General features: G+C 46.4%; 4 protein-coding genes across 4 annotated transcripts in view; 3 read left to right on the forward strand and 1 right to left on the reverse strand.

The window, feature by feature from the left end:
- Positions 1 to 2,718: 2,718 nt before the first annotated feature.
- Positions 2,719 to 47,305, forward strand: PDLIM4 (PDZ and LIM domain 4). The gene is made up of 7 exons (XM_066559961.1): positions 2,719 to 2,851; positions 15,901 to 16,052; positions 24,381 to 24,465; positions 35,487 to 35,665; positions 39,704 to 39,861; positions 43,499 to 43,619; positions 44,507 to 47,305. The coding sequence occupies exons 1-7, from the start codon at positions 2,759 to 2,761 to the stop codon at positions 44,709 to 44,711; spliced, it is 993 nt and encodes a 330-aa protein (XP_066416058.1). The 5' UTR covers positions 2,719 to 2,758; the 3' UTR covers positions 44,712 to 47,305.
- A 6,504-nt stretch (positions 47,306 to 53,809) lies between these two features.
- Positions 53,810 to 78,244, forward strand: SLC22A4 (solute carrier family 22 member 4). The gene is made up of 10 exons (XM_066560328.1): positions 53,810 to 54,216; positions 60,242 to 60,345; positions 61,967 to 62,121; positions 65,846 to 66,017; positions 67,899 to 68,025; positions 69,943 to 70,043; positions 71,009 to 71,223; positions 71,883 to 72,065; positions 74,480 to 74,615; positions 75,779 to 78,244. Exons 1-10 carry the CDS (start codon positions 53,824 to 53,826, stop codon positions 75,852 to 75,854), a joined length of 1,662 nt encoding a protein of 553 aa, XP_066416425.1. The 5' UTR covers positions 53,810 to 53,823; the 3' UTR covers positions 75,855 to 78,244.
- A 1,458-nt stretch (positions 78,245 to 79,702) lies between these two features.
- On the forward strand, positions 79,703 to 105,150 carry LOC136563011 (organic cation/carnitine transporter 2-like). The gene is made up of 10 exons (XM_066560148.1): positions 79,703 to 80,159; positions 88,602 to 88,705; positions 91,570 to 91,724; positions 93,094 to 93,265; positions 94,213 to 94,339; positions 97,955 to 98,055; positions 100,905 to 101,119; positions 102,373 to 102,555; positions 103,021 to 103,156; positions 103,707 to 105,150. Exons 1-10 carry the CDS (start codon positions 79,767 to 79,769, stop codon positions 103,792 to 103,794), a joined length of 1,674 nt encoding a protein of 557 aa, XP_066416245.1. The 5' UTR covers positions 79,703 to 79,766; the 3' UTR covers positions 103,795 to 105,150.
- Positions 105,151 to 134,843: 29,693 nt separating this feature from the next.
- Positions 134,844 to 140,998, reverse strand: part of IRF1 (interferon regulatory factor 1) — a 6,860-nt gene continuing 705 nt past the window's right edge. The window contains exons 2-10 of the mRNA XM_066560086.1: positions 140,375 to 140,466; positions 139,306 to 139,405; positions 138,940 to 139,116; positions 138,580 to 138,629; positions 138,318 to 138,453; positions 138,026 to 138,151; positions 137,381 to 137,424; positions 136,374 to 136,509; positions 134,844 to 135,921 (exon numbers count right to left, since the gene is read on the reverse strand). Of these exons, the coding sequence (XP_066416183.1) occupies positions 135,824 to 135,921; positions 136,374 to 136,509; positions 137,381 to 137,424; positions 138,026 to 138,151; positions 138,318 to 138,453; positions 138,580 to 138,629; positions 138,940 to 139,116; positions 139,306 to 139,405; positions 140,375 to 140,461 (954 nt within the window). The 5' untranslated portion in view covers positions 140,462 to 140,466 and the 3' untranslated portion in view covers positions 134,844 to 135,823. The remainder of the gene's footprint in view (positions 135,922 to 136,373; positions 136,510 to 137,380; positions 137,425 to 138,025; positions 138,152 to 138,317; positions 138,454 to 138,579; positions 138,630 to 138,939; positions 139,117 to 139,305; positions 139,406 to 140,374; positions 140,467 to 140,998) is intronic.

Genomic DNA, 140,998 nt, shown 5'->3' on the forward strand with positions numbered 1-140,998 from the left:
TCTATGATTCTATCAAAGACAAAACCAGAAATTCATGAGCCCACTTTAGGTGGTTGAAGTGAGAGCTGACTAGGTCCTTTGTAGACTGCAGACTCATGTTTGCTTTGCTCAAAGAAAGCACATATGAAAAGGGGTGAGAACAGCTGAGAGAACTCGGGGCACCTGTGAACCATGGACCTCTTTAGCTAATGCTCTCATTCCCTGCATCCTGTGGAAAAACATTTATGACAGAGGGGTGCAAAATTAGTTCCTGATACAGTTCTGAATCCTGAGAGCTGCTCTGTATGTGAACACTTTCAATCAGGAGCAATTCAAAGGCATATAATTTTCTTCATAGTAAAACTGCCTCTACTTCACACAGTGTAGTGTATTCTGAAATATAATCTCATTTGGAATAAACACACCCACGAATTTATACCAATTTGGCTAATTTGTTCTACTTAGGTTAAGTTTTAGATGAGGCATCAGTTCCATAGGAGTGATCTGGGCTGAGCATTCAAAAAGCCTTGAAGAGAAAGTGCCTCGGAGCCAGCAGTTTCCTGTCTGCTTTTGAAATGAATACTCTAATGGAGGGGATTTCTGTGTTTTGATCATCTTTTGCCTCTGCCAGCGAATTACTTGGAACCCCTGAAGCTTTGCTGCACAGCAGAGCTGCCCTTCACAGCAGGGTGCAGTTCAGAACCCACCCAGGGAATGGAGCTCCAGCGAGTGGCAGTGGGAAATGTTTGACTCCACAGAACTGCGGGTTTCGTTTTTTTCCTCTTTTTTTCCATAGCTCTGGTTTATTGTTGCTACTTTCCAGTAAACTTAGTGCCCTTCACAGCAAGAATTTTTTCTTTTCCCTTGCAAGAGGAAGGAGATGCCATTGCTGACACGCTGCATTTGTGCACATTTTTAACTCTGTCCTTCAGAGAATCCTCTTCATCAGGACGTTGAACAGCGAGAGCAGGAGAGGTGGGACACAACCAGTCCTCCAGCTCTCTGTGAGAGGAATTTTGCTGTTTGGCTGGGTGGATTTTCTAACACAAGCAAGAAACCTCAGCTCAGCCTACTCCCAGGCTTCTGCAAGCTGGGTGATATCATGCAGGAATAAGGAGGTATGATTCATCACCCAGACAAAGTCAGCCTGTGTAGCCTCTGTTGGTGAAGGCAGCTCTTGTGAGGAACAAAGAGCAGGGGAAAGCTCTGCTGGTATTGGCTGCAGCTGGACCTCCCCTCTGCAGGCACCTTTCTAGCAAAGCAAACCAAGTGTATTGTGTTTCAGGTTTTGACACAGCATGTAGACTGTACTCGTGCTGCTGTGTCCCAAAGCTGCAGGACAGCTCAGGAGCCTATTTGAAAGTCACAGCTGTGACTCCTGTCTCAGACCAAAGCCCAGAAAATGGGCACAGCGCTGAGGCAGTCACACAAACCTTCCTGTGTCACGAGCAAAGAGCATTCACAGCAAATGGCACATAAATCAAACTTGCAGCAAGAAGGTGCTCAATGAAACTGGACTTTCTAAACAATGAACTCTTTGTTAGGTCCTTCTTTTTCAAGTGGGAAATTCTGGTCCAGCCCTTTCCAGGAAAAACCAGAAATTTTACAGATATTTGGAGATCTTTTCTCAGCTTCTAGGGGACATGCTTTGCAGCTCTTCTGACCACCCACCCCACCTGCAACCCACCACTCTGTGCCTGCAAACCATCCCATTCAACACTCACTGGCAGCATGGACATCTCCATGGTGCTCCAATGATCCAGCTGTCACTGATCCAGCTGTGCCACCAGGAAACTGAGATCCTCTGCAGGGCCAGGTGCTGCTCCACAGACCACTGCAAGGCACAGTAATGTTGGGGTACAATGGCCATGAAGATACTCTGAGGGTGGAGCACCTCTGCTGTGGGGACAGACAGAGACACTTGGGAGTGTTCAGCCTGGAGAAGAAAAGGCTCTGGGGACAACTGAGAGCCTCTTCCAGTGCCTAAAGGGGCTCCAAGAGAGCTGGAGAGGGACTTGGAGCATGGAGGGACAAAACAAGGGACAAAGGCTTCAAACTGACAGAGGGCAGAGGTAGATTGGATATTAGGAAGAAATTCTTCCCTGTGAGGGTGACAAAGCCCTGGCACAGATTGCCCAGAGCAGCTGTGGCTGCCCCATCCCTGGAAGTGTCCAAGGCCAGGTTGGATGGGGCTTGCAGCAACCCAGGATAGTGGAAGGTGTCCTTGCCCACAGCAGGGGTTTGGATTGAGATGACATTTCAGGTCCATCCCAAACAAAACCACTCTGTGATTCTGTGATTATTTTCCTGGAAGTTTACCTTTTGTCCAAGTGACGGCCGTGAAAGATTCACAAACCGCTTTAAACCAAATCTGATTATTTCCTTGAACTTTTTTCTCATTCGGGAGACTTATTATAATGAATAAAACAGTCACAACCAAACGTTTACTGACCTATTGCATCATTTTCCTTGCACTGCAGGGGATGGAACTGCTGTGAGGGGGGCTTTGACCAAAACCACACCAAACTACCAGTAAAGTACTGCAACTTGACCACTGTGAGTAGTCGCTCTGAACCCCACTTATAAAAGCATCCAGGGGAAAATCCGTGCTGAAGCTCCCCCAAGGCCAGCCGGGCGGGGTCCATCCCTCCTCCCGGCCCGCCTTGAGGGCGGGGTGTGCCGGGAGGCGGACTCGCTCCGGGCCGGCGCTCGGACTCGCTCCGTGCCGGCGCTCGGAGTTGCCGCAGTCCGCGGGCAGGGAGCGCCCGCCGCCGCCGCTATGGCGCACTCGGTGGTCCTGCGTGGCCCTTCGCCGTGGGGCTTTCGTCTGGTGGGCGGTAAAGATTTCAGCGCCCCGCTGACCATCTCCAGGGTGAGCTCGGAGGGGGAGCGGGGCGGCCGCAGGTGATGGGGGCGGGCGGGTGGTACCCGGAGCCGGGCGGGCTCTGCTCGGGCCGGGCGGGTGGCAGCGCTTGGGCTCTTTTCAACTCGAAATTACTCTATATGCACTCAGATGAGTGCTCCCCTCTGAGCTTTGCACTGTTTCAGCTGCTTTCCCCAGTGTTACAGCGTTCTCCCTGCTTTAGTTTTTTTGGATGTTAATTCATAAGGATCTGCTTTCAAAGTTTTTAGTGTTCGCAGGGTTTGGATTCGTGCCCTGGACTGAGTTCACAGGCTGTTGGGGTTTTTAAAGAAGGCATGAGTTAAGTCAGCAAGAAGTTTCTCCATGCAGGCTGCAGTGTTCTGGGGTCTATGTGGGCTGGTAATAATTACTGTGTAAGTGTACTCACACTTGTGTTTGACCTCACAAATATGTATTCTGGAAAATTCTTTGCTAAGACGCCCCAGATAGATTGAAGTAGGCTTTGTGTGTAGATACGTGTGCAAACAAAGCATCCCCCGTGCAGGAAGGCTGGCGGCGCGGCGGTGTGATGGATGAGGTGCTGGGTGCGAGCTGGGCACGCTCCTTGGGGCACTGAGTGTCCCTGCCCTGCTCTGCCTGCCCGGCATGTCGGGCTCTGCAGCCCTGGGCAGCTGCTGCTGAATTTCTGGAACAAACACTGAGTGCATTTGTTAAAAATACTGTTGTAATGCGCACAAGCTGTTTGCTGTCTTTTCATTCATCTGCCAAAGCTGTGACAGAAAAGACAAAACACGGATCCTGAGTTTCAGAGAAATAATTATGGAAGAGAGTGTGTTTTAAAGAGGTTTAGTTTGTCTTTGAGTTCAAACATGTCTATTGCACGGCTTTGTTTCTGTTTTTACTTTGGCCTGTCCCTTTCCCAGTGCTCCAGTGAGGGCTGTTTTGGAGGAGAAGCAGGAGGAGCTGGATGGAGGAGAGGGAAGGTGGGTGTGCAGGTGGGGCTGGCTGTGCAGCACGGGGGAGCTGTATTCCAAACAGCTGCTGCAATGTGCTGTGAGAGGGGCACTCAGCTTTTGGGGTTCAGCCTGAGCCTCCTGGACATGGAGAATTCTATTTCTCCTCTGGTAACATGGGATGTATCAAAAATCACTTCCCAGCAATTGTAGAAATGTTCTTGTTGTGGAAGTGAACATCTGAACTCAGTGAAGGGAGCCAGTTTTCCTGTTACTTTAAAAAAAAAAACCAAACTGGTTTAATATTAAACAAGAAAAACCTAAGTCTGCTTCTGCCTAGATAGGTGGCTTGCCAAATTTCTTGTTTGATTCAGCAAACCTGGGAGGTGTGAGGAGGATGATTCTCCTCAGGCCAGTCTTGCTGTGGATCACCAGGAGTTGTAATGCAAGGAGCAGATGTAGGGTGTTATTCCATTTGGCAGCCTTTTAAATTGGATCCTTTTTTAATTCTGTTCCCCCTGAAGAGTGGGCTGATGCTCTGATGTGCTGTACTCTAACAGCTGCTCCCAGAGGGTGGGAAACAAATCACTAGGGTGTAAATCTAGATGTAGGGTGCTCTGCTTAGGCTCTAGTCTCTAAACACAAGAAAACACCTCACTTGCTTTGCAAACAGTACCTGAAAATGTTAAAGCTGGTGAATTATCTTCTGCTGCAGCTCCTGGCCATGAGGATGCAGGAAGGGGCTGCTGGAGGGCTCCCTGGGGAGCCTGGGCTTTGCTTGGTGGTGGCTCTGTGCAACCCTGCTACTGTGCAGAGCACTGATCATGGCTGTTGTGGTGCCATATTCCCTTTTATTCTGTAATTGTCCAGGAAATCTGTTCTTTCTGGCTTTAAATCTTGGCAAGGGGGGTGGGGGCTTCCCGTCTCCAGGAATGAGAAGCCTCCATCCCCTTTGCCCAGCCTGGCTCACGGCAGGAGACTCTTGCTAATTGTGGAGGCTTTTGGCTGACTTCTGCTTCCCTTCAAAGTGCCTTTCTTCTTTAATTTCAGTTTTATTTGTTTTATACTAAAATGCCATTAAATTACAAACATCTTTGGAAAGGCAGAAACCCTGCTGGGAGGCAGGACCACACTCTCAGATTCCCACATCCAGCTGTGGGCCCAGGATGCCAACATGTGCTGGGTGTGCTGGGCTGCCTGAGGGGTGTGGGACTGCTGTGTCCCACTGCTTGGCCCAAAGGGGGCTGAGGATCAACTTGTCACAAGGTGTTTGCATCCTACCTGGTTATGTTGGGAAATCAGGTTGCAGTTTGGGATTTCAGCATCCAAGGCCACCCACATTCACCTCTGGGTGCTGGAGGCTGGAAATAATGAAAGGAGCTGCCAGAGTGAGCTCAGGAGGAGGCACAGTGGTGCTGGGCAGGGGACAAAGCTGAAGGTGGTCTACAAAGCTATTGTCAAGAGATAAATGACAATATATAGATTTGCTAGCATGAAACATGACAATGACCCTGTCCTGCTTTGGGATGGAACTTGCCTCCTTCACAATGGTTTACTTCGACCTTTTAGCCCCTGTGAGGTGGCTGTGGCTGTGCAGGTGCTGATGGTATTTACTCTGTCCCTTGCAGCTGTCTCTAATAGGCTCAGGACATTAAGCAATGGTCTTTTTTTCTTGAAAACAGCTCACTTCTCTCTGTGATTTGATAAGTCTTAAGTGACAAGGGATAAGGATCTGATTGCTCTGCTGAGCAGCTGATGCTGAACTCTGCCCTGGAGAGGCCAGGGCTCCAGGTGGGCTGTTGTGTTCTTTGGTATTAAAGATAAATGCAAATCCAGAAGGGCATGCTTAGGGCATCTCTCTCATACAGTCACATGAAAAGTTAGGTGTGCTACAGATACCCTTTTATCCTCTTTCTTCCTGTATGTTCAGGAGGACCCATATTAGCAGGGCTGGGCTGGTTTGGGGGCATGCAGCCCTGGAGGGTGATAGTGGTGTGCTGTCAGCACAGGGCTCAGTTTGTTTCATAGCCACTGTTACAATGAGCTAACAGTAGGTGTAGGACATCACATCATTAATAGTTACTCTTCCTAATGATATTTATGGGAGCAAGAAATGATCCAAAAGATCTGCTTCGAGTTGACCTTAATGACTCGAAAGTGGTTTTTAGATTTAATTAAATTTCTGGTAGCTGCTTTTCCTTGGTTGAGCAGGCCAATACTGGGTGCTGTGCTTGCCCCCTGTGGGAAAGGGGGTTCCCTGTGGCTCTTATTCCAGTGACAACATTCCTTTTGACCTGCAGCCATGGCTCAGGAACAGGAATGGAATAACTCACTTGGCTGCTCTCAGTGTTGTGCTTGTAACCACATCAGTGAGTGCTGTGGTTCTGTGTGGGATCACAGTTGATCTACCCCCTTGCCTGGGATTAAAAGATAATCAGTCATGAGCGTAACTGGAGGAGCTGAATGCATTTAATCATTTGAACTTGCTTGTCCTGCTCCTAGAGCAGCTGATGTCATCATCTGCCCAGTTCTGCCAGTGTTAATCCATGCACTTGCTCTTTTTGAAATCATAGATTAATTACTTGGATAAACAGATAATTGACAAGTGGACCAATTCCAGTATTTTTAAAATGAGATTTTAATACAAGTTTTCCTTTATCTGCTGGCTTCAACATTAGTTTACCCGCTGGTCTCTAGAGGAGCAGCAAAAATGCAAGTTTCAATTTTGGCTTGGAACTGTAACACAAGAAGGATGAGAAATAATTGGTCTGCAATCCATTATCCAGGTATTGTTTGAGTTAAGGTTGACTTTTAAACTTAAGCAGCTTTCACATTTGAGCAGAGATGTGTCCTGTTAAAGGTTAGGATACTCGAGAAAGAATTCTGCTGAGGAAGGAATTCCAGTAAAAGTGGTTTTGTTGACTCTGTCAGGGCAGCCAGCAAATGCCCAAGTCTGTGCTGTGATCCTGTGTGAATGCAGAGGGAACTCAGTGGTATAATACCTGGGGAGGGCTGGGAGGTTTGTTCTTGTGTGGGTGGGATGGCTGAGCAGAAGGGGCTCCCCAGGGCTGGCAGTAACAGGTTTGGTTACTCCAGAAACTCTGCATGTGTTGGTGTAGAAGGCAAGGATCAGAGACAGCAGCAAAAGGAACAGGAATTTTGTCTCTGTTTGAGACTAGTTAGGAGGATTTCAATTTCCATAATGTGGGGTTTTTTGTTTTGTATAGTTCTTATGTATTTGCTAGTTTATCAGCTGGAAATGATGCACTCTGTTCAGAGCTCCCAAATGGACTGAAGAAGCCCCTCTAACTATGGTCCCCCCGATTTCTGCTGACTTTTGTTGGGTTTGCTGTCTGTGTTGAGCTGAGGGATGAAAGCCATCCCTCACTTGGTTGCACAGTAAAGTTGTTACAGTGTTTCAAGTGGGATGATTATTTCAAGTGGAAGGAAATACTTTTGCTAGTCGGTTTTTGTTTTTCTCATCATTCCTATAAACCCAGGGCCGAGAGGTTTGGGTGTTTAAGTGTGAAGCTGTGCTGGTACAGAACACTTAATCTGAGCTACAGATAAGAACTAACAGAAATATGTCAAAATATATTTACTGCTGAAGTGTTTCTATGGCTGAGGCTTTGTTTAATAACTGAAAAAGGAGAATAAATGCTTGTGCTGGTTCAGGAAACAGTAGTGGTGGAACATACTGGAATGAAAACCTAATACTAATTACTGTAATTAAGCACCCTGATAATCCTGAGTGGGAAAGCAGGTGGAAAGAATGATTCAAGTAGAACCATGTAGGCAAGGTCTGACCTTGGGGCAAGTTAACAAAATAAACCCAGCACACCCATGAAAACGCCAGGCCTCTGCCAGGCTGGACAAAGCAGCATAGGGTCAGTGTCCCTGGGTATTTGGGATTTGTGGGTTTGGGGTTTTCTTCCTTCCCCCTTCCATTTGTTTCAAATGGTGGTGATGTCAGCTTCCCTTAAAGATTCAAAGATTGCCTGTTGGGACAGGTATTCAAAATTATTTTGTAGAAGTGTGCACTTAAATCCCACTTGATAAAGTGGGTTAAAGGGAATAGTTAGATAACAGGCTTACTCCTGTTGGTGCAAGAAGTATACAGGGGGAATTATGTGCAATTATTCCTTTTTTTCCTAAACTTTTTTTGCTCTGTGATACAGCTGATGGTTATAATCCTGGTCCTCCTGAAATTGGGTAAGTCCTTTAATTTTTATACAAATATGTCATTATGAATTGTGTGGAATTAATGCAGACCAATGCAATTTATTTTCATTTTTGATAGCTTGAGGATGAAATACATGTCACAGGAAATCCTAGAAGGAGCAATATAGTATTTCTAACTGAATTTGTTTTCCAACTTCTTCCAACATTCGCAAAATGCCTTGACTTGTGGTTCTCAGATCCCCAAACACTTAGTAAAAACGTTTTTATTTTTTAAGTCATCTGTAACCACAGGTTCTCAAGTGTGAAAGAAAACAGTAGCTCTCTCAAGATCTAGCAGTGTTGATAGAAAAGGTTAAAACAAACAGGTTCACAGAAAAATACTCTGCTTGATTTGTTATCAGTGCCAGATGTGTGCCAGAGCAAACCCCGTATCTCACTGAGCTTGTTCGTGTAGTGGGTTTGTACACAGCCCCTAACACCCCACTTGCCCCAGGCCCTGGTAGATAAGGCTGTGTTTGGTTTCTACTTCAGAATTTACACAAAAACTTCAAGCAAACACAGGTTTCACTCTGTTACTTGAGCAACAGCAAAGATGTCAAGCCACAGTGTGGCTTTTGAGGAACTTTTCCAGCCAGGAGAAGCCCAAAACAAAACTTGCTTTCTCTCCACAGAGAACACAGCTGTATTTAAAAAAAAATAAAAAGTGCTGTTCAACAGGATTTCAGCCAATGAGTTTTCCAAACACCATCAAGATGCCTCACAGCCACACTCAATCCTTCTTGACAACCAGAGCAACTTGCATTCACACCCATTAAGCCTTAAGTAGTTTTACATATTGTGTGGATTGATAGCAAATTATGTGGCAATGACATTTTACAGCCCATGCTTCAGAAAACAAAATATACCAGAATAAAGAAGATTATTTAAAGTTGTTATTCTTAATTATTAGATATGGGCAGTGCTCAGCTAAAAGAGAAAGCTGTTTTGAGCAGTTGACTCCAGGACTGGTCGATAACAACAGAGGAGATTGTCAGAGGGGAGGTTTGCAGGATGCTGACCCTGCTCTGAATGCTGTTGTTTACCATAAGCAACAAAACACTTCAGAAACCCTTAGCATATACAAAGATTCTGGTCCAAAAGACCAAACCCTGCAAAATACTTGACATTCACCATTAAAGCAGCTGTTTAGCAAAGGCACAAATCCCTGCACTCTGTGATTAACACCTGAGTGTGCTGCAAGAATGAAACTTCAGGTATGCTCACCAACTGGATTAAACTTTTTATGTTGAAGAATTTTTTCCTCTTTGGAGATCACTCTGTACACTTTCCTTTGCATGGGAAGGAAAGTGTCAGCCTGCCTTTCTGGACAACAGGCAGATGATTTGGAAGGCAAACTCTAAGCAATTCCTCTGTCTTCTGCACAGTGCTTAATGCTTGCTCCTGAGAAGGGCTTGAGAAGCCCTGCTGCTTGTTGAGGGGTGTCTGAGGGGGAAAACCTCACTGGAGAGCTGGGTTCTAAATCCCTGAAGGAGATGAAGCTCTTCTGGCCATAAACACTTTCTGTGATGCTGCTCAGGCTGGTCTGTGCAGAGGTGTGGTACCTGAGGGACTGGGGTGATGCTCCAAGCACACTCACACCAGGGGCTCACTGGTGTCCCTAGGGCAGCTCTCCCTCCCTGGCCTTTGCTCCCTAACAAGGCAAAGTAAACACAGAGCAGATTTAAGTGTAGTAGCAGCTGTATTGCTGAGTGGGGCTGTTCTGTGCAGTAAAATCTTTAACTTGTCTTTGGAGGAGGGAGTAAGGGGCTCCTGGTGGCTGTGACCATGGGGCGTGCTCCCAGAGCTGTGTGCCCTTGGGCTGAGCAAGTGAGCTGTTGACAAGATACACCAGGTGATCCTGGTGGATCCCTTCCTTGTTTTTCTCAATCCATGTTTTAAGGTCTGCACATGGGTTAGTGGCTGGTTGCTCTAGAACACAGGTCCAGTTTCACTGATTCTCAGCCTCTTCTTTGTACAGAGCCCTCATTCTTTGGGCTGGGTTAGGATCTACTCTATGGAACTGTTTCTAAATTTGGATTTGGATCCATTAGTACTTGGATTCTAAAGGATTTTTGACTGTCTTGCCTTTTATAATATTTGTACTCTGATTCTTTCCCTTCTATTGTTTTAAGATTGTTTTCTTCAGTAGTTAAATGAATTCAGATTCCATGAACAGTGTTCTTCATGTACTGGGCTGTGAGCTTATCTAAATAATGTCTTGATACATCAGACTTTATATAAGCAACTAGAAAAATGCAAATGAATTGGCAAGGAATTCAAGGCAGGATGCTTTGAAAAGCTGAAGAGAATCCCTGGAAAGAATGTTTAAAGGGTTTAGGGAATTTATTTTCATTAGTTAATTATTTGACTCTTGGTTCATCTTGTTTTAAAAGATGTAGCTATGTAAGATCATTCCCTACCCCATAGCATGGAACAGACAGGCTTTGTTTAAAAGCTGAGAATTTTGTCACACTGTCTTGAAAGTCTCTCAAAGACTTTAATTGTGTCCTTTTGATCACAGTTGCAGAACAGAAAATTCCCCCAGCCTAGCCTACAACAAACTACCACTGATTTAAGAGAAGAGTGGTGTGGTCTGTGTAGGCTTGTTTGAGATTGCACCTTTTAACCCATTAAATCCTGGCTTTGTTCACTGATGGGATGCATTAGAGTACACTTTTAATAAAAAGTGAAGATGTGGCAGAGATAAAGCTGCCTTCATTATGTAGGTGGGAATGGCCTGAATAGGCACCTTTTGTAGATTTGGATAAAAAATTTCTGTGAGAATAAAGACTAACCTGATCTTTCCCATGGCTGTGCTGAGGCCTTGCAGGCAGTGAGGAGCTGCATCCCTCATCCTTCAGTCTTGACACAGGTGACCTTAGATGCAGGTTTCTGGGGAAAAGAGTAGAAGTAAAAAGGGATTAAGTTAATATTACAAATTAACCTTTTACTAAACTATTGATTGGTTCAGCTTGTGGTGTTTGCCCAGTTCTGAAGTTGGCTTGAGCAAAGCTGTTTCTGAGTAGAGTCATCCTTGTGGTGGGCAGGGCTCCCATCCCTGTGAGAACAGGGGTGCAGGCATGGGCATTTCACCCTCCCAGCTCTGGCTCCCTTCTGTGGCCAAGCTCCAGGGCAGATGGTAGAACACTGTGTTTCAAGAGCAAACTTCTCTTGGTGCAAGATTATTCTTGCTTACTAAGTTAGACTGCACAGCTCCAACACCAACCAATTTAGGTTAAGCACAAGGCAGTTGCCCCAGTGTACTTTATTTTAATGGCCTGTCATCGTCAGATGCCAGCACTCAGTAAATCCTAGTGATGTTCCAGTGGCCAGATAAGAGAGTTGCTGCTTGCTTTGGGACTATCCCAATCTGTTTCATAGCATCAGAGTATGCACTTGGCTGGGGAAGGGGCTGCTGGAGGGTAATTGCCTTAGAGGAGAGGAGAGGTGGATGATAATCCTGGAAAAAGCAGTAGGGAATATGGTTGAAAAAACTTAATAAACACAACCAATTTTTTAAAGTGAGATAGTTCCCTGGTGGATGATTTGGCAAAAGGCATGGTGTGGAGGTGATGCTTGCAGTGCTGTCACTGAACCTTCTGTGGTGACTGAAGAGGCAGAGGGCAGTGAAAGAAGAGCTGTCCACTGGGAGCTCTTTCTTTAAATTTGTCTTTTTCTTACTGGAACAATAGAGGGGGTTGAAACAGGCACCGATATTGGACCTCTGGTATTTTTTGAAACACAATGCTATGTGGAAAGATGTCACAAATGAGACATATCCCGAGGGGATTAGGAAGAATAATATTTTTATTAGAAAAGGGGGGGAAAGTACATTCTGGCTCCCTAGGGGAACAAATCCCTGCAGGACACACCCTCCACAGGCATGCTCTGCAAGGAGGGGCTGCTCTCTGGGACCTGGAGAGCCTGGAGCTGCTTACCTGGGGCAAGTGCTCTGCAAATACCCCCCTGTGCTCTGCTCTACCACAGCATTGCTGGGCAAATGGTTTGTTTCTTTTAGTCTTTTCTCTTTATAAGCTTTCTGAAGCATCTTCATTTTCCGAGAGAGAGAAGCGAGGAAGCAGCTGCTTGTTTTTGTGGAGGGGTTAAACTCAGAGGGTTGTTCTTGATTTAATTTTGGGAGAGCAGTGAAGCTGGCAGGCGTGCACTCTGCGTTCTCAGAGCAGCAGCCATGCTGTGTGTGCATGGCTGAGAACACACCAGAGCTTCTTTGGGCATAAAAGGAGCTGGGGAAGCCCCAGTGCCAGTGACCTCCCCAGCACATGAACTGCTTTTGCACCTATTTCATGCTTGGCTCCTTCCTGCTGAAAATGTAGCAGTGCTTTGGTGGTGGGTAGCACTGGGATCTGCTTAAGCATCTCATGAAGAGCTCACCCCAGCCCTGCCATGGTCTCTGGTGACAGGTCACTGCACTGGACCTGTTCCTCTGAGTTGCTTTGATTCACTCGCAGAAAACTTGGGGGAATTGGCCTTAAGCTGAAGTAAGAAAGCTTTAGATTAGATAGGAGGAAGAAATTATTTCTGTGAGCATGGTGAGGTATTGGCATAGGTTGCCCAGAGAAGCTGTGGCTGCTCCATCCCTGGAAGTGTTCAACACCAGGTGGGATGGGGCTTGGAGCAGCCTGGTCTGGTGGAAGGTGTCCCTGCCCATGGCAGGGGGTTGGCGTAAGATGATCTTTAGGGTCCCTTCCAACCCAAACCATTCTGTGATTCTATAAAACATTCAGCTCCTCTGGCTTGCATCCCAGGCTGTGCCTCAGAACCTGCTGAGCACCAGGGATGGCACACAGGCAGGGGTTGGATAGTACTTCTGGAGCAGGAAGATACAGAGGGATGGTCCTCTCCCCTTTCTGCAGGACTGGCATGTCTGTGTTGGGCAACTTCACCCCAAGTCTGCTTTAGGTGGCTTTGGATTTATGTTGTCCTTTCAAGGGCACAGGGCTGCAGTGACTTGATGCAGGTTTTCTTTGCAGTGTTTTTAACTTCATAACCTGTCTGATTACTCTCAGATTCGTGTGTGCTTCCTTGAAGTCACACACACTGTGGTTCTGGCTCAGGGCAGACCCGAGGGCTCTCTGGAGAGAGGCACAAGTGAGTGCCTCTGATCCAAGCTCTATCCCAACACCTCTGTGCACTGCCAGGCTCCAATGTCATACAATCACAGAGTCCTTCGTGGGACAAGATTTTTAGGACCATCAAGTCCAGCTGTTAACCCAGCACTAAGCCATGTCCAAAGCAGGCAGAACCCCTGCACTTGGGTTCAGGCACAGCACTGACCCATAACCAGACTTGTCAGACTTTCTGTGGAGTGTTTGCTGTCAGTGGCTTTGCACAGCTGTGGGTCAGGAGAACTTAGTCTACGGTATTTTAAATATTATTCACTAAAATACAAACTTTGGGCCTGACAGACATTACAGTAATGATTCCCAAGCTGTTTAGACACCGATGCTGTATCTCAAATGAATTCTTGGAGTCCAGCTCCATTTCAAGCCCTTGGTTATCTCCACAACTAGCATAAAATGCTAATATGAAAATACTGCCAAAATAATTTGAAATAAAGCAGAAGCTTAAATTAGGAAACAGCTAAAAGTCTCATTTGTGAACAGCTTATTCTTCAAGGAAGCTACAGCATGGTTAAGACCAGTACAGGGGAAAAAATCCATCAGACATCTAGACAGAACTGAATAGACAAGAACAAAATACAGCTGTCCTGGGTCAAGCTGAAGGTCTGTTAATCTAAAAGCCTGCTGGCAGCCAGGGCTGTGGGATGAACACTGAGGGAAGCAGATAACAGCAGGCAAGAGCATGGAGGTGCTTCCTTGGAGTTGCTGGTTGAGCTTTAGGTTGACTTTCTGAGGAGTCTGGCAGCTTCTGTGGCTGTAAAAGGACCCTAATGCCCCATGAATGGATACAGGGGTCAAAAAAAAACCCTAACAATGCCAGGGGAAAAATAATCCTGTCCTGGCTTGAAATGTGTCAGGGCTAATGTGTGTGGAGCTGAGAGCCATCTCCTGTTGTTTGCTCTGAGCTGAGTCACAGGGCAGCCCCTGAGCAGTTGGTCGGGGCAGGTTTGTTGGAGCCAAACAACCCAGCTGAAACTATTGAAGGGCAAATGGCAAATACTGATTTACTCTGACAATGCAACAAAAGCTGTAACTTGGGCTGCCAGTTCTGCTTAACTGTCAGAAGTGGTTTGGAGCTTGTCAAACACCTTCAGGTTTGTGTTTCAGCGTTGCCAGGAGCTGTGGTCCTGCAGGGAGCAGTGCAGCAGTGCAGTGTTACACTGGGGCTCTCTGCTTCTCACCAGGGATAGCTCTACTGCAATCCACAGGGGCTGTTGTGGTAAGACTAAATCCTCTTCTAATTCCCTACAAAAACAGCACAAATTGTCCCTGGAAGTGTTGAAGGCCAGGTTGGTTGTGGCTTGAAGCAACCTGGGTGGAATGTGCTACTGTGTTGGAACAAGATGGTCATTAAGGTGATCTTTAATCCTACAAGCCATTGCAGGATTGTATGAAATCAAGATGAAGGCTGGGATGTGCATGTGTGTGCCCCCTTTCTAAAAAAACCCCACCTGTTTAATGATGAGCTGTGGCTGGGGGGCTTCTGGGCACTGGGGAACTGCCCCACTTGGTCTTACTGTCTGAAAAACTACACCTGGTCTGCCTGGTTGCTGTCATGCACTGCTGTAAGCCAAGGGGAGATGGTGGGTACAGCAGTGCTCCTGTTGTCTGGATTTCTCAAGGAGGGTGGGGCAGAGACCCACCATCTAAGACAGGGAATTCCATCTGTGTAAATCAAGAGTAAACAGAACCAAAGCACCAGCTTGCTGTAGTGCAGTGACACATGAATAGCCAAAAGTCAGGCTTGCTGTAACTCCTCGGTTGATAAAATATGTTTGGTTAGCAGATGCTGTGAATAAACTGAAGAGGAAATTAGAGGGAAACACATAGCATAGAGTTTAACCAGACATGTTTACCTGTTCTGAATACGCCTTGCGTCATTCTATATTACTGTAAAATTAAAACCACATTTAGGATGATGTAAATGAAATGGTAATTTCTCAGGAACCTCTTTTATGGGCTATAGGATTGATCTTGTTGCTGACCACAAACTGTACCTGGACCTGTCATTAGCTCCTCAGGAAAGAAGTTAGAGGTTTTATAAGGTTCTGGCACTCTGACAAAACCAGAAGGAAAGAATCGTGGAGGCTTAAAGAGCTGTGTGATATTTATAGAATGAAACCGTGGAATTGTTTAGGATGGAAATCATCTTAAAGATCCTCAATTTCAGCTGTTACCGCACCACTGCCAAGGTTACCACCAAACCATGTTCCCAAGTGCCATATCTGCTAAATCCCTCTGGGGCTGGTGACCATGCAGGGCTAGAAAGAGACATCATTTGGATGTCAGTCCAGAAGAAGTGATGTCAAAAGTGACCTCTCTCCCAGTCAGGGGGATGGTGGTTAACCAGAGGAGGGTTTCATGTGCTGTTTAGGGACAGACTCCTGCAGCATCATGAAAGGTCTGCAAGCCAAAGGAGTGCGAAGCATCTCTCTGGAAAGAGTGTATTACATTTATTTCAAGCAAGAGACAAATGTGAAGAGGGGACCTGGTCACACAGTGGCTGGAGTTGACTGAAATTCCATATTTCAAAGAGTGCTGTTGTAGGGAATGGCCCTTGGAGACCTGGGGCTCACCTGAGAGCTCTGGCATCCATCCCCAGGTAGGTGCTGTTGGTGAAGAGAAAATACATTCTCCAGGAATAACTCTTCCCTTTACCTGCATCTTACTCCAAGAAACTGGACTTCTTTTTTTAAAAAAACTCCAGCATTCTTTTAAGTAACCCTTTTTTTTTCCTCCCCAGATTAACCCTGGCAGTAAAGCAGCCATGGCAGACCTGTGCCCAGGAGACATTATTCTGGCAATTAATGGAGAGAACACGGACAACATGACACATCTAGAAGCTCAAAACAAGATCAAAGCATGTGTGGACCAGCTGCTTCTCTCTGTGAACAGGTTGGTTCTCTCTGATGTGCTCTTGTGTCACTTTTGCTCAGAGGGCTTTTGGCTGGCCCTGGAGCAGATGTGCTCTCAGGCGGGGTTCTTGGAGCATCCCCATGGCCTGGGTAATTGTCCTGTGTTTTCAAAAACAGTAAATCAAAATTATTTTTAATGGTTCACTGGTAGAAAAAGTGGGTTCAGTTCATTTTTACATGTGGATTATTATTTGTATCTTGTAAAGCTTTTCCAGGCTGTGGCCTGAGTTGAGTCTTTGTGGTTGTGTCAACTCAAGCAAGAGTAGCGTGGGAATCAAAATGTCCTTTGGACAAACCCTTCCACTTCATTAACATCCACTCATCATTTTAAGCATCTGTTCAATAAAAAAACATTTAAAGGTCCTGCCATATTTGCTTTTTAGGGTATTTCAAAGCAAAATGAAGGCATGAGTTTGGTATTGGGTTTGTATTTTTTTTTTAGTTGGGATGTTTTGTGTGTGTGTGTTGTGGGTTTTTTTTTTTTTGGTTGGTTGGTTTCGTTTTCTTGGTCTGTTTTTGGATTTCTATTGGAATTAATTTTTAGCAAAATCACAAATTACCCAAGCAAAATGAGCACTCCTTATAAGGTTCACAAATGGCTAATAGTATGTGGCATAAGTTAAAATAAGTGAATATAGTTTTCCACTTCAGATTAAAGAGGCATTTCCTGATATAAAGAGCTATCATTTACTGTTTATACTTTTCTTGGAAAACCATGTAGTTCTGACTGGATGCCTGGGCAGTGGGGAAGGAGCACTACCATAAATGGAGCAAACCCTCAGTGATTCCTCATGGTTCCTCGAAAGGCATCTCTGAGCTGTCTGGCTAAAGCAAAGTCCCCTGAGCTCAGCCCATGGTGTACAGATGATGTGGCTTCAGTATTACAAGGAAAATAAGAAAAGCAAGCAAAACCACTTCACACAGGTGGAGTTTCCCATAGCCAAGGAGGGCAGTTATTCTGCTTTCCACCTGGAGCAGTTTTAGGGAGACCAGGTGATTTTCTACCCCCAAGAGAACCTGTGCCCAGGGCAAGACCAGGATTCCCTTCCTGACTGCCTGCAGGCTACTGGAGTTCTCCTTGGAAGAGGTGAAAATCCAGAACAGGAGGTTTTGGTGAGCCACCAGCTGCTGGGGTGGTCTGGCAGCAGAGCAACTTCACTGGGAGTTAGAACCACGTTTTGCTGAAAGCAGCTTTCACCTGCAGCATGGCAGTGTTCATTCTCATGGATGAGGGTTTCTGCTGTGTGAATTGATGGACTGAATTCCCACCTTTACATTTTAGCCCCTGATATCAGCTGATGCTTGTTTCTTGGCTCAGATTGGACCCTTGAATATCTCTGTGCAGGTGCATCTCCTCTCCTAGGTGGTGATTCCTGCACAGGGCAGAGGCTGTGGTCACAGAGGTCTCACAGCAGTGTTGGTGTGTGCCTTGCTGGGGTTAGGAATGATCTGCCTGCTTGGTTTCCTTTCCATGCTCATTCATGACCTCAGGGTGATCTGCAAGATGCTGTGTGGAGCGTCTGTGGCTTCAGGATGTTTTTCCCAACTGTACCTAGCAAGATGTGGATATTTTTAGCAGTGAGACCTTGTGGTGTGTCCAGAAGAGGTGAATTTTCTAACAGAGATGTTGCTGCTGGTGGCCCACAGCCTTTCAATGATGCAGGGTTTGTGGTTGACATGGTTGGTCTTTGCTAAGCAGTAGGATTGCAATGGTTTTGTCAGGCCTTAAAGTCTTCATAAACACAGATTTTAAAGACTTTTGTGTCTCACAGGCTCTGCAAAGTAGGAACAGATGGTGAAGTGAGAAGCTGTTCAGTTTGGGGTGGCTCCTCTTGGCGATCACACTGCTTGGTGGCTTCTCCAAGGGCAGAACTCACCTTGGCTTTGCCCAGAGATCACCATAAGAGTGGCATTTCTCTTGACAGGAAAAACTGAGTAGTTTGTTTTTTCTGCAGTAGGGACAGCAGCTCCAGTGATGAGCTATTAGGTCTGTTTTTAGTTTGGCCCAAAGTGGGTGCACAGTGACTTCATTCTTAGATTTCTCTCCAGTCTCCCAAGTGACCTGTTGGATCCTGTTGCCCAGCTGTTAGTCATTGCTGGAAGCACATCTGGCATTCCCTCCTAGGTGTGAGTGGATCCCTGCTCCAGGATCTGCCTCCTAGAATGTGGGGTGACCTGTTTCTGCCCAGGGAGCCATGTCCTGGGGTAATAATGAGGGGATTTGTTGGTTTGTCTGCATGTCCAGCCCCTGCTGTTTGTCACAGCTGTGGATCAACACCCTGGACCCTGCTCTGAGGCTGAGCTTCAAGAAAGCCCTGCCTGTGGTGGTGTGGGTTAATATCTTTTCCTTTGGGCAGAAGTTGCTCTTCAAGCAACATCTTTTCTGTACACTGCCTTCAACAAAATACAGTTTGCAAGCCAACACAAAAGATTTATTTTTAAATGTGTTTGTCTGAAATATATTTGAAATAAGAAGCCTGTTTGTTGCATGTCTTTAGTGAGGAACTGTTTTGTCAAAGCAGGCTTCCTCCAGCCAGGAATGAGTGAAGGGGAGGGCAGGGAGCTGTGCAGTGCTTCCATCCCCCTGGTGCCCTTTGGACTGCTTCATTCCATGCCCTTTCTCCACCAACCCTTGACATTATGTGTTACTGAGCTAGAGAACAAGATGGGTTTTGTTTTCAATCTCTGGTCAGTAAATGCCCTTAGACTGGGAACTTCAGTAGGAAAGTCAGACTGTGGGGAAAACAAGAAAGGGGAGTTACTGAGTGGCCTGACCAAGACCAAGTATCATGCATCACAAAGGCAGCCATAAAATGGGGTTGGAGCTGTGTTTTGCTGAAATCACTGCTTGAAAGTACCTTGGGTGTGGGATGGGAGACCTCATGGCATTGCTGTTCCTGCTGACACAGACTGCCAGGAAACCCTTGGCAGCACTGTCCAGACCTGCCCATCTGTGCCAGAGGGCCAGGGCGAGCTCCACAGCTTTTTGTGAACCTTTTGTCATCTGCCAGGGAGGATGAAGGCTTGGGCTGCAGCTTTCCTGAAGAAACTGGCCCTATGCCCACATTGGGAAAACTGCTGGCAAGGAGATGTCACAGGTTTTTAAGCATATTGGCCTCCATGGCTCTTCTGTGCCCCTGGAGCCCACAGTCAGTGTTGGTGTCTGTGAAGCTGCCTCTAGTCTCAGGCTGGACTAGCAGATATTTCCTTTTTTCAAATCTCTTTGACAAAAGGAAATATCTTTTATCAACGACAAATTTCTTGAGGGGGTTTTACTTCCTTCTTCATACCCTCAATTTTCTGCCTCCTTTCTTGGCCAGACCCCTGACCTCCCTGAAGTTAGTGGGTATTTTGTCCCTGGATCTTTTGGATCCTGCTTTTCCCCAACATGTACAAGTCTGTCTTTGGGCAGTGAAAGGCAAAGCAGCACAGTGGCCTTACTGTTCTGAAACAAAGTGGTTGAAAATCCTCATTGGTTTATGAAGGGAGTTGATTTATGTAACTGATGCCTATGTGGGCACTGATGTAAGATGTGAGGAATTACTTGGTGTGGGCACTCCTGGAACAAGGGCTGGATGTTCAGGCTGTGGTTAATGGCTCCAGAATGGGAGGCCAGGAGTTCACATGGGCTTAGTGAGGCTGTGGGGAAGGCAGTGATGGTGCTGATTAAGATTCAGCAGGATGGTTCAGGCTGCTCTGGTGATAAATTAGGCAGCTGTTCCATCATCATCTTCCCAGCTATTGAATCTCAAGCCAAGGTAGCACAAGCTGTACTTTGCCTGCCTTAGTGCAGGAAGGGCCAGGCCAGTTACGTGGCAGCTGGTTGGAGAAAGATCCGGGGTGTTGAGCAGCCCCATGAACTATTACTCACAAACACCTGGTATAAAACTTGTTCTTTTTACTCACTCTGAAGTTGCTTCCAAGTTACACAACAAATTCCTTAAGAGGCAAGAAGTGTGTTGTGCCAGGGGAGGTTTCAATTGGCTGTTAGGGAAAATTTCTTTGCTGAAAGAGTATTCAAGCCCAGGGACCTCATATCTCTGGAGGGATTTAAGACTTGTGGATGTGGCACTTGGGGACATGGTTTAGTGGTGGGCTTGGCAATGCTCAGGTAGGAATGGGGCTTGATGGTCTGAGAGGCTTTTTCAGCTTTCACACTTTAATGATTTCCAGTCCAATCCAATTCCAGCCCTTTGTTTTGGCGACAGCCCTGGGGCTGTTGTGCACAGGGCCAGGTGGGTGCTGGACAACTGGGAGCATCTGCTTGGCCCCAGGTGCAGCCAAGAACCCCAGGGTGGTTGAGTTGAATTTATTTCCTGGCTGTGGTGTCAAAGAATAAATCCTCAAAGGTTCAGCTTTGATTCTTTGTATCTAAACTAAGTCCTGGAAGCAGTTTCTTCCCCCTTGGTTTGGTGTGTATGCCACTGCTGAGTCTGCTTGGAGAATTGACTGAGAAAATTCTCTGTCTTTTCCTGCTCTATGTAAAGAGAGAGAGTTTCTCTGAAAGTTTCTGTGTAAGAAAACCCAGTAATGAATCTGCTGGACATGTAGCCCCAAAAGGACCTGGAACCTCACGTAGTTGATGTTCCTCCCATCTCCCCCAGTTCCTTGGGATTTTATTGGGGTCTGTTAGCTGTAAGCAGCACAGGCAAGCTGCTGGAAGATGGGAAGGATGACAATGTATGTTCTCAAGTTTCCAGTAAAAGTACAACTGAAAAAGTGAATCACAGCTTCCCCTCTGGAGCTCCTTGAAGACTATTAGAGAGGAAACCCGGCAGCTTTCCAGAGCAATACACAATGGTTTCAGCTGAGAGGAATGAAGGAGGAGAAATCCTGCAGCTTCTTCACAATGTCTGAAGGGGCTGTGTCCTTTGGGATGCTCAGCAGAGCTCAGCTCCTGTGCTGCTCAGCTGCTCTGCAGAGGATGGATCCAACACCCCACAGTTTTTGGGGTGAAATTCACAAGCCTGGGAAGTTTGAAGCATCAGCTGTAGCTGCTTCTAGACTGAGCTCAGCTTCTAGAAGGCTGGTGGCCATATCAGTGATAACAATCAGCTGTGAGCACAGTGGTGTGCCACAGTGGGAGGTGAAGAGCAATCAGGAGATGGGCAGGACCCTGGAGTCACCCCCCAAAGAAAGGGGGTGAAAATAGAATGTGATCATTCTGGTGGTTTGCAGCTGTGTGGTGACAGCAGTGACCTGGATCCAGGTTGGCACTTCCCCAAGTGATAAATGTTAGTTTTTAGGGGACGGAGAAATAAGAAATTTGGTAAGACACAGGAATTCTTGCAACTTAAAAGCAGCTTGACAAACTTGAGAGTGAGACTTGCAGATCACTACCAGGTGAAAAAACATTCTGGTAAAATATGTGAGCATATGCAAGTAATCTTTTGAGAATGACTGAGACTTTTAGAACGTAAATGGTGGAATAAAAGGTGTCTGCAACTTTGATTTTTTTTTAGTGATGTCCCGTTTATGGGTCCATTTCCTATGAAGCCCTGTGTGGAAGGCCTTGCACTAACCTAGGTCAAGTTATTTTTCTTGGGATTGTCCTGGATGCCATTAAAAGAGCAGAGTGGTGTAAGTGCAGGGTAATGATTTCCACATAACTGCCTTTAATCCCTTATAGCACATCTGAGAACACTTTTCCTGTCCTTGAGCTGTAACTTAAACAACTCGGAACATTTGAGTGATGCCTGATCTGTTGCCTGTGACGTATGAGAAATGTGTTGGGATTTTGCTGTTGCCTAAACACAAAGCTCTGACTGTTGGTAGGGTGAACCTGCTCCTGGGGGGGGTCTCTGCTGGCCCCCAAGTCCCCACTGCTCTGGGGCTTTTTCTGGGGGTACAGGGGACCCCCCCTGCTGCTGGTCCTGCTGGGGATGTGGGCATGGGATGCTCCTGGCAGCTGGGGTTGGGGTGTGAGCTCCAAGCATCAGCTCCTCCTGCAGGAGCTGCCTGTAGCATTGTTCTACCAGGCAGAGTAATCTCTTAATTGTTTTGGATTATTTCAGATTACATGGTATTTTGCTGTTCCCAGGGAAAAGAGGGGGGTCTCCCTGTGTAAGCATAAATGCTCATTAAACTTACAGTTTGACTTTCTTTTTGGTGAGGCTGGTGGTTCTCCCATTCACCTTAGCTTTGCCTTTCAGAGTGCCGAGTGGAGCCCAGACTGTGCTGTATCAGCTTGTTTCAGTGTAATTCAGGTGGAAGCTGGGGCTGATGTGAGCCTGCTTTGTTCACATTGTTGCTGGGAGCTGTCAGAATTGGTCTCAGTTATACCAAGAACTTCTTGTCACTCTGCAGAACTGATAGTGAAACCTTGAGTTTAATCATTAAAGCATTAACCATGCATGGGCTTCTCCATGTAAACTGGAGTCTGTCCATGTCTGTCATTAAGTGTAAACATACCCATGATGACTTTTGGAAAGCACAGGTTTATCTGCTTTCTGCTCAGACAGTGTGATCTCAGGGGTGTGGAGAACTGGGAGTGCTGGCAGTGCTGGTGACTGAATGCCATACCTTCACACAGAATGAATTTACTGCTATTGCTCTTATCTTCTGCAATCAGAATCACTTGCTGAAGCTGTGTTCCTATTTACTGCCAGGTTGAAGTCTTTGGGGATGCTTTAAGCTGTGTTTGGCATGTGGGCTCCAGAGATGAGAGGGGGAAGTCAGCATGGACCCTCCTTGGGGCACTATGAGCTCTCCTCAGGCTAGCTCAGTGCAGAGGAAAGCACAGAAATAATAATGGTGATCCCTGCCAATGTAATTAGGCATTTCCATTGTTCTGGGCCTCTAGATTTGATTTTCAATGTGGAAGCAATGTACACAGCACCAGATCATGGCAAACAGCAAGTGGGGGTTGCTAGGAATGTTGATGTTCCTGGGACTTTGTCCCAGTTGGAAAAAACAATTTATAAGTGAATTGCTCCAGCCTTAAATCAAATAATGACAGTAAAGATAAATTATCAGAACAAGATACCTAGCTATGAGAGTAATCGCTCCCTGTTGAAAAAGCTGTAATGGGAGTAGTGAGGGAAAAAAGCTGAAATCCTCAGGGGCTGGATCCAAAGTGTTCAAGTCAGTGGGAGTCCCTGCATTTGGTAGGTTTGGGTCAGACCCTAGATTTGTAAAGACAGCTTTGTATGTTGACTTGTGTAGCTGCAAAATACCAAAGGTAAAAATCTCCTTGAGAATTCCTGGGTTAAAATCGTGCACCTTATTTTTCAAACTTGGACTCTGCAGAGAATTTAACTGAAAGTGAACGTGGTATATGGCAGGAGTGAGAGTCCACAAAGGATGCTTGGATGTGCCCATGGAACAGCACCTGTTTTTGTGAAGTGGTGCATATACAGACTGTGATGATAAACAGAACAGTTTCCATGTTGAAAGCTTTATCTTGAACTTATTTGAGTTTCCATTTTCCAGCTTAAGCTTCTTGCATCATGAGAAGTCTGTGGATGTACCTGCTGGACCTTGCCCAGGCCCCTGGGACTCCCTCATACCCTCAGTGCTGGAGATCACATTCCAGCCATGTCCCCAGATGCCTTTGTGGGGAAAAAATTATCAGGCACATGGAAAATCTTTGGACAGTGACAGTATTTTGCTCTGCTTTGGCAGGACTGAAGATGCATTTGGGAATGGAAACTGTATTTTTAGGGCTTTTTCTATCTGGCAACTGTTGAAAGGGTCAGGATGATTCATACAGGGTGGTGAAAGCCTTCTCCCTGAAAGGTGTTTCTAGAATTCCTGATGTGGTCTAGTACACAGGCGTGCCAGGGATTGCATGTATGTATGTGTACATAAATCTATACACATGTGTAATCAGAATACTTTCTGGATTCAGAGCTAGAATAAAGGGGCAAAGCCAGGAATGTGCAAAACAGGAGCCACCAAGAGCCTGTATTCTGATTTCTTGAACCAAAATAAGCTTGTCTCTTTAACCCCAAACTGAGACAGAAACTTGTGGTTTAAGAGTGGTTTTGAGCTTTAATAGGATTAAATCTCAAAATCTCTATTTATCATTGTAATGTTTCTGAGGATAATTTTGCACAATTGCAAATATAATATAAACCTGCCAAGGAATTAATAGATGCTATATATATATATATTTGGCTTTTTCTTTTTTTGCCTTGTTTGTTTTGGCTTTTTTTTTTTAATTTGTTTAATTGCTTTTTTGTTTTGTTTAAGGAGCTTGTTTCTTTCTTTGGGATTTTTGTGGGTTTTGTTTGTTTGGGGGAGAGCACTTTGGTTTGGGCTTTCTCAAAAGCAATTTAAGTAGAGTTTACCTTATTTCCCACTGCAGATCTGAAGGGAAGACCCGGTCCCCCCCTGTCCTGGAAGATGGCAAGGCTCAAGCATACCGGATCAACATTGAGCCAGACCCACAGGTAGGGCAGCTGCAGCCCTGCCCCACTCTGCTGCTCTCCCAGCTTGCTTTTGAGAAGAGGACATCCATGTCTGGAGGCTGGAAAGCCCTGTGCTCTGCCTGTGCTCCTTCCAGAAGTGGAGGAGTTTCCATGTGTGGTGTTGAAGTTCTCTGCAGGTCTATCTGTGCTTTTCTTGGGCTGGTTCCCATGGTGAGCCAGATCCTGAGCAGATCTGCACAATCCCATCTGTGTCATTGCCTTCCAGCCAGGCCAGGCTTTGCAGGATCAGCCTGCTGGGGACACAGGATGGCTGGGCAGCACGTGAAGGGTGACACCCAGCACTGACCCTGTGAGGCTGTGACCAAGCTCAGAGTTAGTGTGATTTTTGGATGGAGCTCTTGGGAGTCCTCTGACTATCCAGTGCCTGCCCTTCCCAGGGTACAGCACACCCAGGGTCTGTCTGCATCTGCCTCAGCTGGTGTGCCTCTACCTTGGCTGCTTCCAAAATCTGCTGCACCCTCCCAATCCTGACAGTGATTCACCTTCCATGATGGTGGATTTATTTTTTTTTTTTTTTAATGTTCTCATCTTTTTCCTTTGTGGGGTTTTTTTTGGTTTTTTTTTCCTCTCTCACTTCTTCTCTCTGTTTTGCAGCTTCTCTCTTCCCTCTGTCCTCAGCTCTGTTTCCTGGAGCCTTCTACCTGTATCCTGCCCTGCCTTACTACTCTGCCTCCTGCAGCATCTGGGTGGTGGATGGAGCTGAGCAGGTCTCCCCATCTTTCCTACCCATCTCTGATGGCTTGTTAGCAAGGTCAGAGGTGACTCTCGTTCTCCTTTGGCTTCTTGATGGAAAGAGCAATGGGGTTTCTCTTCTCCCTCTCTGCTTATAAGGTACTGGATTGTCAATTTTTGCATGTGCTGGTCCATGTTGTGGGGATATCTGGGGAACAAGGAGGAGACCAGGAGGATAGATGGGCAGAGGGCAGCTCCTGCTGTCTGGCTCCCCCTTGAATGTGTGCTGGGCTGGTACACATGCTGCCAGCTTTCCCAGGGCACCCAAGGTCATGGATGGCAGGGCTGGAGCCTGCTGAGGCTTCTCACTGCTGTAGGTTGGCCACCCCTCCCAGGGCAGGGCAGAGGCCCTGGGGCTGCCTACAGCCTTCAGAGAATCAGAGGATGTCAGTTCAGGCTGACAGAATCCTCTGTGCTTGCTCCCAAAGCATGTGAGCTCCCTTTGGCTGATGCTGAATGTTCAAATATTGCTCAGATGGCTGTCTCCTCCACAGAGGTGGTTTATGTCCTTTTCCATGCTTTTTCTCCAGCCCTTACAAAATGCCTGTGTGCAGGGTCTGCTGGTTTAGCTCAACTGCTCCTTTCCAGAGAGGCTTTTAGAGTGTCCTGATGAGGGCTCCAGGGTGCCCCCTCAGCCCTGCCTTGGCTCAGTTCAAAAGGATTACAAGAGCTGCAAGGGTGGAAGAGAGGGGATGATGCTGTAAGGAGTGGAATCTCCTTCAGTGAGGAATGGGGCGAAAGTACTGGCAGCAGAGAGCCCAGTGAGTGATCAGGACAAGGGTGAGATTCCCCCAAACCCCATGAGAAATGGACCAGATTGTGAGGCTGTTGGGTCTGTTGGCCATTCCAGCTATGTGGAATTGGCAGATATTCTGCATTTCTGCCCAGGACAGCAGGCAGAGGCACGGCACACCAGCAGCAGTGGCAGAGCTGCCTCAGTACCACACACCAGCAGCACTTGGGGCTGTTTGTCTTTCCTGCCCTGACTCACAGCACAGGCTGATGTGTGAGCTTGGGTCTTGCATTCTGGCCATGTTTGCTTCATTTATCAATTACAGCCATATTTTCTGACAGATATTTTTTCTTACTAGGCTTTACCTATGAATAATATTAAATGAGGAACAAATGTGCAGCAGTTCCACTGCCAGATATAACTTCCTGAGGTTTAATGCAGATTGGATTTGAATCTGACTATTAATATATGTTACATATGGATCTTTTTAAAAATTAGACAGTTTTATAAGATATAATGAAGGGGGTAGGGATGGACTATTCTGAATCCAGAGCTACACTGAAAATATGTAAATCTGGGAAGTAGGTGTGCAAGGCAGATGTGTTTGTGGTAGGGCACCGAGAGAGGTGTGTGAACAAGGATACACAAGTACAGGCAGCAGATTCCTGCTCTTGCTTTTTTTTTTGTGCCTGTATCCATGTGTTGTCTTCCTTAGTGGCTTTTTGGGTTTCCCAGAGAGGAGATGAAGGTGGTTCTATGCACACCTCCAGATTGCTGTGCTTGCAGCCAAGGTGTGTTGGTTGACTCTTCTCCCCAAACTGCCTCCAGTGTGGTTCATGCTGGCAGCCTGGAGCACATGCCAGCAGCTGTGCATATCTTACCAAGTGTTATCACTGATGTCCTCTGACCTGTGTGAGGCTGAGGGTGACCATCAGCACCCAAAGAGAGCCAATCTTTGCTGCAGGTGCCGATCCCCTGGGAGCAGAGCTCACAGGCAGGGCTGGGGTCGCTGTGGAGCAATGCCAGGTGACCCAGGGCTGTCCTGTGCTGTGTTCATTCAGCCCCTTTGGCAAAGGCACGTACTAGATTGGGAGAAGGAAAAATCTCATTGTAAAGTAATAACTTGGCTCAATATGTGCAACCTTTAGGTGCACTTCCTTGCATCTGGAAAAAAGCAATCTGCTTTGAAACACAGGGGAAAATTTCTGCTGGAATTCTGCCCTCAAATCACAAAAAGAGGTTGGGGGTTTGTCCCTGAAAAAGGTTTTGAGAGTTTTACCCCAAGTGGCCTTTGCAGTAATGGCGAGCACATATCCTTTCTTCCTCCAGGTTTTACTCTGTATGCTTTTTCATCATACTGGACAAAGATCTGTTGAAAATCTTGACTTATGACTACAGTAACTCTTGCCTGAAACATGTGAGCATAAGCAGAATGCCTCAGTCTGAATGATTTGTAGGAAAATCTGTATTTCTGTTATTCCAATTTAGGTTTTTAGGTGTAATCTTTGTCTTGAAGGCAGTGAAATTTGTAGTTACCTTCTGTGCAAGAGAACTTGGAAGGTGTGGAGTAGCTGGTGAGTTTTCCTCTCCCCTTTTTCTAAATCTGTTGCGGTTTCTCAGTTGAGGTTTCTGGTAAACCCCTACTCGGAGTCAAAGAATGTGGTCAATCCTCCTTATTAAAACTTTGGTTATTGCCATGACTCTGGGGAATAGCTGCCCTCAAACTGAAGAAGCTGGAACTGGAGAGCTGCTTTTTCACAATTAGCAGGAACAACACTGAACAGGATGAGTGAGTAACTTTTGGGTAAAATAACTATATTTTTTTAAAGCAGACTTTGGCTATCAGTTGGTTTTGCTAGATGAATCTGTCCTTAACAGGAAGGACCTACAGAGGCCACAAATGCAGTGATGTTCAGACTTGCTACCTAAAGAAGGGCTGCCTGTCTGTTGGACCCACAGATGGGTGGAGGTGGGACCTACAGGGATGCTGGGGACAGCTCAGAGCTTTCCAGCCAGCAGTCCAGCTCTCCATCACTCAGACATGACATCCTTGCTGACATGTTGGGATCCCCAGTCTCACTTGGCTTGGTGTTGGTGTCCTTGTGGCCACTGGTCCCAGCCACTCCTCCCCAGCAGACAGGAGAAGTGGGAGCACCCATCCATCAGTTTCTGGAGATCCCACTGTTAGTGGCTTCCTGTAGCATGAGCTTGCTATTCAAAATACTGCCATGCAGTGCTAATAAAAAGAGAGGATGTTTGTTTTGTTGTTAATTCCCAAACTGCCAGAATTGGCAGCTCTCTGGCCCAGGGGGGCTGGAAATGTGGGCTTTGGGCTTTGGGGACCCTGTCAGTGCTAATTGACAATAGATCAAGTGTGTGGGTGGGAGAATAATCACAGCAGAAATTAAATTGGCAGCACATAGCCAGAGCTGGAATAGGATGCAAGTCTTCCCAAACCTGGATGTTTGGCTGAAATAGCTACATGGGATGAAAGGCTGGGTTTCCTCTGGCAGTGCAGACAGGCAGAGGCACTTCCCACAGTTATCCATGGGGAATGGTGTCCTGGTGCTACTGAGCTAGCAGAGCAGCCCTGTGTCATTCTCAGGGGATGAATGAGGGAGGTGCATCAGCACTCTTGCTCCTCTCTTGTGCTCTGTCCTGAGCTTTCCCAGCCTGACCCCCAGACTGGGAGGGTGAGCTCTGGGCAGTGGAGAAGAGCCACAGCACCAGGGAAGCTGCACAGGAGCAATGAGAAGGCTGTTTCTGCTCATCACTTATGAATTCTTTTCCCTGTGTGTTACTCTGTTCTTAACACCCAGGTCTCAGTCCACAGAGATTTGTTGTTTGTTTGCTCTGACTAAAATCAGGTGCAAGGTGTGTGGCTTGCTGTGTGAAAATGCCAGCCAGAATGTGATGAAGAGGAGGAATTGGGCTACACTTGCATCTGTTGGAACTGTTTGAGCAGCCTAATCCAGGCAGTGCTGGGTGTGAGCTAGGCCAGTGGAAATGTGAGCACATCTTTGTTTGCTCTTGTCAGAGGGGCTCAGGTGTGTCTGGTTGCAGGGCTGAGGACTTGCCACCTCTCATTGCACAAGGCATCCTCCCAGCATGGGCTCTGCAATATCATTCCTGGGAGCTTTTCATACTTGTCCTGACTTTACAAATAGTATCACTGCTGATCCTGCTTGCTCCTAATTGCATAAATGAAATCACATGTGGGCTTCAGGGCAGTCTAAGCCTCTGGTGCCCCAGGGACAGCAGTGGTGTCCCACAGTAGAGCAGGGACAGTTGGCTGCTAACCTGTCCCTTAGAACTGATTTTAACACCTTTAAAATGTGTTATATATGCTCATATTTACTTTTTGCTAGATTATATATATATATATATATATATTTTTTTTTTTTTACTAAGGGTGAATGTCTCCTTGTGTAATTAACTGAGTAATGGATTTAAGTTAACTTTAATTAGATGGAGTATTTGTTTTAAGTTCTCTGTGGGTTGCTGCCAAGCAGGAAACTTCTATGTACTTCTTTGCAAAAGCCTGGCATGGGCCATGCTGAGTTCTGTGAGCTGGGGGTTAAAGCCTCCTGGCTGGAGAGATGGAATTTCCTTTCTCAGGGAGATTGACCATCCTTCCTCCCCTGCTCTTGGGGCAGGATGGGCCATGCCTGCTTCTGGGAAAGCTCCTGCTGTGACCCCCAGTCCCAGCAGCAGGGCACCAACCAACACTCTCCTGAGGAAGGAGGGAAAATGTCTGCTTTGGGGAAAACAAAGGATGAGCTCATGCCCTGGCACAAGCCCGGGCTCCCTTCCATGGGAACTCGCAGTTTGTTGTTTGAGGACTGATTTAATAGCAGAAACATGCTGAATGCTGACAGCCACTGTGGGTGCATCAGCCATGAGCTCTGGGTGCTCAGGCAGCATTTCACACCCAGATATTGGGGTTTTACACTACAAAAACCCACTAATCTAATTTACTGGGTGAAAAGGTTACACACACATAGAATGTGTACTTGTGTTTACTTTTGCCTGTGATATAATATTGCATCATTTGAAAGCAAAGGAGTTTTCTGAGTACCATTGTAACACCTTGAAGCTGTAACCTTTTATGCAAAATTCTCTGTGCGTGTCTTAGATAAATTAGCATCTTTAAGTGAGTTTTGGGAGTCCTGGTATATGAAAGAGGCAAAAACAATATTAGGATAAAGGAGGGAAAAAATGGGAATGGAAACTTCAAAATAGTGTTTTCTTCTGTCCAGATAACTTGAATAATTTGTTCTCATTGAAGGTACATAGGAATTATCCTGAAATTATAACAGTGGGGGTTGGTTCAGCATAAAACAAAATGCTCTTGGATTAAGTGCTAACACAGACATATACAGTGTTATTTTACAGTGTTATTTTACTTGATAACATCAGTTTCAGTGATGACTGCATTGACACAGCTAAGGAACCTGCTGCTTGTGTACTCAGAAGTGCCAAGTGTTTGGAAGCACAGGTGTAGCTCAGTGTTTCTGTTCTTGTCCATCAGGAAAAACAGCTTATCCCCTTTCACTTTTCCTTCTGGTTCACTTAAGAGGAATTAACTGCTCTTGGAGGTCACTTGAGTGGAGAGAGCCCTCCCCAGTGGTGCAAAGAGGGATGCTGGAGTAATGCTCACTGTGGTCCCTCAGGATGATCAGGCTGAAGCAGCTGCTTCCATCCCCTAAAGCAGCTCATGCCACAGAGGGCTGGGAAAGGCTGAGACATGTTTTTGAATCTACCTGAATTTATCTTATTTATTAATGAGGAAAAACAAAATGTTGGGACAATCCAAAATGAAACAATATATTATTCTGTTGCTTTTGCTATGTTTTCTGGTGTACCTTATCCTGGCTTTTACAGAAGGAGGTGTTCAGATAAGCCATGCTGGTGAAGTAGGCACCTTTTAGTTTTAAGCATGTAATGTTTTTTTAGCCTGAAGCTTAGCTTGTTGCCAGAAATTTTTAATTTCAATTAGCTGCTGATAATGATCATGGAAAGAAAATCAGAAAGTGTGATATGGTAACACCTGAAAACGCAACAATTCCCCAGCTGAGCGAGAGGAGAGTGACAGTAAGCTGGAAACATTATATCAGGGCATAGACTGTTAGTGTTAAACTCACCAGGTTTGTCCTATAAGCCAAACACCAGAAGGTGAGTAAAGGGATTCAATGGAAGCATGGACTGAAATGGGAGCAGCAGCATCTTCCCTGGGAGAAAGGGTGTTGTCAGAAGGGTGGTTGACACTTGCTGTGATGGTTTGAGGATTTTTTTCCACCTGTAGTGGATATTATTTTCTGTCAGTGGGAAAGTTAATCCAACAGCAGCCTGTCCGTGGTGGGGGCATCAGTCTGACACCTGCAGTGAGCAATGCCCTCCTGTTCCTGAGCTTGGAAGGTGACCCTGAACACTGGGATCTAGGACAGTCCTCTCTAGGGTTTAGACTCTTGTTGAACCTAGCTCTAGTGAGATAGTCACTGGGCAGGGGCTTGCTGCTGCTGCTGGGCAGAGGAAATTTCAAGGCTCTTTTACCAAGGCATTCATACAGAGCTCTCCTCTGTCTGCTGGGTAAATGCCCCTCACACACTTGATGTTAGAAATGTGCTCTCTGCACTGTGTGGGCAAGATAAATGCAAACACATTTCAATCTTGACAGTCTTAGGTAACTTTTTTCCATTGCTGTGGATTTTTAAGAGACTGCTAGGGAGCCAGGTAGGTTAAGGGATAAAGTCCTGGTATTACAGCTTGAGTCTCTCCTGAGCTCTTTAATTTGCACAAGGGTGCAGCTTCTCCCTGGAGCTGTGGGAGGAAACATCCATCAGAGCCTTGCTGATGGCCATCCATCCACATGGCTGCTCCAAGGTGGAGAAATGTTATTGCTCTTTGTGTGAGAGATTTGTCCCTGGGTTAAATGTGTATACAGAATCACAGAATGGTTTGGGTTGAAAGGGGCCTTAAAGCTCATCTTTCACCTTCCATGGCCAGGGACACCTTCCCCTATCCCAGGTTGCTCCAAGCCCCATTCAATCTGGCCTTGAACACTTCCAGGGATGGGGCAGCCACAGCTTCTCTGGGCAACCTGTGCCAGGGCCTCACCACCCTGACAGGGAAGAATTTCTCCCTAATATCCCATCTAAGCCTGCCCTCTGTCAGTGTGAAGCCATTCCCCCTTGTCCTGTCACTACATGCCCCTTGTGCAGTACAGCCTGTTCTGGGAATATGGGCGGGCTGGGGCTCCAGCTTGAGTTATGTTTCCTGTGAACATTGTCTGCAGCCTTTTTTCAAATAGGTCATCTGATTTTAAGAGTTTGGTCTTTTACTTAGAGCTGAAAAACTAATTTGATATTTAGCTGACAGCTGTGAAAAGAGTGTAGTGAGAAGGATGTGATGGATAAGGTTTTCCTTCAGACTGTGGTATACATTTGTTAGGATCCAGTTTAAACCCAGAAAAGTGAGGAAAGCTGAGTCTCTGTATATTAACCACAAAGAACTTTGAAGGTTCAAAATACACCCTAAAAACTAGATTAAAACCAAATGAGGCTAGATATTGGTGCCAAAAAGTGGATGTATTTTTTATTTAATAGTAAAAAAGGCAAAGAGAAAGAAAGAGAGAAAAAGATGTGTGCATGGGGGGTGGGGGAGAGAGAGAGAGTGACAGGGGTTAGGTGGAAGCATATGACCCATCCAAGGGTCCCAACAATGTCTTGTCTCATTTTGTCTGGTCTGTGGTGGTGTGGGTCCCACACCATGCTGCCACACGCCAAAGAGTGCCGAATTCCATGGACAAATAGGACATTTTGCAATATGCATTAAAGAAACAGCCAGTCATGAGAAAACAAATTGGGAGTTTCTGGTTTGTAGGCTGAAAGAGTTCTCCTTGGTGAGAGTTCACAGGCCAGCTCTTAAGAAGGGTTTGCAAGCTCAGTTTAAGAAAGGCCATAAAAAGCAGGAAGAAAATCCAGCAAAGGAAAGCAAATTAGGCCTTGAAAGGGGGAAATTTGACCTGATCTTGAATTCGACAACTGGAAAGAAATCCATCTGCTTCTGGGTTTCTGAGGGTGAATGTGTGAGTGTTTTGCACAAAGTGAAGCCTTGCAGGGGTCTCACAACCTTTGAGGAAGAGGAGACTGAGCTCTGGCCTGGGAGCAGCATTTTGTGCTACAGGAGGAGCCTCTTGATCCCTATGGATGCTGCTGGGTCACCTGTGGCTTTATAACAGAGCTGAGCAAAGGTGAGCTGCCACCACCACGAGCATCCTCCTCCCACAGGGACAGGGAGCTGGGGGCACTGCCAGGCACTGCAGGAAGGGCTCTGTTTCCTCCCTTCCATCAAGGGCCTCCTTTTGGAGAGTGCCCAGGCAATAAGTTTTAGCTTTATAGCAACATTTGGTCCTGATGTACAAATTGCTGAGCTTAACAGGACAAAGGGGCAATGCTTTACAAACTACTCTGGATTTAAGCAAGTCCATGGAGATGATGGTCTGGAGGAGGTTTCTGTTCTGGTAACAGCTGCCAGTTCTGAGCTCCCCAGCAAAGGTCTGGATGGCACCAGTGTGCAGGAGCACGTGAGGTCAGAGGAGAGGACCCAGCCCTCTCCTGCAGCCACTCTGGACTGAGTGTGAATCTGGCCCAGATAATTAAAGGTAATTGCTTTCTAAAAGCATTGCTGTCAGTGCTGCCACCCATATGGGCCATTGCTTTTATCTCAAAAAAATGTTTATGATCCTTCTTTTCCTCTCTGCATCATAGTTGAGTGTTTTCTTTATTTCCCTTGAAATAATAATCTAAATCTGGCAATTGAGAACACATAGCCTGCTTGTGTATATATATATATGGTTGGGTTTTTTTAAGACTATAAATTGGGGAACAGTTAAAATTATATTATTCCTGGCAGCAAAATTCCTTTTTTAATAGACAATTTGAAGTTATTATGTTGGAAGCAGTTTTCCCCACATGTTTGTGCATGTGTGGTGTGGAGGGAACTGTGCCAAGAGGGCTCCAGGCAGCTTCTGAGGCAGGGGAAGTTGCTGGGAGCTTGCTGCAGGCTGCAGGTTTTCAGCTGATGGTAGGAAAAAAAACTTGAAAACACCATCTTTCAGTTCTTAAGTAAGCTTGGTTTTATCAATGGACATTTTGCCTTAGGAAGAACTGAAGAATTGGTCTTTCAAGATCTTTTTCTAGCAGGATCTGTTTTTTACTTCTCTTAGCTGTTTGTTTTTACAAGGCTTGTGAGTGCTAGTGTGTTCTCCTGTGCATTAGGGATAGACACTTGTTTCTAATTAGTATTTATTGGATTATTTTAGTCAAAAATAAGCTTTGTATCAGAGCCCCACAATATACACTTCGTTATTTGTTCACAGGATGGTGTTTTATTTCCCTGCTTGGTTTTTTTTCAGCTTCAATCTACTGAAAAGCTGGTGGAAAGCAGCTGTGTTGGGGAGCTGCCCTAGAACAAATTAAACCAGGTTAAATAGATTCCAGCCTCTTACACAGCACCTATGTCTTTCATCAGTCCAGGCATATTTGTGACTCACATGGCTGGAAATAGCAGCCAACGTGTGTCCATGGGCTGCGTCCAGCTTCCTGCTGCTTTCCCAGTTGCTGGGGTTAGCTCCTCTCCCCATACTGAGTTTTTGCAGGCAAAGCCTGGCTCAGGTGACATTAGCAGTAAGTACTGCTTGGTTTATGGGTGTGGATGGGACTGACTAATAGCACACCCATGTATGTGGAATTCCATGTGTGTGGAATAACACATAGGTAATGTTTGACATTGGTAAAATGGTAAAATAATGTGGAAAATTTGTCATTTAATGGCATCTGAGTTCCTGACTTGAGGTCATATGACAAAAATATTTCCACAGTTTACCTTGGGACTTAAAAAGCAAATAGAAATATGAATATCAAGCTAAACCCTTGACTGATGTGTTTCTCACACTGTAAATGACTAATCTTATTTGGGGAGAAAACCTTCCTAAATGAATGTGGATCTGTGTGGACAAGGGTGGCGGCAAGTGAAAATCCCAGGACTGGTCCCTTGGCCTCGGGGGTTGCCCATCCTGCCTGTGAGCTGCCTAGCATGGGTTTATCCTGTTTTGCTGATAGAAATGGAAGGCATGGCCCTGAAGTCAGGAGCACAGCAAGTGTGCTCAGAGTGATGGAACATGGAATAAGAAGTAGACTCACAGCCTTTCTTTTAAAGAAACAGCACATATGCTTTAAAATAAATAATAAATGCAGGACAAATAAATGCAGAATATTTGGCAGTGGCTCACCATGGAGAAACAGCAAATTCATTTGATTGGGGACTGAGGGGAGCTGTGTAGATTCAGCACAATTTAACTGCAGGTCAAGCCTGAATTTTCCTTTTCCTGCTGCACATCCCTGTTTTCCACAGCACACATAAAATGTTATTACTGCAAACTGCATGTCCCAACACAGCCCCTCCATGTGCATCACACACTATAAATCTCATGTTTTCTGCTTTCTTTCTTTTCCAGGACAGTGGCCCTGCCCAGAGCAGGAGGTCCATGCCCCATGGAGCTGGGGGCAGCCCTGTGGACAGCAAGCAGATGCTGAACATGCAGCATCACCAACCAACCCAGCTGTACACAAACAACAGCTCTGAGTCAGCCCTTCCAGGCCAGCTGAGTGGACTCCACATCACTCCTGCACACAGGTAGGAGCAGGGCAGGGCTTGGCTCTGCATCTTCTGCTGCTCCTGCTAACTAAGGTTCAGGGAGTGCACAGATGCTGTTGTGCTCCTGAAGCTCCTGAGGTCATGGAATCCTATACTCACTTCAGTTGGAAAGACCTTAAAGATCATCCTCTCTGACCATTGACCTAACTCTGCCAAGTCCATCAGGATGCTGGGCTGGACCCTGCTCTGTGGGTCAAGTATAGGTGGGAAGAAAAAATAAAATAAACTAACCAAATAAACAAAACAAAGCAAAAATAAAAAGGCTTGGAGACAGCAATTTCTGAACAAAATGGCCACATCTAGATAGGTAGCAACTGCAACATTGAATTGAAGCTTGTGATGCTGAAGCAATGCTCAGGTTTGCATCTTGGTGAAGGTGCTCATTCTCCAGGTCTCTGTTAAGATCCTCCTGTTGCTGATGTGAGTAGGTAGATTAGTGGCCCCTAGGTACGGTCTCCCAGCTGGGATTAATGCCAAGGAAGACAAGAGGAGGAAAGGTTTAAATTGGATATTAGCAAAACTTCCTTCACCCACAAGGTTGTCAAGCCCTGGCACAGGCTGCCTGGGGCAATGGTGGAGTCACCATACTTGAAGGGACTTAACAGACATGTGGATGTTTCTCCTGGGGACATGGTTTAGTGGTGGCCTTGGTAGTGCTGGGGGAATGGTTTGGCTTGATGATCTGAAAGGGCTTTTCTAACCTAAACAATTCCATGGCTCTGTGACTGTCACAGACAATAATACTTTGTTTATAATTTGTTTTTTCAAAGTGTATCAAAGGTGGATAGAGGGTGCTGCCCTCCTAGGAGTGCCACAGACCCAGGAGCCAATACTTGCTCTGGAAGCTGGAGATATTGGCTGAAAGGATGAACTCCAGTAACTGGGATGTTTATAAGTGTAAGATCTGCTCAGTGCAGCTGTCCGGGAGGCTGAGAAATAAATAATGCTCCTAGGAAAGAAAAGGCTTTTGTGTAGCCAAGAATGGTTTGGGTGAATAACTCAGACTTTGAGACAAGCCAGGTTGTGGACTGGGATGCTTTCACATGGCTTATGAGGATCTTGATTTATGTTTTTCCAAACTGGCAAAATATCCTGCTAGAAAGTAATGTCTGTATCACATGCAAAGAGAGTTTCTTTTCAGCTTGGGAACTCTGTGTCTGCATGAATCTGTATTTCAGTGATGCAGCAAGCCAGCTCATTCCCTGTGCTGCTCTGGGAAAGTTATTGAAGTTGGAAAGGGGAGAACTGCACAAAAAATAGAGAACAAAATCAGGTATTTTCTGCAAATTAGCCTAAAGCAAGGACATTCACTTGGGTCTTTGAGTAGAATTGGGGCAGGAGTGCATTTTCTTTGAATTGGAATACATTTTCTTTGATGAGGCCGGGCTGGTGTCATGATTTGACACTGGCCAAATGCCAGGCACCAGTAAAGTCCCTTGCTTACCCTCTCTTGCTTTCAGCTTGGTAGAGGAGAGGGAAAAAGAAATAACAAAGGGCTCATGAGTTGAGATGAGGACTGGGAGAAAACACTCTAAGGGCAAAACAGGTATAAAGTAGTATATAGGTATAAAGTAAATTTATTATTAACAGAGTAAAAGAAGGCTAATGAGAAGTAAAATAAGTCTTTAAAATACCTATTTTTTCCCCCCAGCCTCTCCCTCCCTTCCCAGTGACAGTGCAGGACAAAACAGGGTGTGGGGGTTTTGGTCAGCTCATCACCAAGATTTTCTGTTTGCTCAGGGAGAGGAGTCTGTTCTCTGCTATGCTGTGAGTCCCTCCCACAGGCAAACAAGCGTTCCCAAAACTGCTGTGGCCTGGGTCACTCATCCACAGGGTGCAGTCCTCTAAGGATAGGCTGCTCTAGTTTGGAAGCAAGGCCCCTCTCCCTGTCTCTGGAAGCAGGAGCCCTCTCTCTATTCAAGTCTCCCACTGGATCACAACTTTCTCTGTCATCCACCAGCTCTGCTGTGAGCACTTTTCCCATGGGCTGTGAGTGGATCTGCATCCCCCATGGACATCCTGCATTACAGGGGGACAGTTTGTGTCATCACAGTCTTTACCAGAGCTTGCAAAGGAATTTTGGCTCCAATGCCGGGAGCACCTCCTCCCCCTCTTTGTTTTTCCACTGACCTTGGTGCCGCCATTTTGTTTTCCCTCACGTGTCCTCATTTCTTCCTCTTCTCTGACTAGAAGAAAAGCTGCTGCTCATTGGTACAATTGTCAACTAGTTCCACTAATTCAAATATTCCTGCAGGATCCCACAGCACTGAGAGGTTGATCTCATCTAGGTTCTGTGTCAGGGAGTCGCTGGCCATGTTTCCACCACAGGCCAGGCCTTGCCGCCATGTTTCCTACCGTGGCAGCCGTGATACCAGCGCTGTTTAATGCCTCTCCTCCCTGCAGGGCATGGGGAAGGAGAAGCCACTGCTGCTCCCTGTCCCTCTGCCCACAGTGTGGCTGGCCAGGTGTGGCTGGGCAGGCAGGGCAAGGCTCACCACGGGCCGTGCCGAGGTGGCAGCAGCCGCGGCCGTGTATCACCACAGGCCGGGCCAGGGATGGGCCCCCACAGCAGTGCCTCGCCATCCCTGGAAAATCTGCCCTTGCATTGTTTTGATTTTCTACTTAAATATGTCATCACAGAGGTGTTATCAGCCTCTGTAATTCAGCCAGCAGCATGTCCAACTTCAGAGCTATCAGAGATTGGCTCTGTCAGACATGGTAGAAGCTTCCAGCAGCTTCTCACAGAACCTGCCCTTGTGGGCCCCCTCCCTGCTGCTACCAACAAACCAGGCTGTGCCAAATTAACACAGCTGGCCAAAACCTTTCCCATTGACCATGTGTGAATTGATGTATGAGTGAGCTGTAGCAGGGTAGAGAAGCAGTTGGAGCACACCTGTAGGGTTTGGACTGATTGGGAGTCACGGGGATGGGTCCATGGCTCTGCACCACCCAGGTGCACCACAGAGAGCAGAGCCGCTGGGGAGTCACTACCAGAATATGGAGCTCTAGCCATTCTTTGAAAGTGACTTTTGCTGGAGGTTTTTTTCTCCTCCTTTTTTTCTTTCTTTGAAAGTGAATGTTATTTCTTTTGTTTATTTGTTTAAGCAGACATGAATATAACACTGGTGGAGAAAATGATCCAGATGATAGCTAAAGTATGTGAAACTGATGGAGTTCAGAGCTCTTGCTGTTTTTACTGGTTTTATAATGACCTTGATGACCTGCTCTATAAAAAGGAAGAGGAGCTCCTTCCCCCTGGCTCTGTGCTGTGTGTTGGGGCCTCTGGAGCACAACAGCATTTGGATTCAGCTTTTCTCAGCAGAACATTTAAGCATGTACCTGAAATATATTTGATTCCAGACCATGCTTTTCATTTTTTGATGCTTTGGACTGGAATAATGATTTATATTGCTATTTGTTGTCTGTGCATCCCAAATGTTCCTCATACAGACCAGGAGCAGCTCCAGGCTGAAGGCTGGAGGGGGGGGTTACAGGGCAGTCCCAATATCCCCCTCCTTGGAGGTGGTTTTCTCAGTTAAACTGTGCTCTGTGTTTGTGATGTACCTACAGTAACACCAGCTTCACAGGAAGCACTTGTGGGTGGGGTTTTGCTGTGCTGCCTGGCACACACTCTCTAGATGCCCTTACAAGGGGTGGGTGCATGCCCTGGCCCTACATGGTTATTGAAATGCATGTTTTTTCCCATTTTATCAATAAATTCCTTAAGTAGAAAAGCAATTTACAGCATTTGCAAACAGCTGCCCTCTTTCCTGAAGGCATCTGGTAACTGGGCCAGCCCTTGCTGTGTTGCTCAATTGGAGCCCAACAGGGAACAAGTTTAACCTCCTCAGTTCAGCAACTGTTCCTGTGCCAGACATACCTCCAGGCAGGGAAACACATGAGAACAGAGGTGCTTAATTGAATCTGTGGGAATGTGGAGATTTCAGTACCTCCCTGATGAGCTGACAGTAGCTGTTTCTGTTTGACTTGAGCCTTTCTTTCTTTGCTTTAAACCAGCATTGACCCCGTGAAGTCTCTCCCACGGAACAGAAATGGGATTGATGTGGAGTCCGATGTCTACAAGATGCTCCAGGATTATGAAAAGCCCATTTCAGAGCCAAAGCAGTCTGGATCCTTCCGGTACTTGCAGGGCATGTTGGAGGCCAGTGAGAATGGTAAGGAGGTTGGCACCCAAACGCCCTCCTGTGAGGAGACCACCAGGATGGCAGGTTTCAAATCAGTGTTTCACATACTCCTGCTTACCAGATTTTGTGGCTGACTTGAGCACTGTGTGAAAGCTGGATTTTTAAGTAGCGTGGCAGCTGTGTTCTGAGATGGTTTATGAGATGTGATGGCCTTAAGCAGTTGTGTAAGATCACTGTTGGAGAACCTGGCCTGGTTAAGTAAATGGCATTTGCATAAGGACGTGGGATGGTCTTCGGCAAGGCAGGGATAGAGATCAGGAGCTCTTGGCTCACTTCTCAGGTCTGTCACAGCTTCCTGTCCATGTTGTTAACACATTAAATAATAAGATCCCAAATCTATTTCAGCTTCTTTTTTATTTTATTTGCCTTTCACCGTTAAGTCTATCGAGGCTTTTATGTTCAAATTTTTAGGCTTTGCTTTACAGTCTTACAGGGCAAGATTCCTCTTTCTGTTTCCTTCCAAGGGCCCCATACTGCAATCATGTGAATCCAGGAACATATCTTTTATGAGAAAATACCAACTGCTGTAAATCTCATTATGGAGCTGTGAGAGGTAGTGAGTTGGGCTGTTGCATTTCAGTTTCTGTTTGTGTAAAATGTTGGAGAAGTCTGTTCTTTTACTAGAAGGATGTTGATTCTTGCTTCACAAGAGGCACAATTGCAGGTAACTTCTGATCATCATGGAATTCCACCAGTATTGGTTTTCTCAGTGGGACTGAGACATAGTTGCAAAGCATGAGGAAGGATCAACCTCAGAAGCACTGGGTATATTTATTGTATTTTATATTAGTAATACAGCCCCTGGATTGGCAGTATTAAAGCCCTTGGACTGATGTTAAATACAAGCCCCAGTTGGACCTTCAGGTCCTTCAAGACCTCCAAGAGCAAGGACAAATCTGCTGCTTCCCCAGTCTCCTTGTTAGGAAGAAGTAAATGGGAAGTGACTGTGTTAATCCCAATTAGTAATGCTGCTGCCTTCCTCCCTTCTCTGTGCCAGGGAAAGGGAACAAAATTCAAGCTTTGCTGGTTTGCTCCTGCCTCCCCCTGCATCCTACAGCCCTGGGCTGGCAGAAACCCAGTGCTAGGAGGAAGAGAGAAAGAAAAGGCTGGGGAACAAAGAGGTGCCAGGACAAATCCCCACATCCTGGGACTGTGCAGCCAGTCCTGGATGTGTTCTCATCAGCATTCTCTTGGCTCTAGCCCATCACCAGTGCAGCACTGTGTGTTTGACTGGAGCCTGACAGGCTGCTTTTGGGTACCAGCCAGTATGGGACAGGCTGGAGCAGTCACTGTCACCTGGGTTCCACCATTCTCCCTCTCCGTAGTGTGGAGGGGATGTGTGACTGCCTGCAGGCACAGCCTCACTTATGCCTTGGTCATTTCAAGGCTGTTTATTTCACAAGGGATGAGAAATTAGGTGAAAAGCATCTCTGCTTGGCATGAAGCTCTGTGATGTTCCAGCACGTTTTCAATCCTAAGTGTTCCCGCTGGGTTTGTTTTACAGCTGCCACCCCTGCTCCTTTTTTCTTAAGCCTAAAATTACACATTTTGACCTAAGCCTGCTCTGCATTGTCCTTTTAAAGTCAAGCTCTCCTCTCCCAAGAAGCTGAGTGTCTTGGACAACGACCTGTTTTATATGGGATGTGTTCCTACTGGAAGCATTTTAGCTCTGTCACACACCCTTAGGGGGCAGTGCCCACCCTCATATGCACTCATGACCCAGAAAGGACAAAAAACTCCAGCCATAAAGGGGATGGCACGGTGGAGGCTGTGGAGTTAAAGCATTTTGCTGCCTTGCTCAAGACTGTAAATCACCATGAGACTGGGCTGGTAAATAGAAGGAAATGATACACAGTTCAAGAAGATGGGAAGCAGCCTTCTCTGCAGGGTTCATTTTGCTGTAAAATCCCTTTTTCTTTTTTTTTTTTTTCCCTCTTTCCTTTTTTAAGCAGCTTATCCAAGCACTCTGCATGAGAGGCAGTGACAGCTTAACTGTTAAATGTTGGCAGATGAGCCTGTCTAGTCCAAGCATGCTGTGTCTCATGCTGGGGGAAGCCAACAGCTTGAGCAGTTGCTTCAGTTTATTCCCAGCAAGGCAGCGGAAGGATTCAACAAGGGGCTTGGCTGGAGCCAGCCAAATGCTGGGGGAACTCCTGGGGTGGAGTAGCCCTGCTCTGCTCTTGGGCAGGCACTCCTGCATGTATGAAAGCTCTTGGCATTGCCAAACACTGTATTGTGTTTTGGGGAGGTGGGGTCTGGTGGGAAGTTGGTCCTTTTGGTTTTACCCACTTGGTAAACTGGAACTGATGGCAGCATTGGCCTCTGTGTCAGAGCCATGGCTGGAGAGGGGGGCTGTGGTGGGAAGGTGCCTGTGCACCCCGGGGGATGAGTCAGGGGTGCACCCTCCTTCCCATCTGGGCCCAGGACAATAAGCACTCCTGGGGGAGCAGGAGTCTCTTTTCTGAGTAATGCCCTTCAATCTGTGGTGTGACCCTGCCCTGGGTCTGTGAGCAACCAGCAGTGATGTTGTATCAGGTTCCAGGTACTCAAAATTTCCTTTAGGAAAGACAGAGATGCTCCTGGAGCTGTGGGAGACACTTACACTGGATTTTGCTCTGAAGTTGCCAAAACTGGCACAGAGTCAGAAAGTGACTCTGTCAGAAAGTGCTTGTGGCCTGCTGAGACCTTTTGGGCATCAGGGCTTGAAGCCCATGTTTACAATGGACCCTGGACTGAAACACCTTGGAAGCTCAGGGATTGTGGCAAATTAGAACTCTGGAGAATGACTTGTTCATCCAAGAGCTCCTCTGCTGCTTTTCCAATCTGTGAGCCAACTAGTCCTTCTTCATGAGCTTCTCCTTTCTACGAGCTTAGGCAATCACAGAGGAACCATAGATCAATATATGCCAAAAACAGACCAGTCAGTTGTCAGCTGTGGAAACCCATGCAGTCAATACTGGAAGATTTTAACTATCCCAGGAGTTGGCAACAAGCATGTTGGTGTTGTCCAGAATTGGAGGGTAGATGGTAGATGGTCTGTAGGGAGTGGGAGCAGAAACACTGAAAATTCTGCTATGATATTTTTCATATGCACAAAATCTTCATTGTTTCCTGTTGTTGGACCTTCATTAAAGGAGGCCTGGTGCCTCAGAAGACCTTACCTTCTATCACAGTATTTAGGTTTAGATTATGTGAGCTTAAATGTGTGCTCTAGGAAGAAAAGTGCATTTGATTCTATTATTGTTTGGTTCAGTTTGCCTCATTCTCTGAAATTCTTTCATGGATGGAACTTTTTTTTTTTGGTGGGGGGGGTGGGGAGGAGCGGCTTTTCTGGGCTCTTCACTTTATGATTCTTAACTCAGTAAGTAGAATTATAGCCGAATTAACCTCTCATCTCTAGATCACAGCTTTGCATTTTGACAAGGTCTATGTCTGTTGAGCTGGTGCTGTCCTGGAACTTCCAAGGAAGTTGCAGGTCCTGTTATGACAGGCAAGCTCATCTGACTCCATAAGGGAAAAGGGGAAAAAAAAGGAAGAAGAAGAAGAAGAAAGAAGAACAGCCCTGAGAGACCAAGTTTTTAATTTGTGTCTTTATAATTCTTGGCAGGTGAAAAACTTGACAAACTGAGCAACCCCCGGAACATCAAGTCCCCGGTGCCAAAGCTTGGTGGCCCCATGTCTGGGCTGCAGATGCTCCCCGAGTGCACCCGCTGCAGGAATGGCATTGTGTAAGTGTCCTGCCTCACCAGAGCCCCTGTGCACTGGGGACAGTGACACTGGGACGTGGCTGGGTAGGGTTCTGCCAGGCATGTGGTTTAGAATTTATAGCAGAATACCTTGAATCCCTTTATGGTTTTTTCTAACCATATCTAAACCTGAGCAATGCAGTTTGGATTGCCCCTTTTAAGGGAATCTTGCAAGGGATGATTTATGGGATGGTTTGTGCCCCGCTTATCGTAGTAGCTGCCCAAGGACTATGAATAGCACCACAGCACCAAGCACTCTTTCACTGCCTTACAAGGGTTGGTGGGAGAAACACCTTGAGTGTTGAGAAGAAGACAGCTGTTTTGTTTGTTTGTTGAAGAGTTACTCTCTGACAGATGGATGTTTATTTCAGAAAGTATAGGTGTTTTTATGCTTTGTTTGTTGTAATTAATGTTCTGCTGTAATTTACGTTCTGCTGTAACTTACATCCTGCTCAAGCCAAATTTGCTGGCTGAGTGTGAGCTGTGCAAATGCTTGCAATGGTATTCTTGCTGGTGCTGTGAGTGAGGGTCTCTGCTCCACAAGTCATAGTGCCTGCAAGTGCACAGCTCCAGTCCTTGCGGATGCTGGCTGATTTTCAGATCCAGGCTGAGTGTAGATATTGAAGGCTGTGTTTTGCATCAAGCTCTAGAGCAGTGCTGCTGGGTGTGGAGCATCCCTCCCTTCAGAGCACAGTGAAGCCACACCTGGAGTGAGGTGGCAGCTTTGGGTGGGCTGAGAACCCCTGATAACACCCTGGCATGTCCCTGCACACTGCTTTCCTCCACTTACCGTTTCACTTCAGGCAGCAGGAAAAGCTGTTCATGCTCCTGGTTCCTCCACCTCACTCGAGCTCTCTGATCTCTTGCAGGGGCACCATTGTCAAGGCTCGGGACAAGCTCTACCACCCCGAGTGCTTCATGTGTGACGACTGTGGCCTCAACCTGAAGCAGAGGGGGTATTTCTTCATTGAGGAGCAGCTGTACTGCGAGACACACGCCAAGGAGAGGGTTAAGCCCCCCGAAGGATATGACGTGGTGGCTGTTTATCCAAACGCCAAAGTTGAACTCGTCTAAGGCTGGGCTGTGCTCTGGAGAGGTGGGGTGACCCACCCACGTCCTCCTGCCAGCTGCAAGCACTGGGGCTGTAATCAACCCCCATGACCAAAGCCCAAGTTCAAATGCCTTTTCCTAGATAAAACCGTTTACACTTGGGATCTCCGGGAAATGGTGTTGAAAGCATTCAAACAGGTTTTGCCCTTCTTTTTGACACTCTGCTTTTTGCTGTGTTGGGTTATTAGTCTGTGCTGTAATCTTATCCAAGATCTGTGTAAATATTGATTAATTCTCTACTCTCTTTCATATAAAACCTGTATTCCTTTTTTTTTTTCTTTTTTTTTTGTGCCCTCCTTCTACTGAAGATGTTTTAGAAGATGTTTTAAAAGCTCAAAGAAAATAAGGCACTTTAACAAAAGAAGCTGTCTCTTACGCCCTGACCTTAATCTCCTGTCCTGTGGCTGCCCCAGTGATTCAAAACCAACCCCTGAGAGTCAGGACAGTACCAGTGGGTGCCTCACTCAGCTGCATCCCAGCAGATGTGCCAAGGAAGGGTGGTCTCTTAAAACAGTAATTACAGTCAAACTCTCTGGACCAGGGCAGTGCAGTTTGAGGCTGACAAGGACTGATTTGAGTTCCCAAGAGATCTCCACACTGAGTGTGTGATGAGGCCTTTTTCTTCCTCTGTCTACTCCTAATTCCATTATTCTGTTATCTAATGGCTCAAGCACACCTTGAAAGGACACTGCAGCAGTCTGGAGCACCCTTTGATTATCCCCACCTCCTGCATTTCTGCCCACAGCTGCCTTTGCTTTGGCCATCATGACTATTCCCCAGTTTTTGCTCTAATTTTGCAGTCCTTTATTTCTAAATCCTCAGATTGCCGCTATCTGGATCTGCCACCCAGCAGAGAGGGAGTGATAAAATCCCTCCAGGCACTTAGGGATAACCAGAGCTTGGGTGAGCCCCAGGTCCCAGGGCAGCAGGATTGTGTTTGTACCCATCTCCAAAGGCTGTGTTTTCAGCCAGGTCCATCATCCACTTTATTTGACAGGGAAAAGACTTTGTGGCTCTTGAAATGTTTCTTTGTTAGAGAAATGAGGTTTTTTTCATATTAGTACTTAGAGGAAGGAGAGAGAGAGTTGACTTGCTCAGCTGCTGGGTACTGCTGTGCAAGGTGATGGAATCTGTGTCATTGGTACCAGGAGGTTATTTCTGCTTTGCAACAGCCTCAGTCTTCCTCCTCCTCATTTTGAGAGAAGAAGGATATGAGGGAGAAAAAGAAATGCTTGTGCTTGCTTTCCTTCCATGGAAAAGGAAAATAAGAAATGGGGTGATGGGCAAAGCACCCCTTTCCCTCCTGGCTCTCCATAAGAGGGAAAATTGGGGATTGGAGGAGTGTTAGGAACATGATCCTAGTTGGGGCTGAGCAGGCAATTTCTTCCTACAGGTTCTGCACCCCAGAAGGGATTTTAGGGTGTTACTGGTCTCCATCTAGACCTCTTCATGCAGTGCTTTACAGGGACACAGCAGCTCCTGCCCCGTGCCCTGCAGCCTCCCAGCAGCCTGGGCTCCCTCCAGCTGGGTACCACAGAGATGCTGGCTGTGTGCATTCCTGCCACCAGGGGAACATCCAGAGGACATCCTCCTCCTTCTGCCATCAGGAATTTTTAATTATTAAAGTATAAGAAACGTGGAAATTTTATCACAGTGCTGAACCACGTTTTTCTTCTATTTGCATGGCCTTGCTTGGTCAGTTGGACCTTCTGAAGGGGGGAAATTTGGGACAAATGTAAAGGAGAAGACATAGTAATCAGGTGGGAAGCATTACTGCCCTGGTTTGCAGGGCTCTGCTTGGAGCTCCTTAGGGTGCCCTTGTCAGAAACATTTATTCTGAGTTCCTCTCTTATCCTTATACATTGCTGGTTTGAGCTCTGGTGCCTGTGGCTTGAGAGTTCAGGCTTCACCAAAATCCAGGACTGAATACAGCCCAGCTGCATGATGGAAGACTCCCAGCATGAATGGCACAGGATGCCTTTCCCTGTTTTCCAGGCAGACAGTTGGAGCTGCCAGTGGTGCTGTTTGTCACTCCCTGGGGCTCTTGTCCCCATTTGACTCTACCTGCATGGTGGCCATGTGCTGCAGGATGCCAGGAATCTGCAGCCCTGATACAGGGAGCACCAAGAAGTTCCTAAGTGGATTCATTGCCCTCATTTTCAACACCCAGCTGAGCAGGCTGCTGCCAGGGCACCCTTGGTGGTCTTGCTTGGCTGTCACACCAGTGGGAATGCTGGGCATGGAGCTGTTCTTCTAATGATCCCACGTTCCCTCAAATCAATATTTCCACATGGCATCTCATGATACCCCTTCTTAGGAGTAATCAATTCACCTGATCCCCCTGCAGAGCTTGGAGCTGCCTCACACAGGCCCATCCCAGGGCACATGGTTTCCTGGCTTCAGGCCACCCTGTTCCTGTTGTGAGGCTTGCAGGAGCAGCCACAAGCATCAATCACCTTCTGTGTCACCAGATAATGCTGTTAAACTCTGTAAAATGTGGGGAGGGTACTGTTTGTATGAAACAAAAAATAAAATTGTATTATGGGTTTTGTCTCACATCACTTGGCCTTTGCCTGGTCTCTATGTGTGGGGGTCCCCTGGCATCCAAACTTCAAAAAGCATCATGGAGGTACAAATTGCATCTCCGTGCCAATTGCAAATGTGAATTGCTTTCCACATTTCATTGAGAGCTTGTTTGAGGTTTGGTCTGTGTTCTGGGGGAGTTGGTGTGGGGTTTTTTTAACTTGAGACCTTCCTGGGAGCCTACATCCTATCAGGTGTGGAGGTGGGAAAGGCCACTGTGTCTCTGTGTGATCCCCCACTGGTGCCTGCTCCTCTCCACCAGTGAGACCCAGCTCACCCTGTGATGGTCCAGAGCTTTGCTGCCTCTGCTCCTGCACAAGGCTGAAGAATCAGTGATTTTGGTGATGTTTAATCAGCCACAGTGACACAAGGGAACCTTCTCCCACCTGATGTCCCAGGCTGTCACCAGACAGGGATCCACAGTTCTGCAGTGCTGGGGTGAGCTGGGCCTTCTTCCCAAGGAGAGGTTACTGCTGCCCCTTGGAGTACAGAAGCCACTGGGTGGTGGGAGTGTGGGGGATTGGGAGGGGAGGGCAGGCTGGGATCAGCAGCTGTGTCAGAGGGATGTTTGCTTTTGTAGCTCAGTCTCTGTGGGTCTGGTTTTAACAGTTGATTGGGATTCAAACCACTGGGGTATGGGAAAGTCAGAAGGGGTGTGAGGTAAGTGCCTCCATATTTAACCTAAAAGGTTTGATTTGGCAAGTGTTCATATATGGAAATTGTTGTCTGTATGTGCCTAAAACATTTAAAATACAAAGCCTCTGAGGCTCTGCATGTGGCAGAAAAGGTTTCCATAGGGGAAAGAAAAAGTTTCCAGTGTGGGTCTATGTAGCTCTTTGTCTAATTTATACACATATCCAAATAATTAATACGGTTATGACTCTCCAATTAGTGGTTTTTCTATTCACCCTTGAATACACACATGTGTTGGATGTGTTTCTGTGGTTTAGCCATCACCATCCCCAGCCCCCCTGCCCTGGGCATTGATTCTGGGGGGCTTCAGCCCCTTGGGGTGATCCCCACTGTGAGACTGAGGGGTACAGAGAGCCTGGGCAGCTCTGGGGCCCCCCAGACCCTCTGCTGCCCACACAGCTACTCTGACCAGCCCAACACTGGGAACCTCCTCTCTTCTTCAGGGAAAAAAAAGAGGCACAAGCTCCACAGCACAGCATTTATTAACTAAATGAGGTGGGACCAGGGCCAGACTGATGCAAGTTTTAATTGTTTAACTTTTTCCATGTATCATTAAAGTTTCTTACTTAGCCAGGCATTATTTCCACCACCACGCCCCTGTTCTGCTGCAGCTTTTGTTTGGAGTTGTTTAACTTTGCTTTTGTTACTACTGGTCTGTCCTAGGGACTGAAAAAATCTCAGCTTGTCCATTTATCTGAGGATAAATGTTCTGTGCCATAGGAGGGGGATTGAGGGGAAGAGGCTATTTGGAAAAGTTCCCTCTCTTCCTTTTCTCATGTATGAAGGAAGCTATTTTCATTACTTTAGGGAGGAAAATATCTTCCCTACACATATAATAAAACCCAGAAAACTCCTCCTGATTCTAGAGCAACTTATCTGCAAGTTGTTTGTCTGTTTCTCCCCAGCAAACACTCTCAGAGCTCTTCCAGCCAGGAGCAGCTTCTCCCCCAGGACATTTAAATATTCTGAATTTTTAGGTAGTCCTAAAGAAGTTGCTTGTGCAGGGAGCCCAGTGGGGAGGGCCTGGGCTGGGCCAGTACTGATTTCAGGGCACAGGGCCACACTTCACTCTGCAAAGGTTCTGCTCAAGCCTGGTTCAGGTTTTTGCCTTTATTAATGAGAATAACTATTTTCTGAAGAAGCACCTTAGTCCTTCACTCCCAAACCTGAAGGGTTGCAGGAGGCCAGTGATGAGTGTGTCCTCCCCAAACTAATGGACTCTGAGGAGATGCAAGCTGCTGGCACTGTGGGACCATGGGTTGGGAGGGCTTGGGCTCACCAGTGGGACATGACCACCACCACTGGAAAATCCAGCTGGAGGGGCTCTCAGGAGGCCACTCACACCTTGCCCCTGTCCCCAGGGAGCACCAGCCACCATGACCCTCCCAAGAGGTGTCCAACCTGTCCTTGGAATGGAGAAGCCCAGCTCCCCTTGCAGCATGTCCCAGGGGTTTTCCCAACATCTGGGGGAGTGCAGGGGATGTAAAGGGGGGCATTGGATGCATGATGTGCTGGGGAATGTATGGGATCTGGAGGGGAGATGGTGGTAAATGGGTGTGCCTGGGCTGCAGGGGGCTCTAAAGGGTGTGTGGGGGCAGATGGGCTGCAGGGGGCTCTAAAGGGTATGGGGAGGGGATGAGGGGCAGATGGGCTGCAGGGGGCTCTAAAGGACGTGGGGAGGGGATGAGAGGGGCAGAGGAGCTGTCGGGCTGCAGGGCCATAGGACAAGGCAGAGCTCCATCCCTGCGCTGTGCTGTCTCCTGCTCCATCTAGTGATGAAAACTGAAATATCCAGCGGCTTCGAGCAGGATGGGACAAGAGCCCGCTCTGTGAGGAGTCCCGGCATGGTGAGGGGGTTCCCGAGCGAGAACATCCGAATCCACCCAGAGGGCAGCACTTCGGGAAACGTCTGGCAATGATCTCTCCGGGAGAGGTCGTTTCACAGCGGAGTGATGGGCTTGAGCATCTCCTCTCTTCTCTGGCAAGACCCCTGGCGGTTCCTTGCTCTCCTGCAGCCCTGACCACATCACTGAGCTCTGACCCGAAGGCTGGGGGCCAGGGAAGCAGGACAGGAAGAGTGTGCTGCTGGTCCCCACCAGAGCCAAAGCAATGTCCCTTCCCCACCAGGAGTGACATTGCACCAGGCAATATTACTGAAGTCCTTCCTGAGTGGTGGATAGCCTTGGGAAAGCTGACTGCATTGGAGCAGGTGGGCTCTGGGAGGGTTTGTCCCAAATCCTCACACACGTGCTGAAGACAGGCATCCTTACTCCATCTCTTTTACAGGATTCCTACCACAAATAAGATGAAAAATCATTCACACCAAATGCTTGTCTGCTGGGCTCTGCTTAGGAGGAGAGAAGTTCATTCACCGCTACCAGGAGCTGGGAAGTGATGACCATAATGCTCCTGAGAGCTCCAAGTCCCACAGGCTGGATTCAAGTGAGCATCAGGCAACTCTTGGCACTGCTGCAAGGGGTACCTGCACTGTATTGCTGGGAGAGCAGAAAGGCTGAGATGAGTCAAGAGCCTTTTTAAAGGCTGCCAAAGATGACTTTTTCCCAAGTGCTCTTGGTCCAGTGGGATGTTACCCTGATGGATGGGATCACCAGCTCCAGGGTGGGCAGCAGGTGGGCAGGAGGGCTTTGGCCAGAGCAGGGCTGTGCCACACTCCAGCAGGGTGGCACGGGAGCTCCAGCATGTGCCACAGAGCCCCTCAGAGGACACACTGCAGCTCACATACAAAATGGGCCTTGCTTTGCCCTGTTGATAAGCAAATTTCCACGTGATCCAAGTGCTAGGCAATCCACAGAACTCTAAATTATCATGTGCTTTCTTAATATCCTGCTCTCCAGATGGCTACTGGGAGGGTGGCACAGCTGTCCCACCACAGCAGAGGGCCCCTTCAAAGGGGCTTTGCCCTGGCAGAAAGAGCAGAGCTGCTGTGGGCAGCACCACCCCACTCTGGAGCAGAGCAGGAGTTCTGATGCCAGCAGTGGCACAGTGGCACACTGGGTGAGGGTAATGTGACTGCACGAGCAGGAGCTGGGCTCCTCCACAGCTGGGGGCAGCTGTGGCATCCAGCAGCCATTGGAGCAGCTTTCTGCTTCCACAAGAACCAAGTGCCTGCACTAGAGGTGGTGTCTCAGCCATTCAAAGATTTGTTTTATCTCCCCCTGTAATGAAGTACTCTTCCTTTGCTCTGCTGGCTCCTTGGAATCTGACTTCAATTTAAAGTATTTAAATCTGAGCTCATTTCCCACATGCTGCTCTTCACTTAATAGCTGAAAGTATGTTTTATAAGGCTGTGGTAAAATCATAGAATTGTTTTGGTGGAAAAAGCCCCCAGCACTACCAAAGCCCCCACCACTTAACCATGTCACCAAGTGCCATATCTTCATGTGTGTTAAATCCCTCTGGGGATGGTGACTCCACCACTGCCAGTGTCATGAACAAATTTTCTCTAATATCCAACCTAAACCTCCCCTGGTACAAATTGAGGCCATTTCCTCTCATCCTATTGCTTGTTCCTTGGGAGAAGAGACCAAACCCCACCTCACTACCTCCTCTTTTCAGGGATTTGTAGAGAGCAAGAAGGTCCCCACTGAGCCTCCCATACTCCAGAGCCCCTCCTGCTCCCTCAGCTGCTCCTCATCAGAACTGTGCTCCAGCTCCTTGCCCAGCTCTGTTGCCCTTCTCTGGACACATGCACTGACCTCTTTAAGAAGGGTCATTTGCAAGAATTAGGACTGGTCCTTCCCCTACAGTGAATTTGCTCCACAACAGTCCAAGCCATTCACTGGCCACTGTTTTCATGTAGTTTTCATAATCTCCATGCTTGGGTTAAAGCATCCCTGATGTTGGATCACAAGTGGGTTTTGCAAGCTGGGGAACACCCAGCAAAAGCTCTGGTCTATGGTGATTGCAGCAAGAGCTTGTGGTGCTGTGGCAGAGCTGGCTAGAACACAAGGGATTTCTATTACTGCTAATTTATGCAGGTTCACAGTATAAGAGAAAACCCCGTGGTGTTCTCATGTCAGACACATGAAATTTTAATATGCAGAGCATGCATCTGCAAACCAGATAAACCTAAGCACATCATCTACCACTTACTGAGTCTGTGTCTACCACTTTTGATATGCTAAGTTTGCAGCCTAACCACAGTTATTTCTGAGCTCTGTGAATTAGTCCTCTGTAATAAATTACTGTTGACTGAATCATTACTAAGATTGCATTAACATTAATGCTTAAGACAATACACTCCACATCCCTAATTTCCTCATGGGAGCAGGCATGCATTGCATTTTACTATGGTTCTTGCACAGCCTCAGGGCAGGGCAGGTGGAGGGCTGCTGCCTGGGAACCCCTGATCCATCCCAGCTGGCCCCCACCCTGCTCTTATCACTGGGGACAGCTTAGACTGCTCAGTAGCCCAGGCCTGGCACGAGGATGTCCTCTCCAAACAGGAGATATCTGAGGCTTCCCATGACATGAGTTCTTTGCCGACATCCAAAGCAGCAGCAGATCGCTGCCTGGCCAGATAAGTGTTGTCACAAGCTTCTCCTCCCCAGGCACCGCCGCTTCCACTCTGTGCTTCCTTCCCACACTCCCCCGTCGCCCTCTGTGATCTCTGCTGGAGCAATGCTTCCCTGCCTGCCCTCGCCCATCGCACATGGGCATCCTCGTCTGGGCACAGCCCGACCTGGCCACCCTGCTCACAGCTCCAGGGAGCTGCCTGGTCCGAGCAGGGCAAGCACTGCGCTTGTTTGAGACACCACCGCGTTTCTCAGTGCTCCCTGAGTCATTTCAGAAGATGACAGCGTTGTTCGGATTTCTGAAATGGCTCTGACAGCTGTCCACGTATGGGACTGTGAGCAAAGCCAGAGTCACGTGTGGAGCAGGAATAGTAAATGATAGGAGATGGGAATATAAAAAGCTCCTCTCTCGGGGCCAGAGCTGCTGCAGGCTCCTTGAGCAGACAGTGCTGACCTTGTCTGTTGCCAAGAGTGAACATTGCTGGGAAAAAGCACTGGGATGCATTAGGGACGGGATTTCAGGGGCTGTGAGAACGTTCGATTCCTAAAGCACTGTCTGGTCCTTGTGTTTCCCCTGTACCAGTGTGCAGGAGGGCTCCCATTACTGACGTCGCTACCTTTGGTGGGATGAGCCAGGGAGAGACCCCGCCGGCCCGGCAGCTCCCAGCTGATGGCTCCTGTTCCAGCTGCCTGTCCATTAACCGTGCTCGATATGCCCGGCTGTGCTCCGCTCCCGCGGGGGTGGTACGATGCTGTGCCTCCATCTTGCAGCACCAATACAGGGGATACAGCCTGTTTTGGCTCCCCGAAGGGAGGGATTCGGGGCTCGGGGAAGGCTGGGGGCGGCGGAGCCATCGCCGCGCTCCCACCAGGCGCTGATCTCGCACCGCCAGCTGCTGCCGATACAGCGGCCCGGTCCTGCCGTGCCGGTACCGGCACCACCCGCTCCGCTCCGGCTGCGGCTGCCCAGGCAAATAAATGGAAAAAACCCGGACACGCCTCCTACGAAAGCTCCGGAGCCGGCGGCGGAGCAGAAGCGGCGCCCGGGGGAAGGCTCCGGGGATGCCGCGGGGAGGCGGGGTCGGCAGAGCCCGGGGCCGGCCGAGCCCCCCCGGTCCCCTCCGGCCGGGCCCGCCGGGCCAGGACGCGCCGCCCCGCGGGGGCCGGGCCGGGCCGGGCTGGGCTGGGCCGGGCTGGGCGGAGCTGCCCGCGCCTCCGCGGAGCGCGGCTCCGGGGGAGACCCTCGGAGCTGCTCCGCGCTCGTCATGCGCGACTACGATGCGGCCACCGCCTTCCTGGGCGAATGGGGCCGCTTCCAGCGCCTCGTCTTCTTTCTGCTCAGCGCCAGCATCATTCCCAATGGCTTCAACGGGATGTCGGTCGTGTTCCTGGCCGGTACGCCCGAGCACCGGTGCGTCGTGCCCCGCGGGGCCAACCTGAGCGGCGAGTGGCGCAACGCCAGCATCCCGCTGGAGCTGCGGGACGGGCAGGCGGTGCCGAGCCGCTGCCGCCGCTACCGCCTGGCCGCGCTCGCCAACTTCTCGGCGCTGGGGCTGCGACCCGGCTCCGACGTGGAGCTGGAGGCGCTGGAGCAGGAGCCGTGCCTGGACGGCTGGGAGTACAGCCGCGATGTCTATCGCTCCACCATCGTCACCGAGGTGCGCGGCCGCGGTGACACCCCTACCCCGGGCCGTGCTGGGGCTGGGGCCTGTCATTCTGTCCGGGGGAGGACGAACGGGGAGCAGGAACCATCGGGTGAAGTGCCTGTGGGGAGGGGTCCGGCTGGGCACGATGTTGGGAGAGGCAGGAGGGACGCGGGAGGTAAAGGTTGACGAAGGAGCTGCGCGCCCTCGCCGCTCCAGCTGTGTTTGCCAGCTGGTTTTACTCTGGGACAGGTTTGTGTGGAGGGGGAGGCAGAGGCTGAAAATTGAAGCCCGGTAGTTTCCTCCTGCCGCACGCTGACCATGCCGGTAATTTTCTATGTGATGGAATTGCTCGTCCTCAGTGCAGCGTTGAATGGGGACACGGACACGTTCAGATAAACACACCCCCAGCTGTCCGGGGCTAGGGCAGAGCGGACCCTCGCTGGCCCGGTGCCCTGGAATGCCGGTGCTTCCGTGGCCGCCAGCGCTGGGATCGGCGGGAGGCAGGTGCCGCGGTCACTCCCGCGGGAGCCTGGCCTGGCTGTCCCCTCGGTTTGTCAGGCTCTGCCTGCAGTGGCATCATCTATGCAGAGCGTCACGGGGGAACATCAGCGGTGCCGGGCAATGGGAGCACTTGTTTGCGTCTTCTGGCCGTGCCATGGTGTGGGGGCAGAGCCGTGCTGTTCCGTAACGCTGGCACGGAGCGGGGAGCTCCGTTAGAGAAGGGAAATGACTCCTCTGAAGCTGCAGGAGTGCTGTTGCTGTTCCTCGTTGTGTAAGGGGTTTCAGGGAATAACAGGCTCGCCCTCGTGGCAGGCAGTGGCAGCTGGCAGGCTCCGCGCTCCTTCAGCCCAGGGCCGCCCTCCTCACCCTCGGGAGCGTGAGAGGGAAAGGGTGGGGATCCCTCCTCACGAGTCCCTGTGACTCAGCAGCAACATCTGCCACCAATAAAACATCGGAGGATGGCACAGCCAGGAAAGGTTCTGATGCTGAGGCGAGGAGTCTGTGCCCTGAGGACACAGGACCGGCTCTGTGCCAGGGGTGGGCAGACATAGGCTCAGCCACATGCCATGTGGGCAGGAGGTGGGCAGCCTCCTGTCACCTGCTCAAAGGGATGCCACTGGCACATGTGACACTTGCCATTTGTGCTGGCACTGGTACTCAGTCGCTGGAGATCCTCACAATATCAGATCAAGGCAGGGCTTCATGGGAGGCTTGCCCTGCTCCTGGCCATGGGCAAACTGAAGCAGCAGCCTGGCTGCTGCCCACATGCCCGGCTGGCACAGCTGCTGCCCACATAACCCACAGGCTGGCACGGCTGCCAGGCAGGTGCCTGGTGGCCACCACTGGCACAGACAATGCCACTCTCACTGCCAGAGGGAGGTCAGTTTATCCTGGTGTCTCTATGAGCTTATCTCTGTTTAGAGTCAGTGCGTGCTCTGGGAGAGGCAGTAAATGAAGCAAAAGGAGTAGAAATGTGATTCTTCTTAATGAACAGTAAAACATTTATATTGGAAGATGCCAGGCAAGAGCATTCTGTGCAGTATTTGGATGGGATATAGCTGTGGGGTTTGCCTTGGGGCCTGGGGTGTGCCAGAGAGGCAATAGCCCATTCAGAGATGGAAACCAAATGCCAGGTTCCCATCTGTAAGCCAGATGGAAAAGGATACTTGTTTTTTTCAAAATTGTCACGGACATTTGGAAAAAATGCTGAATTTGGTTTCAAAACAAGGAAACAGGCACTGATTAAATACTGGAAAGAGGCAGTTTAGACAAATTTGAGATGCTTATTTTTTGTACACAGCATTTTTCTCTGTATTAGGAAAGACAAGCCAGGACAGGCCACCAGAATAGCTTAGTGAAGAAATGGCTTCAGAACTCAATTAAAGAACAGAACTTGATGGTACAGGATTAAGTGCTGGAGACTTCATTTGATTCATTCAGTTGCATTTAATCCTGTTACCAAATGCTGCTTGAAGGCAAGTGGGAGATGCCAGCTCAGCACCTGTGTTACTTGGTCTGTGAGGACATGCTAAACTCTGGGACCAGAGAATCCCAGACTGAGTCATTTTGGTGGTCATAAAATGGAGATAATGGGGAAAAGTGAATGTGTCCACAGGTGATCTTTGGCCCAGGCTGATGTAAGAAAGGGGCTGTAAGAGCAATAGTGAGCAAGTGGAAATGTGAGTCATTGTGGGGTCGGGAGTGATCCCTTGGCTGAGATGAAGGGGTTGCAGGGTTTCCTTTTCCTATTGGCAGGCTCCTGGGGTCTGTTACATTGGTATGCTTTTCTGGAACAAATCTACTTTTCTTTTACTTCCAGATAATGATGTTCAGATCAAACATGACTTAGAGGCTCAAGGACAAGCACTCATTTTGCTCTTTGGAGTAGGCATTAGGATCCAGTTAGTACCCTTGAGCCAGGCTGTCACCGGCACTGCTCCCTGGGGACACTGAGCTGCTCTCCACCATGGGGGCATGGCGTGTACCCCAGACACCACTTTGTGGCCCCTGCAAAGGGCAGAGGGAGTGCCAGAGGCTCTGCAGGGGCTACTGCTCTGTCCCCTAGGTCATCCTGCTCAGTCCCTGTCCCAGCCCTGGCCCTGATGTTAGTGAAGGCAGAAACCAGAAGCCTTTGGGACTGGCAGAGGCAAGAGACTGGATAGGAATTGCTGTAGTTTAAAGACATCTGAAGGTCTTTTCTGTTCTGTTCTGGTTTTTTCCATCAGTGGAGAGCAGCCCTGCCCAGCCCTGGAAGCCCACCCTGTGCTCAGGCATGGAGGTTGAGTGACAGCATGGCAGAATCTGCATATGCTCAGTGCTTGTCACTTGTGCACTGAGCAGAGCTGGTGTCATTGCTGGACCTGGTACCCAGGGAGCAGGATGGGGCCATCTGTGAATAATTAACACTTCTTGAGTTATTCATGGTCAGCTTTACTCTTGGAAACAAGTTCAGATTTTCCCTGGTTTGCAGCCCCACCCATTTACACGAGGCTCCACAAGTGTTTTCTCCTCTGATGTGAATGGGCTGTACTCAGGGGGTTAATTAGTGATTTCTGATTGGCAGGGGGGCACTTGGGGCAGTCAGGGCACCTTCTCCAGCAATTTCAGTTTTTCAGAAAGCTCCTCCATCTATAGAGCTCCTATCAGCTGCACTTAGCAGAATTGGCTCTTGCAGTAGCTGGGAGCTTGTTAGAGAGGGCTGTAGGGATTTGATGGGAATAAAATGATTTAATAACAGTGTTCTTGAGCAGCTCCTATTCCTAGCATTCAGAGGCCTTGCCTGGAATCTTACATGAACTTTGCTCCCCGGTTTGCTTTGCTAGGGACATTACGGAATTACTTATTTTCTGGTTAATGTATAATTAGCCCAGTAGAGACATTTTGGAAGTTTTAGCTGTAGGCAGTTTTGCTGTGGCTGGGCCTGTGGCCATGGTGTGCTTGGTGCTGTCTGTGAGGGATGCAGCTCTGAGGAAGGGGTCAAACAAGCTACATTTCACTTTTCCCTACACACTGAAGCACTGCTGAAACCTTACCATCTTTCTATGTGGTTGATCACTGTGCATGAGCCTCAGTCAGAGTGAGTGCCTGTGGGGATGGGAAGCTGGAATTTGGGACATGAGGTGTAGCTGCAGGGTAGGGCTGTATTGCTCAGGTACCATGTAATATTGGAGCTAAAGCAGGTGGATTGTTCACTCAGCAGCTTCAGGTATACTTAAAGTCAGATGGATTTGATGTGTTTGTGTGTTTTCTGGTCAAATGCAGTGAGTTTCTGTACACAGTAACCCCTCTTTGGACAGCCAGCTGCTGCGTGCTTTTTATACATCCCCCCAAATCTGACAGACTTGACCCTGTACAGTGAATTTTTGCTGGATATGCAGTATATCATGGGAAAAATGGAGCAAACACCTGGATAGGAGGCATTTAACACCAAGGAGGTAATGCAGTTTCATGAGCAAGTTATTATTTAGCTGGGTTTATTTTACAGCCAAACTGCCTTTGGCACCATGGAGACCTTTTGAAAACATTGATCCTTAACCTCGAGCAACTCAAGTCTGAAGGTCCAGGAGCAGGTGCTCAGTACCCAGATAATTGACAATAGTTTGTATGAGCTGCAGATTCTGCCATGCTGTCACTCAACAGCTTTCCCTGAGTGGGGCAAGGAAGGTGCAGGATGAGTGAAAGACCTCTGCCCTGCACTTGAAATGCTGTGGGTTTTGTAGCTGAATTTTGCTTTGTTTTAAATACTGGACTTGATTTGTACTGACTTTCTTTACAGAAATCTGTTTTCTTTCACAGGTGAAGCAGATCTCTGCATCTGTTTTTCACAGCTATCATCCTTGAATGTACCAGAGCCCCACTAACCCACATGCAAACCTCCACCTTCTCAAAACACAGTGCATATAAGTGCAGGTGTGTGCCCAGACAGGCCCACACTTCACCACCTCTCCCTTCCCAGCAGGGACAAGAAAATACCTTACAGAAAATTCTGCCACAGGGTTCTTTTTGTTCTTAATCAGAATAAGGTCTTGGAGGCACATTTTAGTCCACAAGGCTCCTTGTTCCTGCATTGAAGACATGTGTGTTCCTCGGGAAGAGGCATGGGCTGTGTATTTAACCTCAGCTTCTTTTTTTGTTGGTAGCTGGTGTTACTTTGCAGGCTGGGCAAAGGGCAGAGGAACTTGACTCCCCTCTGCTGGCAGGGTCCTTCTGTTCTGTCTGAAAATAGGCATTAATTGCATCTCCTGCCTAAATTATAGTCCAAAGCAAACTGCATCAAACCACACCACCTTCCCTCTTGTTCTGGGGTTTGCCTGCCTATTCTGCAGCACCTGTGAAGCTCACCCACCAATCCACTGGTGGTTTCTTTTTGGCAGGGCTTGTGGTGCCATCAGACAGCACCTGGGTGTCTCTGTAACACAAGGGCTGCTCCTTGTTGCCTGCAGCTGAGTGAGGAGCCTGAGCAGGTTTGATGGCAGGTTTCTGCTCCATCACCAAGCCTTTGCCTATGCTTGGCCCATCCATTCTCTGAGCAAAGGGTGGCTGCTGGTGCAGGCAATGCCCCTGCTCTCTGATAGCGTGGCTAATTATTAAAATGATGCCATGCTTTAATCTGTATCTAACTAGCTTACCATTGTGGTAGAATTATCTGATCTGAGAGTGACATGTTTGAAGCCTCTCCCTAAGTGCTCCTGGCAGGCATGCCTTAACCAGGAGATTAGTCACCAGGAAGGGAGCAAGCCTTGGCAGAAACATGCTCAGCTCTAACTTCAGTGGACAGAGGCTCATGATGCCATTTTTATTTTTTTAAAACCTTGTCTGAGGTTATGAGTAGTTTTAGGTGGAAGTTTCCACACTGGCTCCTGTCCTAAGTCTGCAGCCACAGCCAACTGCAGTCATGAGGCTGTGAGTGATGGGTGGCAAGTCAGTGGTGCAGGTGGTGGGGTGGAACAGAATTTGGTAACACATCAGTGCAAGAAAAGACATTTCATTCTGTGTGTCTTCTTACACATGCTTTGTCAGCCCCAGAAGTTATAGAGATGCAGCAGGTTTTGTGCTGGCAGAGGTCAACTGGCAGCTGTCCTTAGCTGGGATGGTTCTTTACCCTTCTCCATTGCTCTGTTTCACTGGTGGAAGCATCTTGGACCATGGGGAGCCAGCTCCAGGGGTCTGGTGGGCACATGATGGGAGAATTGTACTGGAAGCAGGTCCAGGACAGCCCCTGAGCTGCACACATGGGCTCCCATCAGGTTTGGCATGGCTGGCCAGAGGCAATGGGGCTGTGTCAGACAGCTGCTGGTGCTTTGGCCTCATGGAGTTGCCTGGGGAGAAAATAATTTTCCCTTCATTTTCTTGTGCTTTAAGCAGGATATTCCAACAGTGACCTTGGCCAAGAAAACAGTGCTGGTGATGGGTGGAAGTGTGGGAAACAGAATTCCATTGCATGGAGATGTGTGTGTCTCCAGCCAGCAGCCCCTGTGCTGGATGAGGCTCAGCACAGCACTGGGGCTGTGTCTGAGCACAGGACTTTCTCTTGCAGTGGAACCTGGTGTGTGAGGACGACTGGAAATCCCCACTGACCACCTCCCTCTTCTTTGTGGGGGTCCTCATTGGCTCCTTCATCTCGGGGCAGCTCTCAGACAGGTAATGCCATGGGCAGAGCACACCTGGGGCATTTGTTTTGAGAGACAAAAGGAGTGAAATGTCCAGTGCTCTGAGTTCTGGTCTAAATTAGGTAACTGGCCTGGCTTCTTCAAAAATCCCATCCTGGTTTACCCCAGGTGAAGGATTTCTCTCTCTCTTGGGCACTTCAGAGCCCAGGGACTGATCTCCACAAGGAGCCCATGTGGCTGCTTTGCAGATTGATGCAGTGGGTTTCCCTTCACAACCCACTTCCCATTTGTTTCTTTATCCAGCCTTTTCAGTAGTTTAAAAGATGCTGGGTTTTGTTGCACATTAACTGATAATCCCTTGCTAGAGCTGCAAGATAGGAATTTGCCCTTTGAATGGAATCTCCACACAGGAGAGATGGTTTGGTGGAAACAGAGTAAGGACATGTGAGAGGAAGGAAAAAAGATAACCTGAAAATGAAAGCAATTGTCATAGCATCTCACTAAGTAGATATAAATGTAAAAAAAATCATTAAAGGCATTTGATAATTGTCTCAGCAGTGTTGAGGTTTTGGCCTTACCAGTGTTGAATTCAGAATACACATTCCCTGTGCAAATCTCTGCTCCATTGAGCCCTCAGCCCTGTGTCCATAGCCATATGGTGAGATCTCTGGTCCTGCTCTGATTGCTCTCTGGGAATGAGGATGTCATGAGGTAGCAGTGCTCCTCTGGGTGCTTAGTGGAGGGGTTTCAAAACTCACTGGGAGTCTTAATCCTAAAGCCTCCAGCATTAAATTCCATGTGATCTGAATTTAATCTCCTGACTCCTGCCCCAGTGCAGAAGTCAGTTGGTGTTAAAGTTTGAAAGGGAGATGAGATAATCACTAAATCCCAGTGGTGCCATTTCCCAGTGGGAGCATTTGAGGAAGTGTGTGTGCCCTGGTGGCAGCACAGCCACTGAGAGCCCAGCTCATGCCTTCCCACATGAGCTTCCTTGGATTATTTGGGGCTTTTGTCAGTAAAGGGTTGTGATCTGAGCCTGTCCCTAAGCAATTTCCACATGCCTGCCATAGAAGCCTTTCCAAGTGAAGGGCTGCTGCAGGCAGCAGGTGATGCAGCCTGTGCAGCATCTGTGCCACAGGTTTGAAAACCTGAGCTTGTCCTGCCTCTCCAGGACCACAAGCCATGTAATCCTAATGCAGAGAAACAGGTGACACAAAGGGGGCAGTATGTCTGGCAACTCAGACCAGAACCAGTTGACTATTTAGCTATTTAGCACACTCAAAGCATAATGGTGTTGCAAAGCATAGGTACCAGTAGCCTAAAATCCATCATTTTCTCACTTTCAGGTGTGTGGCTTGCAGTCTGCATGTGTCTCCCTATTGTACTGTTGCCTGGTCTCCTTAATCTCTGTCTAGTGGCTTTCTGAAGTTTCTGCTCATAGCTTTTCTTTGTTTGTCTCATGGGTCTTGGAAATTTTAATATTTTTTTAATGCATATGCATATGAAAATAATTTTTGTTGAGATGAACAGAACTTCAGGTTGTGCTGAGATGCATCACTTGAGATTGGATGTTTGTTCTCCCTTGTGCCCTCTTACATAGGCCCCACCATAAATACATGCTGTTTCAGTAATAATCTTTTTCTTTACTAAAGGTTTGGCAGGAAGAATATCCTTTTTTTGACAATGGCTGTGCAGACTGGCTTCAGCTTCCTGCAGATCTTTTCCACCAGCTGGGAGATGTTCACAGTGCTCTTCCTCATTGTGGGAATGGGACAGATCTCTAACTACGTGGTGGCCTTCATTTTGGGTATGAATATATTTGCATTAGATTCAATGTTTGCTTAATGTACTGTTACTTTTTTTCCCTCTGAACCTGGATCATTTAATTAGACAGTGGTAAATCTGTACTGGTAAAATTCCTACTTTAGGCCAGAATGATTGGTTTTTTGCTCTGTCATTCTTCAAGCCTATACTTTCTGTAGGTTTAGAGAAAAAGAAGAGAGCAGGAAGAGTCTAAATAAACATCCATTTCATTCCTCTTTGGAGAAGACATTCAAGGCAGTGTCCAGGGTTTAGCAACAGCAGCAATTCTGAGATACAGAAGGCATTTGGGAGCATCCCTGCCTCCCTCTGCACCCTTTGCAGAGAGGTCAGTGCATACCTGGGTGCAGAACCTTGGAGCAAACCAGCAATTTCCAGGCATGATGAGTGTGAGAGGGACCAGAGCAGAGGAGCTGGCTGGGTGCCAAAGCCCCAATAGCCATAAATGCTCTCAGTGTTGAGATCAGTGATAAAATCCTAAGTTTTGGAAGATTTTTTGCTTTCTTGACTATGGGGAGTGTAGGAATAAAGACCCAGCAGCTGCATGGCCTGGGGACCCTGCAGGGAACAAGGGACCCCATGGGAAGGGGACCCCACAGAGGTTCCCACTGGACACGGGGGTTTCAGGAAAGGCAACAGCATGGGCAAATTATGGGGATGAGTGATGCAGGTTTCAGGAGGGAAACTGGGATTTGCTGTCTTTAAAGTCTGTACAAATATAGATTTATGGCTAGTTTTAAACTCCTGGTATCAACATTACAATTTGTAGATTGTAATGTGAGCTAGATTAAAATTGTACATTACTAGTTAATGCTGGTGTTTCCTACCCCATGAGGTTTAATGGGGAAAAAAACAGTCCAGAAGAGCATAAGGTGAAGTCAGTGCTGTGAAAAGGATGCAGCACTGTGTCCCCAAGCAGCCACGAGTCACTGCTGCCTGTGGCACAGGGAGGATTAAGGTCAGGCTGTCAGCAGGGAGATCCCTTGTTGCCATCACCATTGTAACTGTTCCTGCCACTGCTGTCACCATTGCCACTGTTCCCACTGTCCTGGTGGTCTAATCCTTGTGTGGAGCTGATGGAGCAGGAGCAAATGCCTGCCATGGGAAGGCTGGGAGGTACAGTACTGGGTAAAGCTGAAAATCCTTGTGGAAACACATGGGTGTTGTGTAGCACAGAGGTGCAGGTTCTGATCAGGCAGGAATTTAGCTGCCAGCTCCCTTGGGAATGTGGGGCACAGCTGGATGTGGATTGGGAGCTCCCCTGGGAATGTGGGGCACAGCTGGATGTGGATTTGGAGCTCCCCTGGGAATGTGGGGCACAGCTGGATGTGGATTGGGATACTGTCTCAGTGCTCAGCAGAAGCAAAGCTGGAAGGGAGGGCCAGGAACACCCCAGTGGACAAATGGTTCTTCTGTTGAGAGAGGGGACTGAGTTTTCCCTGGTGCCATCAGGCTTGTTTAATGGGTTAGCTGTTGTTTGCTGGCCCTTGCCCCACTGGGCTGTCTCTTCTGCCATCCTCTCCTCTGTTGCCACAGTTGCCACAGCAGCAATGGCTCCCAGGGAGCAGAGGGGCACATTCAGCTGTGGCTCCCAGGGAGCAGAGGCAGATTCCTGGGGCACTTGGCAGCAGTGCTGCCACTCCCCAGCAGCCTTGAGGCTGGTTCTAAGGGCAGGGTTAATCTAAACTAACTTAGACCTTAGCTTCCTCCTTTAAGTGAGCCATCAGCTGGCTGTCATGGGCAAGGAGGGAGGTACTTACAGAGGGGAAGTACCTTACTTCCCACCCTACACTCCACAGCCAGGTGTCCCCATAAGCACTGTGACTTCTGCCTGTGGCAAGGCAAACCCAGGAGCTTCCAGGAAGCTGCACATGATAGAGGTACTGAATAGGAGAATATACCCATAAAAAGAAAAAGTAACTCCTTTAGAAAGCCCATCCTGATTACAGGATGTGCTGGAGATGCTCCCCTTGTTTCATCCCAGAGCAGGCAGGGCTGAGCTGTGCCTGGCAGGGCAGCAGTGACACCAGCACCTATAAAGGCCCCGTTGACCCTGGCTGTGCTGCAGCCCTGGCACCCTCCATCCCCAAGGGCAGTGGGTCTTTTCCCAAGTTCAGCACAGTTTCTCTTGTCACTCAATCTTTCAACATCCAAACCTCTGTTGCCTCCCCCTGTGCAGCTCAGACCCTGTTTCAGCATCCTTAGCCACCCAGGCTCATGCTGCCATTTGCATTGTTGCCCACCTTCATGGAAATAGCTCCTCCTGAGCTGTTGGTGAACTTCTGTAGTCAATGTTAGGGTTATTTCAAGCATGCTGTGAAATTTCTCTCATAGCTTTAGTCTCAGTTGTTCTCTGTGCTCAAAACTGTTGAGTTCAGGTTCTGGGACTGTAAAACACTACAGAGGTTTGTGAAGGCATGTTGGTGTTGTCCAAGAACTGCTGCTCCATGGCTAGGAGAATGAGGGAAGAGGAAAGGCAGGAGAGACATCATCTCATACTGTCTTTGAAATTACACAAATTATTATGTAACATGTAACAGGCTTAAATCAATGTTTCAAGTATCAGACCTCTCCCAAGAAAGTCCCTCCAAACAAGAGCAAGTCAAGAGGAAGATGGTAACATTTATCCCCACACACCCATTTTAGCCCAGAAAATTTTATTTTTGTGGTTTTTTACTGTGACTTTATTCAGTTACTCCCAGTTTCTGAAATGAGAATTCCTGTAACTATCAAATAGGAGGGTTTTCCAGTCTTGGGTGTTTTTTTTCCATCTTCTCTGCAATAATCATGGCAAGAACTCCAACAATAATAAATGTTGGAGTTCTTGCCATGATACACAGCCCAAGTACACTCTCCACACTTTGTGACCCTCAGTATGCTCAGTGTCATTTGTGTTTTAATTGAGTCCAGATCAGACTGTGGCAGTTATGGCTCTTGCAGTGCTCCTGATGTGAAGGAGAGCTCTGCACACCAGGGGCTGAGAGCTCAAGGAGAAGTGAGGTGGACCTGAGAACTTCACTGGATTCTGTTAAGGAGTGGCTGGGTGTTTTATAATAAAAGAATTGAGGTGCTGTGGAAGGCTTAGAACTGTCTGAGTTTTCATGACTCGATATTAGGTTGCTGCATGGTGCAATGGCTGTAGGACGCTTTCCCTGACTGCTGCCTGGCTACTGGAACAGTAACATTACTAGAGGATGGCATCTTCCCTGGTTCTGTCCTTCAGCCCCTGATGTGCCCATCCAACATTCCAACCTTCCTTCTGTTCCCAAAAATAGGTGGGAAATTTGTTTCCACCTCACCTTACTGTAAATTCACATCCTTCCATCCCATGCCAGTCTGCTGTGCTCAGACCTTTGCTCTTTCAAAGTGAAGTGCCCAGCAGTCAATTAATCTTAAATCCAGATGGGTTAAGTGGGGGAGCAGGATGAGTGTGTGGGGAAGGCTCCTGGAAGTCTGCCAGCCATCCCCCATGCCTGTCCTTATCTGTGTCTGCCAATGCATTAATCAAAGCAAACAGAAGTAGCTTCTTTATCTGAATGTTCCCAATACTCCCAGCAGCTTTTCTGTACAGGCATGTCTGTGCTGTGCTGCTCTTTTCTAAGATTGTTTAGCTTATTTTTTTGTTGTTGTTTGTAAATGCAATAAAGTATTTAGTCATGCTTGAAAACAAAGAGTTAAAATGCTAATCCAACCTCCCTTGTTTTAAACAGGCACAGAAATTCTTGGCAAATCAGTTCGTATTCTATTCTCTACATTAGGAGTTTGCATATTTTTTGCAATTGGCTACATGTTGCTGCCACTGTTTGCTTACTTCATCAGAGACTGGCGGATGCTGCTGCTGGCGCTCACTGTCCCGGGGCTGTTCTGCATCCCGCTCTGGTGGTGAGTCCATGCCGGGGCCACGCTTCCACCTCCCCTCCCGCCTGATGCTCTTTGTGCTGGGTCAGGGAGGAGGGCACTCTTCTGTTCACCGCGTCACAAGGCTCTGCCTTCAGGGGACACTTTTTGTTTGGGGTTTCTTGCCAATTCTAAGTCGAGTACCTACCTAGACAGCCTCGTTGGTGCTGTGTACTTGAAGCCCTGCTCTTTTTAGCTGGACTGAATCACTGAAGAAGGGCAGATAGGCCTGTTTGGTTGCTGCCTTTCTAAAGGGACAGGTGTTTGAAAATAGGAAAGGAAAAGCAAGGCATCACTCACACTCTTAAGAATAATTCACAATAGGAAGAGTCCTTTCATATTGTTCAGGAAACTCCTTTCTTTTTCCTATCTTGAAAAAGTAAGTGAGCGATTAGGATCTTTATAACAGTTGAGTGATTTACACACACACACACTTCTATAGTCTAAAACACCTCCTGCATGTCGCAGTCTTGTTAGAAGTATCTGCTGATGGTTTGTTGGTTAATTGGGGTTTTTTTTAACCTCAGTCTTCAAACCAAACCTTTAAAACGGTTTTCAGCTCCACCTCTGTTGTCATGGGATTTTAAAGACAGTCTGATTCTGTTTAAGGGTCAATTTGCTTATTTCACTTGAAGTGTTTCAAATTCCTTCCTCACAGCAGCGTTTCCCTCTGCACCAAGCAGCTGTTCTCTGGGGAGGCTGGTTCTGGGTGGGACCCTCTCAGATGTCTGCTGTAAAGCAGGCACTGTGAGGCACAGGAAAATTGTCCCCAAGGCATGGCTGCATGGCTTCAGAGTCCTGCTTTGAAATCGATGGGCTGGGAATTCCCAGGCCTTTTAAAAGCTTACACTTAAAAGTGCCAAAAACTTCCTCTCATGGCACTTTGGGGCCTGGGTGGGGGTAGATGGGGATCAAGGTGCCCTGGCAAAGCTCTGCCAAGGCAGGTTGGTGTTAGGTGGCATTTTGGCATGTGGACCCACTGCTTCCATGGGCCATGTGATTTGCACATCCCTCTGCTCTGTACAGTTCTTGCTCTTTCACTCATTTCCCTTCCAAATTTTCCAAAAGGTTTCCTGCATTATCTCTGCAGTCTCAAGATCCTCAGCTTTCCCAGTAAGAAGAGCAGTGGGGCAGCTCATCTTACAGAAAGTCCCATTAGTGATTAATGATCAGATATAAATCATCTGATGTTTGCAATTATTGACCTGGCTTTGAGTCAGTCTTTAGGGCTCATCAGAAAAGGAGTGCCTGACCTGCTTTTTTTCCAAGGAGAGGAAAAAGTGCTGCTGGCTAAAGGGAGAAAGATAGCATTTGTTAATACCAAAGGATTTAGTTAAGGAAAGTTAAAGTTTTCTGTCCTGTGCTTGGTGTTAATTCATTCAACATGTGCCTGTGATTGATTAGAGAATGTCTCATCAACTCTGCAAGGGGACACTGCCCCTGCCCTCTGCCTGGGAAAATCTGCCTCAGAGCTGTGGTAACATGGTGAGGTTTGTATATGAGATTCCTATGACACAGAACCTTTAAATACACACTGTCATATTTAAAGCATTTCCACATTGTGTGCAGTTTCCTAAGAATATTCACACTGGCTAAGCTACTCCCATCCTATCTGTCTATCTGGTGACACCTGGTGGACATCAGTTATTCCCTAAAAAACAACCACTGAGGACAAAGCATCTACTTTAGCATCACAAAAGGTCCCATGTATTTGAATGACATTGCCCACATGCTTCTGTGCTGGCTGTCTCCTGCTGCAAGCAATCTGTGAGATCCGAGTGTAACTCCTAGGCACAATAAATATGTTATTTATAACTTGTTACTTTTGGGGAAACATTGAATAATTTCTTCTGAAACTTATTATAGGATCATTCCTGAGTCTCCTCGGTGGCTGATCTCCCAGGGAAGATATAAGGAGGCAGAAGCTATTATCCAAAAGGCTGCAAAAATGAATGGCATTCCAGCCCCAGATGTGCTTTTTGACACTGCAGAGGTATGTTCCACACATCCTGGTGCTTTACCTCGCTGGCACTTCCCTGTTTAGCTGGTTGTCTTGTTGGGAAATGCCAGCAGAGCTGGTTTGCACCAGCAGCTCTTGGGCTGGCAGTGGCTGCTGGCCTGTGGTAAGTGCTGGGTTAGCAAAGTGATCAAAGAGATCAAAGTGAGAACCCAGAGGGAGGTTTTATTTGTTTGCTTTTCACAGTAAAATTCTCTTCCTCAGCAGTTGTTTATTGTGGTTTTCAAAACAAGGGTGACTCAGATTGCTTCATCCTTTGGGCACTGCAAAAACCTAAGGAGAATGTGTTTGTGCCCATTTCAGTTTGGTGCTTTTTTAGCAGTTTAGCAAGAGCCCTTTGCAGGGGCCTGTGTGGGGGACCCTGAACCAGCACCCACATGAGCTGGGTCTGTGTGGAGCCTGAGGGACTCCTCAGGTTGCCCAAAGCACCTGAGTGCTACAAGGGGACTTGAAAACCATGATGTGAGTGAAGACAGGGAAGAACATCAAGCTCTTCTTCAAAACTGTGGTTTTTCTGTATTTCATATCTGTTGGTTAAAAGAAAAAAGTCTGGTGAAACCTGGCAGCCCAGCAGGAGGGAGCAGCACAGCCACAGTGGAATGGTTGGATCCTGTGCTCATCTCTCCCTCTACTGGCTCTGCTCTCACTGGAGCTCCTCCAGAGGCACCTCTTTCTTGTGCAAAGGCTCCTCCGGCCCTGCCTCAGCAATGACCGTGTGTCTGTAGGTCGGATCTTCCTCTGCTGCCTTATACTGCCACCTTCCTTTTGTGGCAGAGAGAGCAGAAAGCAAAGCACCGTGTGCTCCTCTGCAGTGTCTGCAGGACAAAGATGCTGAGTTACCCCTCCCCTGGGCAGGATCCATCACTTGACTGTCACACTTATATTTTGGCTGAAGATTTCTTTCCCAAGTGGAAGTTTTTGTGTAAATTGAAGTGTGTGTTCCAATTATGTGAAGCTCATTCTACACCAGCCATGGAAAAGCACTTCTCTTACTTCACAGCCAGGCCTCAGATGTCTTTCAAACTGGGGATGACTTTTTTGGATTGCAGCATTTTATCATTCCTGCATATTTTCATAAACCAAGGAGACACCCACCTGCTTCATGGAAATTTTGTGTGCCAAAGTGTCTGTTCAAAAAAGCCTGAGAAACATGTCTGCATGCTAAGTCTCATGTTGGAAGTATTTTTCAAACATTAATAGAAAGACACTCCTTTGAAACCATCATCTATTCCTAGGAAAGGGTATCTCCTGGATAGTCCTGTAGGGAGAAGCAGAGTGGTTTGTTCTTTGGGCCTGGGGGAAGCCTGGCCACAAGTTCTGGCTTTGCCCTGGCAAGGGCAAAGTGTGCAGGTAGAAAGGCACCCTAATGCCACCCAGAAGATTCCTGCTTCAAGCCTCAAACTAGACCCTCTATCTCCAATCTGAGGTGGTGGATGCTCCTGTGATGTGCCCTGGCCTCACCAACTTTTCTCATCTGTTCCCTGTCAGGGTGCTGGCAGGCAGCAAAACCGGCTGATTTCCTGCATTCATTTCACATCACTTATGAAGGTTTGAGAGAGTTGAATGGACAGTGCAGAGAATGGACAGAACAATGCCTCTGGTACTGAGGTTACTTCTGGAAGTAACATGTGACATCCTTAAGGAAATGTTAACTCATCTGCCTGCTCAGCTGATTCTCCTTTCTAATTAATCTTCGTGGTGCAGTGGAAACTCCCATGAGTACAGCTGGGTGCAAGGACCAGCTCCACCAAAGGACTGTGCTCCCTGGTGCAGAAGTGGCCCTTATCCCCTGATAGCCATAACTCCATAACTGCCTGGACTGTGGGTAGCAGAGGTTGTTATGCTCTTAGGTGTGTGGGAATTTTTTTGGTTTTGTTTTCCTTTTTCCTTCAGATGCAGGATTCGAAGCCCCAGCAGCAGCAGAAGGCTATCCTTCTGGACCTATTTCGAACCCGAAACATTGCAACTATTACTATTATGTCATTACTTTTGTGGTAAGGAAATGTGTATTCCTAAAGTACCCAGGCAATAGAACAGTTCCTGATTTGAGGGCACATGCCACGGGTTTAGATAATAAGTCTGAGCCTCGGAGTCGAGCTCCAGTGGTCCTTGGCTGGTACATGGCCCTCAGTGTCCTCACAACCACACTGCATTAACACACCAGAATATGGAGACAGTAGCCTTGACTCAGATGTAAAATAGTTAGAAAACTATATGTAACAAATTGTGCATTTTTAAGTATGTTGCTTTTTTTTTTTTTTTAATGCTACCCATCTCTGTAATCTTTATTTGAAGATACATGTTCTTTTTGAAGCAAAGGCAGCAACTCAGTAACATAATAAGAGACAGACCCATGGCCAGCATTTTTGTTCTGTTTTGTACTGTGCCCATCACAGTGAGATCCCCTGCCTGGGCAGCCATGAGAAATGAGGACCCAATAATGCCATATAGACAAACCAGAACTCTTTCTGTCCATATTCACTCCAGCAGAAAGGAACTGGCTAGCACATTTGATAAGGCACTCCTGAGATCTGAAACATGAACATCCAGCTCTCTGTGAAGATTAAATAAGATATAATGGAACTGCTGAGGGTGGGAGATCCTGACACTAGCTGCAAGTAGGAATGTAGTTGGCTTGGGAAGCTTGCAAGACTTTCATTGTGTCTTTGAGTCCGTTGCAGTGAAAAGCCTTTGTGAACAACTTCCACAAAGCTTTTTTGTGGTTTAGTGTATGCAGAAAGGACAGAGAAATCTGAGGTGTCTTCAAGCTGCTGTGGATATGATCACTGAATGGGATGACAGAATTAGAAAGAGGGGGTTGCCACTGAGACTTTTTTAAGCCACAATGCCTGTGGCGGTGCTTTGCGGTATCCTATTTTTGTAACGACATCTGAGGCAACACTGGAGGCATTCAGAGACTGCTGTTTCTGGAATAATTTGGTTTTATTGCTTTTCTCAGGTTTTTCACATCAGTTGGTTACTTTGGCCTGTCCCTCAGCACTCCAGACTGGCATGGAAATGCCTATGTCAACTGTTTCCTCTCAGCTGTTATTGAAGTTCCAGCGTATGTGATCGCCTGGCTTCTCCTTCGCTCCCTCCCACGGCGCTACTCCTTATCTGGCACCTTGTTTTTAGGGGGAAGTGTTGTCCTCTTCATTCAGCTGGTTCCTGCAGGTACAAAATTAAACATGTGACTTAAGTATACGAAACATTCAAAATGTGTTATGGTACTGTGTAATAGTACTGCAAAATTACTGGAAACCAGGATCAAATTTAGAATTCGAGGTCAAATTTATGCTGATCCCTTGCAGCCTTAGGTTGTTTATTTTGCATTTGTATATGCTGAGTCACACTCAACTCTCATTTATTGTGTCAAATTACTGAGCTTTATATAGTTCAGGGGGAACCAAGTTCTAAAATGAAAGCTGAAAGTGTACTGTGATTTATCTGGTTGTGCTTCCAGGCTACAAAAACCTGCATCCGGATTTCCCTGTGTGTAAATCTCCACAGGAATTTGTGAAAAAGGGGTGGGTCCAAGCTTGCAGTTTATTGCTGTGTAATCCAGAGTTTTGTTCCATTTCAAGAATGATGTTTTACTTGAAGACAACCAAAATCTAAAAAATACAAAATAACCTGAGCATCTACATTATGCTTAGTGGGGAGTTTGGAGTCATCTAGGAATGGGATTAATACTTTGTATAATTAAAATAACCTAAAGTGCCCAACTCATGACCTTTTGGAAAAACACAGCAATACAGTCTTTTGGATGTAGAAGTAATACAGGTAATAAGCACAGGGTGTTGTTTATTCACCTTGATCTTTTTCTCCTCCAGAACTTAATGTCCTGTCTGTTGGACTGGTGATGCTTGGGAAGTTTGGCATCACAGCTGCATTTTCAATGCTTTATGTCTACAACGTGGAGCTGTACCCCACGCTGGTGCGGAACATGGCAGTGGGAGCCACCTCCACGGCCTCTAGGCTGGGCAGCATCATCGCTCCGTACTTCGTTTACCTGGGTGAGATCTCCTCCTTCCTGCCTTGCACCACACAACTGCCACAACAGAGAAGTTGTCTGAGCTTCTACAGTGCAGGCTCAGCTTTAAGTGCCTTCACTTGTTGGCTTTTCAGTTCCTTCTCTCAGCTTGGGTGTGAGCTCACATGGCAGAAATTAAGTGGAGCTCCCTGGGCTTCACAGAAGGATCAGGCACTTCATTCCTTTAGGGACCATTCATGTTTCAGTGAAGTGAGTTAGAGCTGGTCCAATACAATGATGATGTTTATAAGCTGTGCAAGCAGAGTGGCTGAAATGATAATCACATCTCAGGGTGCCAGTTAGTTTCCCAGGAGAGTGTGACAAGAAATGGTCTTGCAGGTAAGGAAATGTAGCAGTAGGAAATTCATTGCATGGGACTGTCCCTGTGCATCCTGAGATGGGTATGTTGGCAGGTGGGAATCCAAACATTCCCAGGATTTGTGCTCTCCAAAGTAATACATGGAAAACATACAGTTAAGTGGCATGAAAGTGTGTTTACTTGAAGTGGGTTTTTAAATTTTTTTATTTAAAGTTTCTAAACTAGTCATCTCAACATTCATTCATTTTGCTTTTTCTTATTGCTCAATATTTCTGTAAGCAGAATTATTAATTTCCTCATAGGCTTTTTTTGACACTCAGTGCCATCACATTCTGAGTGCTGCTCATATATTAACTGACAAATACTTTTTGGTTTGGTTTGGTTTTTTGTTTAATACATAAAATGCATGTTCCTCATGTTGCAGACAGGAAAGAGTGATAGAGGTTAGGGGACTAAGGGTGAAAGTGAATACCTTCTGTTCAGTCTGGGGTGCTCAATCTCTTCTTTCTTTCATTCACACATGATTTATTTCCTTCTGCCATCACTGGACCCATGTCAAGCTCTCTCTGCCTCTAATGAGTGTTGCTTCCTGCTGAGATCTTTGATACAACATGAGCTTGACTTTGCTGGCTTTGACAAAACATTGCTGGTGTACTGCTGAGGGGTTTGTGCTGATTCTCCATTCTCCAGGAAAAGTGGAGAAGAGATTACTATCTGTAACTAATCAGTGTTGACTCACCTCTGCATTCCAGTGTTAACTGGAACACACTGTACCAAAAATGATGAAAATGCCTTGTCTTAGTTTCATACTTGTACAGTGCAAATGTGAAGTGAAACGGTCAGCTGGACTGTGACTCTCCTGAAGGTCTTCAGTCTCCATTGCAGCACTAAGAGAGAAATGTAGACAAAAAAACATTTTTACTGATTGTTTTTTGTGGATTTATGGGGGTTTTTTTCTCCCAGGTATCCATAGGCTCAATCTTTAAAAACGTCTTGTTCCAGACATCAAAATAGTTTCTTAAACTTTAAGAGGTTTGAGGAGAAAGTTGTCAGCTGCTGCTATTTGCTACAGCTAAATTAGGACCTTGCCATTCATCCAGCTCAAAACCACAGAGAAGATCAGATCACAAACTTCAGCTCTGTGAGACATACCCAGAGGTCCCCTCTTAATCTGAGTTTATTCCATACATTATAAAGCATATTGCTCTATCCCAGCTATAAAATAAAGCTGTCAAGTCCAGTTTGGTACTTTCTCTATCTTCAATACTTTAACTCCTAGCTAATCCCTTTTCTGAAAGACCTTTTCATTGCTGTGCTGTTGTGACTTGAGGATCTTGCATCCTGCCTAAACAGTTGTGTGCCAGCTTGAGGCTGCTGGCAGAGGCTGCTGCATTCATGTCCAAAATAATTTTCTGAGGAGACTAAGGTCAGAGCCTCATGTGTGTCTTGGAAAGCTTGATGTTCTCTCTCTTTGCAGCAAGGAAGGCTTTAAAGCAGTCCCCCATTAATGAGCTGTTAGTCTGGAACTGACCTGTTCAGCTGACTTAGTCCCTTCCCTTCTTTTGCATCAGCCCAGCAGGGTGTATGATCTCAGGCAGTGATTAGTGCTTCACTGCTTACAAGCAATTTTATTCCCTCATATTGTATTATTTAACAGAGGATTTGGTTCTTGATGACAGTGTGGTACTGAAGGCTCCAGCAGAGCTATTGCCTTGCAAAGATGTTGATTATCCCAGTTGAAAATATAAAAGTATAAAAACCAACTAAACAAGAAACCCCAAACAAACAAAAAAAAATGACCCAAACTTTTGGCTGCTACACAAATGTGGGGGTTGGCATAAAATTATGGTAGCTGTGGCCATCCAAGAGCACATTCTGAAGCTTTAAAACTGAGAAGTCCCTTTGCTGGCAGGTAATAGATGTAATTCAGCTTTGGATTCACCTTTGATATTGATGAATCTTTCAGCTTATTATTCCAATTAATTCTGCATTACACCAACGTTTGGAATATAAACTTTACATGTGGGTTTGTCAATTTTGGACATTGAGTACTGTTGGAATATTCTGTGTTCTGCCAGGTGCCTATGACAGATTCCTACCCTACATCCTGATGGGGAGCCTGACTGTGCTGATTGGGATCCTGACCCTGTTTCTCCCAGAGAGCTTTGGCAATCCACTGCCCGAGAGCTTTGAGCAGGTGCTGAAGGTGAAATGGTAAGGCAGCTTTCATTCAGCCCACACTTCATACGAGTTTAGAATACAGTCCCTTTTCACAATCAGAAAACATGTTTCTTCAGGTCCACTGCAAAACTTCAAAGCTTTCAAAATGCCCTTCAGATTGTTTTCTTTGGGATTGGTAATTTGACAGACAATGACATCATACAATTTCTCCAGAATGTCTAAACCCGAGAGCTGATGTGTGCTGGCAAAGCAAGGCTGACCTTCACAGCACCTTGAGGCTGTTGCTTCAGATGTCCAGACATTTTCCATCCTATTATATAATTTACTCTCATGAACTCCTTATTTAAACTATTCCTTTAACTATTTATTTAGTAGGATTATATGCATTATGAGACCCTTCATTATTCCAGTGTAAGTTCTTTAGGTACTATTCTAAATTAAATGCAGGATTTCAACATTCTAGTCTCCTCCTGGGCAGCCAGAGACAGGCCAGGACAGCTTTTGATCTGGTTTATATGATTTAGCTGTAAGCAATGACAGTTCTCTTGTCCCATCAACATTGCTATTTAGGGTACCCCAGGCACACATTTCCACTCAGATCTATGCACATCCACTACAGTGTGAGAAAAATTCTTAGAGCAGCAGAGGGAAACTGAATTAACCAAAGAGCAGCTGCATAGCCACCATTTAGTTCAGTGAAAATTGGTATTGGAATGGAATTCGCCCCTGTAAGCAATAATAGCTTGAAAAAGATAGAATTCCCTTTATCTAATTCCTGGTCAGCATAAGGAGCTGTCATTATGCTTTCAGAAAAATTGCTAGGCCTTTCCTTGAGAAAGGACATGTTGCTCTTTATCACAATTACTTCTTAGATGTATCATGTGGCTTTTCAGCTTTTCAGCTTTGCAGTTGAAAAACTGTAGCTAGAAATCCTAGAGTCAAACCAGATTCCCCTCGGAGGTTTCTTGGATGAACAGCCTGAAGTAACTGAGTTACATTTGCTGAATGATGTTCAAGTTCCAGGCATTGTTTGCTGCACTGCTGCTGCCATCCAGCAAGGAACACTGTACAGAACATTATATTTCATCTCATGTTTATACTAGCAATGTAACAGGGTTATTGTAGTGGTGCTTGTAGGAGAGGGAAGTGTCTGATGATACCCTGGAAAATGTGCTCAGTCTTTTACTTGCTTTCAGTTTCAGAAATGAGCAACAAACCACTGGCATTAGGAGTTCCAAGGAGAGCCCTAAAAGTCTGATAACACCTTTGTGAAGAAAGACATACCTCTCAGAGGGGCTGAAAGAAGAACAAAATCATCTCAAATGCATTTGCTGCCAGAGGAAAATGAACAAAACCCAACTGCACCATAGTTGTTATCCCCTGTGCTGCTGTCCCCAAATTATGTAGTATAGTGACCAGATGCTGTCTGCTCCTGCAGGACTGTTATTCTGTCATTCAGTGTCCTGTTCCCTGCTGTTTGCCAGCAGACACAGTCCCCATTGAGAAATGGGGGCCTGTCTGTGCTGAACACAAGTCAAGGAGTAAGCTGGAAGTGAGCCTTAGAAATAACACAGCAGTGACTCCAGGCAGTCAGGTACTCAATAAAAGCTGCTGAAAGGGGAAAAAAAATAGCAAACCTAATGCTGGTGTTTTTCTCACTTTGTGTGTTGACTGGAGGAAGGGGAGCTGGGTGTCTGCCTTTCAAAACCTGAAAGAAACATCCTGGCCTCCTTTGAAATCTGTGACCAAAGCCCACAGACTAAGTGGAGTCAAAATTCATTTGTAGCAGAGCAGACAGAGACTTCCTGTAAGGACATGGGTTTTAAACATGCCTTCAGAGGGGCTTTAGGTGTCACTTGCTTTTCCCAGGACCTGGGATCCCCCTGTTCCTGTAAAAGTTGCTGCTGTTTCATAAAGTCTGAGCCCACCCAAAACCCTCAGCTTTGTGAATCTTCAGTGTCTTTGGGGAAGGGGGAAAATCTTGAGCACTGAGAAAGGACTATATTTTGCTGACTTTCTGGTGGGTCACACCCACTTTCAACAGAAAAGTGAGCTGTAGCAAGTCCATGATCCTGTCCCAACATGCCATGCATTATAGCTTTCAGGTTTTTTGTGATATATGGACATAAGCAGTTTTTTAGCTATCTTGGGATGTTGTTTTGCCTTTTTCCTAAAGTATTTAATTTCTTCTTTGAATATATACCACTTTGTTCTGCACCTTCAGAGAACACTCACTGCAGTTTCAAAAGCTTTCACAAAACCTTTGTAGAATTTACAAACTTAAAGGCAGTTTGATGCTCACAAAAATGTGATTTTCTGTACTGCATATGTTCACCTGCAGCTATTAAAAATTCAAAAGGACTAATTTGGGACCACAGGGGTTTTTATAAAAAAAAAAAAAAAACAAACACCAACAAAACCAGTATTTGGTTTTCAAATCCTACAGATTATATATATTTGGGGTTTTTTGTTTTTTTTTTTTTTAATTTGGCAAAACTAGACCGGGTGAAGATAAATGTCGAGCTCAGAGTTGTGCTTCTACTGTTTTATGAACACTACATTGTTTGAAGAGTGTAATTCTTCTTATTTTTGTATTTATTGGCTGTATGTGCACTTCTTGGTCACTTAAAGTCTGTCAGACCTGGTAGACTGATTTTTATTCTCTATAAATAACAATTAGCCCTGATTCACCTTCTGTAAGGGCTAACAAAAGCACAGTGTCTCATCTCTAATGCATGAGTTCAGGGTAGGTTGTCTTGTGCAGGCTCTTGGCACAAGAATGAGGCTCTCCCTGAAGTTCAAGCACAAATTTTAAGCTTTATAACAAATGCAAGGAACTTGTGCAATTAACTCAAGCTGCTTTTGGGAGTTGAAATACTATTTTTAATTTCCTGCAGTCATGTTTTTGCCATAAATGTAACATGGCATAAGAGAACCTGTGACTCCTGATCTTCTCATCCCTGCTCAATCAGTTTCTCTAATAACAGCAGTATTTAATCTTGCTTTTACTTTTACAGAGTAATCTAAATATGTACTGTTTAGATGTAACTGAATTTCTCAAGAAAGTCTTTTTATCAGCATAGGACAGGTTTGAGAACTTGAGTTAAATATAGGTGGTCATATTTTTATGAAGATTGTTATTTTGAGACTTATTTTATGTGATTGTAGGTTTGGGTATTTCTAAAAGGTAAATATTTTTGTACTCTTGAACCTTTCAGTATCTTAGAACCTGTTTTTCCTTTTTTAAATAAGAAAAAGTGCAGTGTTTTTTAAAATACTGTATTTTAACCAGTCTAGTTTTTCTTACTTAAACCATTGATCTTGAGCTAGCATCACATTTCAGTATTTTTTGCAACAGATTTAATAATCTTTCAGGGGAGTGGAATGTCCTTTTTAAAATTATATGATGTTGTTATAAGGCCTTATGGAGTCTGAGCACAGTGGAAATGAGGGAATCCCAGCTGGATTGTTCTCATTGATGCAGGGGTCATCACCCTGTGCCTCATCTGTAACCTCTGTCACCTTCACTGGGGTCTCTCTGTGCAACCTTGGATCCTCAGCTGACGTGCTGGATCTGCTAATAATTATATAAAGCTGTAGTAATTGTCAGTCATTGCCCTCTGTCTTCATTGCAATAAAAATGTGCACTGACATTGTTTCAACCTGGTTTGTGTGTGGAGTCTATTTGAAGAGCAAGTCTCTGAACTTTATTTTAAATAAATAAATAATAAAATGTATTGCCAAGAATTTTAAATAAATAAATAATAAAATGTATTTAGCATGGATCAGGCATAGTAAAAAAGCCCTGAAATAAGCTCTTTCACTGATTAAGTTCTTCCACACAGGGAAATTATGATGGTGTGGTACAGTTTTACTGCCTTTCAGGTGCAAATCCCTGGAAGCTGATTCTGGCCAGGCTCAAGGATGATTTTGTGATTTAACTCCTATTATGTGATTCATTTTCTACCTTTGAGATTTTTCACAGCTGTGTGATTCCAGCCTGGGATAAAAGATCATTGTAAATACAAATGTTCAAAAAATGGAGGGACGCTATTTTTTAAAATCAGTTAGAGGTGGGGAAAATATCAGCCGTAAAAAGCCACTTGAAAATGTGAATTAGCCTTATGAAGAGCAGGACCAAATTTGTGCAGTGATCAGTTCAAAAGCTGAATTGTATATCTATGGGACTCTGTGAACTTCTTGCCAGTACCACTAGGTACTGAGCTGGGATTTTGGGCCCAGGATTAGAATATTATTTATTATTTATTAAATGTATTATTTGTCAAGCAGGTAGTCCCCATTGCCTGAGAAAATAGCGTCAGGGTCAGGGAAGCTTTTTTACAGCTTTAGCTGAGCCTGCTGAAGGGACAAGGGCAGCTGTTGGAAGGTGCTACAGAGTGACATGAGGAACCCTTTAACTCCTGAACTTGCAGCACCTGCCCTGCTTTGATGAGCAGAACACTCCATGAAGGCTCCTGGCCTGATCCCATGAGGTTTTATGGCAGACGCCCAGGCAGGTTCACAGGGTGCCTTAGGGGCTGCAGCAGCCCAGTCACAGCCCGGTCGCCATTCGGTGGGAAGGGGCGGCCCGGGGGGTGCTGGAGTGCGGGTTCCTGGAGGTGTTTAAGGGAAGATGGGACGTGGCGCTCGGTGACACGATGGAAGGTACAAGATGCTGTTCGGTCAGAGGTTGGACGCAATGATCTGCGGGGTCCTATCCCACCTCATTGACTAGAATTCATCTCCAGCCTGTTTTTTGAATTCTTTGGGCAGTAAATTCGAGTTCCGACGCCTGTATGAATGGCCGTTTCTGACCACAAGTCACGAAGGGCAGGGGCCCTGTCCCCCAGCCCTGGGCCGGGCGGGAGCAGGAAGGCGGCCCCAGGCCCGGAGCGGAGGCCCGGGAGCAGCGGGCAGGGCGCGAGGCCGCCGCGTGCGGCACCCCCGCCTCAGAGCCGCGCTCGGCCCGCCTGAGGCGGCTCCGCCTGCCCCGGCCCGGCCGAGCCCCCGCCGCGCCTCCGGGCGGAGCGCCCCGGGCCCGCCTCCGCCGGGCCGGCTCCACCTGCGCGGCCTCGGGCAAACCCCACCCCCAGGCCGGCCCATGGCGCGGGGCTGCGCGGCCGAGCCGCTTCCTGCCCGCGCCACACCGAGCCGCGGGACTGGGGGCCGCAGCTCGGCCGCGCCATGCGCGACTACGACGCGGCCACCGCCTTCCTGGGCGAATGGGGCCGCTTCCAGCGCCTCGTCTTCTTTCTGCTCAGCGCCAGCATCATTCCCAATGGCTTCAACGGCCTCTCCATCGTGTTCCTGGCCGGCACGCCCGAGCACCGGTGCGTCGTGCCCCGCGGGGCCAACCTGAGCGGCGAGTGGCGCAACGCCAGCATCCCGCTGGAGCTGCGGGACGGGCAGGCGGTGCCGAGCCGCTGCCGCCGCTACCGCCTGGCCGCGCTCGCCAACTTCTCGGCGCTGGGGCTGCGACCCGGCTCCGACGTGGAGCTGGAGGCGCTGGAGCAGGAGCCGTGCCTGGACGGCTGGGAGTACAGCCGCGATGTCTATCGCTCCACCATCGTCACCGAGGTGCGCGGGAGCGGGAGGGGAATGCCGGGCAGCCCCGGGTGCCGCGGAGAGCCGCGGGGTTATCGCAGTGCCCGTGCAGCTCCGCCGCCTTCTGGGCTGTCTGCCGGCACATTGATCTGCTGCTAAACCCACCACGCCGAGTTTATTTTGAGGTCTTCTGTTCACTTTCATTTGCATAAGAACGAGGAAGGAAACTTTTATAGTGAGGGTGGTGAGACGCTGGAACAGGTTGTCCAGGGAGGTTGTGGATCCCCAATGTTAAAAGGCCAGGTTGGATAAGGCTTTGAGCAACCTGGTCTGGTGGGAGGTATCCTTGTCCATGGCAGGGACTAGATGATCTTTATAAGGTCCATTCCAATCCCTTAACATTGTTTCTATAATGAGCTTCCAAGTACAGCCTGTTTCCTTACCAGCGAGACTGGTCACACTGTGCAAATGCTTCTTGGTTCATCAGGTATCTGTGCAAGGGGCTGGAGCAGGGTCAGCACTGGCTTCAGCTTGCTTGGTGTGACAGAGATGTCTCTTTGAACATCAACAGTGTTTGTTTTCTTTCTTTAAAAAATAAAGGTGGTAGAACTCATGGAATCACAGGGTGGTTTGTGTTGGAAGGGGCCTTAAGGAACATCCAGTTCCAACTCCCTGGCATGGGCAGGAACACCTTCCACTAGACCAGGTAGTTCCAAGCCCTGTTCATCCTTGCCTTGAGCACTGGTAGGGATGGGGCATTCATAGCTCCTCTGGGCAGCCTGTGCCAGTGTGTCACCACTCTCACTGGCTGGAGTCATCCTGAGTTGTGCAAGATACACGGGTTGGGGAGGCCTGGTTTGATGCTTTATTCAAAGGACCCTGAACTTTGCTGTGTGCCCACAGTGCCTCTGCTGTGTCCCTGTGCTCACGTGCTGGGACAGGTCATGTTTGTGTTTGTGCAGGTGTACAACGCTTGAGTCAGGTCTGGGGTGTGGGCAGCCTACCAAAGGTGAAGCTGTGCTGACTGTCACTGCTTTCACAAGAAAGCTGTCCAAACCCACAGGGGCAGGTTGACTTCAGAAGCAAGGAAATGGATTTTGAGAAGTACTTTTGAGGAATACTTGAATTTCAATACAAGTATAGGCCTTTTTCAGAAGGCTTACAAAGTTTGTACAGTCCCATTGCCTGAACATGAGTTTCATGGAGCTGGAGCTCCATAAAAAATCTGCCGTCATTTCTTGTTTTGCAAACTGGATTGTGATCACTGTTTGGGTAGTGATGGGTGTGGGTACTAAATGTCCATAAACTGATCTGGACACAGAGGACTAAGGTGACCTGGAGAACATGGAAGAGGAGCCATGGCAGCACAAGGGAGGATTAGAAATGGGGACACAGGAGTTGTAGAAAGCTCAGTCAAGGGTTTGAATGATTCTGACAAGTGCAAGGCATTGCCTCATCTAAAGAATTGCTGTCTTACTGGAGAGGAAAGCTGCTGGGAATGTCTCAGCTCCAGTGCTTGCTGAATGCACTGTTGTGAAAGGCTGAGTGCTCTCAGGGCAGTGTAAGGCAGTTGGCATCTTCGTGGGCAAGCCTTTCACAGGGGGGCACATGGCTGTTGTTTGAGTGCTGTGCTAAGATGGTTACCCTGGCTTAGATGTGCTGCCTTGTCTTTAGAGCTTCACTCAGCTTTGGCTTGATGTTAATTAAAATGCCTTGAGCTATTGGAGTATTGTCCAGGAGTTTTACAATCTATAAGAAAAGGGAGCTGCTCACATAGTGCTGAGACTCCCCAGCCCTGGCTCCTCGTCTGTGTGACTTGGCAGATGTCCCATGTCCGTGGGAGGCAATGTTTGTCTGCCCAGGCATCATGCACTGAGGCAGTATTTTTTTTTTTCTCATCTAATATTAATGCTTCTGAGGGAGTTTTGCAAGAGCTGTGGCCTTTCACACACTTACAGGTTTTCAGTGTTTAACTTGTTTAATTTCTTGGCCTGGTGGTACTGCTTTCATGATTAACTAATCTTGTGTTTAGTTGCATATCTCTAACTTGTTGAATAATCATGAGGACCTTTGTCCCAGATTTCCATAGCTGACACTGGGAGGGGGAAGGGGACTTTTTTTTTTTTAAGAAAGGTTTTTGCTGAATCTCTCATGACTTTAGAGAAACCTTGTTTATGGTTCTGCTTTTCAGGGGAGACTTAAAACATTCAGTTCTCTCCCACTTAAAGAGAGACTTTATTTTCTCACAGACTAACAACAGAAGGTTGTTATTAGCCAGTCTGCAGTATTTAACCAGCTCTGGTGTAACAAAATCCCTTTCTGTCTTTTACTTTTTGAAATGCTGTAGCTCAGGGCATAAGAAGGGCTTTATTTTGGCTCAAGAAACCGTGTCATTCTAATTCCTCCATAAGTCCTGTAAAAAAATGAATGTAGGAGTAGTAAAAGTTCATATATGGTAGTAAAAGGACTAAACCAGGAGTAATTAAGGGAAAAGATTAACTTCTGCCAGTCATGGCTGTTATGGGGCTATACCAGGAGTAGAATTGAGCAGTGGAGTTAAGGGCATGAGTGCACTAGAAATATGATATAATGAGGTGTTAGATGATACATCAGTCAGAACATTTTAGTTCACACAAGAGTAATTCTTAAACAGTGAACCATAAACAGATGCTGAATTTTGGATGCACTTATTCATCCTCAGCTTCCAAAAAGGTGTTGTCTTGTTCATCAGTTTGAAATCAATGCAGGTGGTGTATGCCAGATTTGCATGCTTTGTGTCTGTTTTGCTATGGGCAAACTTTAGGGCCTGTTGGCTTTTGCAGGGGAAGGATGCACATGGTGGGACTTGCCAGGTGTCTGGAGGCTGGTCAGGTGCAGGGCTGTGCTCCTTCCTGTGTGGCTGTTCAGAGAAAGTTCTGGGCAGAGATGAGGGCCCAGAGGTTTCCATTCTGTACACCCCAGGGATCCAATGCCCTGCTGTGCTGTCACACCACAGTCCCTGGAGATGAGTGGGTTATGCCAGGGCTTCAAGAAGCAAGGGGAGGCTGCAGCAGTGACATGTGCAGGACACTAATGGGCTCTGGGGCACAGCTGCTCATCCAGAGGTTTCTATGTTCACCTGCTGGAAGGCAGAGGGATGTATTGTTTCACTTTGCCAAAATAAAAACACAGGCTTCTGCGAGACATTGTAATTTATAGAGTCATAGAATCATAGAATGGTTTGGGCTGGGAGGGACCTTAAAGACATCTTCTTCCACCCCTGCTGGCATGGGCAGGGACACCTTCCTCTAGAGCAGGCTGCTGCAGGAGTGGGGCCAGCAGCTGAATTTAAATCACCCCTGTGTCATCCAGGATCAGCTCTCACTCAACTCTTCATTAATGTTAGTCACCTCCATTATTTAACATCTTTTAAAACAGGTGTTTCTTTTTTATTATTGTAGGTTAATGTCTCCTTATCGCTGTGGCTGAAGTTCATACTCATAACTTTGCAGCCACGGGAGCTGAAAAAGCTTTTTGCAGCTTTGCAAAAGCTTAGTATTGCTGGTCTTGTCAGAAGAAGGAAAAGAAAGTCTGGGTTTCATTTAATAAGTAAATACAAATATCTGACAGATATACAAAAGTGTTTGTAAAATGCTGGGTTTTTCAAGGTGTGATTTAAAAAGCACATCATGCAGTAGTGTTTGAAATTGTACAAAGTACAGCTGTTTCTGACATCACAACATAAAGTAAGATCAATATTGTTAAAGAATAATAGGCCTACAGTTGATATTGTTAAATGGAAACAGTGCTCTTTTAGAGGCACTGTGGACAGTTAGTGACAAAGTAAAATTCCCTTCATGTTGCCTTTACTTTTAAATTCAAACTCACCTCAGGTGATGGCAGTGCCCTGTTTCCTTTTTCTCCAGCCATCTCAAAAATGTGATGTATGGGGAACAGTTCCATTTCTGCTCTGGAATTGTAAAATATTTGGCAATTTCCTTCCTGTTCTATGCAAGCTTTATTGCTGCAAAAATGTAAAACAACTAGAGGAGGGAAAATTAAGCAGAATGCGTATTTGTAGACACAGACTTCTGTTTGCTTTAGATAATAAGTTTCAATGTAACATCTAGACCTTTTAAGTATTTGGAATATACAAATGTGGTTTTAGAGGAAAGGGTATTTAATAACACAGCTTTCAAGTAAGCAGAGAATACTTGTATGGATATAAACAAAATCAGATTCAGCATCAAAGGTTGTTAGTACTTGGTTGTGTGACTGAGAATTTTTGAAGAATCTGCCTCTACTTGCTGAGAGAAGCAAGTGGAAGGAGGGAATACAGGGTACTGGGCCAGCTTCAAAAAGTCTTGATTTTTGAAAAGAAAATATTAATACTTGGAACTGGCCTCTTAATTTTTCAATTATGCATGTTATTCTGAGCAAGACAGGAAAAGAGTTTTAAAAAATAAAGGAATGTGAAGACACAGTATCTTGTAGCTGTAAAAATTGTTTTGTCTATAAGGCATTTCCTTGTAGGACAGGAGTATAAGCAGATGAGGCTCTTGAAGGTTTGTATTTGTCACAGTCCAGCTTTGTTTTGGGCTCTTGAAGTGGTACTAGGGAACGGTCTTGAGTTTGTGGGAGGGAGGAGATCTGATGGAGTAATTTATAGAGTTTTTTTTCTTCTCAGTTTTGTCACTGGCCTTGCCTTTCTAGCAAGGGACTTGGAGACATGGTTCCAGGCAGCTGGCATGTAAGAGATCAAACAGAACTTGGAACGTGCTCTCCTAGAGAGGTGTGTGAGTGATGGCTGTAAGTGCCTGGGACTGTTTGATACTCGGGCCCCAGACCTGGGCTTGAGAATCAACTGCTTCAGTCCCTCTCCTTTTTGCTCCCCCTTCCTTCTGACCCAAGCTGTCCACATCCCTGGCCATCTCCACAGCCTGTCCTCTTCTCCCCATCCCCTGTTCCCAGCTGTCCTCACCAGCACTGCCATCAGCCAGGGATCTGCTTACAGAGGTGCATGAGCACAGCTCAGTCCCAGCACACAAGTGAGCATTGTGCTGGGTGTGAGGCTGCTGGCAGACATCACCCCAGCCTGAGGAATTGCCTGGGAAGTAGAAAAATCACAAAATATCTGTAAGATGAGTAAGAAGACAAGTTTAAACTGCAACAGAGGATGTCCTAAAGTTATAACAAAATAGATCAGGAATGCTGTGTTCTGTTGGGTACCAGTGCTGAGCAGCTGCTCTTCGAAAACAGAGTGGAAATGTTTTTCTTGTGTTTGAAGCCCAGATACCTTGCCAAGGTTAACCTTATCTTGTTCACTGGGGCAAAGGCTGTTACAGCTAGCAGGCTAGTTCAAAAGAACTAGATACTAGCTACTAAGAAGTGAAAATAGCACATGGTTTTAGAGCACTAGGTCACGGTATTCTGTGTCCAAACAGCACGACCAGCAGCAGGGGTTGATTAGTAACTACTCCTGGGACACTTGCTCTTTGCCATGCTGATCTAGCAGGGTTGCCTTGGTGACTTCCTCTTGGACAATGTGCAGTTGAGGGAAGGGTATGGTTGCAAAATGATTCTGGAAGGATGATGCCATCATCACTGACAAGCAGTATAATAGATCTTATAGGTGTGTCATTAATGAGTTGAAGACTTTGACATTTATTTACTGGGGCAAAGGGTGACAGACCTTAAAATCCCTTTGTTCTAATTATTGTGCTTCTGTGGAGTCTGTAAACAACTGGTATTGTACAACCAAGGTAGTTCTACTTTGGAAATTTGATGTTGAAGTTCACTTTGATGCCTGGTTCAAGTGGTCTTCAGCATGACAGCTCCTCACTGTGCTTTACAGGGAGGCCAGAAAAACAAGCTGGTAATCATTGCCACATTTGAATGCCCAGTATGTTTCCACCTGCCAGTGCAAGAAGGTTTTGGCAGAGCTGTGCTAAACATTTTAATACCGTGAACTTTTTCAAGAAAGGTCTCCACCTCAGTGATCTGAAGGAAATGTTTGTTATAGGACACAAACGTGCCAGTGTTTGGAAATCCAAGTGTTGTTCAAGCCTTGTGCCAAAGTGCAGGGTGTAGGACAGATGAAAGGAGGTGGTGGACTCACAGGCACAGGGTGATCAGCTGGAAAGTAATGATCTATTTAGTAATGACAGACTAATAACCAAGACAGGTTTTAGTTCTGTTATTGAGGATGTCTGACTGCAGGAGTTGATGCAAAGATAACTTCTTATGAGTAGGCAAGTCTTTAAACAGCAGGATTTGTATTTGTGGTGTTTGTTTCTCAAACAGGTGATGGTAGGTGTTATCATATAAAGGCATATGATAACCACTGAGACCTTTGGCCTGTATAAATTACAAATTTGATAACAATCATTTGCTGGTATTTCCCAGTTGCCAGGTATATTTTACTGAAGTTTCTTAGCTGGCTTAGCCTCTGTGGTCATGACAGGCTCAAGCTTTCTTTGATCTATAATGAAGTATAGCTTTTGTTGAATAATACAGATTTCACTATGAATGTTAATTATAGTTCACAATCTAAATGATGTTGATAACTGTAGTAAGTTCAATTCCTTACCATGAGTGGGATGCATTTATTAACACACTGGAAAGCCACAGCTCTGGAAGGAACTTCTGTAGTGATGCCTAATGGATGGTGGTGGTGGGATCTGCTGGAGCACTGCCTGGAGTGCTGGTACCTGAGCTCCAGGTGCTGTGAGGCTGGAGAGGCCTGGGGAGGACATGTTGAGCTTATGAAATCTGATAGAAGGAGAGAATTTTCAGACATAAAACCACAAACAGATTTATCAATGGCGGGGTTATGAAATGACCTGAATACAGTTACAAATTGGAAAAAGGTGAATATTGACCTTAAAAATAATAATTACGATGACTGTCTTATAAATATAAGGTAATGTAAGGGCTGACAGCTAGAGTTAGACAGCTGATGAGAGTGTAGCCTGTGTGAATGACCATAATTCATCTCTGGAACAGTTCCCAGTTCTAATTCAAAACTGGATGCTATTCCATGAAATAAGCGATGGCTCCGTTGCATTTTGACACAGGAATCTGGCAGTGGAAGGCCATTGCTGGTGTTGTTCATCCTGTGCATAGTTTTAAGTGATCCTCCAGCCTTAAACCATGGACTAGGATGTGGTTCTGGTGTGACTGTTAACAGGCTGAGGGCTGTGAGATTCCTGGAGTCAAAGGCTTGGTGCTGAGGAGATGGGGCTGGCAGACAGTGAAACAGGAGCATTCCCACGTGTGGGAGCTGGAACACACAGCAACTGCTGTGTGTTTATCAGGGAGCAGATCAAAGCATGGAAGGGTGTTCCCTTCAATGAATTGAAAAAAAAATATACTCAATTATTTGTAACTGGGGAACAAAGAGGATTAATTATTCAGGTCAGGGTGAATATTTTCATTTTGGCCTTTTTAATACAGGTTAAAACCTAAAATTTTCCATTGCTAAGACATCAGAAGGGGGCTTGAAGGAGCTGTTTGAATAACTATGCTCAGGAGGGTTTGGTCTCACATCTGTTGCCTCTCAGTTCCTGTCCTGCAGGGCTGCAGCACCTGCCCTCTGGCAGCAGGTACTGGGAGAGCTCTGGGAAACTGGTTTTATGTCCTCTGGTCAGAACATAGCTATGAAGGAGGGGATGAGGAATCCCTGCTGGGTTTCGTCCTTTCTTCTAATATTTACACATTTTTTCCCCCAGAAAACCAAAATAGAACTAAGAGTCTTTTAATAATAGTTGTTTATGTAGATGGAAAAATAACACGATTGCTGTTTCAAAAACATCTGACTGAACTGGGTAGGATCTTGAAAAATATTGAAGACTTTATTTAAAAAATATTTCCTTTTATTCTTCATTTTTGTTTTAATCTTGGAAATCTTTGTTTGTTGGGTGTATATTTCAATTTGTATTTTAAAGATTCTAATTGAGGTTAGTTAGATTGCCAGGGAAGAATGAGCCATCTCCTGTCTCTCAAAACCATATTAAAATGTAATAAAAAGGTATTGTTGTTTCTATAGTTCTATTGTTCTTAAATTAGGAATGTGAATTTTTAATGGGAAACATTACTATATGCAGGGAAATCAAGTTTAGAAACTATTTACAAGGTCATGCAGTGACAAGCCAAGGGGGAATGGCTTCACACTGACAGAGGCCAGGGTTATATTGGATATTAGGAGGAAATTCTTCCCTGTGAGGGTGGTGAGGCCCTGGCACAGGTTGCCAGAGCAGCTGTGGCTGCCCCTGGATCCCTGGCAGTGCTCAAGGCCAGGCTGGATGAGGCTTGGAGCAGCCTGGAAGGTATCCTTGGCCATGGCAGGGGGTTGGAATGAGATGGTCCTTAAGGCCCCTTACAGCCCAAACTATTCTGTAATTCTGTTCTCATTCCTTCCAAAGCCAGCTGAGCAGAGTTTAGGAGGGAGGGGAAATCCTGTTTATTAAAAGACTTTCCAATTCTCTCTCCCTGCAGTGGAATCTCGTATGTGACAACGACTGGAAGGGACCCCTGAGCACCTCCCTGTTCTTTGTGGGTGTCCTGCTGGGATCTTTCATCTCAGGACAGCTCTCAGACAAGTAAAGTATATACACCAGAGCTGCTGTCTCTTTGATGCTCATTTGTAGGCATTTCTTTAATATCAGCTTTCCTGCTAGTGTCCTGCAACTACTAACATGTCTGTTCTGTGACTGTCTAACCTGAGTGTACACAGAGTGGGTAGAGAAATGTGCTGAGCTAGAACAGAATGTTACAAAGATTGTTTGTAAGTGTTATCTACATCTGCTTGTTCTTGCAACAAAGTCACTCTACAGCAAACTGTTTTTTTATGCCAGAAAACAGGTGTTGGAGATGAGTTTTGTCTGGAAAAATCTGATCAATGACATTCTCTTCTATTTACTTTGGACTATGTTCAGAGGGATCCCTGACACTTGTTCGTTTGTTTGTTGTTTTTGGTTTTTTTTTTTAGTTTAAACTGGGATTTTTCTTTCTATACACCAAAGCTGCTCTTTCTCATAATCAAATACAGCATTTAAGTCCAATGATCTGTATTTGTGGAAGCATAAATGCTGTTCAGCTGTACTCCAGAGAAGCAAGTCTTTCTTGTTTATCATTTGAAACTGGGATCACTGACTGCCAATAGCATCTTCCATTAAAAAAAAAAGACACCATTAATTTCTGTGATGCCAACAGTTATTTGTATTTTGTAAAGCTCAGTTTTTCTGTTTCTCTCCCTGGGATTTGCTGTGCATTGTGTGCTGTCTTTCTCATTCCCTGAGAACAATATGTGGTTCCCTAATTTGCTGGTACTTGAAAAGTTTCTGTTTCACTGAAACATAATCTCCATGCCACAAATCTTCTGGCATCATTTAGGGCCTTTTCATAGCTGCCTATCAGGATGGACTAATCTCAAGCTTAGAAAGAATGATCTTTAAAAATTAACCAGGCCTCCTGTACTTCTCTCCAAAGCTATATGTTATGTTTTTTGTCCAAAAAAATGGGGCAGGCCACTGGGCAGGCCAGTGTTTGCTCTCTCTGTGATCCTGCCTTCTGCCTGGTACCTGCCCTCCCAGTCCTGCTCTTTCCCCCTGCAGAGCCCACAGGCTGCTGCCAGCCTCCACACCCCCATCAGTGCAGCCTTGTTTGAGGTCCAGCAGTGTCCCTTTGTCACCTCCTCAGCCTTCTCTGTTAGGAAGTCACCACTAATGAGCTCTGGAAGCCTCTTGGGTTGTGTCCTGGAGTGTTCAAAGCCCTTGTGGTGGGCAGTGCCTTTGGACATGAGAGGTTTCCTGTGGTGCCCTGCAGCAGGTCCTGTTTGCTTTTTTCTCAGCAGGTGGCTGCAGCAGACACCCAGCACCCTTATTGTCCTCCCTGCTAATCCCAGCCCATGATCTCAGCTGGCTTGTCACTCATCCCCAGGCCCAGCTCCATGGCCTCCCACATGAGGGGTGATTCCCCTCTTCCCTGAGTCTCTCCCCACCTTTTCCTGGTGATGCTGTTGCTTCAGAAGGTTCAGGTGCTTCCCTCCAAAGAGCTCCTTGTCTGCTACAAGGATCCCTGAGTGTCTCCCATGGTCACTACCCAGCAGGTGAAGCAGGAGCTGTTCTGATGCCAGAATCCATGAGCTTCCTTCCTTCACACTCCTGGCAGTCTCCTGCAGCTCCTTCCCCTGGTGGCACAGATCCTTACCAGGTGCAGGTATGGAGCCCATCCCTGCAGGCAATCCCTGCAGCCCATCCATCCATCCATCCATCCATCCATCCATCCATCCATCCATCCATCCATCCATCCATCCATCCATCCATCCATCCATCCATCCATCCCTGCAGCCCATCTCTCCCTGCAGCCCATCCATCCATCCATCCATCCATCCATCCATCCATCCATCCATCCATCCATCCATCCATCCATCCATCCATCCATCCATCCCTGCAGCCCATCTCTCCCTGCAGCCCATCCATCCATCCATCCATCCATCCATCCATCCATCCATCCATCCATCCATCCATCCATCCATCCATCCATCCATCCATCCATCCCTGCAGCCCATCCAGTGACTTGTAGCCACTGAGGGACACCAAGCTCAGGGTCAGGAGCTCCCTCTGTCCATGAGAAGGATGCTCCAGCAAAGCTGCCTGCAGTGTTCTGCACTGCAGTGAGCCTGAGACATGAAGGTTGACAGAATATTTGGGGGTTTCAAGTAACAGTTCTTTGTGTAATGCCCGTGACACCAGCTATAGACCTGCAGCTCAATGTGGACTTTGGAGCTGTGAAACCTGCACTTAGCACACCCTGTCCCAGCAGTGTGGGGCTGCCTGGGCCAGGACAGCAGCAACCACTCTTACAGCAGCTTGACAGGTTGAGTTTAGTTTAATTTCTTTTCTCCTTGCTTTTTGGGGTTTTGTTAGTACTTCATCAGGAGGTCTTCTAGAACCCCTTAATTTTGTTCCTATTTAAACCAAAGAGAATGAAGATTGTGGCACGGGATCACTGACTGCCAATAGCATCTTCCAAACCTGAGTTTTACCTCTCTTCCAGAAGCCTTTCTTCTTCTTCTTCTTTTTTTAACCTGTTCATCTGTCAGGGACCATGTGCTCCTTGGAGGAGCAGAAGCATTGGATACTCTTGCACTTTAAGTAACTTGTTCCTGATGCTTTGTTTCCAGTCAGTAAGAAAGGAATGGTGTTCCAGCACATACTTGAAGATGACTGAACTAGGCAGCCCTTAGAATATTAATTTCTCTTTGCCAGTGATGTTTTTAATGTGTTTAGAATAGTTGTGCCTGTGTTGCATTTCCTGAACCTCTGCTTTTTGCAGAAGTTTTGTATCTCCTTAACTATGCATGTAAGTAATTTTATTTTTCTATTTCTGTAGATTTCGTTCATGATGTTGTTTAATCATATTTTTTTCCCTTCTCTTTCTTTTTTTAATCTGTCCATGGAAGGTTTGGCAGGAAGAATGTGCTGTTTGCAACTCTGGCAATGCAGACTGGCTTCAGTTTCATACAGGTCTTCTCTACCAGCTGGGAGATGTTTTCAGTGTTGTTTGTGCTGGTTGGCATGGGACAGATATCTAACTACGTGGCAGCATTTGTTCTTGGTATGAAAGTTCTGCTGGTCACTGCATGTGTCCTTTCATCATGTGCTTTTCCTGCTCCTTTTCAGTACTGACTTAGGGTTGATTTGTTTTGCCAAGCAACACTGTTAAGAGTGTGGCCTCACCATGCATGAATAACTTCTCTTCTCCTTGGAAGCTTCCAGCTGATAGAGGTGCAATTTGAATTATTTCTATGGTTTGCTATCCTAAAAGAGGCAAAACCCCAGAAACTATTTGAAATAAAGTCCATCTTCTAGTGGGAGAGATAATACATGTGAGACATGATTTCTTGGTGATTGGAGCTAGATGATCTTTAAGGTCCCTTCCAACCCAAACCATTCCATGATTCGATGATTTTTCTGGGATTTCTGATTCCATTTCGAGCCTAAATACCTGTTTCATTTAAAAGTTGCAAAAGAACCAAGATAGGTAGAGTAATTTTTATAAAGTATTCTTTAAACAGCCTATAGTAAAAATTTAAATGTTGTCATGACTTCTGCTTTGTATACTTTCAAGCTAACTAAGACCATATTTAATTATGGGGATGTGAATTACCTCATGAATCCAAGATTTAAAAAAAAAAAATCATGTACAGTGACCTCACTGTCCAAAGTACCAAATGGTGGCAAGAAATTATTTCTGTGCCAAGGACGGTCAGTTCAGGGGTGAAAGCAGTGCTTAGATAACCTTACTGCATATAGCCTGCTGCAACTGCTGGCATCTTCTTTGATTTCCATGGAAACAAGAAAGATTGTATTTTTTTTCTCTGTCTCTTGATTTGCAGGTGCCAAAACATTTCAGAGGAGGGCACTGGACCTCTGTTCATGCATTTAATTCCCCTGGCAGTAGCGTGGTCTTTGTGACCAACATGAATTCCATATGTCTATCCCAAAAGACAGTGAGGATTTTGGCTTTTATATAATCTAAATAGTCTTTTAGAAGGTAATACAGGTTGGGAACTTACTTGAGGCACCTTTGAATTATTCTTTAAAGAACCTGGTCACTCTTCATAAGCTGGAGAGGATTCTGGACATCAAGCTACATTTAACTGTTGAAAATGTCAGGTGATTTAAGCTCCTCAGGTAAAATGTGAGATTCTAAAAAGATAAAATTACAGAAATGTGAGCTACATATTGAGCTACAGAAACACTGTGTGGCCCAGTTCTCATTCTTTTACACATATAATTACCTCCATTGGTGCAGGATCACAGCATGAAGCAACTCTGTGGTGCCTCCAGCTAGACGACAAAGTGCTACATCCTGCAACTCTGCAGTGCAGTGTACTTCAAAGCCAATTGCTAGGAGTATTTTTATTTAGTGACTTGGTTGCTATTAAGTGAAAATCTAATAATCCCTCTGCTGTTTTGAACAGGCACAGAAATCCTTGGCAAGTCAGTCAGAGTGCTGTTCTGCACGCTGGGTGTGTGCATTTTTTATGCCTTTGGTTACATGCTGCTGCCCCTGTTCGCGTTCTTCCTCCGAGACTGGCGGATGCTGCTGCTGGCGCTCACCCTGCCCGGCCTGCTCTGCATCCCACTCTGGTGGTGAGTACAACTCACAAGGCTTTAGTCTTTAGAAGGTCCTGTCTGCAGGTTTTTAAGATGATGAAGCTAATGAAATTTAGGAATGGGTAGGTGAAGGATAGATGTTGTGTCCTTTACTGTCCCAGCTGTTTAGCTGTCGGTCTGTGGTGTTGTATGTGATCTGACTGATGCCTGAAAAACCTGCTCTTCATGTTCTGTAGGCTTCTGTAAAATTAAGTGTTGCACATGCAAAGAAAGCAAAAAAAGGTCAATGAAACTCGGACTTCTGCACCAACTGAAATCCACAGGCTTTTAAGTATAGGTGTGAACTAAGGGCAGAAGGAAAAACCAGATGTTCTGGGCAGTGGTAGGGTGACACAGATATGACAAACTACAAAACAGTACTTGCACAGCTGTGGCACTTCTGTGTTTTTTGTGTAGCTGTTAAAATACTACGTATGAGTGGCATGTAAAGCTGAAATATTCCACGTGGTGGTGGTGTTGCTTCACTTACAGTGGCAGCTGTGTTTGTGCTTCCATCTCGGTTCTAGTGCAATCCAATGACTGGGGAATTCTGCTCTCTGATTTGCCTTTTTGTCACAGAATTTACAGTTACTAATTTTATATGTGTTGGCATCTAAGGATATGTTTCTTAACCTACAGCGTGCTGCTTGTGTGTTCACATTTCTGAATTTCTTAAATTAATCCCATACTTGGAATGTTTGGATTGCTCTTTTTTCTGAGTCACTGTTAATTCCTTCAGCACTTCTGAAATCCATAAGGGCATATTAGTCTGGTCTTGTTCCTTACACCAGTCAGATCTTGTAAATCTGATTTCTGTTGTCACTGCACTAATTCCTGCAAGATGTGGCATGTTTAGAGATCTTCCTGCCTGGAACAATGTGTTGGTCCCTTCAGCAGCTCTTTCTGTGGAAATGCAGGCTTATTATTGTGAACCTTCTCTGCAGGATCATTCCAGAGTCTCCACGGTGGTTGATCTCCATGGGGAGGTTTCAGGAGGCAGAAGACATCATCCGAAAAGCTGCAAAAACCAATGGCATTACAGCCCCTGATGTAATATTTGACCCTAGTGAGGTAAGTCTTGTTTAGCAGTCCAGTTGTTTGCTGGACTTTACATAAAGCAATTAATTCCATACAGATGAATGGAGTTATGCCTGCACTGCATTCTGTGCTTCTCAAGTGGGTGAAAGATCATTGTTTTATGCCGAAAAGCACAATACCCTTTCCCTTCATTGCAAAGCCTTTGTGGTCCCATTCCCACAGGAATGCCAACGTGCATTCTAATGCAAACATCTTTTTCATCCAGTTTACAGCTGCCTTTTTTCCTTTTTGGCTCTATTTTTCAGGGGAGGATAATGAATTTGAGGTGCCTATTGCTTAGTGATCTAAATATTTGCACCAAACAGATTCTGTGTTAATTCAGTCTGTAAAATAACTCTGTATGACACAGGGCTAATCCTGACCAGTGACATCGGAAAGATTGTTATTCTAGTTCATACTCAACTTCAGTTACAGAATTTACAGTTAGTGATTTTATATGTGTTAGCCTCTAAAGAAATGTTTCTTAACCTCTACAGCATGCTGCTTGTGTGTTCACATTTCTGAATTTCTTAAATTAATCCCATACTTGGAATGTTTGGATGGCCTTTTTTCTGAGTCACTGCTAATTCCTTCGGCACTTCTGAAATCCATAAGGGCATATTAGGATTCTAATCCACGTTAGAGAAAGCAAAATTTGAGCCCCTTTCAGATGAAGTAGTGACAGATATCTTTCCCATATCTTTCTTCCTACATGCTCCTGTTTTCTCTGGAAATCTTCCCTTTGTCTAAGCTGAAGGGTACCTTTAAGGTGCAGAAGCAGTTCCATAGACATTCAAACATGACCTCAGAAAGTCAAGACAGACAAACTGTTTGTATATTCCAGGAGAATGGGCACCTCGACAGAATCTGTCTGGGCAGTTGCAGGCTGACAATTGACAGTCCTTTAAGTGAAAATACATATAATGTATATAATGAGTATAATATACTTGTTGGCTTTTGAAACAGCTTCCCTTGTGTTGAAGTTAGCAGAGTACAGACAAAGCTGTTTGTGCAGACTTATTAGGAGATAGTAGGGCAAACATCCTGGCCTTACTGGAACAGAAGAAGAATGCCAAGAAAACACACTCCTTCTGATACCTTTTCCTCTGGATCTTTGTTAGAATACATATTTTCCTTTTTCTTCTTCTTCTTTCTCATGCCGTGGCCATGAGAACTCATCTATTGCCAGCACTGCAGCAGGAGAATAGAAAATAAACTCTGGCCCCAACATCTGCCTAAGATCACTGTTTCTGGAATCTTCTCTCTTGTTCTTGGAAAGAAACACTGATGGGTTTTCTGTCTCTGAATGGGGTTGGATAGTGAAGGAGCAGAAGGCAGGGGCAAAAATAGGGATTTTATTCCAGGAAATGCTCGACAAGTAGAAATGCTGATGTTGCAGCAGGGTGGGCTGGAGAATGTGGTGTGCATTTAGAGACATTAGCACATCAGCTTTCAAAAACATACTAACTTTCTGACCATCAAAGGAAAATGAGCTTGATGAACATGGAGAATTCCTGTCCATCTCTTTCCTTTCTAAGGTAAAAGTAACATTGTGGCCAAAAGATCAGTGCAGAACTCCTCTGCATCAGTGGTGTGTTTATGCTTTCTTATGTCTGCTATCTGAGAGCTGGAAAGCAGAAGGCTTACAGCCTCTTGAGGGTTTAGTAAGCATGTTTATGCTGCAGAGAGGTTCTCAGAAATCTGGCTGGCCTTTGCCTTCCTCATTTGGAATGTGTGTTTGGGATGGAGGAGCCACCCGAGCTTATGACTGGAGAGTCCCTCGAGCCTGTGCAGCTGGAGAGCAGCAACTGCAGAATTTTGACTCCAGAGATTTCAAGCCAGTTGAGGTCCAGCAGGTGATGAATCACAAACCAGCAGTGGAGCACAAACAGGGCCTGGTTGGTTAAGAAAGGATAGAAATGTTTAGATTATAAGTTTAATCATTTTCGTTTCCCTGCCCTTCTCTCATAGCTTCTTGTTTGAGCCTGTCCTGGTAAAGATTATGTTGTCTGCTTATCCAGCTCTTAAAAGGCAAGGACCCTTTTTCTCATCAACAGACTAATTGACTGCATATTTCTCTTCCTGGTTTTGTTTTATGGTTTGCTTGTTTCTTCTTTTTTTTTTTTCCTTGTTTCTTGGCAACAAGTAGTGGCATGTGGAAAGATCATGTGATTTATGAGAAAGGGCTATGAGCTGTGAAGTGACTACAGTTTGTGTGATATAAGTTTGGCTTCAGGCAGAGTGAAAGCTAACAAAGGTAAAGGACAGTTTGGCTTTTGTAGAAAATGGGATTGATGAAAGCAAATACACAGAAAGTTGGTGTGTACCAGACTGCTATTTCATTATCCAGATCTTCAGAACCAACTGTCACTTGGAAAGAATTTTCATGTTACTGCAGAGGTTTGAGAAACTCAAAGTTGCTTTATCAGAGCTGATAGTTTTAATCAATGGATTTTGTCCTCTTAAATCACCTTTTCTATATTTTGAAAAATCTTTTTCTCGGTCCTCCTCTTTGGGAGTCTAAATAAAGTCCTAATAAAAAAAAAAATTCTTTTTTACCGTCTTACCAAGCACAGAACTTGTTCTCATACTTTGTGGATGAATACCCTTGCATTGTTTACATGGAAGTGATTTTATGTTGAGAGGCTGGAAAGTTTAATGGGGAAAGGAGAAGATTGTTGTCTTTTTGTTTACATTCTTAGAAGATAATCTCAAAAACAGACTAGATAATGATGGGCACTCTTCAGCTCATTAGCCAGTTTGTCTCAGTTTAAATACGTTACTCTTAGGTCCAGCTTGAGAAGTCATTGGCTACAATTTATTGCAGCAAATCTTGTTAATTGTTGCTGTGTCTGCAATGGACAGTTTATCACTTTGTTTTCCTCATATTTGAAGACTATGCTGTGTCTTTCCAGATGTCCTTGGTCTTCTGGCCCTTAGGCTAAAGAAACCCTCTACTTTTTTTCAAATGTCTCACCATCCTTGTTACTCTCTTCTAGTCTGAGTGCAGTTGATTCTCCAGATGCAGTGCTCAAAACTGGATGTAAGAACCCTTCCAGTAGTGACATATAAATCGTGAATTATTGCTGTTGCTAATTCAAGTAACAAAAAGCAGTTGTTTTGTGAAGCCTCAAAGAAAATCATTACTACAGAATGTGCTGAGCTGGAAGGGACCCACACAGATCATCGAGTCCAACTCCTGGGCCTGCACAAGACACCCCAAGAGTCACACCTGAGAGTGCCTGAGAGCATTGTCCAAGTGCTTCCTGGGCTCTGTCAGCCTTGGTGCTGTGACCATTTCCTGGGGAGCCTGTTCCAGTGCCCAGCCACACTCTTTCTGATAAACATTCCCTGACTCAGCTTCATGCAGTTTCCTTGAGTCCTGTCACTGGTCACGAGAGTTAAGAGTTTCAGTCTAAATTTTAAGTGACTTTAAATTAGAGAGGAGCTTCTACTTTCACAAGTTTGGCTCTTACATGTGTTTTGTTACAAAGTTCTTTCAGTAGATCAAAAGACTGAGGTATAAGTTGGTGGTAGGACTTAGTTTCATAATCATTATTTTTGCAGGAAGTTAAAAGTTCCCATGTTTTGTTGTTTGCTCTTTTACAGCTACAAGATGTGAATTCCCAGAAGCAACAGACATACACCATTTTGGATCTAATGAGAACTCGAAATATCCTAACTATCACAATTATGTCAGTGCTTCTTTGGTAAGCAAGTGTGATTTAGGAGTATGTAACTTTAAATACTAAGATATTCTGAAGAGATACAGACAAAACCAACTCAAAAATCAATGACTAGCTGGCTAAAACAACAAAATTCTGGTTACATAGGTTCTTCATTTTGGTGGCAGTGTAGAAACACATCTGGGTTGGTGTTCCTTTCTGAACAGTCAGGCTTATCCTGAACTGAGCAAGAATCCAAACAGCTGGCAGTGGATGTGTGGGAATGCTGCCTGATTCTGGGCCTTGGGGAATGCTCTTCTGACTGTAACAAAATCTTTTTAGGGGAATGAGTCATACCCTACCCCCAGTCAGAGAACTTCTGCCCAGGGATCTGAACGTGATGCCTGAAAAAGGGGAGACTCTTTCCATTTCTTTTGTATTGGCTCTTAAAGGGATAATGATGCCTTTTAAGTTCTCATCTGAGATTTCCCTATATTTTCCTGATATCTGCTTTGTCTACTTGTCATCTTCAGCTTGGTTCTCATTAGCTGAAGCCATGCTTCATGCTCAATTTGATTAAATGGTGATTTCCTTACCAGAAATCTCAATAAAGCTGTAAACAGAGAGAGTAACTGAAAACCTGCCAGAGGCTGTACAAGTGAGGTTTAATTAGTGCATGTACCTAATGACCAAACCAAGAAGGTCCCTTAAGTGCTTGGGAGCCAACTAAGTTTCTATGCTGTCTTTTTGGACAATGTTCCTGTTCCTTAGTGAGGCACAGCCTCAGAGTTCAGTCCACTGACCTGCCAGCACATACAAGATGATGTGGCATCTTAGGGCAAAGGATGAATTGGCTTATATTTAAGCCAGATTCTCTGGCCCATAACCAAGCACAAGGCCAGGCCATAAACACACTGAGAAGGGAACTTGTGCAAAAAAAAAAACAGCTTGAAAAGAAGGGTAATGTTGGTTCCTTGGAGAAATGTCAGTAAGGTGCCTATATAATGTCTTCCTGCCCAAGTCCAGTCACTGACTCCCATGTTTGATTGGAGGTGAGACTGTCCTACTCCTCATCTGCTTGATGTGGGGCAGTAGCTCCTGGGCACAGCCAGCTTTGGGTGTGTGGTTGTAGAAATCAAAGGCAAAACCTGTTGGAACAGCATTTCTGGGAGGATGAAGCAACTGAGAGAAGCACTGACATGACAGTATGTAATCCATTCGAATGGATTCAGTAACCCATTCTGAAGGGCTTTTTACCACATCAAAAATCAAGTTTTATGATAGGCAAGAAGAGTCAAGGAGGTACAGTTGACTTGCACACTCTTACCTCCTCTTGCAGAAAAATATTTGGTTAAGCTGGGCAATTTTTCACTATTCTAATTTATATGTCAGTGACCTAATCTCCTTTAATTTAATTTCCTAATATATAAAGACATAATATCTTGTGCTTCCTCACAGCACATAGTTTTCCAGCCCATGGTACACTGATGATATATTCTGTGTCATTAATTAAAAGTTCTCACCAAAAAGGGCTATAAAAGAAGCAATATTATCAGCTTTACATAGTGCTGAGTGCTTTGTTAATTTTGACTAAGTAACAGGCCCTTAAACTATTCCCTTTGCAGGGTTTGCACCAGGGATGAAGAAGTTTGGCTTCTTGGCACCCTAGGATGTGTAAATACCACTGAAGTTTTTCTACAAAATATATAACTATATTAAGGTTTGCCAATGTAATGAGCTGAGGCAATCTGCTACCAAAAGGGAGTTCCAGCATTACAGTTTGTATATAAAAATAACTCCAAGGAACACAGGGTGTGAAAAACACTGCAGAACTACTTTTGAGAAGAATGGCTTAGGACAGGGCACCACAGCAGCAGGAGGTAACTCTCAGCTGTGTCACTTCATGCTTCCCAGGTACACTAAGCAGCTTTATTTTAAGCAACTTTTAAGAAAACACCATGAAGGCTTTTCCAATATTCAGTGAGGAGGAGGAAGAGCTCATCTTTTTTCAGTGGTGCACTTGGCGCTGTGCAGTGGTTTTGCTCCAGGTTCTGTTACAAGGTAGATGCTGGTGGAGATGAAGTGTCCAGTGTTCTGTGCCTCATGTTTGCACCTGGACATGTCCTGATCCACTGCCCATTATTTCCTTATTAACCACGTTATACTTGTTGGTAAAGCTTACCCCTCTCTACCCAGCATTTCCCAAGACAGGACAGAGTTTGTCTCCAAGGCCAGCTGTGTATTTCTCTGGATTACATGGAAGCCAGCTGTCATCTGGCACAAAATTAAGATGGCAGTGTTCCAGCCACCAGTCTCTGTCCTGATGCACTGACCAGCCCAGGCAGCCAGGCATGCCATTGTCATTTGGAAGCTGCCCAGCCAGCTTGGGGCATGGCAGAGAAAATCACGGGCTGCTTGGGCCTGCCAGGATGCCATTCTCCTCCCCTCTGACTTTACACAGAAAGCATGGAGCATAATGACCCAGAAACAATGCTCTCCACCCAGAGCTCCCTGGTAAACATAAAGGAAAGCTGCTGTAAGCCTCAGAAGCAGTAAATTTCAGTAGCTCAGACTTTCAGGTTAAGGCTATAAACAATAGTAATGGCAACTATTGCATTACTGCAGTGTGAATGATCATTGCTTTCTTCCCAGGGTAATATATTTTCTTCTTTGAATTCAAGAGCAGTCTGAAAGATCAAAAGCATCTGCATGGTTTAATTGTTGACTTGCTGTTTCTGAAGTCAGCACTTTAGCTGCTTCAGAAACGAACAAGTCTGCCAGATCCTGAATTTACCCTACACAGCCATTTCTGTGCTTGATGGAAATGTGGAAGAGGTTCATGGCAACCTGAGGAAGAAGAGAGATTTGTTTGACCCTGCTATTGTTTCTTTCAGGATGATAATCTCAGTTGGCTATTTTGGACTTTCTCTTGACACACCTAACTTGCATGGAGACGTGTATGTGAACTGCTTCCTGTCAGCAGTGATTGAAGTGCCAGCCTACATCATCTCGTGGCTGCTGCTGCGCAACCTGCCCCGACGGTACTCAATGGCTGCTGCGTTATTCTTGGGAGGCTGTGTTCTTCTCTTCATTCAGCTGGTGCCCTCACGTATGGAATCATTAGTTGATCTCACATATCTATGATAGGTGAGGTGCAGTACCTTGCACGGGGTAGATGTGGAGGAAAAGTGTCCTGAGGGGACTCAATGCAGACACTCGTGTCCTATCTTTGCCCCTCCTCCTTGGCTCTCAGTAAGTGCCACAGCAGGACATTCAGACTCAGTGTGAAAGGTGGGTCATTGCCTTTGGGATCTGTTGGGACTAGAATTGTAGTCCAATTTTGCCTCTAAGCTCCATCTCTGGCAGGGTGTCCTGGTAAGGCCCAGGTGTAAAACCAGGACTAGACCCACCAGAATTTGGTAATTTGGTAAGAGGAAGTTACCAAGGGGCTGCAGAACTCACTTCCCAAAGTTGTTGACTTTAGAGCTTGTTTAATGGAGTCATTGTGGAAGTATTTTTGATAAGCAGAGATGTTTGTACTGAATTAGTGTTGATAGTTAAAATAATGTGGAGCTACTGGGAAGGAAGGCCAAGCAACATTTATTGGATCATTTATTGGATCTCAAACCATACATATCTTTAGTCCAGTTAGATTAATAGGGCTATGGAGTCATTACTGATAACAATATTGAATATAAGGGGAAGTAGTGTTGCCTAGGACTCATTTAAAAATCAAAGATATACAAAAGAGAATGGGCAAGAACTGCCTTGCTTATTTTATGCAGGTAATATGTGTGCTGCATTCTCAGGTTTGGTGGTTTTTTTCTCCTGTTCTTTGAGTTAATTGGACACTGATATGATCTGTTTTGATTTCCAAATCTTAACTGTCCCAGTTAAGTCAACCCAACTTCCTATAATTAAATTATTATAGCTAAGAGTGTTAATGAAACTAATAATGTAGCTAAGAATGTTAATGAAAACCCAGTTTTTTAGGAAACATAAAATAAAATTATTTGTTTCAAATGTTTTACTTTGTTCACTTCATTAAAAAGGGATATATGGCATTTTTTTGCAATAGCAGAAGTCTGGCCCCTGAAACCTGAGAGGATCTCAGCAGTTCTGACTCTGTTCTCCTTGTTTTTCACTTGGCAGGAAGCCCTGTTCTCAAGAGAAAATGGAAGCGTTGACTTCTAGTAATTTAAAAAAGAAAACATTTAAAAAGAACATTGCTTATGTTTGTGGATATTACAGGGAAAAAAAGCAGATATTGGAGTTAATTAGGCAGGAGTTACACAAACACAAAGGAGTTAAAGGATACAGTGAATTGCAGGAGCCTAAGTCCTGACTGTGTTTGGCTTTCAGATCTCAGTGTGCTGTCTATTCTGCTGGTGATGTTGGGCAAGTTTGGAATCACCTCTGCCTTCTCAATGGTTTATGTTTACACGGCTGAGCTCTACCCAACAGTAGTAAGAAACATGGGAGTTGGAGCAAGTTCCATGGCCTCCAGACTGGGCAGCATCCTCTCACCTTACTTTGTTTACCTTGGTGAGTTACCTGGGCTGCTGGAGAGATGCTCCAGAGACTCAATTCTCTTGCCTCAATAAGGACACTCCTTACAGCTATTTATTCCCACTGCCTTGAGTTCCTACAACCACAGTTATAACAACATAACTTTGAAAGTCAGGCTGTCATGGGGGTTGAATGGTTTTGTTTCTACTGAAAGCACAAACTTACACAGGTAAAGCCCTGAACCTTGGTACAAACATTACCACAGAACCACAGAATGGATTGGGTTGGAAGGAACCTTAAGTCTCATTGCATTCCACCTCCCTGCCATGGGCAGGGACACTTCCACCAGACCAGGCTGCCCCATGCCCTGTCCAACCTGGTCTTGAGCACTTCAGGGGTGGGGCATCCACAGCATCTCTCAATTACCAGAAACTTAGAGCTGATGCAGCTTTTTTTTAATTTGTTTTGTTTCTTTCTTTTCTTTTTTTGTGTTTTACATAGGTGCCTATGATCGATTTTTGCCTTACATCCTGATGGGGAGCCTGACTGTGCTGTCAGGAATTCTCACACTGTTCCTGCCTGAAAGCTATGGTATGCCTCTTCCTGACACCATTGATCAAATGCTGAGGGTCAAAGGGTAAGTGCCACCTGCTTTAACATCCTCTGCTCTGAGGATTGGTTTTGCCTAGGTATGGTCAGAGGGAGAGGCTGGTTTTGGTAGCAAAGGCAGCTCTCTGTTGAAAATACAAAAGCTTAGCTGAAGTCTTAGTCCCTCTTCCCAAGTGTAAATGTTCATGTGTACATCTCTCAGCTCCAAATTTATCATTTGACTCTGATGACTTAAAAGGCATTCCTCAGATGTACTTTTATTGAAAGTGTGCTGTTTTATCAATGTATAGGGACATGTAGTAGGTCCTGAAAGTCTCCTAAGTGCTGGGGAAGAGCTGAACTCTTCCAGTTTAGTTCAGCTGATCTAAAAGGCACTGAGAGCATTTGGCCTTTTGCCATGGCTCTGATTGAAGATGACACATGAGCACAGATGTGGTGTAAGAAAGGGACCTTTTCACATGAAGTCAACAGGATATTAAAATTAGGAGGCTGTGTTCTTTCAGACACGACTCAGTTTTTTTTTTCTAAGTTCTCTCATCTGTTTTTAAAGTTACTTTATTTTTTCTTTCTTCATTTAGGTTGGAATACAGGCCTCCATCTAGTAGCACAAGGGATCCCAAGGAGGAAGAAGAAAATCCAGAGATTTTTAAAAGCACAGCTTTTTGATGGAACTCCTATGTATTTCCTGGTGGACTGAAAGTTAAATGGACTTTTCTTCTAAAATTTATCCTAGAAAGGGCTAGTGACAACACTTTGTTTTCTGTAATTTGAACCTTATTTATTAATTTAAACACCATGTTCCCTACATTCTCTTTTTATATGAACATAAATACTTTGTAGGCTTCAATGAGATTTTTCAGCCATGGTTGAGTTCATGCAGTAGTACCATGGAGCAGAATCTGATCAGTCTTTTGTAACTTTACACATATAGTTCAGCTGAAAGATACTTGAAAATGAGTTCAAGGGCTGGCAATGTGCCTGGCTTCTTCAGAGAACCTCCTCCAGAGCTAATGCTTACATCAAGAGGTAAAAATGGCCTGGAAAAGTTGCTCATTGCTTTTGGTTCCTTGACTTCTGTTTGTGGACAGGAAACTTATTTATTGTAATGAAGGTTTATGACAACGTGATCTTACTCAAATGACTTTGCATATGCTGAATTTGTTACCAAATTGAGAAAGATGCAAAGAAAGATTTTGAGAATTAATTCTAACCTGTTATGTTTTAACTCAGCATAGACTGAAAGGATTGTCTTGCACAAAGTATTTAGCACTGAAATTTTGTTCACAAAATTCACTTGATTCCAATGCTGGATTTCAACTGTACCTTCTTGGTGAAGTTGTTTACATCTGACCTTGGATATGGCCTTTTTTCAGGCTGGATTCTAAATAATGCAAATGGTTTCACCTGTGTGTAGAGGGAGTGGTGTTAGTTTGGCATTCTCCCTTTTCAATGTGTGGTGAAAGTTTTTTGTATAAATTGTTTTAATGTTTTCTGTGCAATTTGGATGATGGAAACAATTATCCTGTCTTTGTTCTGTGTTTTTCCCACTCATGTACACATGCACACAATTAATATATTTAGTTGTAAATTTTTATGTTAATCATGCCACTGCAGTGACCTCCTGGTAGAATGTACTGAGAACAAAACTCAGAATATATCTCTGACCCTGATTCTCCATCTTCAAGTGTCAACTATATGATTGCTGTGAGGTCTGGTCATTCTAAGTTTCACTTAACTTATGTAATCAGTGAATTGCTTTTAAATTGTTTAAAAAAACCCAACAAACCCACAGATCTTGTTGTCAGTCTGCCAAGAAACTGTTCCTTGTGTTATGGAAGTTTGGCATTACCTGTGTTTCTTTAAATACACAATATATATGTACACAGTCTCATTTGTGCTATGCTGGTTACAGTGTGACAGATGTGAGTGGTGAAAGGTTTCTCTCTCATGGCACTTGTGTTTTGTTCTGTCTTGTTAAATTAAGACAATAATAATAAACAACCTAAACCTTTGTAGCCTGAACTCTCAGGGTCCTTACTCTACTGCAGCAGCTGGTTGGGGAAGTTTTGCATTTTCTTATGGTGTTTAAATATACAGGTGCTGTTGGCTGATTCCAGTCTTTCATTAATCAATACCCCAAATTGTGACCTTGGTAACAGACTCCAGCAATGGGACTGATGTGTACCTTGGACTGCTTGTCACAGGAAGAAAGTAGAAAATGTTGTATAGACTATAGTGGTTTGGTTAAATTCTTCCTAGCAGTGTCTTGAGCTCTAGGGTTTGCTTCACTTTTCCTGCATTTTCTCACTTTTTATTTAGGATTTTCATTTATGAATGCAGCAGGGAGCTGACCAGTGTCCCCGGGTCAGAGAATGATACCAAAACCACAGTATTGGCAGCTTTTCCAAGGAAAAAAATGCAAAGCTGGGGGCAGGTTCAGTGTCACTCCTCTTTAGTAGGTTGACAAGCCCTGAGCAGCAAGTTTAAAATGCACTGTGAGATTTGAGGCTACTGCCAAAATTGAGAACCTGGATTTTACAAGCCTCACTGTACATCACAGGACAGCCTTGACATGAACAAATACATGTCAGGGTAGTGCATGTAACAGCCAGTCCCCCTTGCCCAAAAACATGACCTGATTTGTTAGGTTTACAGCCTTTTTGAAATATTTATTGCAAGCATGAGAGTATGTTGTAAAACATAGTACAGATATTTTTCTTTGTAAACCTTATGTTTAGGAACTGGAACATTGAGAAGCAGCTTTTTTTTTGTGTGTGTGTTGCAGGAGAATGATCTGGTAACTGCAGGAATCTGAGGCAAAACACATTTAGCTGCAACTTCCTTGTAAAGAATTTGCCAATGTAAACAACCATGTCCCATAAGGCTCTTCCTGTAAACAGCTTCAGAAAATACCCTGAAATGTAAGATATGTACTTGCCTGATAGATGATTTAGTCTGGAAATTCCAGTCCTAAAGTGCAGTGTCCATTTAACATCTGATTTAGCTGTAATTTCTCACCCATTGTTTTATCAAAGTATGTGCCTTGAAAGAGAGACTTTTGTTCTTGAATATTTAAATATTTTGATGTTTACTAAAGTTCTTTGTGAGATCATCTGGTGTTATTGTTGGTTTGGGAGTTTTTTAAAATCCAAATTGGGGGATTTCCTCGTTGTGACTAATACTACAAAATTCAATGACAATCACTTCATGTCAAAAAACGGGTTTTTCCCTTGCTTATGTTTTTAAAAACACGAAGTCTGAGTCAGAAATGTGGAACATAATTGAAACAGCAGACTGGGTTATTTTGTACTTACTGTTTTATCCTACTCTTTTCAAGTTCAGCTCTAAGCCAAGGATCTTGTTCTAGTGGGTAACAAGCATCTCCAAAAGAAACAGAGGGAATATTTTTAATAAACAAGATACAGATAAAAGGACCTGATACAGTTATGGGCAAATCTTAGAGTGGTATCCATGCTGGCAGCAGATAAGATTTGCAGCACAGAGTGTGACTACAGATATACTTGCAGAACAGGGAGAAAGGCCAGAATTGACCTTTGGAACAGGAATTGTGATAAACCTGTGAGCCTGTGCTGCAGAGGAGGAAGATGAAACAGACTTTGACACTCAGACTGAACTTAACCTGGGAAATCCTGCATGGTTTGGGTGCCTGTAACCTGTACACTGCAGCAATGCATGTTACAGTTACCTGGTTAGGGAGGATTCCCTGTTGCCAGAGAACAATCACAGAATAGCAAACGGCCTTGGGGACAAGATCCCTTCCTTTCCAGCTCTCAGGCTGACTCCTGTCATCATCTCAGGCATGTCAGATAATCCTGTGACTTCTGTTTCTTTGCTTGGAAATGCCATTAACTCAAAAGGTACCACACCTACTTGTGATGTTCTGTGCTCCACAGTCAGTAATTGTTAGAATCTCTGATCTCCTGGCAGTGAATGTAATGCTCCCATAAGCATCATTTTGTATTTAATCTTCCACAATGGGGCAGCTTTGGCTGACTTGTGACACTATTTTGTGGAAGGTTGTGAACTTCTCCCCCCTTTGCAAGTGAGCATTTGGGGTGGGTGGGTACACAGGGAGGGGGTGCATTGCCCAGGGAGCTGGACTGCAATATTTCAGTATTTGTAGAATAGAACCTTAGTCCTTGCAGTTATAAATTATTTTCTTAAAACATAGAATCAGCTTAGGACCATAAAGCCTTACTTAGAAATGCTTTTGGGAGTACCTTAAACCTAATGGCTACAGCCTTGTACATAGAAAAATATATAAATTTCTTCTAAGAATGTAAATATTCCTAGCTGTACCTACACTGATTCTTACCCTAGTTTTTTTGTTTTGTTTTGTTTTGTTTTGTTTTTTAATAGAGAAATGCTTGTTATTTGTAAAATTAAGAATAAAATATCTGGATTTATCTTTAAAATGATTTTTTTTTGTTTAGAAATATATCCTAGTATCTATTGAAAGGCTCTTGGTATGAAGTTTCATTGTTTAACAGCCAGTCTGAGATCCCTTGGACTGTCTGTACCCTGGATCTTTGTGTAAGAGCTCTCTGTGTGCATCCAAACAGCAGCAGGCCTGCAGTGCCCAGGAGCCCAGCAAGAGGTGCCAGCAGCACTTGTGCAACCCAGATGTGCTGCCCAGGATCTGAGCAGAATGAAAGCAGAATGAAATACCCTTTTAGAATAACCAGCAAGAGACAAGATTCTACCCCTCTACTCTGCTCTTGTGAGACCTCACCTGCCATGCTGTGTCCAGCTCTGGGATCCCCAATATCAGAAGGACCCGGAGCTGCTGGAGCCAGTCCAGAGAGGCCCTGGAGAGTCCAGCTGCTGGAGCCCCTCTGCTCTGCAGCCGGGCTGGGAGAGCTGGGGGTGCTCACCTGGAGAAGAGAAAGCGCCAGAGAATCCTCAGAGCCCCTTCCAGTGCCTAAAGGGGCTCCAGGAGAGTGGGAGAGGGGCTTTGGACAAGAGCATGGAATGACAGGGTAAGGGGGAATGGCTTCCAACTGACAGAGGGCAGGATTAGATAAGAGACTGAAAAGAAATTATCGACTGTGGAGGGACAAGTGCCTCCTGGAACAGGTTGCCCAGACAAGCTGTGGCTGGCCCATCTCTGGGAATATTCAAGGCCAGGTTGGATGGGTTTAGAGCAACCTGATCTAGTGGAAGGTGTCCCTGCCATGGCAGGGGTTGGAATGAGATCAGCTTTAATGTCTCTTCCCACCCAAACCAGTCTGTGGCTTCATGTAAAACCCCTGGTGCCTCTAGCAGCCTGTGCACACTGGTTTTTCTTATGTTTGGGGTCATTCTTCTGAACAGATCCTGGGAGCAGCATTCCAGAAATTCTTGTGCAGAAACAAATGCTTCTGAGGAGACAAAAAAAAAATACACCCAGAGACTGCACTGTGTAGAGCCAGTCATTTCTGGAGGTGGATGTCCATAGCTGCAGGGAGAAAGTTTTTCTGTCTCACTTGCACTGTAGATCTTTGACCTGTTATGCCAGCAAGTCTTACCTGTGTCACTTGACTCTTTGCCTGACTTCTAACAAACTACAAGTGTGCTGGCTCCTAGGTCAGCTTTACTTCGAGGCAAGGTAAATAATGAGTGATAAGCAGCAACTGTCCAAGAACACCGGGTAATTGATTAAATTCCTGAAGAAAATACCTTAAAAGCCTGCAGTCACTGAGTGAGCATTCCTGGTAGCAGCTGTTGCCTCCTGGAGTGAGCAGCTGTGCAGGAGGGTATTGCAGACCAGCTGAGGAGGATGTTCCTTGCTCCTGCAAAGCACTTCTGAGAGTCCCAGCTTTTCTCCCCTTGGCTGTGTCAGTGCTGGCTTTCTGCTAGAAGTGAGACTTCTTGAAGTATCTTAATTGTGACCATCTGGAAGGTTCTTTGCCCTTGGGGTGAACCAACTTAATTTCCTTTTGATTTATCCATTAATTGTTCTTAGCCATAAGACCTCTTCAGTGCTCTGATAGCTTTATCCAAGCCGCCAGAGTTCATATAGCTCCTGCTCTCATTTGCAGAGAGGGCATTGGTCAGAGGGAGCTCTCCTGCTGTGGGGGTGCTGCTTTCCCATGAAGAAGTCACTCCCACCATCTCAAGTACCTTCACGTCAAATCCCACGAGGTAAATGACCTTGTGGGAGCTGGGTCTGCCCTATCTACAGGGACTCACAGAATCGTTCGGGTGGGAAAAGGCCTCTAAAATCGTCCAGTCCAACCATTTCCCAGCACTGCCAAGCCCACCGCTAAGCCCCGTCGCCAAGTGCCACATCTGTACACGTCTGTTGAACCCCTCTGGTCCCTCCGGCGCCCAGCCCAAGCGCTTCTCCACCGGGGGAAAGGACAAACCCGCTGTGTGAGAGGCGGGCAGGGGGAGCCGCTCGCTCGCAGCCCCGGCTCCGGGCCGGTCCCCCCGGGCTCCCCCGCCCCTGCTCCCCCAGACCTTTCCCCGAGGGCGGCCGGCAGCCGGGGCCGCCCCTCCTTGGCCAGGAAAGGGAAAGCGAAAGCGGTGAGCGCTGTCACTCGGAGCGGGGCCGCGGCCGGAGCGGGGCTGGGGGCGGCGGCGGCCCCGGCAGGTGAGGGGAGCGGAGCGGGCCGGGAGGGCTGCGGGCCCCGCGGGTCTGGCAGCGGGCACCGAGCGAGCGAGCGAGCGGCTGCGGCGGCGAGTCCCTGCCCGGGCCCCGGCGCTCCCTTCTCCTCCTCTTCCTCCTCTTCCTCCTCCTCCGGCCGCGGGCGGGTGCGAGCTCGGAGCGGTGCCCGCCCGGTCGGGGATCCCCGCCCCGCCCCGCTCCGGTCGCTGCCGGGTCCTGCGAGCTCCCGGTGGAGCTCTGGAAGTCTGACCTTCGCGTGTATTTATCTCTCGAAGGCAGTAGGATACTGGCATAGATGTCTAGAGAAGCTGTGGGTGCCTATTCAAGGCCAGGTTGGATGGGGCTTGCAGCAGCTTGGTCTGGTTCCATGGCTGGGTGTGGATTGAACGAGCTTTACGGTCCTGATGACCCACACCGTGCTGTGGTTCTGGGATTATTCTGTTCGGGGGGTTTCTTTGGTGCAAGCGTGTCCCAAAGTGCTGGGGAGCAGCTGGTCAATGATGGTTCAGTTTATCCCATAGCAAGGTCCTATCTTGCTAAAACCAGCTTTAGTTGTTTGAGCTGAAAGTGTTGTGTTGTGACCTGGGTGACTGCCTCAGCTTGGCTTTCCTTTCTGTGTTCATTTATTTTCTTTCATCCAAGAGGGAGGCAAGGACTGACCCTTGGCTCTCAGATGGCTGTAGTTCCGTAGTTCTTGGAGCAGCGCTGCCTGCCCAACCTCCTTCTTAACTCCAGCAAGGAATTCATATCTGGGAAGGGGGAACAGATTTTGTAAAGATTACTTGCCCAAGTATAAGCTGATTTGCACAAATTATAATAAACTATAAATTTAATTTCTCTCTGTTCTATGTCAAGTTGAGTATTGATTGTAGCTCTGGTACAGGTTGCTGCTGGTGGAGCCAGAGTGTGAAGAAAAGATCAGGAACCTGAAGGGGGTGAGGCGTTAATGTGGGTTTAGCAGCCACTGCTGGGATAAGGGGCTAATGTTGAGGTTGGACTGACTACACTATAAATTGCTGACAATGGAGACCAGTGAGGACAGGGTGCTTTACCCTTGCCTTGGCAGATGAAATTCAGTTTGTTCCTCTAGCAACAGCTGCAATCAATACATAAATGCAAAAGCCAATAACTGTATTGCCATTTATAACAAGAGGAAATCTGGAGGGGGGTTATTTCTAGAAGAGAGATGCAGAAGAGGGGTTTGCAGGAGAGCAGAAGTGGGCTGGGTCTGGTAGAGAAACTGCAGGTGGATTTGATCGAAGAAACAGGCAAAGGAGATGTGAGGTTCCTCCCCTGAGGGGCAGTTAAGTTGCTGCTAAAAGTGCTCGGTCAGAGGAGTTTGAGTCAGTCCCCTTTGCCTTACAGAGCCTTTGTTTTTATTTTAGCAAGATATGTCTACAACTTACGCTGCCCAAGTAAACCTCTCCCAGCTGAAACCGCGTCCCTGGAGAAAAGGGAACGCCTGGTGTGACTTTATTGACTTTCGTGGTTGTGGTAAAGAGCCTCAGGGCAGCCTCTCCTCTCTCTTTACCTCTGGCAGCTGATGGGAGGGACACTCTTGGAGAGAAGGTGGTTTCATGGGTGAGATGTTTTTGTTCTAAGTGAACCCTACTTAAGAAGGTTTATACACTATTATACAACTTAAATGGTGCTCATCTCCTATACAATTAACACAGTGATTAAACTGGATAAAGCCCACTTAACTGGCTTTCCCTTACAAACACCTTATTTTCCATCAGCAAATTAGCATGACTGAAGAGCTGCAAAACCAGTTTTCTGTGAGTGTTACAGGGAAGGGATCGTCTTGAATAACATAGCACTGTGCTGAGTGTGTCAGAGGTGGCTGCTGACCTCTGGACAGGGCTCAGGCTACTCAGATGAAACAGCTTTTACCTTTGCACCACCTGATGGTGGAAGGTGCAGAACAAGAAGATTTGGAGGTGACAAACTTTAAACCTCTGCCTTCTTTTCTCTGGGTTTCCCATAAGAGTTGTTGAAAGGCGTTTGTTATATTCTGGCTACCTAAAGCATTTACCTGGTGACCTCCATGTCCTGCAAACTTAAAAAATGTCCTTCCTGGGGACAATTGAAATACTGCTCCTTCCTGGGAAATGTGAGCTGTGAGCCTTAGAAATCAAAGATGCAGAGGTCCTGGGCTCATCCTGCCCCAGCCCTGCAGAGCCAGGATGCTGAGGGACAGGCTCCATGGTCCTGCCAGCACCGGCCTGGGCAGCCTGCTAATTACCTGCTTGTCAATAGAGGCAGTGGCACTTGCTGATGGGAGGAACTGAACTGGCCTTTCTGGAAACATGACATTGATTTTAACATGTGTCAATGTGCCTTTTATTTATTCGACTGTCACTACCCGTGCCTATCTGGCAAGGCTTTTCACAAGCCCGTGAAAAGCTGCAGGAATGTTTGTCCTCGGGAGCCCAAATGCAGCTGCCATCCTTTCTTTGTTGAGGGGTGGTGTAATACTGTCATGGTGTGAGGTTAGTGATGATGGAAGTGACTGGAGCTGATAAAGCTGAACTGGTTCTGTGCCCCTGAAGTGAAGGGTAACTGGGAGCTCCAGGGAAAAAACAGCAGGCAGACATTATCATTCCAAACGAGTTGTTTGCATGGGGCAATGTTCCTTTCCTGGGGGTGTTGCCACCTCTGCCAGCAGTGCCAGTGCAGGATGGACCAGCTCCCCAGCCCCGTTTGATCTCAGGCAATGCCTTGACTGCTGCTCCCTGGAGGGAGTTTAACTGAGCAGTGGAGAAATCAGCTGTTTGTGCTGAGATAATGCAATGGGCAAGGGATAAGATACAGAAACTGATTGTCTTATCTGCTCAACCCTTGGAGTTCAGCCTCTGGGAGAAGCCAGAATGGGTGCAGAGGAGGAGCCTGATCAGGGACAGCCCTGCTCGATTTCTCCTTTTCACTACCACACACCAATTTTCTCATCCTGATATTTCCCCCCCCCCTTAGAGGAAAGAAAAGGCACAGCCAAAAGCCTTCTTGAGGAGGTCAGTAAGCATGGCAGCAGCCATTCCATTCTGAAAGTTGCTTTTCTGAAACAATAAACAGCATTGCATAAAATAGCTGATGCTTCCCATGCAGCTGTTGCATCATCTTTCTCTGGGCAATAAAATTGTAGTTTGGGACAGCCTGGTGATAACAAGCATCAGTATGGGAGGTCCCTTGGCACAAGAAGGAGCTGGCTCCAGCAGAGCTTTAATTTATACCAAATACACAGTGCAAATCAAAGCAGCTCGTGCTGGGCAGAAATCAAGGCAGTGACTGTCCCCTGAGCTGGGTACTGGTGAGGCCACACCCCAAACCCTGGCTTCAGTTTTGGGGCCCTTGTGACAAGAAAGATATTGATGGGCTGAAGTGTGTCCAGAGAAGGGCAGCAGAGCTGGGGAAGGGTCTGCAGCACAGGACTGATGAGGAGCAGCTGGGGGCACCCAGCCTGACAAAAGGAGACTCAGGGGGGACTCTCTCACTCTCCAGCACTTCCTGGCAGGAGCCACACGGGGATCGGTCTCTGCTCACAGATAAAGTGATAGAACAAGAGGAAAGAGCCTCAGACTTTTGGGGGCGTTTGGGTTGGGTATTAGGAGGAATGTGTTCCCAGGAAGAGCTGTCAGGGCCCTGCCAATGTCCCTGGCACACATCCCTCCCTTCCTCCCTCCCTCCTGCACACACAGCACAGGGTGTGGGGTCACAGCTGCTGCGTCAGGCACGGACACCCCAGGTGAGGGTCACAGCTGGGAAATGACTTTGATTTTTGCACATGGGTTTGAGTGGTGAGCCATCCCTTCTCTTTTTGAACTACCCTCTTTCCTGGTTGGGTGTAGCCTCAAGGAGATGGAGAAGAGTCCTGGTTTCACCCTGGTGGGGAGGAGCTTTGTCACTGCAGTACAGCTCTCCCGTGGCTTCCTCTGCAGGAAGCACTCAAAATGACCCACAAGGTTTCCGACTTTCCTCCTTCCTTTTGAGAGAAAAACATTCCCTAAGTGCTTTTCCTGCTGTTCAGCAAATTACTTAAATTGTTGGTTCTTAGCCCATTTTAAATGAGGTTTTGAGTTCTGCCCTGGATACAGCATTCAGTGCCTGCTCCAGCAAAACCAGGCTCGTGACCTTGGTTGCAGGAATTGCACGATTAGCTCAGAGTTGGTTTGTTGTTTGAAGAGAATGGAGGGTGCTGTCTCCCAGCATAAACAGAATTGAGACAGTTTTAGGAAAAAAAAAATTGTATCTATTTGTTGAAGTACATCTTCCTCTGTAATTTATTTTGTCTGTTTTCCTTTGTTTACAGCTAAGAACTTACATGGAGAAAGAGACAAAAAAGACTATGTGAGTGTTGACTGATAGGATATTTCTATTTTATAGTCATCAAACCTGCTTGATAATGTCTGTTCTTTTGCCTTGGAAACATCATGGGGAAAAAAAATCCAAGGTGGCTAAGACTATTTTTTAGGCAAGTAATACAGGTGGAGTATAGATAAGCTTTTGGGCTGGGAGTTTTGTCTGTAACTGTTGCTCACTCTACACTGTGGGCTGTAGAATCCTGGTCCTGGGTCTTGCTGTCAAGGCAGAGGTACCCTGTCCCCTTCTCCCTGTGCCTTGCTTTCCATGAGAGGGCATTTGGGCTGGACTGGAGCATCCAGCTCTTCAACCAGCTGTGTCTGTTACTGGAGACACAGAGCCAGCCTTGCTAGGCCACCTTGTAAAGTCACTCATCCACTCAAGGCTGGATGGCTTGGCAGCCTTGCAGCTGTGTTCCTGCCCCTGGGCATGTCTGGGATGAGTTCTGCCTTCCCAGTGTGCTGCACTGGCCCCACCACTGGAGCCAGACTGGTGCTGCTGGGGCAGGTTGGGTCCTGGTGTCAGCTGGGCTGGGCTGGGCTGGGGACCCTGGGGCTATTTTGAGCCCAGTGAAGGTGAGCCTGAGAGCATGACTATATTATGGCCTCAGGCAGGAAGGATTGTAGCTTTCAAGTGAGTTTTTTGTTTGTTAGGCCTTGAAATGTTGACATATTTGATGTGGACCTATTTGCAGAGGTGTCAGGTTTCCTCCTGGCACTGGTGTTTCTAAGGACAGATTGCATTGCAGTGCAGAGACAGCCCCGAGGACCCGGGTCTGTGTTAGCAGAGGCTTTCCTTTGTTTGTGTTGTGTTCTTGGAGGACACACCCTGCTAAGGAAAGAAAAAACAAAGATTACAAAAACAGGAGCAGTATTCTGTGTTGCCTTTAGTGCTGGTTTGAAGCTGAACAGCAAATGTAAATTTGGAGAGGGTCTTCTGACAAGGGCCTGGAGTGACAGGACAAGGGGGAAAAGGGATTGAAACTGGCAGAGGGCAGGGTTATATTGGATTTTGGGAAGAAGTTCTTCCTTGAAAGGGTAGTGAGGCACTGGCACAGGTTGCAAGCTTGGAATTTCTCAAGGCCTGGCTGAATGGGGCTTGGAGCAACCTGGTCTGGAGGAAGGTGTCCCTGCCCATGGAGGCAGGGTTGGAACAAGATGAGCTTTAGGATCCCTTCCAACCCAAACCATTCTGTGTTTATGGCACTTTGGTGATAATAAAAGCACAGGGAGCTGGCAGAGGCAGGCAAGGTGACAAAGCTGGGTCAGTGGGTCACTGCTGCTGGGTCATTCCTGCTCCCCTGATCTGGTTGTTGCTGCTGCTGCACCTTGAAGTACGTCATCAAATCCTGTAAAGTTCCAGTGTACCTTGGAAAACCTGGCAATAAAGGAAGGACAAATAACTCAGTGCATGCAGGGGCTGGAGGTGTTTGTGTGTGCCAGTAGCACAGCAGGCCAGCAGAGCCCCACAGTGTCACTGTCACAGCTGTGCTGTGGAAGCCTGACCACAGAGGCTGCACTAAGCAAGAAAGAGACACCCTGGGAATAAACCCTGTAGTCTGGAGGAACAAACCCAAGCACCAGGATCAGGGTTACTGTGTTCAGGAGTGTCCATGATCACTTTAAACCTGCCAGGGTGGGGAGCCATGTGAAGGGTCACTGTGCCATAAATAGGGAATTATGATGTGCTGTGACTCATGAGTCATCAGAATATAAAATATTGCTTCCTGTAGATCAGGGTGAGGTAGCAGAGATGTGCAGAGCTGAGGGGTGAACAGGATGGGGGGGATGGGGGGCACTGTTTGGGTATGGTCTGGGTAAAGAAACAACTCAGCCCAAGAAGTATGTATATCCGTACAAATGTATATCCATGTGCCAGAAAATGGGAAAGCGAAAGTGTTTTACTATTCACAGAAGGCTGCAGCAGTGTTTAACCCCCACTGAAAATTAAAAATATCACCAAGGGATTTCTCCTGAAATGAAAATAATGGCTACAAGTAAACAGTTTTATCAAAAACTCAGTTTTTTGCTAAAAATCCCCCAGACCAGCAGGAAAGTTTTGGCTTTTCCTTGTGCTTACTCAAGGAAGTGGGCAGACTGCTTCATAGCTGATTAGTTGCAGCCTAAAAACAATCATAATTTTGGCTTCTGGACTGCATACAAAAAAACCTACTCTGATATCCAGGTATTATAAAATAAATTCATAAAATTTAAACCATACTGCTAAATGAATTCTGTTCTTAAAGCATGATAAGTTGCTAGTGGTGATGTATTTGATTTAATGATGATTATTTAAAAAACATGGCTGGCACTTTGCAGTTGTGTTACAGCCAATATTTCCTAGAGTTATTTATATAATTTAGCTTTAATTTAGTCTTAGTAGTTTAACCCTGTGACAACCATTCCAGTTGCCCTGTGGAGCATCTTTTTGTGTCCCAGACTCCAGTGACAGGAAGAAATGATCCAAATAACTCTGACCTTGCCTTCAGCCCACAAAGCAGGTACCCAGCAGAATGCTGCCCAGGAACTGCCTTCCTCTGGGGAAGCACCCAAATCCATGCCCTTTTAGCTCTGGAGGGGCTAAGTTTGCTCTACAGAGAGTTTTTGATGGGCTCTTAGTAAATACGTTTGATCCATCCTGCTCCACCCAGCTGGGAACCAGTGGTGGTCATAGGAACTGCTGCAAGTGGCCCAGGCAGATAGGAATGGTGCCAAGGCTAAATGCCTTCTGGTTGAGCCAGGAAGAGTAAAAATGCTGAGTTCAGGATAGAGGGGAAAATCTCATAACAGAAGATACTCCTAAAGGAGCCATTTCTCCAGCAGCATTTAAATTGCACAGAGCATACTGGGACTACACACCTTCCTTGTCACATGCAGACTGTCCCTCTCACATACAGACTGTCCTTCTCACAGGACATATATGTGAGAAGGAAGGTGCCTTGTCCCAGTATGCTCTGCACAATTTAAATGCTGTTAGGAGAAATGGCTATGTAAGGAATGTCTTCTGTCATGAGATTTACTTTTCTGAGCTGCTTGGACTCGAGGACACTGAAGCTGTGTGAAAGTGATCACGCTGTGAATATCAGGTTTCTCAGGAAGAGGGAAGCTTAGCAAATGCCTTGTCCCCTGGCAGATCTTTCAGTCTGAACTGCAGCTGGAAACGCTTTGCTTTAGCCATGGACTCTGCCACTTTGTGCTGATGCTGTATCTATAGCTGAGAAGGGAAGTGTGGGTCACTAGTGTGTTTTGTCTAGTTTACAGACTGCAAAAGGACTATGAAGGCCAGCACTGGCTTTTTGTTGAAGGACTTTTTGTGAACAGCTGCTGGATGTTTTGAAGGGGTTTGGGATGTGTGAGAGTGAGAGGGTAGCATGGTACATAGAGCTGGAGAGAAAGTGCATATTTCCGGAGAGGTGGATGCAGTTCAGAGGGTGTGCGTTACATGTTGAGCAGCTGATTGCACAGAAAAGGTTCTAAAAGGAAGAGGCAGTGCTGCAAATGCCTTTTCTTTTGCAGCTGATAAACTGCTCAGCCAAGAATGAAAGGATTCCTCTTCCTTCCCTGCTCCCTGCAGGATCCCATTCTGTCAGTGCCCAAGAGGCAGGACCTGCAGCAGGGCTGTTCCAAGAACTGCTCCCACAGGAACGGGGTCAGGCCAGGAGAGCGCTGGGCTTTGTCCTGGGCACTGTCAGCGCTCATCAAAACAACCACACGATGGTGGTGTCGGCTCTCAGAAGAAGGAAACACACCCAGCCCAGCTCAAAAGCACTCCCCCAGGACACACCAAGTCAGAAACATCCCTGCTCTCAAATCAACCATGTCAGGACAGAAACGTTTGGCTGATCTTCCCCTCCCAAGTGCTTACTCTTCTTTGCACCACATTCAAAGGGCAACACCAAGTCCTTTACCCAACAAAGCTTTTCATCCTCAGAGAGTGAAACTTCTAACAAACTTGGAAACATCTGGCCAAAACAGAGCTCACAGAAGTGCCAGCTGAAAAAGCTCTTGCTGCCTACAATTTCACCTGCACCCATCAAGCTAGCAGCACACACCCTGCTATCAGCACTTTCCTTCCCAGCTCTAGGTACCATCCTCAGCCTTCAGTCTCACAGAGTCAGGATCCAAATGGAACAGGACTGGGGACAGCTCACACACTAAAGCTAACAGGACAGAAAGCTCAACAGCCTGGTGTCTGCATTCCCACTGACTGTTCAACAGCTCTAACCCAGACAGCTGCCTATTGGGAAAAGCCTTTAAATTCACTAGGCTCACCCAAAGTCTGCATCCAAACTTGCTTTCTTTGCCAAAGAGAGGAACTAGAAGCTCATCTCAAGAGAAATGATGTCCTCTCCTCCAAAATACAAAACTTCCAGTGACTGATCCCATACAAAAGTGCCAGAACACTGGGCTTTACCTGCCTGGGGCACTAGATCAGCTGCACACCAAGCCTCAGCATAGCTGCTTACCTTGTCCTAAAGAAATGTGCTTCTAGAATTTCAAGAAGGTCACCTCTGAGAAGTGGGAGCTACATGCTAAATTAAATCTTTCAGGAGACCACCTTCCAAGGATGGATACCATCTCCATAATTGTACACATTGAGGCAGTGCTTTCACACCACATATGCCAGGATATAAAGTTGCTGCTGCTGTTGACCTGCACAATGCAGCTTTTATCTGCATCTCCAACACTTGGGTTACATGCTTTCCTTCCCATGAAAAAGCATGGCCATTATCATTCAGGAACTTAGCAGGCACAAGTTGCATACCATGTCTCCAGTATTGAACATGTCCAACAATTGCTCCTACACAGAAGGGGCCAGGGGAGAGATATCTTGCTGGACCATACCTTCCCATGGTACCCTGACATCTGCCCTACCAACACTGGCACCATGTCCTTTGCTTCCCAAGGAAAGGCACCCCAAGTCTCTGGGCTTTGCCTTGCTTCCAGTACCATGCCTAGTTTTTCCTAGCCTACCCTGGCTTTGCTTGCCTTGCCTATGTCAGTCTTGCCTCACCCTACCAAGAGCTTCCTGGCCTTGCTAAGCCTTGCCCACCACTCCTTGCCTTGCCTTCCATGCAGGCAAGGCACTGCAAACCAAGTGTAGGCAACTGTGGGCAAGTCAAGGTGCAGGTGGGCAAGGTCAGAGCAGCGAGGGGAAAGCAAATGGAGTGGTGGGAAAGAGCAGGCCCAAAAGTTGTAGGCAAGGCTGGGCATAGGAAAGCAAGCCCAGTGAAGGGTAAGGCAGGCAGAAACAGGAAGGGCTGGGCAAGGCAAGGCCCTGGGGAACAGTAGGCAGGGCAAAGGTGGGGCATGGGCATGCAAGGGAATGTGAGGCTAGGGAGGGTTTGCAGGGTAAGGCAAGGAACTCTTGGGGTTGCCAAGGCAAGGCAAATGAGATGTGCCTTCAGGAACTGCTGGTGTACAAAAACAGCCAGGCACAGAGTGCTCTGTCTGGCCTTGATCCCACATGGGCTCTCTCTGATCTGCTTTTGGGCTACCTGCTTTCCTGTGTATGCAAAAGAACTGTCATTCTGATCCTGGAGCCCAAGGGCAACATTTGGATTGCCTGTCCAAAATTTAACACATGCAAGCACTGATTCCACACCAAAAACGCCCAGAAAGGCAGATCTGGCTGCATGGGACCTCCCCATGGCTTCTTCTCACGTGCTTCTGAAACACTGGGGTTGTGTGATCAGCCCTGGGAGTCCTCAGGGGAGCAGGCAGGGCAGGACAGGGCTGGGACATGCCCGGAGAAATGGGACCCTGAGCTCCAGGTGAGGGAGGGGTGAGCAGAGGAACAGAAGGCAAGGCAGGGGTTCAAAGGCAAGGCAAGGCAATCAGTGGCTTTGCAAGGAAACAAAAGAGGGAGGCAAGGCAATGGAGTCTTAGAAGGAGAAGGAAATGAAAGGGTTGACCTGGACAAATGGGAAGGGAAGTCAGGTGGGGGATGGGGGAGCAAGTCAATACAAACCAGTGGAGGGAAGGAAGGCTGAGGGAAGGCTACAGATGCACAGCAAGGCAGAGTAAAGGGACAGGAAAGGCAAGGAAAGGCAAACAAGCTGCAGGCCTGGAGGTAAGGCCCTGGAGGAAAGCAGTAGCAGGTCAAGGGTGGGGAATGGGCATGCAAGGGAATGCAAAGCAATGGAGGATCAGCAGGGCAAGGCAAGGAAACTGCTGGGGTGCCAAGGCAAGGCAAGTGACAGCTACATTCAAGGATTCCTGGTACACAAAAGCAGCCAGGACAGACTGCTCTGTCCAGCCTTGATCTCACATGGGCCATCTCTAATCTGCACTTAAAACACTTGGGTTGCCTGCTTTCCTATGTATGCAGAAGATCTGTCATTCTGGTCCTGGAGCCCAAGGGCAAAATGTGAATTTTGTGTCCAAAATTCAAGACATGCAAGGACAGGTGCCAGAGCAAAGCTGCCAGCAGAGGGGTGTGCTTGCACATGACCTCCTCTGGGCTTCCTCTCAGAGGCTCTTGAAACACTGGAGCTATGTGAAGATGTGAAGGCCTGGAGAGTCCTGGGAGTAGCAGGCAGGGAAAGGCAAGTTGAAGGAATTCCAGAGAAAGAGGGGTGTTGGATTCCAGGGCGGGTAGGTGAGCAAGTCAATGCAAGGAACTGGATTGGAAGGAAGGGCACAGGAAGGATATGGATGGATCAGGAAAGTAAAGGAAAGGAATGGTCAGGAATGATGAGGAAGTGCAAGGCTGGGTAGGAAAGGCAAGGCAATGTAAAGGGAGATGGGCAACACAGTGGATGTCTTAGAGGAAAAGTCCATGCACAGCAAGGCCAAGAGAAAAGGGGTAGAGAAGTCAAAGTGGGGGAGGCTGAGTGCAGCTGAGAAATAAAGAAAGTGCATGGCTCCAATGTGTGTGTGTGAAGTTTGAAGGATGTGAAGGGAAGAAAGCTGTCATGTGCAGAGTGAATGGACATTTTTGAATGTAAGTGGCAATGTCCAAGCAACCTTTCCCTCCTGGCACATCTGTGTGTGTGAGATGTAACCAGAAATGCCTGGGTTCAGATCCAGACTGCAAGCAGGACACAGAATGTGATGGTGTGAATAGCTGAGCAGGAAAGCACATCATATCAGCATGTTTCAACAGCAGCAGTTTGTGCCAGAAGGAGATGGACACGTGGGACTCCAGCAATATGATAAAGCACTCAGCTGAGAGGCAAAGTGCAATGCCTCAGTGCCTGCTCTGAAAATGAAAGGCTGCAAGGAAAAGGCAAAGGCACAGGTCAGTGAAAGCTTTCTGTCCTGGCACACTGAGCTGTTTGAAGGTGAGCTGCTGTTCTGTGTCACTGAGGACTCTGCCACACTGAGAGGATGTGCTTGTCCATGGAGCTGAGAAGGAAAGTCAGAATCACCTGTAGGTGTGGCACAGTTTGTAGGCTGCAAGGGAGAGGTGTCGGCCTTTGGCTGTGGCACCTGTTGCAAGGAAGCAGCTGCTGATGCATTAGAAGTTGGATTTTTTATGAATTAGGAAAATAAATCTCATTTTCCCATAGGCACAAATGCATGAATGTGTACATAGTATCTTAGTTATCTGGTCTTCTGGGCTGTTAGATTTTTTTTTTAAGGAGGTTTAAATCAGGGATCAGTTCTCATGCCAGGCTTTGGGTCTTCACTTAACTATCTGTGGGACTCCATACAGGTTTATTATCCTAAAAATAGAGTACCATACCCTAGTCAGATATTATCTAGAGATTGTTTGGTTGCTGCACTGCAAATTAAATTAAGTGTGTTTAAAAGGAATTTAAATAAAATGTGTTTTGGAAAAGGACAGCACCTATTTTAGTATTTAAGTGTCCTCAAAGATGTTGGCAGGAGTAATTTCTCCTTTGCACATGTAAAACATTGGTTCAATTATGCCATTATAACATATACTCCTTTCAAGGATATAGCTCACATATGCTCTTTCCAAGCTGAGTGTTATACTGGGATACAGCAAAAGTCAAATTTAAGATAGTTAACTGGAAGAAACCCTATTTTGTAGTGCATAAAATGCACCTCTGGAACTTTCAGTTCTTTTTTGCAGTGTTACAAATACCTTTATAAAAGGTATTTATAAAAGGTATCATGGCTAATGAGCTAAAAAAAACAACCCTAAGAAGAAAAAAAAAAGACCAGCCAAAAAGCCTGTGGCTGTGGTATGTTCATTTCATGTTTGTGGTTAATATTTCCCAGGCTGCTTTAAGGTGAGGGTAAGTTCAGTCATCACCAGTCTGCTGATGTTTCTAAATTACTCTGATAAAAGACTGTGAAAAATGAACCTGTGGTAAATTGCATCATCCTTGTTGTGTATGTTCAGGACACAACACAGAAGCCTCGTGTTCAGGTCATGCTCAGCACCCCACAGTGGGGGCAATCCTATGGGTTCTGCTGTGATTTACCCAAACCTCCCTGCATTTCCAGCTGTGCTGCTTTCCTCCTCTGCACTGCAAATCTTGCATCAGCTCATGGTTGTGGAGACACCAGATTTCTCTTTGATGGAAGGTAAAAAGCTGCTCTGGGGGGAGCCCCCAGCCACTGAGCACAGAAGCCCCAGCAGCTCCCAGTGTTCAGTGAATGGGACTGAATGGGAGACACTTGGATGGGGCTCTGGATCAGCCTGCTCCACTGGAAGGTGTGCCTGCCCATGGTGGGCTTTGGAATGAGATTGGTCTTTAAGGTCTCTTCCAGCCCAAACCAATCTGTGCTCCTATGAAGCAGCTGATGGGTGAAAATGTGAGTTTAAAATTGGTACTGAAGAAACACTTGCAGTAAAAGAGCCTCTCCAAACATGTCTTTAAAGTACATCACCACAAGTTACTGTAGGAAGAAGTGGGGAGTACCTGCTTGGCAGAATTGTTAGAAATTAAACCCAGCCCAGTCTCTGTGGGTGTAGTGGGTTTGCTAAATGTTGTGGTGCTGGAGTATATTTAAGTGGTTTATTTATATGTAAATATGAGAAAGCAGAAACATAAACCCTCCTGGGTATTTGGCTATTCTAAAATAAACCCACACAACCACGTATTTTGAGGGAGGTAATGCAGATGCTACAACCATATCAAACAGGAGTACCCCTGCTGGCAGCCTGCTGGTTTTGCTTGAGAGGAAAAATTCTCTCTTAAATAAGAAGTGCCTCATAAATCAGTCTCCACATGATGATGTTTCCATCAGCCCCATACCCTGGGCAATCTGTGGTCTGGCTCCAACCTCCCACTTTCCCACCCATTTTAAAGCAGGAGTGACTGTGCATGAAAGGAGATGCCTGGATGTGAAACCAGCTGAGAAATATCCCAGGCACTTCTCTTTTCCCATCAGATATATTGCTTCAGTTCCTGTTTCCTAATGCTGCCTCCTTCATGGTCTCCAAGCCCTCTCCCAAGTTTCTTGTCAAGGATTCCTGAACCTTGGACAAAGACATACCTGAGCTATTTTAAATGAATCTTTGAGGTTCCTATTGCATTTTGTCTTCAAAAGGGTGTTTATTATCCTTTCTACATAATTTTCCTCTTTTTTGTGACTACAAGCAGTACAAGCTAGAGTAAGACATTTGCACCATGCTATCTGTAGGGCTCTGGCCACAGTTCTTAAAGGGCTTTTCCACCCTAAATGATGATCCTATGGGCGTGGTGGGTGTGTGGTACATGGCTCCTGAATACTCAGCCAGTCCCACAGCAGCCTGATCATGAGCAACTGTCCACAAAAGCCCCAAGGACTTCTGCAGCTATAATTTTCAGAGCTGTAAGGAAAAGGAAATAGGAAGTAAAGCTGCTGTAATGCATTTTTTTGCATGCTTCAGTGTGGTGCTGTTTACTTTGTGGAAGTTTTTTTATTTCCATTTGCATTTGAGTGTTGTAACCAGCAGCTGCAGCTCTTCAGCTGAGCTCAGCGCTGGGGTTTTCCATGGTGCAGTTGACCCGGGGCACTCCTCGGTGGCTGCATCCTGCCATCACCAGGGCTTTGCAGTGATGTTATTTAGCACAGGGGGAAGGGAGCCAGTAGATCCATTTATCTGGAAGCAGGAGCCTCCCAAGGGCAGCAGAGCCAGGCTGGGAGCTGGCAGCACAACAGCTCCTCTCTGCAAAGGTACTCTGATATAATTTGAATTTTTTATTGCTTGTTACCCAAGCATAGAAGAGGTGGAGAGATACCAGAAGTGCAGTCCTGACAGTGGAGGTGCACTGGTTTGCCACTATCCTGGGGCTGGACAGAAGACCCCAAACTAATTTACTGGGACACTGGGGAAGAATTAAGAGCAGGTAAACCTAGACCCTGTAGCTTTAATAACTCTTGGTCAAGCAATTCCATCTAAAGAAGTTTGTATCTTGTTTGAACCGCAAGTAGCTTAAAGCTGCTGCAGCCATTCTTGGATTTAATTCTGTTTTACCCTCTGAAGATCAGTAAAACAGTGGTTTCCATGCACTGGGTGCTGTGGGCTGTCATGGGTTGGCATGAATCAAAATAATTTAGGAGCAGTACTGAGTGCTCTGAAAAGTAGAGGAAAACAAGGAAAGCATTCTAATGGAGCTGCCTGCACAAATGTGTCTCTGGCACAGTAAGGGTTGCATTTTCAAAATGAAACTTTTTGTTTTGGTTGGGTTTATTTTTTGGTTTTTGTTCATTCATAGTGGAAGCCAAATTCTACTGATTCTCAACTTTCCTTTTCTACTTTTTGTTTCTTCCATATTTCCAGCTTTCCCTGTCTTTCACTGCACATATTCTTTTTTTTTTCTGTGCTTATTTTTCCTGTTCCTCTGTTCCAATGGACCATGAGAAGGCAATGCCTGCCATGTGTGAATAGGAATATCATGCAAAAAAAGAGGAACTTCCAAGGCACCATCTTCCTAACTCATCTGTGCCAATTACCCTCCACTCCTGTATTCTTCAGTAGGAAATGAGGAATTGTCTATTGTGGCTTATTCTAGCAATAATGAACATTAAAATTACCTTCACAGAACTTTTTCACATTTTACAGAGGACAAGGGGCCTCTTGGGCTTTAGCTATTGCATCTAGATTGTTTGAGAAAATAAATTCCAGAGAAATTGAAAGCACTTGTGATCCCAGCTGTGAGAGATCAGAGCCCAGAGCAGGCTGGGCTTCTGAGGGCTCTGCAGAAGCAATGGCTGTGCTCATCTCATTGTCCCTCTAGAGCCAGAAGCAGGGCAGCAGATGGACCTCCACATCCTCCTGCAGTAGTCTCAGCCTGTGAAGGTAATTCCCTCCTTCTGGCTCAGTCAGAGCTTTTGGTCCAGTACTTCTTGGTTTGAGGGAGGAATATTTGTTATTGATGTTTCATCTTTCCTTGGATAATAAATTTAGAATCCTTGGTGGTTCTTGGAGTGTGATAAAGCAAGTATGAAGCCAGCACTTTGGTGTACAGAATGCCACAGCTGGTGTAGAAATGCCATGCACATTGTGTTGGATTCACCTCTGCTTTTGGAGCTGATATGGGTGGGTTCACCTGGGGGCTTTCTGCTGTTGAACTTGTGCAGTAAAGAAAGGTGCAGTGAGTGAGGGAGCAGACACTGACAGCAGTGTTCCTGTGTCTGGCAGGAGTGAAAGAACTGGAGGCTAACCATAAACCTTAACTGAAACATCACCAAGATCAACCAGGAGAACAGCTTCTCTGTAAGTGTGGTCTGAAGCTGGCTGCTGATTAAAGAAAGATGATTGACAGGTGGTAAATCAGTGCTCTAAGCAGGAGGGGAAAAGCAGAGAGCTTCTGGTGGACTGCATCACTTGCAGTGGTCTGGTTTCTGTATGAAGAACATGGCAGAACTAGTCTTGTATGATAATTTTTATGGGAAGGGTCCTCAGGAGGGCTGTACTCCAGCATCCAACCTGTAGTCAGCTGCTAGGTCAGACCAAGTTGCCCTGAGCTGTTTCCAATCTGGGAAACCTCCCATGAGCTGTCCCACTCTTTGGCTGACCTTGCAGGAAGAAACATCCCCTAATATCCTGGCTAAACTTGTTATTTTGGCTTTTGCCCCTTATCCCCCTTCTCTTTTGTGCCCTTACTGTGCACCCTGGGCAGAGCCTGGGTCTGTTCTCTCAATAAGCCCCTGGCAGGAGAGTGTTCTGAGCCCCCAAAACCTCTCCTTCTGCAGCAGAACAACTCCTCTCTCAGCCAGGGCTCAGTGCCCTGGTTGTGCTGGTGGCTTCAGACTTTTGGGGCTTTTTTCTCCATTTTGTCTGTGCCTTTCTTGTATTGGAAGAGCACAAAACTGGGTAGAGTATTCTAGTGTGGTCTGCTGTGTTCTAGTAGAGGGGAGAATCACTTCCTCCCATCTTTTGGGTGTGCTTGTCTTGGTGTACATCCATGTGGAGGCCTAAAGAGAAAAGGCTGTGTGAGCTGCAGGGCCAAGCAGGAGCTGACTTGGTGGCCACAGAACACACTGGCTGCTGGCACTTTTGGGCTGAATAGCAGTCATTATCATCTACAACCCTAAGCTTCCCCTCCTCCACTTCTACCTATACACTATAATAACTGCGACCGTCTTCCTCACCCTAAACGCAGTCAAAGTCCTAAAGCTATCTACCCTAATAACTGCATGGGCCAGAATCCCATTGGAATTGGTGGGATAGTCAAAGAGTGCCTGGAGGGATAATAACAAAAATAAATGCTTCTGAGAGGTCAGCCTGCTACAAGCCCATGAGTTACAGCTGAGTCATTTCTCATTGGTGAGATGGGAGGTGGAAGAAATGGATAAATGGGGAAAAGGAAGCATGTTCTTGGTTCTTCAGACACGGCCTTACCTGGTGCCCACAGATACTTCTGGCAGTGCTGCAGCAGCATGTGAGCACTCTGCACACTACAGAAACTCTTGGCTAGAAAGTCATTTAGGCTAAACTTAGACTGGCCACACAAACATTTTTGCTGCTGCCTCCCCAACAAGACAGCGAGTTTTCATTACAGAATCACAAGCAGCCACACAGGACACACCCTGATTTATGCATTAATACCAGGAAAGGCTGCAGTTCTGTTTGTCGCTCAGCAGACGGTGACGGTTGCCCCAGCATGTGAAATATTTCATGCCTGACACCTCAGTTCAGGAAATGGTGGTTTGCTCAGCAGAGGTGCAAGGGGCTGCAAGTTGTTATCAAGTGTAGCACGAACCTTTCTCATAGTTTTTCTCAATTTTCTGAGTTTATTTTCCAGAGCAGAAAGCTGTGCTGGGCTCTTCATGGCACATAGTGGGGTACCCCAGCAGGCACTCCTGAGCTTGCGGTGCCTGCAGCAGGGGATGAGTCCTGAGCACCAAGTTCTTGAGTTTTATATTGAGTTTTGACACTGTAGCAAGTTCATTTTCCTGTAGAGCTGGGCTCATATCCTGCTGATCTCAGTGGCTGAGCTTCCTATTCCCCAAATGCAAGGTGCCTGAGGTTTGCTGAACCACAGCAAGTTCATTGTGAAACTCTGCCACAAAGGTGGTTCAGCTGCCCTGGATTGTTCTCTGAAGGGGTTGAAGATGAGCCCTTGCAGGCCCTTTCCTGGTGGTAGGAATGGATCTGTGCTGAGGCGTGCTGTGCCCATCCTGTGTGTGGGAGGGCAGCTGTGGGTTTCTCACACATCCTCTCCGCTGGGAGGAGAGCCCGTGCTAAGGGCAGCATCACACTCACCCCTCCCCAGCTCCTGCTCTGAAAGCAAAAAGAAACAAACTGGAGGACGAGCATCTTCCTCCTTGTCTTTCCAAAGGCCATGTGAATGGGTCATGGTGATGATGGGGTGGCTCCTTCCAGCCGAGGCACTGGGAGGTGGGAGTGCAGCCCCTGCCACCCCAGTGGCTCCCAATGCTTCTGCAGATTCCTCCTTTCTGAAACAGGGAAACCTCTGCTCCAACATGAGTCCTCAGCCTTCAAATATGGCTTAGGGAGGAAGTTGCTCCTCCTGACAAGAAGGACCTTCCCCAGGGCAGCTAGCTGTTTCCCCTGAAATACAGAAATTTTGTCTCAGCTTGGATCTGTAAGGTTCCATGCAATCTGTTTATGTAGCACAGCATTAGTGCTCCAGCCTTGGCACTGGGAATGGCCGAATGTCAGCCACGTGCAGCTCCCCTGACCCCTGCCTCCATCCTACTGTGGGGGTCTGTAGCTACAGAATCCCAGAATCATTTAGACTGGAAAACCCTCTGAGATCATGGAGTCCAACCATTCCCCAGCACTGCCAGGCCCAGCACTAAACTGTGTCCCCAGGTGCCACATCCACATGTCTTTTGCATCCCTCCAGGGATGGTGACTCCACTGCTGCCCTGGCCACACCATTCCAGGGCTTGGCAGCATTTTCCATGCAGAAATTGTTCCGAATATCCAAACTAAATCTCCCCTGGCACAGCTTGAGGCCATTTCCTGTTGTCCTATCACTGACTACCTGGGAGAGGAGGCTGATCCCCTCCTGGCTCCACCCTCCTGTCAGGGAGCTGTAGAGAGCAATGAGGATCTGTCCTGAACCTCCTTTTCTCCAGAACATTTTAGTCCCTACAGAAGCTGTCAGAGCAGAGTCATTGCTGATCCTGGAGACACCACCTTGGCAGGACAGCCACTGAGCCTGGCTGTACTCCTTGGCACTCACTTCCTTGGTGGAAGGAGATGTCACCCTGCAGTGGAACCCAGAAAAAATGTTATTTCAAGGCTTCCTCATACCTGTGAGCAGATCAAGGGCTGTTCCCTCTCTTAAATAACATGAATGCTCCTGTTACCTAAAGGTATGTGCATTGTAATCAAACACCTTGGTGAGCTGCTTCTCTCAGGATGCTGATGAGAATATTTGTAGAATATTTGTTACCTGTTTAATGTGAGTAAAATACTGGAGGGAAGTGAGCTGAGCTCTTCATTAGGGATGGGACTGAGGGGCTCAGCCTGTGCTTCCAGCAAAGCTCCTCATGTTTCTCTGTGGGAAGCCTTTTTGGGGTGTTACAAATGCATGGGGTGAGACAGGCAAGGCAGGAGAAATCCCAGTAATGCTCCTCCAAAGCTGATGGTGAAGGATTGCCCTGGGTAGGAATAAAACAGAGAATTATTATTTCTACATGAAATACAGATGTCTAACATGGTTCACTTGCCACTAGTAATCTATGCCATATCCCTCCAGAATTGTTAAAAATATCCTAAGAACTAGCCTGTTCCACAAGGCTGGAACAGGCCAGCACAGTCCCACTCTGCTTCCTGCTTTCTTCAACAAGAAAAATGGTGAAAACAAAGCTGGTACCTGTCTGGACTTGTCTTCCCAGTTAGCTTCTGCTGCCTGAACACTGTTGGTGAAATCTTTGTAACATTAAGCTGACAAAAGAACAAACTCAGTGAAACATATTCTTGCAATGGAGATATTGAAACTGGGCATATTTAGTGGATATGCTGTGGTTCACCTGACTCTTGTTATTTAATAGCTGATATGTGTAATGCTTGTGCTCAATTCAATTTGAACCAGGGCCAGTATTCTTATGCTGTTTGCTGTCCTTCATTCTCTGTGTTATCAATGCCAAACCACGCGTGCTTTGAAAGGAGCAAAACCTCCAGCTATTTTCTGGCTGCCCAGAGTTCCTCAGACCCTTCTCCTTCCTCCTTCCTTTGAGAACCTGCCTTTTACCACTCCCTTGTTTTTGTGTTTTCAGCCATTGATCCACACAAACAGAACAAAGTCCTTCCCTCTGCCTGTGGCTGGCAGGCAGCTATTTGTGCTCAGGCTGTTGTGTAGTGCTGTTGAAGGTGAATTCCCCTGGAAGGTCCCCAGAAGATGCTGGACACATCTTGGCTTGCCCCAGCTTTGATGCTGTGACCACAGTGTGCTGTGTGATGGGGAACAAGCACAACAGGCAGGAGTCCTTGGCTGAAGTGTGACACCATTACTGCAGAAAAGGTGCTGAGCTCATCGGTGACAGCTGAGCACCCACCTCTCCCCACAGCTCAGCTAACATGTTCTGATGCTCTTCTGGCCCAGGGACTGTGCCCTGGCAACCTGGTGGGCCACCAGCTCAGCCTTTGCTCCCTGCTGGAGCTGGGAGACCCTGGTGAGCTCTGAGCTGCTGCTCTGGCTGTGACAGCTTCTCACCCCTCAGCCCACCTGGCACCTCAGGCTGGCTGGGGGCTGACTGCCAGGCTCTTCAAAGGCTTCATGGTGAGATTTCTGTATGAATCATGAGCAAAATGAAGGGAGTGGATCATTTTGAAGCTAAAAAGGCTGAGGAGAGCTGCACGTGTCAGCTGTCAGAAAGCAAGGAGAGAGGCTGGGTTTGCTGCCTTGTTTTCTCTGCAGATCTGATCCCTTATTCCTGGATATCTCCTGCTGTTTCCCAGTGCCTGTTTCACCCATGTGTTTGTGTTAGATTTCCAGCCTCATACACCAGAACAGATGGTAACTGCCTTGGTGTTGATGCAGACAGACCCTGGTAACTTCTGGCACAGAGCTTTTGGTTGGATGGGTCATCTGATCTGCTCCTTGCCCGGTCCCTGGCCCTCCTCATCTCTGAGCCCTGTGGCTCCTGGCCATCTCCCACCTTCCTGTCATGCTGCCTGTGATCTGGCACTGCCCTTCCACCATGGCCAGCAAGACACTCAGTGGGTTGGGAATGTTCATGCCTGGCAGCCCTGAGTCCTTCGTCCTGTGTGTGACATCTCTGCTCATATCTACTTGGTGACCAAATCCAGCGGGATGAGCAGATTTTCTAAGTTTTAGGCAATTTATGACTTCTGCTGGCTTGGGTTGATGTGCCTTTGTGAGAGTTCAGCTAATGGCAGTGTGTGCCATGCTCTTGTTGGAACTTTGGAAGGGGCCATGGGAAGTTTCCCATTTTCCAGCTCCTTCTTTCTCTGGGGAAGCTGTGCTAGGACAGAGTGCATGGCAGGGAACCACGCTGGCTGCATTCACATCCTGACCTTATCAGGACAAATGAGACCAAAGGTTAGTGGTACTTGCACATAGTGCAAGTGCCTGGGTTCCACTATGCTGCTTTTCTTGTTGCTTTTATTACTGCCTTGGGGGTTTTGCACATAGAAGGGCTGGAGAGGAACAGGGATGAGTTAACAATGAGAGAAATGTTGAAGAGGATAGGAAAATGTGGGAGAAAAAACTCTGAAGGGCAGCACTGTGGTGGGAGAGGGTGCAGGCAGTGAACTGAAGCAATTGGTGAAAGGGAAAACACAACTTTGATACAGCTGGTCCATGAAAATGTGACTTTCCTCCCTATCTCCCTTTCTAGGAAAGATATTTCCCCCTCTAAGTTCTAGCACTAACTTTTCTACAGATAACATTTCTTTCCTTCTCTGAGAGAGGCTTTTGCCCTGAGGAAGTTTCTGTCTTTATCGTGTTGTGTTTTTACAAACACGGGGGGAAATTGGGCCCTTGTGGAACTGGAGAGGAGGAATGATCCTCAGTAGAGAGAAGTGCTTGTAGTCCAAGACATTTGGTTGCTTTCTAAGCAATAGTTTGCCTTTGTACCACAAATAAATATCCCACTGCTTTTTGCAGTTATAAATTCATAGCTGTGGCACTGCTATCTATTCCAGGTGTGATATTGTAAATCATGTGACTGCTTGGAAATGTGTGTGATTATCAGGATTCAGTCATCACAGCAAATAAAGGTGAAAGGACAACTGCAAGATGACTTTCTGCTGCCTGGAAGGCAAAGTCTATGTGAGGTGCCACTCTCTGGGCAGCCAAGAGCCAGAGGCTTCCCCAGGCACTGCTGAGCCACTCACTGAGAATCCATTTGGACAAAAACTGGGGGCAAAGCAACAACTCCTTGTGTACAGGTCCCAGGTTTTCCCTGGGTAAAGCTTCAGTTGCTGGATGTGTGAGATCCTGCCTCTGCAGCCCTGAAACCTCTGCTGGCACCAGGCAGCAGCTGCTTCCAGCTGAATGCAGCATCTGTGCTTGAGCTGCTGCAGAGCTTTCCTGCATTCAGCATGTGGGATTATGTCTGACACTATTTCAGGAAGTTTTGTTCTGCTGATGGCCTAAGGCTCTAAAGCTAAATAAAGGGATTTTTTTAGTTTGTTTTTGAATGGTTCCAAGGCTCACAGGTGAGCTGCAGCCAGTGATGGTGTAAGGATGGGGTAGGTGATGGAAACTCTTCCAAGCCTGCAGCAGTAGCTCCATTCATTTCCTAAATGCCCAATGATTACACAACGACTCCTTTTTGTTTTCCACCTCAGAGAAGTTATCTTTATTTTTGCAACAGCTTCACTGCCTTTAGATCTTTCTCTCTGTCATGCAAGGTTCATAGCACAAGAACCTTCTTGCCCTTTGAGCCCTGCCCATAGGAACTTTCCTTTATTGCTCTGGCGGGGTTTGAAAGGGCTGAGCAGCTCTCCCCAGGGACCTGCTCTCCTGTGATGTGAACACTTCCCAGGTAATTTAGCTGTGTGCATAGGACAGGTGAAAACAGCTCTTATTCTAACAAAATAAAAGTTGGGTTTATGAAGAGTTTATTTGGTTTGTGAAGAGCTTGATTAGGATATCTAATGGCCTATCTATCTATCCCATGGCCTGTGCAGGGAGTTAATGCTAAAGAGCTGATGATGCTTCTCTACGTACAGGTGGCCTAAAAGTCTCTTTAGTCTGTTGCTTCTGCAAGTCCCACGTGTCCTGGAGGTGATGGAGGAGCAGTCAGGCACCAGCTCAGCATAGCAGCCCCCAAGTCTCTCACTCCTGAGCTGGAGAGCACCACTCTGTTTATCTTCCCCTCCCAAAGAGTTCAAAACAGCAAAACTGACACTATGTACCTGGGGGTAGAATTTATCCATCCAGATGCTTCAATAGCTGAATAACTACCAAATTCTGTCCTTGGACTTCACCACTTTTCACTGGTAAAATACCCAACATGCAGTCAGACATGCAGGTACCTTGGCAGGCAGCAAGGGAAAGCATTTCCAACATCCTGGTAAAATAGTCTTGCAGCATGTCTCTGCCTCAAGCTGTGAGGCACTTGCTGCTGCTTTATTCTGTTTCCAAATCTTGGGAATTGAACCTTTTATCTGTGAACATTTCAATGCTGGGGTGGGTTTTTTTGCATGTAAGCATATTTGTGAAAAGCATGCCCCTTTTAATGCATGAATGGGTGAATCAATCTCCACCTTATTTTTAGCAATGCTTGCATCACAGAAAGTTTCCCATCTCTGTCCTGCCCCCTGCCCCCACGTGTGGTAAACTTGCAAGGGCTCTTAAACCTGATTTCCTCCTTGTGCTGGTGGTGCTGAGCTGGGGTCCTGTCCCAGGGCTGGAGGTAGCTCTGGGCCTGCAGCCCCACATTCTTTCTCTGGTGGGAGCTGCTGCTGCAGCTGGCCAGGACACAAATCTGCTCATGGAATCATAGAATCATCAAATGCTTTGGGCTGGAAGGGACCTTAAAGGTCATTTTTCTCCAACCTGCCATGGGCACAGACACCTTTCATTATCCCAGGCTGCTCCAAGCCCCTCTCAGCCTGGCCTTAAACACTTCCAGGGATGGGGCAGTCACAGCTGCTCTGGACAGGCTGTGCCAGGGCCTCAGCACTCTCCAGAGTCAGGAATTTCTTCCCAGCCTCTATTCAGTCCAACCCTACCCTATGTCAGTTTGTAGCCATGTCCCCTGTCCTGTCACTGTCTGCCCAGTTAAAAGTTGCTCTCTGTCTCTTTTATAAGCTCACTTTAAACACTGGAAGGCTGAGAATCTGGTGGGTGATTTCTTTGCTTGTACACAACATGTTCCTGCTCTAGACCTGCAGGATTTTAGGTGTGTGTGATTGAAGGCAGCCCAGGGACTCAGGGATTCCCAGCTGCAGGGGATTCCCAACACAGGGGCCTCCAGGCCAGGGAGCGTGGCAGCTCTGGGGGGACAGCACAGTCCCCACACTCCCAGCCTCCTGCAGGGCCAGCCTGAGCTCATCAGAGGCTGCTCTCTGCCCAAGGTGCCTCCTGGGCTGCCAGGGAGGGCTGGTTAATGATTGACCTGAAAAGGGACCTCCCCAGGCTGCCCCTCCACTTCACTGCGCTGCGTTTGAGACCCATGACCTGGCACTCAGCTCTCCCTCCTCCCTCAGTGAGCTCTCATCTGTGCCTGCCCTGCAGGTCAGTGCAGCAAAGCCTGTGCCAAAGGCACAGGAAATGTCCTCTTTGTTCCAGCCCCTTGGGCTGGGTCTTCCTCTCCTGCAGCCCAATATTCTCCTTGGCTCTGGCCCAGAAAATGAAGTTATTCTCCAGAGGCCAGCACAGCAGAGGGGCTTTCCAGGCAGAGTCAGTGCCTGTGCCTCTCACACACTGCCTCAGCCTCACTTGTATCCAAGCACACATGATGCAATGACGTTAGACCCTTACAGCATGAAATACAGCAAATGAATCAAATATTCAGGGGAAAACCAGCTTGCTTTCCCCTTGCCTTCTGAATTGTGCCTGTGCTCTCTTTTTAGGCAGACCTGAGGTCTTTAACTTGGCCTTCACTGCTGCTCTAGTACCAAAGCCAGTGGTTCTGCTGACAGAACATCCACAGCAGGGACTTGCTGTACAGGACTTTGCAGCACAGCCTTGCTCTGAGTCGGGTCTGACCCGCAGATGATGGCAAATACAAACTCACTACCAGCACCAGGGCTCCCCTTCCCTGCCATGGAGGATTCCACCCACCAGCTGCACTTGGAAGAGGCTGGGGGGTAGAGCAAACTAAATTCTTTGTGCTTTCATGAGTCATGAAAAAACCCCTCCAACTGTCTCAACAGTGCATCTGTTTGGGTGTTTTCAAGGAAGCTGGAATGCATCCTCAGAGCTCTTCCATGAGAAAAAGTAAACATGTCATATATAAAACATTTTATTAAACAACATTTTATACAACACTTTATATACAAAAATAAAATGTACATGAAAAATAATCTTTTCCAGCTTAGTGATTTGATTCCTATCTATTACACACACACATTAGAACCTCTTCCATCCAGCACTTGCCTGCATATGCTGATCCAGAAGATCTGTGGGATGTTACAGCTGGTGTGCAGTACTGGAGGAATCCCCACAGAGTGCCAGAAGGAATCTACAAAAGGCATGGTAAAAATAAAGAGCTCTGCCCCTATCAGTGCAAAATTGTTTCATGCAGCAGCTCTTGAACTCTTCTGGGGAAAGGGATTGGGCATGTCTATGGCAGAGAGCATCCTAGGAGTGCACCTGGGGAATGGACTAGGTGGAAGCAAAGCCTAAACTGAATCTTCACATTTTAGTGGTCTATTTACAGAGTTGAAGGGTCTGAAAGGTGAACTATATGATGGAGTAAATCAAAGAAGAGATGGCCCATTAGCGTAATTTCTCTCCAGAAGTGTAATGACAGTTAAGCTCAACGTCACCAGTGTTGCACAGGTAAGCAGCAATCAAAACTAACAGTCAGAGACTTGTCTGCAGTGTCTCCTCTAGGCACTCTGTGGGTAAAGTGCTCGTCACAGCACACATGGGGAGGATGGTAACCGGCTCCCCAGGCCTGTGGCACCCCACCAGCTCAGGCTCCATGGCACAGTGACACCTTCCAGCAGAAGCTTCACCTCCAGAGCAGTGAGGTGGGAGCTGCAGCTGAGCACCTTGAGCACCAGAGTTCTGCCAGTGGGATGGGTTCGTTGTGAACATTGATCATGGTGGTTTTCATGCTAACCCTTCCAGGCCTACAGTTCAAACGGAATAGAAAAGCCACTTTCATCCTTCAGTCAGTAACAAAAAAAACTTCTTCCACTCTCCCACGCTTGTTGAAGTTTTGATCTAAGAGCAGTCTGTGGTTGGAGGAAGCCAAGGGTTTACAATCCACAGGGAATGACTTGCATGGTTGGCCTCACTGTATCCAGCCAGGAGAAGTCTAGGTTTTTCTGGTCGTAGAGCCTGAAATCTATCTCTCCTAGGGAAAAGGAACCAAGAATGGGCACTGAATCAATGCAGCAAGAGCAAAATAGCATATAGATATATTAAAAATAAATATCAAAAATGGAAAGATTTCTCAGATGATAGTAAATACTTTATTATTTTCCTAAAACACATCAAATGCTTTCTATTAAACTGTTTCATTTAAGCTATTGCTAGAGGAAATTCTTCAGTTATATTCCAAGGAGTTCCTGAAAGCCAACCTAACTTACACATGTGTAACCCTGAAATCTGCAGGCTTTGCTTACTGGAGCTGTTTTTGACTTTTCTTTTTTGTCAACAAATTCCTTACAGCCTTCCAACAGGCTGCTTGGCAATCTCATAACATAAGGATGGTGAATTCCACCATTTCCTTTGCTGCCTCCCAGTCAGTGCCTTTTCAGCATCCCCCTGTGGCCCTGACTGTCAGGGCCAGCCCAGGAGCTGTACCTGATGTGGTGTCAATGTCCCCATCCTGCTCCTTGTATCCGTAGGTGCTGCACAGGCTCTGGGTGCCTGACTCGTTGGTCAGAAAGCCTTTCCCCCCAATGCTGGTGCTGTGCCAGTCTTGGGCTGGTCCAAGCAGCTGCAAGAGAACAAGGAGATGGTAAAAACTGCTCCTTCCTGCTGTGGGTGCAATGTTTACTTGCCATTAATTAGAAGACAGGTGAGCAACAGGATCTATTTTCTCATGCTAAGTTATAGAAAACTTGTTTTGTCAGTTTAAAAAAAAAAGTTCATGGAAAACAGCAAGGGCTGGAGCACCTTTTCATCTCTTCCTATCTTATCAGTGGGATGAGCATGACCATGTCTGGAAATGCAGATTAGGAGCTAAACATGTCAGAGGTGGGGGAAGGGCAAAACTGAAAAGTCCAGAGGATCATTGCACACCCTAATACAACAACCTGAGAGCAAGGAAATGGCCTCAAGTTGTGCCAAGGGAATATATATATATATATATATATATATATTTATAATGGGTATTAGGGAAGAAATTTTCATGGAAAGGATTGTCAAGCATTGGAACAGGCTGACCAGGGAAGTGGTGGACTAAGTGGTGGACTCATCATCCCTGGAATTGTTCAAAAAGTGATGATATGGCACCTGAGGACATGTTTAATTAACATGGTGGTGGTGCTGGGCTGATGGTTGGACTTGATGTCTTAGAGGTCTTTTCCAACCTTAATGATTCTTTGATTCTATGAACCTCTAGTCCTAGCAGTACTCAGTAACTTCCTCTGACTTTCACATGAAGGGTAAATATTTCCCTTGGTGTGTCCTCTCCAGTTCATGATTGCAAAGCAGCTTTCTTTTTATTTTTAATTTTTCAGGCTTCCTCATTAAGAAGGAGTACGTTCAGCTCATTTGAGACTGGATCAGATCCCTGCTCCCCTTTCTCTCTTGGTACAAACACCAACTTTGGACAATTTTATTCCGACCAGAAAATCTGCTTTTACCTTTAAAATATCCTGATTTATTTCCTCTTCATCTTCGTCTGTGACTGTTTTGTAAGCACATAAAAAAAGGGGAAGAAAACATAGATGTCAAGTTTTAGCCCTCATACTTCTGTTTCTTCACCACAAAACCTGCTTCATATTCTCTTGTCACACAACATGACCACATTTTATTCATGCCCTCCCCCGACTCCTCACAGCCCTTCATCTCTGATGCTCTTCAGCAACTGCATGTGGAGGTGCAGGGCTCCAGCCAGCTCTGATGCCTCCCCAGGGCTCAACAGAGCAGAGCCCACTTGCTGTGGAAGGTGAGAGGAGGAAGATGATTTGCACCCCGAGTGAAGAACCACTCTGATCTATCCACGTTAATTATTTCTTTCAGTGGCAAGCATGGCTACCTCCACCATCTCTGCTGGAGCAGGAGGCATTTCAGAGCCTTTCACCCATGGGTAGGTGGCATGTGCCAGCTCTTCCCTTCTGCACCCTGGTTGGTTTGGTAACTCCAAATTCCCAAAATCTATCAGGTGGGGGTTGTTTTTTCTACAAGATAGCTCTTGTTTCTCCTGTTGGCCCAGGCACTCCTTCATCCTGCTGCCTTGCCTCCAGCAGAGCAGTGAAAGGCTGGGCTGGGAAAAAGGAAATACCCACCCTCTGAGGAGGAAGCCAGGGGAGACACCTGGAGCTGGTAGAGGTCGTTGGTGCTGTCAGCCATGGTCACCTCCATCGGTGGCCTCCAGTCGCTCAGGGAGCCGCTCACCTCGCAGGAGGACAGGTCTGCGGGATGCACCAGGGGTTGGCACTCACAGGACAGACAGACAGCCCTCTTTCCTCCCTCCCACTCTGACACTGCAGCCGCCCCAGCCCCAGGACTCATCTTGGACCGTGGGTTTAGCACAAATGGCATTTTCCACTCTGCTCAGCCCTAAACCCAGCGTCTTACCTAAGGTGATGGCTGGGCTCTCCACCTCCACTTCCTGCCCTGCATAGTCGTGAATGGTGTAGCCACTGTGGTCATCTGGCAGAGGAGTGTTGGTTAAGCTTTCTGCTGACTCTTTCAGCCTTGTCTCTTCATAACACTGAAAACAAGGGTAAAGCATGAAAGACTTGTCTAAGAACGTGCAAGTTCCCATATGAAAAAAGTTAAGAAAGAAAACCACCAAAACCTCTAACTTCTTAAGCTGCCTCTACAGACACATACATACCTTTCTCTTGCTCTTGTTTCTTGCCTCTCTTGAAGACTTTGACTTCCTTTCTGTGAAATAAAATAAGACGAATGTGAGAAAGGGCTGCACATTTTAGGCAAGTGTGAGCTCTTGCAGCCTTGAAACCTGCTCAGCAAGCTCAGCTACTGCCACCACCAGCCATACCCCTGACCCCCTGATGCTGCCTTTGGGCATGTTTAAGGAATTTGGGATAAAATGAACTGTTTGTACAAGCTGTTCCCAGCAATGCCCAGTGAGCAAGCCCAGTAGCACCAGTGCTACCAACAGGTCAGTCACCCCCTGCTTGTATAGAGCAGGACCTTTAAGTGCTGTTTAAGCAGTGGATTGCCAAGGGTTTACCTTTCTTCTGGTGCTTTGTCAAGGGTGGCAGCATCCTGTAAACCCTGACAGCACTGGAGCCCTTGTTGATGCTTTTATCCTTCACTTCTTCAATGTCAGGCAGGGAATTCATGGCACAGCGGAAATTTGCCTTCCACGTTTTTGGATCAGGATCTTTCTCACCTTCTTTATACCTTCCTATAAATAAGAGATGGGTTGTGTATTTTAGACTTCCCAGTGCTGGTTTTTCCCACCAAAAGATACCAACATTCTATTTTCTGGCATACATGCTAGTAGTTAATCTAACTACCAGTGTAAGGCAAGGCAAAAAAAAAGCCTTGTTCAAGCCAGTCATGTGAGTGATGGGAATGCAAAGGCAGCACCCACCTGTGTGAATGGCCCAGCTCCTGAAAAGGCAGGCATCCTTCTCCATGTCCCAGCCATGCTTAGCTGCATGTTTCCATGGGATCTGAAAGATCCTCTTATCCTGAAATTTAACCAGTAGAGATTTGAATTTAAAAAGAAATGTCACATGCCAGTTTGGAATGATGGATTTAATCAGAGTTCTCAGTTGCATCTCAGAAATGTTCTAACACCCCTGCTCTGTATTTTAGAGCAGGGGGGGTTATAACTATTGGCATATAACTACAATGGTTATTTAATCAATATTTTAATTAAATAGCCATTTTCCATCTATTTTGTTCATGGCATTTAAGGCTTTATATGATTTCTGAAATTGGGAAAAAAAACCCAAAGGTACTACAGTACAGTAGAAGTCAGAAATATTATCAACTTTATCCCCAAATAATTTCAATACATTGCATCTAACTTATTATTATGTCATAAATTAAAGCATTTTTTCTAGATAGATTTTGTCAGAGAATCCCCTTTTTTAAGTTGCCCATAATATCCTGCAGCAATCCTACAAAAAATGTAGCTTAAATGTCCTCTAGGGGTGGATATGGAAACTTCAGAGGCTTGGTTCAATAAACTCAGTGATCTCGACCTGTGCTACACCCTGGTAACAGGGATATGCCTTACAGACCAAAAAATCCAACATTTCCTTCAGGCAGGATCTTAAAAATGGAAGCAACTGGAGTGTAACAGCAGCTGCTTATCTGGAACAGGAGGTGACTTGGCTCAATGAGCAGCAGGAGTTAAAAGCGATTTTGAAGGTTTCTTCATTCTCCAACATACCCAGAATGTTTTCATTGCAATTTATCATTCCCCTCCTGGGAATTTTCCGAGGAAAAATGGAACTACTCCACTGTGTACCAAGCAGAGCTATCTTTTCTGCAAACAAAAGCTGTTGCTTTTTAAGCATAATGCTGGCAGGTTTTCTCCATGTCTTTTCCTTTATGATCTTGATTTGTGTTTAGTGTCATTTAAGAACAAGGAATATTAATGCTACACAAGTAGTACTACTAACGATGATGACAGTACAAAGCAGCCTCACCTTGTTAATCCATATCAGTCCAGGTATTTGATTGGAATCAATCTGCATTTCCAACCACGGCCTCATGCGCATTCTTGACACCGGCATGTTGGCTGTGCAAGGAGTGACGAACAGGTCAGACAAACTCTCATCGCTGTTTTAAGCACTCTGCAGTGTCGCCCCTCCCATGCCGCCTGTGCTCAGCATCACCAGTGTGCTACCGAGAGCTACTTTTCCAGAGTCTCAACTCGTTCAGTGGCTCTCACCCTCTCCTGGAGGGAAGTGCTTCCTGCTCCGCCTGGCTCAGCTCCAAAGCAGGGCCAAGGTTTGGAATTCGGCAGAGGCCGATGGCAGCACTGGGTGCTCAGCCCGTGCTGCGTGGGGAGCTCTGCTGGGACCGCTCAGCCCGCGGGGAGCCCGGTTCTGAGCCCGGTTCCGAGCCCGTTTTGGGTCCCGCCACCACCGCCACCGGGTGCGGGTGCCCCCCCGCCCTACAGCCACCGACTGCAAAATCCTCTCCTCAAAAGTTTATTATTAATTAAGTTGCGCAAGGCAGGGGCAGCGGTGCTGCTGCAGGTGGGATCCCCAGTCCCACCGCGACCCGTCCCGAGCAGCGCCGCGAGCACCGGCCCTGCTGGCGCTTCC

The sequence above is a fragment of the Molothrus aeneus genome, chromosome 15, assembly GCF_037042795.1.
Source record: "Molothrus aeneus isolate 106 chromosome 15, BPBGC_Maene_1.0, whole genome shotgun sequence".
Taxonomy (NCBI): domain Eukaryota; kingdom Metazoa; phylum Chordata; class Aves; order Passeriformes; family Icteridae; genus Molothrus; species Molothrus aeneus.

What these genes read in the sequence shown, in the direction of transcription:
- PDLIM4 (XM_066559961.1), top strand. Translation starts at nt 2,759, where the DNA reads ATGGCGCACTCGGTGGTCCTGCGTGGCCCTTCGCCGTGGGGCTTTCGT. An exon ending in CTGCTTCTCTCTGTGAACAG is followed by an intron (nt 16,053 to 24,380) that starts GTTGGTTCTCTC and finishes TTCCCACTGCAG; the next exon opens with ATCTGAAGGGAAGACCCGGT. An exon ending in CGCTGCAGGAATGGCATTGT is followed by an intron (nt 43,620 to 44,506) that starts GTAAGTGTCCTG and finishes GATCTCTTGCAG; the next exon opens with GGGCACCATTGTCAAGGCTC.
- LOC136563011 (XM_066560148.1), top strand. Translation starts at nt 79,767, where the DNA reads ATGCGCGACTACGACGCGGCCACCGCCTTCCTGGGCGAATGGGGCCGC. An exon ending in TCAGGACAGCTCTCAGACAA is followed by an intron (nt 88,706 to 91,569) that starts GTAAAGTATATA and finishes TGTCCATGGAAG; the next exon opens with GTTTGGCAGGAAGAATGTGC. An exon ending in TAATATTTGACCCTAGTGAG is followed by an intron (nt 94,340 to 97,954) that starts GTAAGTCTTGTT and finishes GCTCTTTTACAG; the next exon opens with CTACAAGATGTGAATTCCCA.
- SLC22A4 (XM_066560328.1), top strand. Translation starts at nt 53,824, where the DNA reads ATGCGCGACTACGATGCGGCCACCGCCTTCCTGGGCGAATGGGGCCGC. An exon ending in GCTCCACCATCGTCACCGAG is followed by an intron (nt 54,217 to 60,241) that starts GTGCGCGGCCGC and finishes TTTCTCTTGCAG; the next exon opens with TGGAACCTGGTGTGTGAGGA. An exon ending in TTCTGCATCCCGCTCTGGTG is followed by an intron (nt 66,018 to 67,898) that starts GTGAGTCCATGC and finishes AACTTATTATAG; the next exon opens with GATCATTCCTGAGTCTCCTC.